At 41.3% G+C, this 120,045-nt stretch overlaps 1 protein-coding gene, 2 long non-coding RNA genes and 1 pseudogene across 8 annotated transcripts; 2 read left to right on the forward strand and 2 right to left on the reverse strand.

Moving 5' to 3' along the window:
• The first annotated feature begins 4,910 nt into the window (after positions 1 to 4,910).
• On the forward strand, positions 4,911 to 6,909 carry LOC147260980 (uncharacterized). The gene is made up of 5 exons (XR_015116062.1): positions 4,911 to 5,131; positions 6,028 to 6,105; positions 6,194 to 6,306; positions 6,410 to 6,544; positions 6,823 to 6,909. It is a non-coding gene; the product is annotated as an uncharacterized LOC147260980 (long non-coding RNA).
• Positions 6,910 to 23,405: 16,496 nt separating this feature from the next.
• On the reverse strand, positions 23,406 to 111,797 carry LOC147260981 (solute carrier family 12 member 7-like). 6 transcript variants are annotated; one of them, XM_086205150.1, is made up of 26 exons: positions 111,376 to 111,797; positions 99,093 to 99,181; positions 98,848 to 98,979; positions 90,420 to 90,566; positions 89,046 to 89,100; positions 86,936 to 87,066; positions 86,702 to 86,838; positions 86,517 to 86,621; positions 85,327 to 85,538; positions 83,044 to 83,211; positions 82,842 to 82,940; positions 82,647 to 82,704; positions 81,622 to 81,796; positions 69,680 to 69,798; positions 69,430 to 69,528; positions 68,026 to 68,145; positions 59,393 to 59,497; positions 56,485 to 56,653; positions 45,966 to 46,161; positions 44,988 to 45,157; positions 42,507 to 42,638; positions 40,690 to 40,797; positions 30,925 to 31,094; positions 29,972 to 29,986; positions 29,584 to 29,717; positions 23,411 to 24,444 (listed from the first exon to the last, which is right to left on the reverse strand). In XM_086205150.1, exons 1-26 carry the CDS (start codon positions 111,521 to 111,523, stop codon positions 24,353 to 24,355), a joined length of 3,285 nt encoding a protein of 1,094 aa, XP_086061276.1. In that variant the 5' UTR covers positions 111,524 to 111,797; the 3' UTR covers positions 23,411 to 24,352. The 6 variants fall into 6 exon arrangements, with proteins under 6 accessions (XP_086061279.1, XP_086061280.1, XP_086061281.1 ...); XM_086205151.1 differs by lacking the exon at positions 29,972 to 29,986; XM_086205153.1 differs by lacking the exons at positions 98,848 to 98,979; positions 99,093 to 99,181; positions 111,376 to 111,797 and adding an exon at positions 91,875 to 94,837 and having other exon boundaries at positions 23,406 to 24,444.
• On the reverse strand, positions 26,177 to 27,978 carry LOC147260982 (uncharacterized; annotated as a pseudogene).
• LOC147260983 (uncharacterized) lies at positions 109,682 to 113,680 on the forward strand. Its single transcript, XR_015116204.1, has 4 exons — positions 109,682 to 109,738; positions 109,812 to 109,880; positions 109,970 to 110,025; positions 110,110 to 113,680. It is a non-coding gene; the product is annotated as an uncharacterized LOC147260983 (long non-coding RNA).
• Positions 113,681 to 120,045: the final 6,365 nt, after the last annotated feature.

A 120,045-nucleotide genomic window follows, 5' to 3' on the forward strand; every position in this document is an offset into this window, starting at 1 on the left:
AAAGTATCTGAGTGTAGCATTAGACACAGTTGAAATCAAACAACCACCTTGCGTAAGACACACAGCAGGATTAGCAAAATTCCTACACAAAAGCGAACATCTCATAGCAGGACACCCATGTACAATCTTGACCTCTCATGGAGTTGTGGGGTTGGTATCCTCTGAGGCATTCACTCTGACAGGAACAAGACAGTCCAGAATAGAGAAAGCTCTGTTGGCACCTAATTTGACTTACACCCACGAGGGGATAAATATGGCAGATCACATGACAGAAGGGGAGTGCGCCCCGAGAGCCATCCCAGCAAGCAGGCCCACACTGGGCCTGGCGTCATGAACGTCATACAGCTGCCTCTTGAGCTAATCAGACGTTTTCCGGGCCGTCCCAATAGCCACTTCGCGCCTACAACACAACATTCATAGTAGCTGCATCCACGCACATTCCTACTGTGTTGTGTGCATCCGCGGATACAGAGGCAGACACACACACACACACACACACACAAGACAAAGAGGCGCTTTAGCGCAGGCACAAAAAAATCCCTCACGGAACCGTTCATTGACCGAAACCACACGGGACCCACCTCGAGGGCGCGGCCATGAACAAGCAATGATGGAACAAACCGTTCATTGACCGAGTACGGGACCCGCCCCGAGGGCGCGGCCATGAACAACTAATGTTGGGACAACAGAACAGATAAAAACCGTGATTACCACTGAATGAGTAATATCCCACAGACAGCAGACTGATAGAGAGCCATATTACGGAGCAGTTTTGAGAAAGGAAAGCTAGCTTGCAGTACCAACTTAGCTAACATCCTGCGAAAAACAGTTCAAATTAAAAAGTTAAAATTCATGGTTTAGAGAGAATATAACTGAGAAATGTCTTGGAAATTTCCAGTGACCCACTCACCCTATTGAACTAATAAAATTAATGACAATAAATCTATGAATATTACAAGAAAATCAGGAGCCCAGCCGATGTCTTTTCTCTACGCCTTTTCTGAAATTCCCTCCAAAAAAAGTGAGGGAAAAGACATGGGCTGCCAACAAAAAATAAGCATGGGCCCACAGGTGCAAAAGTCCTTTGGGCCCCATGTGGGCAAGCCCGCACTGGGCCAGCATGGGCTTTCTGTGGGCAAAGCAGTATGGTGGGCTGGTTTCAGGTAGCCCACAGAGAGCCAAGACCTTTGGGTTCCATGTGGGCAAACCTGCACTGGACCTGTTAGGGTTTGGTCTGGGCTGGCCCTTGCCCACAGTGCCCGCAAAAAAAGCCTGCATGGGCCCCACGGGGGCCTGTTTGCAGGGATACAAGACTCGAAACTGAGAGAGGACCTGATGGCAACACCTAATCATGACGCCACATGCACATTGTTTTCTGACGGATGTTGTTTTAGAAAACATGATGGTTCACTCTCCGCAGCATGGGCGGTAGTCAAACTATCTGCAGATGGAACCTATGAAACCCTCGCAACAGGGCAAGTGATGGATTGCCCCTCAGCACAGAAGGCAGAAATTGTGGGACTCACTGAGGCATGCAAATTAGGGAAGAGACAGAGAGTGAACATATATACGGACTCAGCATATGCGGTTAACGCAACACAGGTGCAACTCCCAGAATGGAGAAGAGGAGGCTATTGCACCTCCACAGGCACACCAATCAGACATGAGACCATGATGAGAGAATTAGAGGAAGCACTAATGCTCCCGGAAACGGTTGCAATAGTGAAGTGCATGGGACATGATACAAGCAAAACTATAGTGGCTAAGGGAAATCAAGCTGCATATATGGCTGCAAAGAAAGCAGCAGGATATTCCCCGACATACCAAATGATGACAACAGAGACCAACATGACCGACCTAAAACGCAGATGGACTGTGACTGAGTTGATTGAGCTACAAGACAAAGCCGCACCAGAGGAGAAGTCAATGTGGTTGGCTAGAGGAGCCAGGAAAGGTATAGACAAAATATGTTTGGCAAATGGTCGGGAATGATTAAGAGTGTTCTCTCTGGCATCTTGGTTGCATTTGCATTATTGATTATTGTTGGTTGTTGTTGTATCCCACTCATCAGATCTATGTGTGAGCGTGTGATTTCAGCAGCAGTGGAGAAGAAAGTTAATATGCAGAATGGGCCTCCTCCAGCATACCAGATGCTGTCCACCACTGAACCCACAGCTCCTCTCCTGGATGAGGATGGACCTGAGCTCGTCTGGGTAGATGAGTACACTGACGAGACCCTACAATTGGATGATCAGCTATAAATTTATCCAGCTGAAAAAGTGAGCACTTAGTAGTGCTCAACAGGGGGAAATGTAGATAAATTTATACATATATTTGCTTAAACTGTAGATTAATCCATACATATATATTTGCTTAAACTGTAGTTAAATTTATACATATATTTGCTTAAAATAGAGTGCAGGAACCACAAGGCAGTGAAGCACAGACCAGATTGTATAAGATTGGACACAGGTGAAAAGGTCACAACAGGAGTGTAGCTCATGCTAGCATCACTCCCTCAAGCTAATTAAGTCAGAACAAAGTCCATAGAATTTCTACGGTAGCATGAAGTAGTGGGAGTCAGAAGTAGATTAGAGCAAGGTCGTGAATCAGGGAAAGAGAGGTTTTGATCTTCACAGTTGCAACAAGAAGTATACGATGGGAACAGATGGTGCTGGCACTGGGTCGGACAGAAGATTCTGCAAAATAACACGAAGATCAAAAATACACACTTGCACGCAGAAGCGATCACGTAAGCACCTCCTTGTAACACATAAGACTGGAGAAGATAGTTAGATCGTTGGACTTCTTGCCCCAACGCCAGGGACGATGCATCTGCGTATGCTGACTCCAGGATAGGGGAAGACGATCTCCAGAGCTCTGTATTTTTTCATGTTGATCTGAATAAATTCTTTTGAACTAACTAGAAGGTGTCCTCTCCAGATTTTGAACGGCGCAATATAGACTCTGTGGGTTCTTCCGATTGATTAATGATGACTTCTTGAAAACTTCCTACAGGGCCGACCATGGACATAATGGGGCCGACTTCCACGGAAGCTGATATATGTAGTTCCTGGCGCACTTTCATATTATTTTTATGAACAGTTATAGTCAACAATCACACAAACAACAACAAACAAGCATAGCTATTTTATATTTTGATGGTAATTCCTGGGGCAATATGTTTTATATTATTTTTATTAGTCAGCAATCACACAAATATATAATTAACTCAGATAACGAATTGTAACGACAAAATACAATAACATAAACACCATTTAGGTTTCCGTGGTTTTAACCATAACAACTGCAGAAAACGTGACACTGTCACGACTCTCTTTCGAGAGGTGAAAGATTCATTGTAATAACGAACAAATAAAAGATTATATACAAGAACAGAGCGAATATTATGAAAATAAAATGTATATTTCTCGCCAGAAATGTCCTTAAAATGCTTTTTTAAATCAAACCTATCTTGGAATGACGCTCGTCTGTAATGGCGCCCTTAGCAACCACCATAGCAACAGCAGAAAACGTGTCACTGTTACGATGCTCTTCCGAGAGGTGAAAGATTCATCGTAATAACGAACAAACCAAAGATTATACACAAGAACTGAGCGAATATTATGAAAATAAAATGTATATTTCTTGCTAGAAATGTTATCAGAATGCTTTATTAAATCAAAACTATCTAGGAATAAGGCACTTTCCTCCAAAAATGACAGGAGCGGCCGCAGGCCCGCATGAAAGAGTCACATGACCTACCAGCGTTCCAAGAGAAATGAATAGGGAAAAAAACGTACACATTTCACAATTTTTAGGCCTTTATCGTAGAACTGATACGTTTTGCACTGTGGACAAACGTAGCCTTTTGACGTTTCGCTATATGCCCTCCACTTTTATTAGCACCCAAAGATGGCTAAAAAGTGGAATAAAAATGTAATATGGAGAAATCATACAAACACACCATATGAAAAATCTGTTTTCTATGGGAAATTAATTCATCTTGGGGAAATGACCCATGTATCATAAAGAAAAGAAATACTTTCATCAAAATATGTGTCACAATTATTGGCACCCCTAATAAAAGTAAAATTATTCTAAACTTTTTTTAGGTTGTGGAACATGTTTTCAGGGAAAATATTAATTTGTTGATGCCTCTTAACTTCACAAAGTAACTTGATTTCAATAAAGGTGGGTTTTCCCTTTACACATCGCCTAATTCACACATTCCTAATGCAAATCAGGGTGCTGACTGGCCGGCAGACGTAAAGAGAAGTAAATAATCGCATTAAAAACATAGCACAGCCTATTATTTATTGTTTGTACATGAACGCGCATCTGGAACAACTGTATCAGTCACTCATAGCTCCATGTCTGGGTCCACTCCTGCAAAAAAGTGCTCGATGTTTCCCTGGTCAACCGCAGGCTCCTCGTCCGGGTGTTTGAGTGTCTGAGGCGAACAGCTGAAGCACCATTTCAACCTCTTCCTCTGCCGAAAAATCACATACTGGCCATCTTTTATCTCGCTCTGTCGTGTTTACTGGCATCAACGACTCGAGCGCTACTTTACGCAACCAAGCTAAGTTTACGCAACCAATCTAAGTTTGCGCACCGTGAGGATGTAAATGCCTTGTTGTTGCCCACCAAACCGGATACGCTCATGCTAGGTACCGTTTTTTTCATCTGCTCATTGGCCAAAAGAACATCTACTTCCTATTAGGAAATAATCTCATAGGCTGGTGTCAAGTGTCAATCAAATGATGCATGGTCCGTTCTGTAAACTGGGGTCTGGTTGGGGTTTCAGCGCTGCAGCTCAACAACCCAGGCACTGATTGGCTCGTGCCTGATGTTTATGTGTTCAGCAGAACGTCACCATGACTGAGAAGTAGTGTAGCGTAGAAGAAATTAATACTGGCTCTGACATGTAGGGTCACAGGGGAAAATCACCTATATCTTTTTGATTACTGAGTAATATTAATACTGAACTAAAACATCGATTGCAGTGGAAATACTGACACATGATGAAATACTTGGAGATTCCGCACCTGTAGACTGAAAAGAACTTACCCAAATTCTGCTTGTTAAAGTTTGAGCAATAATGACGACGTTGGCAGTACAAAGTTAGTATGTAAGTATATTCCTTCGGCTGCCTAGTAACATTCAACGTTGTTTCCACACTGTACTGCTTAAGGGGTTAACAAGGGTGCCGATAATTGTTGAGGGAAGATTGTATGCCATTAAGTGCAATTATTTTGATAGTAAGGCATGTTGGGCTGCACATTGAAGTACAAGGCTTTATCAGTAAAGAAAATAATATGTAATAAGATCGAACTATCATGCCATGACCTGTATGTGGTAGCCCACATTTTAACTGTGAATAGCAATTATGAATGGGGAAACTCTTATACTATATATATATATATATATATATATATATATATATATATATATATATATATATAACAAGATAGTGAATACAAGCGGCCAAAATGATTTTCCTCTGCAGGGTGGCTGGGCTCTCCCTTAAGAGACAGTGTGAGAAGCTCAGTCATTCTGGAGGCACTCAGAGTAGAGCTGCTGCTCCTCCATGTCGAGAGCAGTCAGTTGAGGTGGTCTGGGCATCTGGGGAGGATGCCTCCCTCGGGAAGAGCTCCAGGCGTGTCCGACCGGGAGGAGGCCTCAGGGCTGACCCAGGACATGCTAGAGAGATTACATCTCTCGGCTGACCTGGGAACACCTCGGCATTCCCCCGCTAAAGCTGGTGGGGAGAGGACAGTCTGGGCTTCCTTACTGAGACTGCTGCCCCCATGACCCAGACCAACAGGATAAGCTGAGGATGACAACGACGGTTAAGACCATGTGCTCACACCATTTTGGTGTCATGTTTTTCTTATGTTTTCTCAAAACCAAATAAAACTGCTTCACAGAACATGTAAAGTTCTATGTGTTTGTTTTCTAAGTAAAATTTAGGGAACTATATACCTTCTTTTGTTTGCCATGCTAATGATACCTTTCTGCTTACAGATGATCTTCAGTGTTGTTGAATTCACTGACAATGCAATTGAGGTGGTGCCATCTTCATGGCTTGAAGAAACTTCTGAGGTATGCAGTTTTGTGTTGATGGAGTTTGCATTTGCTTTCCATTTTAAATGAAGAAAGGATCTGAAATGAGTCATATTTCTTTAAACAGGGCTAGTTCTGCCATTGGACAGCACTCAATGTGCAATCACATGTTGTAAAGTGCCGTCAACCAAAACCAAGCTGGGTCAAACATCCAGTAAAAAAAAGTCTGGTACTCAATAGGTGAGCCATTTCTGCTATGCTCTATGTAGAAGAATCTAAGCGTTCTCTCTATAAAAATATTTTGTTCTGCTACTGTCTCAAAAACATTTTTCTCTTCATATAGATTCATCCATCAAAGCTGACCAGTAATGTCTGTAACTGACGGAATCTAATATTGAGACAGAGGATGATTTCAACACTCCTATGCCAAGGCAGCGTAGACGTCCATGGAGGTTTGAGTCTGACTCCTCCAGTGATGGTAAGATCTTTTCAGTACAGATTATGTTATTTATACATGTCTATGGAGGTATTTTTTTTTATTTAAACCTTTTTTTTAGAAGTTATTTACTCTATTTTAATGTTCTGTTTCCAATCGGTACAAATTGTGTGGTATTTATTCCCAGATTATTTGGGTCCAACAGCATGTGTATTATTTTTAATTTCACTTATGTATTAGCATTGGTTCATCTTTTGCAAATAACATGTATAAGAAGCCCACCATAAATAAACTAACATTTAACTCCACTTTCTTTTCAGATGGGTCAACACCATAGCGACATCAAGCAACTCACCCAAATCCAACTCTGCCTCCACCACTGTCACATGAATGTTTTTGTTGTTGTGTGTTTTTTTTTATTTGACTTATGTATTAGCTTAGGTTTATCTTTTGCAAATAACATGTATAAGAAGCCATCCATAAATAAACTGACATACATATCCACTTCCTTCAGATGGGTCAGCACCACTTGTAGCCAGTGACCCAAATCCAACTGCTCACACCTCATTTTGTCTACCACTGGAAAGGTTTTATATGCCAATGGATACATCTCTGGGCCCAGTTTAAGATACAGTTACTTTGAATTTTTCCATATCTAAGGGCTAGCCAAAGCCAGACCTCACTACACGCTTTATCAAAAAGGAAGGACTGTGTGTTTACAATTCTGATAAAAGCTGTCTTTGTTTATGTTTTATGAGAAGCATGGAAGATGCTCTGGCTTGGTCAACGTACAGTGGGGCAAAAAAGTATTTTGTCAGCCACCAATTGCTCAAGTTCTCCCACTTAAAAAGATGAGGCCTGCAATGTCATCATAGGTATACCTCAACTATGAGAGACAAAATGAGAAAAAAAATCCAGAAAATCACATTGTCTGATTTTTTAAAGAATTTATTTGCAAATTATGGTGCAAAATAAGTATTTGGTCAACAACAAAATTTCATCTCAATACTTCGTTATATACCCTTTGTTGGTAATGACAGAGGTCCAATGTTTTCTTTTACTCTTCAGAGTTTTTACACACTGTTGCTGGTATTTTGGCCCATTCTGCCATGCAGATCTCCTCTAGAGCAGGGGTAGGGAACCTTTTTGGCTGAGAGAGCCATGAACAACACAAATTTTTTAATGTAATTCCGTGAGAGCCATACAATATGCTTAAAATTAAAAATACAAGTAAATGTGTGCATTTTATGTCATTTTAACACTTTTAAAGTGCAAAGAGTCTCTGAATTCTTTTTAATGACATTGTTATGCTGTTGCTAATCAATGATAAGTATTTCTTACCATTAATGCGACTTCTGGTGCTGCATAGTTTTTCTGATGGTTGTGTTGTCTGGTTGATAAGTGGTGAGGTTAAGCTTCATGCAGGCGTTGAGACTTCCATCCGTTAAACGTGATCGTAGGTTGGTCTTAATGTTCTTTAGATGTGAGAAAGACTGCTCACATGCATACGTAGAGCCAAACATTGTCAATACAGCAATACTTATATGCTGTAGTGTGTGGTATGTGACGGGAAGCGCGTTCCAAGTTTTGAAAATCAGCTGGTCTGCGGGTTGAAGTTTTTTCATTTCTTCCCACTTGTGTTGGCTCGCCAACTCTGCTTGCTGTCGTGCAAGTCTTTCCAAATGTTCTGTAGCTGCCATCGCAGTCAGTCATAATATTTAAGTTAATTTAGATGTTGATGAATAAGTTGGTTAAAATCATTAATCATTTATGTTTTAAATGAAAGGAATATATTTTTGTTATTTCATGTGAATTTAATTTCTTTAAAAAAAGGAACTGTTTATTGTTTATAGTGCAACGAATGTTCGTTGTCGTAGTGATGTTTCACGGTAGTACTGAAGCGACGCACCTCCTCACCACGCTGAAGGTGAGCAGCTGTGATACGTCTGGTGTGGAGACACAGATTAAAGATGAAAGGAAAGGATAACAAGACAAGACTCTTAACTCTGTTTAGTTGAAAGGCCCAACGAGGTATGTGTATGTTTATGTATTATTATTTTTTACATTGTGTTTGTAATTTGCTCCTTTTTTATCAGACGCTAATCGTTTGTTTATCTTTTGTTTAGTTCTTACGACATGTAGATGTTCCTCTACCGTCCCTCGGCCTGTGTGAGGAATAAATGCCTGTGAACGAGAACACCTTGTGTCATCTTTACCTGAACGGGAGTTAGAGTAAGAACTTGGCCTGTCCGACGTGAGGTGGAAGACAATGTGTACGCCCACCAGCGCCGAGAAAATAAGCATGTGCATGTACCGGTAACTCCAGCAAGCAGCAAGCAGCAAGCAAGCAGCGTCCAAGAGCATCGTGTGATCAAGCTGACAACAAGTAATACATTCAAACCAAGTTGAATGTGAAAAGGTCCAGCTCATCAGCTGCTTATAAGGGTCTCTATAAGTGCTGAAGCGTCAAGTTTTCTGGTAATGTACATAAGCAAGTCATTTCTGATTTCATCATACTCGTTTACTGGTAAATCATTTGTAGTGCTTGACATTTAAAGATAGCTACTGCTAAAGTTAAAAAAAATTAGGGATACAATTCATAAGCAAGTGAAAACAAGTTCATTTGTATTGTGAAAGTAATTTTTGAAGTATTAAGACACTGTAAAATTTCTTGGTAAAAACAAAGGGTTAAAAGGTGTTAGGTTAGTTACAATTTACATTTTTATTGCAATTTAACAGCTATACTCATCCGGAATCTTCAAGATAGGATAGTCAGCTTCAGTAATTTCAGTTACAGTTAAAGGGCAACTAAGTAAAAATCCAAGTAAGGTTAACTCAAACAATTCTGAACATGGCTGTGTATCATGGTAATATTGAAGCTATGGAAGTAAAACAACAGCCTGAAAATCTAGTTGAAGCAAATTTAAACTCAAATTCATTACAGATTGAGATTGGTCTTGAGAAACAAGCTGCTGCACAAGAAGGACCAATAAGAAGTCAGAGAAACAGAACCCTGACTGAGAAGGGTCAAGAGCTCCACGACAACAAATCCAAAAAACTTTTGAATAGTTTCACAACTGCTTACAAAAAATGGAAATCTCTTGTGATGGAGGCTAAGAGGGTAAGTGACGCATCCTTCCCCAATGAAACACTGCAAGTCCACATAACTGAAGTTCATCATGCTTCAATAGATGTGAAACAAGCCTATGACGACTTGCGTCAACACACAGTACCCGATGGAGAGACAAGCCATCGAGTAGACACATGTGATGCTCTCACAAGAAAGATCTTACAATGGGATCTGAGTGAAGAGGAAGATAAAGAACAAGACTTTAATAAAGATCAAGCATAATGGGTTGAGACAAGCTCAGTGTTTTTATCTGCAGCATCACAGAGCACTGATGCGGACGCTCAAAGAGGTAAGTCTACCAAGAGTTTAAGCTTAGGCTCAAAATATTCAAGTCAGTCCTCTGCAAGGGTACAAGAAGCTGCAGTGGAGTTAGCTGCAACTCAAGCCACTTTCAACATCTTACAAGAAATAGAACGTGAAAAACAAGAGCTTGAAGCACTTGAAAATGAGAACAGACAGAGACTTAAGTTACAAGAAGCTGAAAATGCTGCACGGCAAAAAGCCTTAGAAGAGAAGCGCATGCAGATAGAGCTCTTAGAGACAGTCAAGAAGATGAATGCAGCAAAGGCAAGGCTGCAAGTCTATCAAAGGGAAGCAGACTCAGATCAAGAGCTATCAGATTTGCTTCATGACAACAAGCCCAGGCAAGAGAATCCTGCAACTAAACTAACAAACTGCCCAGTGCATCATAGGACACAAATTGGTGCGCATGTGCAGCCTGTTGTTAATGCACATCAAGAGCATAGCACTACATCACTTGCCAGTGCTATAGCAGAGTCAATCAATGCAAGCCGTCTGCCTGTACCAGAGCCTTCTGTCTTCAGTGGAGACCCACTAAGGCAGGGGTGTCCAAACTTTTTTCATGGAGGGCCACATGCAGAAAAATATATGAAAGGCTAGGCCACTCACTAGAGATGAGGTTTATCGCCTCACCTCTAGTGTATAGTCAGTGTATTGAATTTAACAAAATCCATCAAATTTAGGTAGTCTATGCTTGATAACTGAATATGCTTAAAGGAAAAAAAAACTACATCACAACTTTCCATTAATGAATTTTCACTTATTTTATTTGTTTCCAAAAGGATTGTCAGCTCATTTGCAGCAGCCTTAGATTGCTTCTTAGTCAGGATGGTGACTCCTCTTCATAGCCCTGTATAAAGGGTGAAAATAAGATATTGATGCAGTTATTGAGTTTTTATTAATAAGTTATTAAAGTTGTTGATACAAACTAACGTTTGTTAGAAAATGTTATCAATTTAAATTGTCTGAAGTTATTAAATAATTGAGCTTGTGAACACATGGACACTGTATGATATTTTAACTCACTTTTAATAGGAACAGCGTTGCACTTAGTGGGAGCAGATGTCGCATCAGAGGAAACTTGACTTTTTCCAAGCCCTGGTAGAAGTCGGGTAGGGAGAGCAACTGATGCTGATTCTTCAGAGAATCATCACACTGCATTTCGATAAGCTCCAATTGCAGACTCTCTTCCACTTCTTCTGCATCCATCAGGAAGGGAGTTGAGAACAGCTTGATTTCTTTCTCAATGGTAGAGAAATCTTGGAAATGCTGATTGAATTCTGTATTAAGAGATGTGACCACAGACACATATTTTTCCTTTTTTGCAGAAAGGTTGACGTTTGGAAAACCACACTTGATTTCGGACAGCGTGGGGAAGTGCGCAACATTGAAGTTACGCAGTTGTGTCTCAAAGAGACGGAGCTTCGCACGGAATGCTTTCATGTGCGCGTACAGCTGTGGCACAAGCTGGTCTTTGCTTTGCAGGCTCTTGTTCAGTGTGTTAAGATGACCAGTGAGATCAACTAGAAATGCCAGGTCTGCCAACCACAGAGGGTCACTTAGTTCACGGAGAGGTTTGTCCTTCTCTTTCAAAAACTTAAAAAAAAAAAAAATCACACCTCAAAACCCACCTCTTCAGACAGGCCTATGAATCTGTGTAGTTTGCTCTGCTCCAAAATGATTGTTGCTTTTTTAATTTTGCTTGTTTGCTTTGCACTGTTTTGCTATGTTTTGCACTGTTTGCCCTGTTTTTAACCTTGTACGGCGACCTTGAGTGTCCTGAAAGGCGCCTTAAATAAAATGTATTATTATTATTATTATTATTATTATTATCATTATTAAGCTGGACTGTCTTGGCACAGAGGGCTTCTTGGTGGATGATACAGTGCATTTTAACAGCCTCACCTCCGCTGTCCTGCACCTTCGCGCACACCAGTGAGGCCACTCCTTTGCGCTCACCTGTCATAGCCGGAGCCCCATCCGTTGTAACTCCGCACAGCTTGTCCCATTTAAGATCCATCTTGTCAATTGCATCTGACACAGCTTCAAACATGTCCTTTCCCATTGTTGTGCCCTTTAGACTCCTCAGATCAAGCAGCTCCTCCGTAACGTGAAAGTTATCATCCACTCCTCGCAGAAAAATCAGCAGCTGTGCGGTCTGTAGCATCGGTGCTCTAATCACATGCAATCGAGTAAAAGTCAAAAGCACAAGCTTTACGTGACACTTTGTGTTCTATGTTAGCTGACAAATCTTTAATTCGCCGCACAACTGTGTTTCGGGACATGCTCACGTTGTTAAATTCTTGCATCTTTTCTGGGCACATCGTTTCTGCGACTGTGACGAGGCACTGCTTTATGAAGTCACCATCTGAGAAAGGTTTCCCGTGCCGCGCTATGAGTTCAGCTATCTTGTAGCTTGCTAATGTGGCACTTTCTTGTATTTTGTTAGCACGGAGAAAGCACTGCTGTTGAGCGAGCAGACTAGCTTCCAGCTGCTTAACTTTCTCTTCCCGCTCAGCACCGGTGTAGGACGTGTAGGTCTGATGTTTGGTTTCGTAGTGTCTTCGTACATTATAGTCTTTCATCACTGCAACGCTTTCATGGCAAATCAAACAAACACATTTCTTCTTGACTTCCATGAAGAAATATTCATTTTCCCACCGTGTCTGAAATTTTCTGCACTCACTTGCTATCTTGCGTTTTTTTGGTTCCCCCATTTTGGTCACTCGCACAAAAGTTTTCTTTTATTCATTTTATTTAGAGGAAAACCTGCTGTGTTGAAGACTGGCGCTCCACCTAGTGGTGAAACTAAGAATTACAACACAGTCCAGCGCAAGTTTTATGTGAGGGCCATATTCAATTATATTTTTAAAACTTGCTGCGGGCCAATAAAAAATGGACCACGGGCCTCAGTTGGCCCGCGGGCCGTAGTTTGGACACCCCTGCACTAAGGTATAAGGACTGGAAGATGTCTTTTCAATCCTGATAGGCAGGAAGTACATTCCAGTGAATGAAAGATTGCAGCTTACCAGGCAGCGTGGGAAGTCCTGGAAGAAAGGTATGGAAGCTCATTCATGATCGCGAAAGCTTTCAGAGATAAGCTAACCTCGTGGCCAAAGATCGGCAATTGGCAAGGCAAGGCAATTTTATTTGTATAGCCCATTTTCACAAACAGTTTGTCTCAAAGGGCTTCACATGGCATCATAACAACATCCTCTGCCCTTAGACCCTCACATCGACTGAGGAAAAACTCCATAGAAAACCCTTTTAACGGTAAAATCTGAGAAACCTCAGGGTGAGCAACAGAGGAGGGATCCCTCACCCAGGACGGACAGACATGCAGTAGATGTTGTTACAGACAAGAAAACAGTTTACAATGCAAAATGTGGGAAACATGGAAATGTTAACAATTGAAGAAGGAAGCTTCTGGAAGGGGAGGCAGGGAGAGCAAGCCAGCTTGATGGGGGACTGGATGGCAGACTGGTTCATGGGAGGGGAGTGCAGGCCGGTGTGACAGTAGGGAATAAGAGGGGGGGGTGGGGGGTGATGCAGGCGGCGGTTGGGGCTCTGGTGGATCTGTGGAAACACAGAGAGACTGCGAGACACCAAGGCCAAACTACAAAGTGCAACAAGTAATGGTAATAACAGTTTCAAAAATGTGCAGGGAGGAGAGGAGGAGAGAGGGGGAGAGGAGAGGAGAGGAGGGAAGGGCTCCATGTAACCTGATGTGTCCCCCAGCAGTCTAAGCCTATAGCAGCATAGCTATCAATGGTTCAGAGCTACCTGAACCAGTCCTAACTGAAGGCTCTGTCATAAAGGAAAGTCTTAAGCCTGGACTTAAACGTAGTCAGAGTGTCTGCCTCTCTGACCCATGGAGAGAGCTGGTTCCATAGTAGAGGAGCCCGGTAACTAAAGGCTCTACCTCCCAGTCTGTTTTTAGAGATACTGGGAATCACTAAAAGACCTGCATTCTGGGAGCGGAGTGCTCTGGTGGGATAGTGAAGATAGGACCTAAAGACAGTGTTGAAATCCGAGATTTCTCAGACTTCCTTCGTGGCTGCCAAGCAGCAATGTCTGAGATTAAAGGTCTACAAGTCCAAAATGACTGTAGTGAAAACCAAAGGATACTTACCAAACTTCCTGATTGGTTAACAGCCAGATGGAACAGGAAAGTAACTGAGATTGAAGAAGAAGCTAATACATTCCCCAGCTTCAGTCAGTTTGCTGAGTTTGTCGCAAGGGAAGCCAAGATAGCCTGTAGCCCTGTGACCTCTTTTCATGCTCTGAATTCTAGTGACGTTGAAAAGGTGAAGACACCAAAGACCCGAGGTGTTGGTGTAAAGGTGCTGACGAGCAGCTCTGAAGAAATCCCAGATGTTAAAGGTTGTGTGTTTTGTGAGAGCTCAAACCACAGCATCCACACGTGTCGAAGGTTCATGGACAAGCCCCTTTCAGAGAGAGTCAAATTTGTGCAAACAAATAAAATGTGTTTTGGATGTTTGAGAACAGGACACCAGTCAAAGAATTGTGAAAGAAGGAGTGTTTGTGACATGTGCAAAAGGAAGCATCCAACATGCTTGCATGACGATCGAGTTAAAGAGGACAGAAAGAAAGAACATCGAGACGACGAAAGAAAAGAGAGTGTGAAATACTCAAAAGAGAAAGAAAGGACAAAGGAAAGAACAGATTCTAAACCAGCTCATGCAACATTGAGTGAGGCAACTTCTCACTGGGTGGTACAAGACGGGAAGAGCATCCATACTTCCACGGTTATGCCAGTATGGTTGTCCACAACAGATAACCCAGACAATGAAGTCCTCTTGTATGCACTTCTGGACAGTCAAAGTGACACCACCTTTGTGCTGCAAGAAAAGGCTGATATTCTGGATACGCAAAAGGAGCCTGTGCAACTGAAACTTTCAACGCTAGCATCCAGAAGCACAATCATTCCAAGTCAGAAGCTAACTGGGTTGCAAGGTAGAGGCTTTTATTCTTCAAAGAAAATCCCTCTCCCAGTAACTTATACAAGAGAGTTCATATCTATCAATCAAAGTCATATCCCCACACCCAAGACAGCAAGAGCATGGCCTCATCTAGAGCACCTTACCGAGGAGATTGCTCCTTTAATTGAATGTGATGTTGGCCTGCTCATAGGGTACAACTGTTCTCAAGCCCTGCTGCCTCGAGAGGTTGTAGCAGGCAAGGACAATGAGGCATTCGCCCAAAGAACGGACCTTGGCTGGAGTATCGTTGGTTGTGTGGATCCCTGCATCGACTATGGTGATGCGTTTGGAAGCAGCCACACAATTGTTGTACAAAAAGTGACACCTTATCAGCAGTCGACTGCAAATCTCACCAGTGAAGTTCGGTACATATGTCGAACAGAAGTAAAGGAAGTAATCACTCCACCAGATGTGACAAAGGCGCTTGAGTTTGATTTCAATGAAAAAAGTGCAGAAGATGCTCACATCTCTCAAGAGGATCTCTGCTTCCTATCAATACTGGAGGAAGGAATCAGGATCAAACCAGACAGACACTGTGAAATGCCCTTGCCATTCAGAGAAGGCAGGCCAAATCTGCCAGACAACAGGAAATGTGCAGAGCATCATCTGAAGTGCTTGAAAAGAAGATTGGAAAAGGACAAACAATACCATAAAGACTACATAACCTTCATGAGGGAAATAATATCTCACGGAGACGCTGAGAAGGTTTCAAAAGAAGATCTCAATAACAGCCCTGCCTGGTACATCCCGCACCATGGGGTGTATCACCCGCACAAACCAGGGAAGATAAGGGTCGTGTTTGATTGTTCAGCAAAGTTCGAAGGTGTATCATTGAATGACAATCTGCTTACTGGACCAGAGCTGACGAACTATTTGATTGGTGTTCTCTGCCGGTTTCGCAAGGGTCCTGTAGCAGTAATGTGTGACATTGAACGTATGTTCCATCAGTTTCATGTCAGAACGGAAGACCCGGACTATTTAAGATTCCTCTGGTGGGAAGACGGAAACTTTCAAGCCGAATCCTCAGTCTATCGTATGAGAGTGCACCTGTTTGGGTTCGCCTCATCCCCAGGCTGTGCAAACTACGGCCTTGAGCACATTGCGGCTCAAGGACGGGGTCGTTTCAGTGAAGCAAGCATTCGCTTTATCGAAAGGAACTTTTACGTGGATGACGACCTGACGAGTGTGTCATCAGAGGATGAAGCTATACAGCTGATCAAAGAGGGCAGGCAGCTCTGCAGCGCTGGCAAGCTATGCATCCACAAGTTCGGTTCCAATCGTCAGGAAGTACTTGCATCACTTCCCAGAGAAGAGTGTGCAGAAAAGGCGTGACATCAAGACCTAGCCTTGAGTGAGCCACTCATTGTGAGAGCCCAAGTGGTGCATCTCTTCAGATCAGCTCCTCTTCAGAGTGGTTGTGAATGAACGCCCGCTTTCTAGAAGAGGTGTTTTGTCAACGGTGGCATCTGTTTATGATCCACTCGGCTTTGTGGCGCCGTTCATTCTCGTCGGGAAGCAAATACTTCAGCAGATGTGCCGAGAGAAAACCAGATGGGATGAACCGCTATCTGAAGATCTTCAGTCACAGTGGAAATCTTGGTTATTGGAACTGCAGAATCTAGCAGATGTTAAGATTCAGCAATGTTACCTTCCGGCTAACTTCGGTGAAGTCCAAAGACAGGAACTCCATCATTTCTCGGATGCGAGTGTCAAAGGATATGGAGAATGTACTTACCTGAGAACACTTAGTGCAACAGGAGAAATCCACTGTTCACTGGTCATGGGTAAGGCCAGAGTGACCCCTACGAAGGTCACTACAATACTAAGACTCGAGCTTTCAGCAGCTGTCGTTGCTGTTCGCACCAGTGACTTGCTCAGAAAGGAGTTGGAGCTAGAAGGAGCTCAAGAAATCTTCTGGGCGGACTCAAGAGTCGTACTTGGTTATGTCAACAACGAGGCCAGAAGATTCCATGTGTTCGTGGCATTCAGCGTATCAAGGAAAGTACCGATCCAAGTCAATGGAGGTACGTGGCCTCTGAGGAGAATCCTGCTGACCACGCATCTCGGGGTCTTAAGGCAAAGGAACTTATCGCTTCCAACTGGTTTACGGGTCCAAGCTTTCTCTGGTGTGACAAGATTCCCAGTGGAGATGTTAAGGTGGGAGAAATTGCAGTTGAAGACCCAGAAGTGCATAAGGCTTTTGTATGCAAAACCTTGGTAACAGAAGATTCACTGCTTGATCGCTTACTTAAGTTCTCCAGTTGGACAAGGTTAGTCCAAGCCATCGCCAGGCTTGTGCGGTGGATCAAGGAGTTTAAAGGAATGGTAGCCAGAATCAATGAAGCCACAAGTCTCGAAGAGAGAAAGGAGGCAGAGTTTATCATCATCGGCATTGTCCAACAGGCAACCTTCTCAAAGGAAATCCAAAATCTTCAATCCAAGAAGGAAATCATAACGAAAAGATAAAGATAAAACCAGCTAGCTGCACCGAATGGATCCTTTCTTGGATGAGCAAGGCATCCTCAGTGTGGGAGGTCGACTTGAGCATGCTGCCTTACATCCTCACATCAAGCATCCAGCAGTTTTGTCAAAGACTAGCCACATATCGACCTTGTTGATCAAGCACTATCACCAGCAAGTGCGCCATCAAGGGCGTGGCATAACAATAAATGCATTACGATCAAACGGCATCTGGATAATTGGATGTAATCATGCTGTGTCATCCTACATTTACAAGTGTGTCAACTGTAGGAAATACAGACGCTCTACGGAAGAAAAGAAAATGTCAGATCAACCTCGAACGCATGGAAGCAACTCCACATTTTACTTATTGTGGGATGGATGTTTTTGGTCCATTCTATGTCAAGGAAGGACGAAGGGAGCTGAAACGCTATGGATTGCTGTTCACTTGTATGTGTTCTTGCGCTGTGCACATGGAACTACTTGATGACATGACAACTGACGCCTTTATTAATGCACTTCGAACCTTCATCGCTGTACGTGGAAATGTCCGACAACTTCGATCCGACCAAGGAACCAATTTTATTGGTGCGAAACGTGAGTTTCAGGAAGCCGTGACAGAGATGAACCAAGAGTGTTTAAAGCAATTGGGCTGTGAGTTTGTCATGAACCCCCCTTCTGCCAGTCATATGGGAGGAGCCTGGGAAAGGCAAATCAGGACAATATGAAGTGTGTTGACATCCATTCTGGATCAGTCATCCCAAAGACTTGACAGTTCTTCTCTAAGAACTTACCTGTATGAAGTCATGGCAATAATAAATAGCAGACCTTTAACAGCACATTTACTCAATGATACAACTGGGCCTCAGCCTCTCACACCAAACCACATCTTGACAATGAAGTCTTCCCTAATCCTTCCACCACCAGGAGAGTTTGTGAGAGAAGACCTTTATCTTCGCAAAAGATGGCGGAGAGTGCAACATTTGGCCAATGAGTTCTGGTCCAGATGCAAAAAGGAGTACCTGTTAAACCTGCAACAGAGACAAAAATGGCACAAAACACATCCGAATGCAAAGGTCAACGATGTAGTAATTGTACAAGACAACCTTGCACGACGAAATACGTGGAAACTGGCCAAGGTAACGGAAGTATACCCCAGTGAAGATGGATGTGTGAGGAAGCTACAATTGCTTATCAGTGACTCAGCTTTAGATGACCAGGGAAAGCATCGCAGGAAACCAGTCTACCTCGTTAGACCAATCCACAAGACAGTCACCCTCCGTGAAGCTGAGTAACGCAGCCTTGTTATGTCACTCACCTTTCCTCACACCAAACACCAAACATTATAAACATAATTTGACATATTATTTGAATTCTTTTATTAAGTTCAGTAGAGAAATCAACAAGTGATTTGGTGGGAGTGTAGCTGCCATCGCAGTCAGTCATAATATTTAAGTTCATTTAAATATTGATAAATTAGTTGGAGTTAAAATATGAATCATTTATGTTTTAAATGAAAGGAATATATTTTTGTTATTTCATGTGAATTTAATTTCTTTAAAAAAGGAACTGTTTATTGTTTATAGCGGAACTAATGTTCGTTGTCGTAGTGATGTTTCACGGTAGTACTGAAGCGAGGCACCTCCAACACGTTGAAGGTGAGCAGCTGTGATACGTCTGGTGTGGAGACACAGATTAAAGATGAAAGGAAAGGATAACAAGACAAGACTCTTAACTCCGTTTAGTTAAAATGCCAAATTCTCCAAAGCCCGCTTTGAATGACTTCAGGAGATTAGATGTGAATCCTGCTAGCTGCTGAAGATCAAGATGTTGAGCAGGGTCACTTGCTGTGTATACATCTTTAAACTCTCCCAGTTTTTCAAAGTGAAGTAAACGACCTGTTTCAATGTCAGCGATGAAGAGTTCTAGCTTGTTTTCAAATGCAAACACTGCTTGTTGCAGGGATAAGATTGTATTTCCAACGCCTTGCATTTTCACATTGAGCTGGTTTTGATGTTCAGTCATGTCCGTGAGACAGTAGAACTTCAGGAGCCACTCAGTGTCAGCTAACTCGGGATGCTCGACATTTTTAATTTGAAGAAAAATCCGGATTTGGCTCAGACAAGCCGCAAAACGGCTGAGCACCTTCCCCCTTGATAACCAACACACGTTGCTGTGCAGAAGCAGACCAGGATAATTATTCCCAACTTCATCCAGCGGTGTTTTCAACGGGCGATCATTTAAAGCTCGGGCAACAATAAAGTTGACCACCCGAATGACCAGCGACATCACCTCACCAAGTTACTCACCACACATCTGAGCAAAAAGCGCCTCCTGATGTAGGATGCAGTGAAAACTTAGGATGCGTCTCTTTTCATGTTAACGAAGAAGCGCTACGAATCCTCTGTTTTTCCCCACCATGCACGGAGCACCATCAGTGCACAACAAAACAAGTTTATCCATCGGTAAATTTTTTTCTTTAGCGAACTCAGTGAAGGACTTGAATAAATCCTCCCCTCTCTCCGTTTCATAGGCAAAACAGCAAGACTTTCCTCATGTAGTGTGTCACCGACGACATACCTTGCAATCACGCTGAACTGGGATAAATTGCTTACGTCTGTTGACTCATCCAAAGCAAGAGAAAAAAATGGTGCTGCATTTATGTCCTTCACTTGCGTTGCCTCAATTTAATTTGACATCATGATGGTATGATCGTGAACAGTTCTTGCCGACAGAGGCATGTCTTTTATCCGTTTATCTTATCTTGTCTTTATCTGAAAAACCGTCAAAAAGTTCATTGGCAACATCAAGCACGAATGCTTTGGCATACTCTCCATCTGTGAATGGCTTTCTGTTTCTCACAATTGCTAAAGCGCCAGCAAAGCTAGCTGCATCCCAGTCACCTTGTTGCATCCAAACACGGAGTTGCTGCTGACTAGCTTGCACTCTTGATAGTAGCTCTTGACATGCTTTCTTCCTGCTGTCCCCTGTAGGATATTTCGATGCAAATGTAGTATGGCGTGTGTCGAAGTGCCGCTTCATATTTGACCGTTTCATGGATGCAATTTTATCATTGCATATTAGACACACTGCAGAACCTGCTCTCTCCACAAAGGCAAATTCCTCTGTCCATTGCTGCTGAAAAGTACGATACTCCTCGTCTTTTTTTCTTTTAGCCATCTTGGCAAAGGGGTGGTTAGCTAACAACGCGATTAAAACGAAGTTTACTTCTTGATCTCACGACAAGCTGTTATGCGGACCCGTTTGGACATGCGCACATCGGCCGCTATTTTCGACAGCAAAATAGCAACCCCAACGAAACATTTTTTTCATAATTAAAGATTTGTCTGCGAGCCAGATGCAGCCATCAAAAGAGCCACAACTGGCTCGCGAGCCATAGATTCCTGACCCCTGCTCTAGAGCAATGATGTTTTGGGGCTGTTGCTGGGCAACACAGACTTTCAACTAAGGTTTCGGTATCATTTGGATTTTACCGATTCAGAGTCCGGTTCCAATTCTCAATTTCGATTTCTGTTCTAAATGATTCTCAATTCTGATTCTTTGAGATTTAGGTCAGCAGGTCACAGCCTATTCATCAGGAGCAAAATTTTTGCTTGAAAAAGCCTTAATACGGGACAATTTATTTATTCACATTGTCAGTTTTAGTAAAAAAACAAAGATCGGCAGCCCAGACAGATGTCTATGTATATGATGTATGTATGACTCTGCTGGCTGGGGTCACCGGCTGCTTAACATAGCAGTAGCAGGTTGTGACTGGCTAACGTTAGCTTCACTTTGTGAGTGTTCAACAACTATAAACAGATGTACACAGTTTTAAAAATTGGTCGTCTATCACTTAAACAGGTTTGTTAAGAATGAGACAACCATAATTTTCACCTACTGGATTCTGTTAGGAATGAGGAGTTGCTGGCTAATGATGAAGGTTGACTGTCAGAAGTGGAAGAAGCAACGGGAGCAGGAGAGTGATGCCACGAGTTGAACACAGTCCACTCGCTAATCATTACGCCATGCAGATGAAGTGTTTGTCAGGTTTCTGGTGATCCTCCTTTGGCAAAAGTTGTTTTTTCACAGATGTTGCACCGTGTTACTCTGTCCTCTTTCAAATTAAAATGAAGCCAGACTTTCAAGTGTTTTTTGCGGTCCATGTTCAAACGACTGATATTCTTGCGAGCGGATGTACAGAGAACGCCCAGCGGAGTGCTACACGACTCGAAAACAAACTAGTGCGGGCACTCGGAACCGAAAAAAGAATCCAAATTCAAAAACCTGCTTAACAGTTCCAGAACCAGATGTTAGGTACCAGTTCCAAACAGGAACCGGTTCTCAGTACCCAACCCTACTTTCAACTCCCTCCAAAGATTTTCTATGGGGTTGAGATCTGGAGCTTGGCAAGGCCACTCCAGGACCTTGAAATGCTTCTTACGAAGCCACTCTTCCATTACCTGAGCGGTATGTTTGGGATAATTGTCATGCTGAAAAGACCCAGCCACGTTTCATTTTCAATGCCCTTGCTGATGGAATGAGGTTTTCACTCAAAATCTCATGATACATGGCCCTATTCATTCTTTCCTTTACACGGATCAGTCGTCCTGGTCCCTTTGCAGAAAAACAGCCCCAAACCTAACCTGATTGATACACAAATGGACAATATCCAATATTCATTAAGAGAGCTGAGGGACATTATATAATGAAGTAAATGCTTGACCTTGCTGGGCTGGTTAGCCAGCTGCCTGATATTGACGAGGGTGTGAACAACTGGATCACAACATTTGAGGAAGAGACTGTGGGCAAACTGCTGTCCCTGGGGGACATTAAAACTATATGAGAGGGGGAGAACAGGGGATGGGTGGAGGGGATGGGGGTGCACGGTTGGGGGGGGTAGCTCTGTACCCCCTTACCAAATGGTAAGCCTGCACTGGAAATTCTCCAACCAATGTTTTTTCTTTTTTTTTCTCTCTGTTGTTACTGTCTTTTTTTTGTTGTTTTCCTGCTATTGTTGTTTTTGTGTGTCCCCCCCTTGTCTTCCCTATCCTGTCCCTGTTCTCTCTTCCTATCCACTCCTGAGCCTCAGTCCGGTAGCTTTATCAATGAACCAATACCATTCCAAATAAAGTTAAACACAAATGGCGAAAGGAGGAGTTTATCAGATTCCTCCTTTGCAGAGTAAAACTGCTTCAGTACAACAAGGCACCAGGAACATCGATACTGCTTGCCCCAGCTACTGAACAGGACAGGTTAAAAAAAAACAAAAAAAAAAACAACCAATATGAGCACAGTATCGTGGGTTCCCTGCTTTGGAAAACATACTATGAACCAGCAACAATGAGTAGATGTTTCGAGGCCCAGAGCTAATGGAATTTCGTTCAAGAAACAAGGCAAAAATCACAAGCTGCAGTCGTAACAACAAAAGACACTCAGGTCATAAAGGAGCACCAAAGTGAACTCACAGCCCCCGTCATGGTGGTGGAGGTGTAGAATGCTGTGCCTCCCCAGCCAATGGGACAACTGGCACAACTGTTTTTTGCAGCTCCCCAAGCTCAACCACCACCTGCAGTCAATGTCTACTACCTGACACACAGCATCTCGGTAATCATTATCAGGGGTCATACCGACCTAAAAGGATGAACAGAAGAGGCCGATATTAATTACACACTGTCCAATGTTATGTACAGCAATAACAGCCTGACCATGAATTCTTCTTCAATAAATATACTACTTTGTAAATGTTAACACTTTCAGAGACACTGCTTTATGCTTACTGAGATGATAGTGGGTGTTGCCCTTCAATTCAAAACTTCATGAAAAGTGTTTGGAACTATAGTTCAGCCATCAAAAGCAGGTATTTTGTCTTTTTTGTATGAAAAGTATAAAAAAAATTACACAGTCGATATATCAGTTATCAGAATTATTTTATTTTATTTTAATTTAATATCGAAATCGGCAGCGCCAAATACATGTACTATATACATACAAACACACACATACACATATATATATATATATATATATATATATATGTGTATGTGTGTGTGTGCATATATATTTAAGAAAAGTTAATCAGGTACCCCATTTAATTTATTTATAAGAATGAGAACACAGATAAACCAGTTCTAACCACCCACTCAAAAAAAGGATATAGTGGCCAAAAAAGGGATGTTAGGGTTGATGTGGTGCTTTATGTTTTTGACTCCGAAATACTCTTTTTATTATAATTTCTTTTTGCATGTTTGCAGGGTTTAAAAGCCTCACAATTTTCTCTATTACATGTTTTGTTATTTTTTTTCATCCAACGTGGCACACTGTTGTTTTCTACAGCTGCAAAAACAGTGAAGTAGCAGTAGTCAACTTGACAATTGATGGCACTCAATATCATCATCTTTCCCTTAAACGTCCTTTAAATTGATGGTACTACACATAACTTCAGATTTAACTTTAGATAAAGTGATAGTATGAGACAAACATATGTAAAAAATGTAATGTCTAAGACAAATGATCACTCACCCCGTGATTCCAAAGTCAGCACAGACATGAATTATGACACTTTAAACAGCATTACTTGTTGAAACCAGTGAGTGTCATCTGATCACTTGTTACAAAAAGCTGCAGTTAGTTTCATGAGATGCTGTAAAGAAGTTCAATTGAAATGATGTCTTTCAGAAAACACAATTAACCTGAGGAAATAATATCTTTGAAGTGAAGTCACACAATTGTCATCCTGCAGTAGACAGTGGATGATGCAATGAGCTCCCACTCCGAAACATGATGAGACACCTTTGCTTCTTTCCCCCTGATAGTCTCTGAGGTGTTGCTCTGTTCTTCCTCTATCCATCATCATCGTGTCTATCCCAGCTTGAAATCATAGTGTTGTCTTTACTTCCATGATGTGACCAATTTCCTCTTCCAGTTCCCCTTCAAATCATTAGGTACCTCTTGAGATTAGGAGTAGATGGTAATGACCTCCCTACCTCCTCCACGAACCAGAAGGACTCTGTCTAGACCTTCCATTAGAACTTCAAGAAATTCCATATCTGAGAGACACACTCGAGTTAAGGAATACAATACTGGGGCATGATAAAAAAAGCAATTATAAAACTAAGGTCATAGCAGATTCTACCTAAAAGCCATGTCCATTTCTATGATTGATGACAATAAAGGTCCAGACCTCAATATTACTTTTTCTTTCATCTGATCATCAATGGCATTGCTTGAGTCCAACTGATCAGATGACGTAGCTCTTGGTTGTGTTCTCTTTTAAAAAGTTGCCTATAAAGCTGATTTTAAGAACTCTCTTAGAACTGTTGAGCTGGTTAATTAAAATTATTAAGTAACATTCGACTGATAGGATTATCCTAATGTTAGCAGCAGAGGCCAGTAATTTCTTTCATTGCTGTGTGTAAATCACCAAAGGTGAGTGGTTTTGTGTTTACTTAATACAGAGTGTGATTATTCACTGTTTATAGTTACCGGTTCATTGTTGAGGCATATAAGTACCGTAAATTCTGGACTATAAGCCGCGACTTTTTTTGACGCTTCATGCCCCGCGGTTTATACTCCGGTGCGTCTTATACGAGGATTTTACCTTCACCCTGGGGTGTGGCGGGCAGCGGCAGCGGGCAGTAATTCCCTATTGTTCCTGATGGCAGCTCCAAGTACCGTACTTAGGGAAATTCCTGGCCAAATGTTATGGTAATTTGTCTAAGTACTGTACTTGGAGCGTCCAGTCCATGCCGCGGTGCAGTGTAAAAAGAGCATCACACGATATTTTCACCCTCAAGATGGAGAGCAGAAGAAGGAATGCTTATGATGCAGCTTTCAAGTTAAAGGCAATCAATCTGGCGGTTAAAGATGGAAATAGAGCTGCAGCACGTCAGTTTGGCATAAACTAATCGATGGTGAGACGCTGGAGTTGGCAACATGACGAACTGACCCAATTCAAAAAGACGACAAAAGCTTTCAGAGGTCATAATAGCAGATGGCCCGGACTTGAAAACACTCTGGAAGACTGGGTCAACACACGAGAACGGGCGGCCGAGGTGTTTCCGCCGTGCACCGCGGCTTACTTACCGGTGCGGCTTATACATGTACAAAGTTGATTTTTTCCCTAAAATAAGCATCTGCGGCTTATAAAACGGTGCGCTCTATCGTCTGGAATTTACGATAACTATCTAACAGACAATAGATTTAGCCATTAGCCCCTCAAGTTGCTAATTATTTACACGTCCGTTAATGTTATTTACATTACTTTTCTTCAGTATGAGTGCTGTTAATAGTGGTTGTGCTTAAGATTCGTTCATTACTGATGATTGCTGTTTGTAATATTCCAGAACCACAGCCATCTGTCACTACTAGCTGCCAGGGCTATCTGCCATAGATATCCACCAGCTGTTCCTACCTATATCCTGCAATAAAGACCAAACCTGGGAAGTCAAGCTGCCTGTTCTCTAACTGGAACACCTCATACCTTGCACCACTCTGAAACCACACACCCGGGGCCATCCGTCTACTTTTTACTTTCCAACTTTCCAACATCTGCTGTGTATACATTACAAATTTGTTTTTATCCAAAACAGACAAACAGACTAAGTATAGTTTGAAAAAGGTTACTCTCTGAAGGTATTTGGAAGTGGTTCACTTCGTTGCGGCCTCCTTGTGGTTTTCATTAGCCTGTGGGATCCCAAGGTACTAATAGTTGCTCTGGCTGTCACCTATATTTCCTTCTGGTAGGTCGACCCCTTCAGTTCTTATCATCTTGCTTCCCCTTCATACCACCCGGCCACATTTGTCCAATCCGAATGACATCCCTATGTCGTTGCTGTAGATCCTAGTGGTGTGGATCAGTGAGTCAATTTCTTGCTCTTTCCTGGCGTACAGCTTGATGTCATCTAAATAAAGCAGGTGGCTGATTCGGAATTGGTATCTGTAACCACTCTTTGTAATGATCTGACTGAGGGGGTTCAGACCTATGCAGAACAGCAGTGGTGACAGTGCATCTTCTTGGTATATGCTGCATCGATGTTGGGCTATTGGCTTTGAGTTGGCCTTTAGGGTCATCTTACACATCCCCATTGAGTTTCTGATGAAGACTCTCAGTTTACTGTTGATGTTGTACAGTTCCGGGCATTGTAGTCTCTATGTGTGTGGCATTGAGTCATAGGCTTTCTTGATCATCAATCCAGGCTGTGCATAGGTTGGTCTGTCTGCTCTTACAGTCTATGGCAACTGCTCTGTCAATCAGTAGCTGGTGCTTGGCTCCTCTGTTGTTAGTGCCAATTCCTTTCTGAGCCCTGTTTATGTATTGACCCATGTGCTTACCTATCTTAGCCTGAGTTAGGTAGTTAGTTAGGTTCTTCAGCCAGTATGTGTGGATCATATCAGGGCCTGGTGCTGTCCAGCTCTTCATCTTTGACACTTTGTCTTGGATGTCTGCCATTGAGATGTGTATTGGTTCTTGTTCTGGGAGGTTTCTGTGGTCAGTTCTCAGGTCCACTAGCCATTGTCCACAAGCCATTGTGCATTGTGTTGCATGATGCTTCTCTTTCCCATATGCCTTTCCAGTACTTTTCCATCTCAGATCTTGGTGGGCCTAGTTGGTTTTTATTCCCCTGCCACTGAGAGTACACTTTGGCTGGGTCAGTGGAGAACATCTTGATTATTCTCATAGCCTCTACCTCTTTGATGTATCTCTTCCGTTGGGTGGCCAGAGCTGTTAGCCTTTGTTTGGCAGTTTCAAGTGTCTCTGGTATGGATAGCTTTGTGTATTTCTGGGGAACGCCTTTGTTCGTCAGGTTTTCCTGCTGCAGCTCTGCTAGCTGGCAAATTTCTCTCTTTGTTGCCTTTATTTTGGCCTTATCTTCCATGGAGGGTATTGTTTCTTGTGCTCCATGTCCATGTCTTGCTTGTACCCTAGCATCTCCAGTTTTACTGCTGCCATTCTCTGTATCAGCTTGTTGGTATCTGTGATGGTTGCCTTCAGTATTGTTTTCAGCACAGCATTTACATCCACAAGTAGATCGTCTGAGGGTACTTGACAACTCAGCTTTGGTTTGTCAGAGGTTCTAGGATTCTTGTTGGTTCATGATCTTCCTTCTTAGGCCAGCAGGTCTTGTATAGCTCTTGAAGCTGTTTGTATCAAGTGGGACTTGGTACCCAACCTCAGTTGGTGGGGGTGATGATGAAATCCCCCGCTGACCTGTCATACTGGCTCCCCCTCACTATAGTATTGTTGTTGTCCCTGATTAATCTCATGTGACAGTAGTTTCCGGTTATGAACATTGGAACACTGGGCGAACAGTGGTTTCTTTGTTAGCCTAGATTGCGGCTTGCCAAGTGTCCATAGGTCCCACATTCTGTGCATGTATCCTCTCTGGGATTGCTTGTATTATAGCATTCCAACAATTCCATATTTTCCGCCCCCCGTCAAAGTATGTCTTGTTCCAGTATCCCATTTCTCATCAGATTGCCCTGGTTCCCTAGCAACTGACGCGGACCTTGCACTCTGAGGTAGGCCAGTGTAGCATTAGGGCTCTTGCCTCAAGACCCTTACTGGATGTCTCCTTTGCCATGGTCAGGATTCAAACCCCGTCCTCCATGTACAAGTCTGTTGACTTAATCACTGTACTGGCTGAAAAAGCTAATTGCACTCCATGAATGCAAAACAGCACAGATAAACCAGCTGCTACGGGATGGGACGCACCCAGAGTGGCTAACCCAGGGTAGGACAGTCCTGATCATGAAGGACACCCAGAAGGGACCCATCCCATCCAACTACCGACCAATAACCTGCCTCTCCACAACACAGAAGCTCCTGTCAGGTATCATAGCGGCTAAGATAAGCAAGCACATGGGTCAACACATGAAGGGGCTCAGAAAGGAATTGGCACTATCAACCGAGGAGCCAAGTACCAGCTACTGGTTGACAAAGCAGTCGCCCAAGACTGTAGGACCAGCCAGACCAACCTGTGCACCACCTGGATTAATTACAAGAAAGCCTACGACTCAGCACCACACCCATAGATACTAGAATGTCTGGAGCTACACAACATCAATAGTAAACTGAGAGCCTTCATCACAAACTCAATGGGGATGTGAAAGATGACCAACTCAAAGCCAATAACCCAAGTTAACATCCAATGCAGCATATACCAAGGAGATGAACTGTCACTACTCCTGTTGTACATATGCCTGAACCTCCTCCATCAGATCATCAAATAGAGTGGTTATGGATTCTGATTCTGAAGCAAGGCAACAATCAACCACCTGCTCAACATGGATGACATCAAGCTGTATGCCAGGAATGAGTGAGAAATTAACTCACTAATCCACGCCACCAGGATCTACAGCAACGACATAGGGATGCCATTCAAAGTGAATAAATGTGGCAGGATGGTATCAAGGAAAGGCAAGATGATCAGAACTGAAGGGGTCAACCTACCACAACAAAATATAGGTGACATCCAGAGCAGCTTCAACTACCTTGAGATCCCACAGGCTAATAGCAGCCATGAGGACGCAGCAAGGAAGTCAACTTCTGCCAAATATACAAATAATGTTGCTTTGCATATGACACTCCTCACCCTCTCAGGGTTCCCTGGCTTTTCTGCATTCTTGCATCACAAAAAGGTAATACAAGTTGTTAAGGAGTGGTGAGAAGGGAAACAGCTATCTTTGAGCTCAAGACCCCTATTTCTGAGTACTTCCCAAATATACAGCAATTAAAATGTATGAATTCATAACACAGTCATGTATGTGGAGAGTGCAGACTTCCTCCACGATATGAATTTATTTTCATAAAGCTCTGTGAAATATTTCCTGACACATGAAACAATTCAGGAGCGGCAAGGCTCAGAGGTAGAGTGGCCATCTAGCAACCGAAGGGTCACTTGTTCGATCCACCCTTACCCCAATGACCATGTCGAAGTATCCTTGAGCAAGATACTGAACCCCTAATTGCTCTTGACAGCCCTGTTACCCGTCCAGGGTGTACCCCACCTTTTGCCCAATGTCAGCTGGGATAGGCTCCAGCCCCCCTCCCCATGACCCTTAATGGAAGCAGTATAGAAAATGGATGGATGGATGGATGGATGGATGAAACAATTCTTCTATTAATCTGGCCCTACCACTTTAGCAGGGAGAAAAAGATTAGATGAAATAAGCTGAATAAAAGATACAGTTTTCATCCCCTTTCTTATTCTTCGGCGGGCCTGGCATGTTGAGCAACACCAGCTCAGAGTCGTGAGAATTCTTGACCACCACCTCATTCAGTTTCACAGCTGTGTGCATCCTTCGCACGTTGGACTGGTTGCTAAATTCAACGAGAACATCAAATGAGTTTAAAATGATCACGCCATGTAGAATTGAGTCGAATGGAGGTTTTAGTATACAACTGACTAAAACTTCTACAAGAAGCACATGATTAGGACATTAATGAGCCTGAGAGAAGCAGCATATAATTTTTATACATATGCACCCTGATTAGACGATTTTCACACATGCAAATGAAAATAGAGAGAGCTCATGCACATGCAGGCAAACAAAGTCAAAGGTAAACTCACTTACAGATTTTCCCACTCACTAGAGGAAGGGAGCAAAACAATACAACCAACGTTAATGCATTGATGTAAACTATTTCTCTCTGCCACAGTTAACTACCAAGAGTATTTCACTGTATCATCATGAGGTTTTTTTGTCCAAACATAGCGGAATTAGGTCTGTGAAAAATGGCACATTTGTTATCACACACAATTAATGAATAGTATTACAAAAAAGCAAGGAGAAGGTAAATCTGAAAACTGCAATAATACAGAGGAATGAGGGAATTGTGGCTGCATTATTGGATTTTTGCCGAGATTACTGTTTTTTGCATAAAGCTGGTACAATGAAGGGAGTGTGCTCTAAAAATACCAAAAAATATCTTCACTTTTAATATCAACTTATTTTGAACTTTCTGGGTAAAAGTTAAAATTAGCTGACAAAACAGGGCTGTCGCCTCACAGCAAGAAGGTTCCAGGTTCCAGCCTGGCTTGACCACAGGGTCTGTCTGTGTTGAGGTTGCATGTTCTCCCTGTGCCTCCGTTAGTTCTCTCTGGGTACTCCAGCTTCCTCCCATAGTCCAAAGACATGCAAGTGGGGAGTACGCTAATTGAATACTCTAACTTGACTGTAGGCATGGCTGTGAGTGTTGTCTGGCTATTTGTGTTGGCCTGTGATGGACTGGTGACCCGTCCAGTGTGAACCCTGCCTCTTGCCCGAGGGCTGCTGAGATAAGCTCCAGTCGCCCCCCCCTCCCCGTGACCCCTAACAGGATAAGTGGTAGAAAATGGATGGATGGACAGATAATCACATGTCATGGTTGTAGCATAGAACCAGCACCATCTATGCATACAAGATGATAACACAAGTGAATTAAATGCATGTTCAAAATATTTTTATTTTTTAGTAATCATTTGAATATGAGAAAAAAGTTCTTTCTTCTAAAACAAAACAGGAAATGCAGAGTTGCATCTACTTACGGTTTCATATTAAACATGTCTTTAACTCCCATGCCTTCTCTGTTTCGGTTTCTCTCATTCACTAGCTTGTCTTTAGTCCAGGTCATGTGGACATGATCTGGGACACCACCTGAGGCTTTGTCAGTTGTTGTAGAGTGAGATGCTGTGTTGCGATCATGAATCAGCTGGGCCTGGAAAAAAAAGGTCATAAAATGCAACAGCATCAACTTCAGATCACAGCAATATGCTGATTCTTTTCCAGTTCACAAAAAAAAAAACCTCAAGTCCCTCAAATTGAAATTGAAGGTATTGAATTTATAAATAATTTAAAGTTGACCCCCACAGTTCTACACAGTTAGACATACAAAGAAGTATAAGTGAACAATAAATAAAATGCAAGGCCTCTTAATTTAGTATTTCCCTAGATTTATATGGGATTGCTATTGACTTTGAGAGTTTACCTCTAACATCATCAATGTGTTGTTTCCATGTCAATTTATGATCAGTCACAACCCCTTGAAATTTTGTCTCAAAAAAACTTTTGATTTGTTCATAACCAATCTTTAATTCAATATGTCCCTCTATTTCCTTTCGATTTCCAAATGCCATAAATTTATTTTTCTTAATATTAAGAGACAATTTATTGACATCAAACCAAATTTACAGTGTTCCTAGTTCCTCTTCAAAAGACAATGCAAGTTCCTGTAAATTATTCCCAAAGCAAAATACATTTGTGTCATCTGCAAAAATGATAATTTTAACAATTCTCTAACATTACATACAGCGTTAAAATAAAGTATTAAAAGTTTTGGTCCAATCACAGTCCTTGGTCCTGACCTATATTATTTATTTCCACACACTGATGCCTATTTCCCAAGTAACCTTTCAGCCAAGAGTAAGCTGCACCTCATATCCTGTACTTTTCGATCGCCTCAATAACTGACTGTGATCTATGGTGTCAAAAGCCTTCTTTAAGTCATTATACATCCCAATAGAGTACTCATTATTTTCTATCACTTTTGTTATTTATTCAACCATCTCCATTACTGCATAAGTCATAGTTCTGTTTTCTCTGAATCCATATTGGTGTTCACTTAGAAATTTGTATCTATCAATAAAAAGATTGGATTGTTTAAAAAATAGTTTTTCCTGGAGTTTTGAAAACTGAGGATGAAAGGATATGGCTCTGTAATTCTCAATACAATGCTTATCACCATTTTTAAAAATTGGTATTACCTTTGATAATTTCATACTGATAGGAAAAACTTACTTTCGAAAAGACTGACTGCATACAGTATGTAGCTCACATGTGTTACTATAGACACAATAACTTCTTTAATGATAACCATATCACCTAAATTTATATCAGTCGATCTTTTGTTTTTGAATTTTCTTACAAATTCGATTAACATCAGTTTTATTTATCCCACAAAGGAACTGTGGACATAGAACACAGAATTGATATTATCAATTATCAGATTACTAAACAGGTCTTTTTAAAGTTAAAGTTAAACTTTATTGTCCCTGAGAGGGCAAATTAGGCTGCAGCATGGTAACAGACACTAGAAGAGGTACAACAGCCCTACATTGATGATGGGCACAACATCAAAGCTGCAGTGAAATTAAAACACACACACACACACACACACAAGGAGGCACACTGTTGTGGTCATCAAAATGCAGTCACAAGAACAGCAAAACAACCGTCCTGCCATCTTCATAAATAAAAATTTAAATTTGAAATTTACAACTGAATCAAATCTTATGAAAGAACAACATTATCCACAATGTAATACAAAACCAGCAGTAACTCCCTTAATTGCTCCCCACGGAAATAAATAAAGTTTTCTGAATCTGAATAAATAAATAAATAGATATGTGCCCCTATATGGGGCTATAAGTCACCTCCATTTCTCTGCATTAAGGAGGGTGATGGCTGAGGGAATGTATGCATGTTTGTATCTGTTGGACTTAACTCAGGGGAATCTTAAACACCCAGAGGGGGAGGGACTCAAACTCCGACTGAAGAGTGAAATTCTAAAAGAATAGAATTAGCCTCCTTCACCACTTGCCTATTATACGATACAGACAGATTACTCTGCTAGACACCAATGATTTTGCTACTGATGGTAACTATTTTTGAAAAAGCATGCCAGTTTATTAGCGTTCACACTGCCAAACCAACAGATAAAAGAAAATGTCAAAACTGATTCAATGTAGGATTTGTAAAAATGGGTCATCAAGGTTTTGTCAATGAGAAATTTGGCAAGTTTCTTTGCAGAAAAGTTGCTGTTGGCTGTTTTTGCAAATTATTTCTGTGTTATCCTTGGAAGGTGAGCATATTATCAATGGTGGAACCCACATATTTGTATTTAACAACAGAGTCTACCTTTTGGGCATCAATAACAGGGCACTGAGTTGCAGGAGCATTGCATGTAAAGTTGATGCACATGTCCTTTGTCTAATACCCTTTTCACACTGAAAAATGTGGGTCAATGCGGGTTTTTGGACCTGCGTTTCCTCGGCATTAGGGTGCATTCAAGCTTCCACAGACCCAGGTCTGAACTCCTGCTGTGAGGGCTGCGTGCCTGTGTTTTTCTCTCTCGTATGTTATCGCGCTGACCACGTCATCATTTCATGTAATCGTGCGCAGAACACTAAGAGGTAAACAAACAACAACGTGGACGTCGCAGAGTCTAACGTTAGCATTGTCGTTGCGTGTGTTGCAATGTTGTCTCTTTTAAAAAGCATACAAACTTGTCGCAGATTGGAAAATGACCGAGTGCTAATGCAGCGAAGGAGGATGGAGTTTTTGGCTAGTCTGAAAGGGAGCTGAAGAAGCTACAGGTGAAGCCTGACAGGCGGCAGAGTGACAAAATCAGGATGCAACAGGAAGGTCGCGTGAAACCTGAGATGACGCAGGTTGCCTTTTTCACTTTGCAGGCGAGCCGAGCAGAGCTTAGCTGAGCCGCTTAACACCTGGGTTGCTTGAGTCAGTCGACACAGGTCAAAATGGTGAGTCGACCCTTTCAGAGTGCTGAAAAACCCATGTTGACCCACGTTTTTGGTGCAGTGTGAAAGGGGCTTTAGATACACTGAGGCTAAGAAACAAATGTTTGCACTAGTTTAAAATGTAGTCAATCTCAGTGCCATGGCCAGATTCATTATCATGGAGGAGACTAACAATCACTGTTGTCTTCAAACTTCAAAATGTGTCTGTTTGAAAACTGACTCCTATGGTCATAGATATATATATAAGAGGTAAAGGAGTGATGAGAGGACACACCCTTGAGGTGAGCCAGTGGATGAAGACATCACTCTTGACATATACCCATTCACCCTCACCCTCTGAGATCTTTTAAAGAGGAAGTCCAGAATCCAGCCGGCGAGTCTGAAGTAAAAACCAAAATTGTTAAGAAGCCTATCCACCAACAGGTGTGGCTGGTTGGTGTTAAACACAGGCAGTAAGTCCACAAATAAGAACTGCATCATGTACACCCCACCCTCTCCTATATGCAAGCTGAAGGGATCAGGGGTTTTCATCACCAGACACAACAATTTTGTTTGTCAAAGTTAAGCCAACACACACAAAATAGGCATTAAAATCTGTTCAAAAATTTTTCACAATAGAACCAGCTATCGACAAAAGAGCTTGGTAATTCAGATTTATAATGCCTATTCTGAATGATAAGTTTTTTCACTTTCCAAGTCCTTTGAATATTATTTTTACTATCTTCTAATTGTTTATTATAATAGTCCTTCATCTGTAATCTTGATGTCAGTCAGTTTATTCTTATACAGCTTGTATTTCTCTTCACTTTCACAGCTTCTCAATTGTAAATGTTTTGTATATCGTGAGTTTTTCTTTTTACATGCCTTTTTTTTAGACTTTTAGTCATCCATGGCTTTCCATTTTATTCATCTTTCACCCATCACTTCCTAATAGGACAATGTTTATTGTAAAACTCTGAGAGTGGACAAAAATACATCATAGGCATAGGCAGCTCTTATTAATGCATTTTACCCTATAGATTTCATATCCTTCTAACACAATATCAGCATGCTTTTCATTTGTTAACCAAGTCTCACTTATTGCAATAATTTGAAATGAATGTTTTAATGTCTTTAGATAATTTTTCATTTGAACATAATTTATATGGAGGCATCTACTGTTAATATGCATGTTTGAAAAGAACTCCAGATTAAGTTCATTAAACTGTTTCTCAGAACAATATTGAGAATTTATTTTGTCATTATCAAAATTTACCTCCGGAATAATGACATTTTCAAGATTGTTCCATCAAATTTTGAAACCTTAGATCAAATTCGTCCCTATCTGGCACAATAAATAATTAATTTCACGTCTCAATGAGCAGTTTCTGGGCTTCGTAAGGAGAGGTGAGACCTGGCCAAGATTTCAGTTGTCATCAAGTGGCCTACTCTATCTACCAGGAAACAGCTCCAACATTTCTTCAGGTTTGCAAACTTCTACCGGCAGATTGCCTCATAACCTCTGACCACTCACCTCTACCTCCTCTTCTTTATTCTGGACTCCTGAAGCTGATCCAGCTTTCACCAATTACAACAGCTGTTTATCTCTGTTTCCATCCTCTTGCACCCATATCCCTTGCTGCAGTTTTCATAGATGAGGATGCCTCAGACACTGGAGTTGGAGCATTTCTTTCTCAATATTCACCAATGGATAACAAACTTCACACCTGTACTTTCTTTTCATGTGGACTGTTGCTTGGCTGAGCAGTTACAATGTGGGCAAGTGGGAAGTGTTTGTTGTGGTCCTTACTTTAGAGGAGCGAAGGCACTGGTTGACGGGAACAGCCTATGCCTTCGGCCCTTCAGCATTTGGACTGATGGAAGGACCTGGCATACCTGCGCCCCACCCGCCGCTTCACCGCTTCCTCTTGCCGCACACACATTAATGCCCAAGACTACCCCCCCACACACACACACACACACATTAGCTGGGTTTACATGGAGTCTAATATTCCAATTAGAATTGGATTAGAAGCCCAAACCAAATAAAAATGTTCCATATAAACACCTCAATCCGAATAAAGAGGCCTAAACCGAATGGAATTTCATTCGGTTTCACAGGGGTAGAATATTCCTTTTCCCAAACCGATCAGATGTGAAATCTTATCATGTAAATGGTGAAATGGAATGCTGTCAGGCTGTGTTCTTTCTGCGCATGCTCTGTCTTGACATAAATGCGCAGTGACGTTTCCTCACTTGATAAAAATGGCGGCTTCCAAGCAGCAGTGCATGCAGAACTGGTCTGCGGGGGAGAGTTTATTTTTAATACAAACTCTCAAAGATCTGAACATTATCGCACGCTTAGACAGTAGGAAAACAAGAAATTCTGAACTGTTCAAAAAAGTCCACAAAAAACTCAACGATGCCGGCATCGACCGAAGTTCAGTCACGTGATGTTTACATCGCTCTGCACGTGACACACAGCCATGAAACGGCTGTTCCGATTAGATGAAGTGGCACATGTAAACACCAGATCGGAATAGATCACGTCACATGTAAACAGTTGACCTGAACTCTTCAATCGGAATAATTTCAATCGGAATGAAGAAAAAGTCTGCATGTACACGTGGCTACTGTAGCTGCTCTGGTGTTGGAAATAGAGGTGATTACTCATGATGCTGGCTGAATGAGCCCATTCCTGAGAATGTTCCTGTTAGCTGTCTTTATATTCCTTCGTTGGTCAGATTCAGTGTCCTACAGCCTTTCTTTCCATGTCTCCAGATACTTATCTGTTTCTTAATGCCTACTCCATCTGTGCCTGAGGAAAATCATCCCATAAATCCCAATCTGGTCTCCTGCATCCCATCTCCATTCCCCAGTGGCCTTGGTTGCAGATGACTTCCTTCAGAAGGTATTTAAGTCATTCTCACTTAATTGATCGGTTCTCAAATTGCTTCACAGCCCACAGCTACTCAGACTAATAGCTTAGTCAATCATGTTTTGCGGTTACATGGTGTTACCACTGACATTTTCCTAATGAGGTCCCCAGTCCTCTTCCCAGGTAGGGCCACGGCCAGCCTCTTGTCAGGTTGTAAACCAATCCAACAAACAGATAGTGAGAGACAACCAGGAACTGGAGTGGGCATTGTGGTGTGTGGCAGCCTGTAACCCTGTCTCTTGGTGCACCCAATTACCTAGTGTTCCGACACCTCCCTCAGCTGGTCATCCATGAGAACAATGCCCTTAACTGCTGCACTACGTTATCTATCACACCTGTTTGGAGCAGGAAGTGGTGGTTCCATCAAGGCGTGTTCACATCAAACATGACGCAAAAATATTTGCGTGAATTTGATCGCTGGATAGTATGTTTTTATTTGCGTCATTCACGTGAACTTTTTTCCCCCGCGATGAGAGTTTGTTTAACGCCATGTCTTTCCATCATCAACCATGGCTGACCTAACAACCGTTGCTGGCTTGTATCTGTTGTGGAACTCCCAGATACGGCGGAAAACCAAACGCTGCTGTATCTGGATCCATGGCATAATCCGGAGGACCACACAGCTGGGTGAATTTCACAGCTTTCTCAAGGAACTGTGTCTGGACTACGGTCGCTTCCACTGGTACTTCAGGCTGACGAGGCCCAGTTCTATGACCTGTTGACAAGGATCGGTCCCAGGATATCACAGACAGACCCCAACTACAGGTGCCAGGACCACTGACTGGACTTCACTGACGCCAAGGGATGTAAACACTGATAGGCTCTCTCAACACAATGTCACATACATTTTTTTCTCAAGTTGAATATTTTCAACTTGCGTAAAGACATGAATACACGAAATTTGCATCATGTTATTTCGTCGCCTGGTGAGTATACACACAAATTTGCGTCTAATCACATCTCGACATAGATTTTACATGTAAACTCGTCGCGTTTGGTGTTAACACACCTTCAGTCTTGGCCAACATCAGACATGACTGGCAGATTTGGACTGATGAAGGGCTGCTCCCCTGGCTCAGCAGCAGGTTTGGCTATCCATTAGCCCCTATACTATTGACTTTTTTAAAACCAGGGTTCCTACACAGGCATCTCTGCAACACAATACAGATATTGGCTGTAGAAATTTCTGTCTCCTCTCCAACTACGGCCTTAAGTAAAGTAAAGAAAAGTAAATTTACTTCAATATTTGACAGAATTTTAAATGCAAGATTTTTAATCGAGGAATTTTCAGTTTGTGTTATTGTTACTTAAGTTAAGGATAGTTGTACTTTTTTAATTACTGCAGGTCACAGTATTGCATCTGTCATCAAATTCAGGGTAACATGGTCACAAGTACCACAACTTATTTTGCTGAGTCTTCATTCAATTAACACAGTCACCCATTAAAGTATAGCACCAGTGGTCCTGTTTCATTCCTGTTACCTAGTTCTTTATACACTGCTCAAAAAAATAAAGGAAACACTTAAACAACACAATGTAACTTCCAAGTCAGTCACACTTCTGTGAAATCAAACTGTCCACTTTGGAAGCAACACTGATTGACAATCAATTTCACATGCTGTTGTGCAAATGGAATGGAATAGAAAACAGGTGGAAATTATAGGCAATTAGCAAGACACCCCCAATAAAGGAGTGGTTCTGCAGGTGGTGACCAAAGACCACTTCTCAGTTCCTATGCTTTCTGGCTGATGTTTTAGGCACGTTTGAATTCTGGCGGTGCTTTCACTCTAGAGGTAGCATGAGACGGAGTCTACAACCCACACAAGTGGCTCAGGTAGTGCAGCTCATCCAGGCTAGTACATCGATGCAAGCGTGGCAAGAACATTTGCTGTGTCTGTCAGCATAGTGTCCAGAGCATGGAGGCACAACCAGGAGACAGGCCAGTACATCAGGAGATGTGGAGGAGGCCGTAGGAGGGCAACAAACCAGCAGCAGGACCGCTACCTTCGCCTTTGTGCAAGGAGGAACAGGAAGAGCACTGTCAGAGCCCACCAAAATGACCTCCAGCAGGCCACAAATGTGCATGTGTATGGTCAAAAACAGACTCCATAATGGTGGTATGAGGGCCTGACATCCATAGGTAGGGGTTGTGCTTACACCACGCAGGACGTTTGGAATTTGCCAGAGAACACCAAGATTGGCAAATTCGCCACTGGCGCCCTGTGCTCTTCACAGATGAAAGCAGGTTAACACTGAGCACATGTGACAGTCTGGAGATGCCAGACTCCATGTGCTCGCCAGGGGTAGCCTGACTGCCATTAGGTACCGAGATGAGATCCTCAGACCCATTGTGAGACCATATGCTGGTGTGGTTGGCCCTGGGTTCCTCCTAATGCAAGACAATGCTAGACCTGATGTGGCTGGAGTGTGTCAGCAGTTCCTGCAAGACGATGGCATTGATGTTATGGCCTGGCCCGCTGTTCCCCAGACCTGAATCCAATTGAGTACATCTGGGACATCATGTCTCGCTCCATCTACCAACGCCATGTTGCACCACAGACTGTCCAGGAGTTGGCGGATGCTTTATTCCAGGTCTGGGAGAAGATCCCTTAGGAGACCATCTGCCACCTCATCAGGAGCATGCCCAGGTGTTGTCGGGAGGTCACACAGGCACGTGAATGCCACATACACTACTGAGCCTCATTTTGACTTGTTTTAAGGACATTACATCAAAGTTGGATCAGCCTGTAATGTGTCTTTCCACTTTAATTTTGAGTGTGACTCCAAATCCCGACATCCATGGGTTAATAAATTTGATTTCCATTGATAATTTTTGTGTGATTTTGTTGTCAGCACATTCAACTATGTAAAAAAACAAAGTATTTAATAAGAATATGTCATTCATTCAGATCTAGGATGTGTTATTTTAGTGTTTCTTTTATTTTTTTGAGCAGTGTATTTTGCTTATAATGAAGGTGATAGATGTTAACATGTTTGGATAACAAAGCAGATGCTGTGGAGTTATTCTTGATCCAACAAAACAAATTGTAATGTTGACCTTGTACATTAAAACACAATTCACTGAATTTAACATTAGCAGGGGTGCTAACGAACCAAAAACTCCACATTCCAAAGAGGTTGGGAGAGACTCCCAACTGGAAGACTCTGTACATAGATGTACAGGAAATGCTTGTTTGGATCACACATACTGTATCATTCATCCCTATACATGTCAAGAAAAATCCATTATCTTATTTTTACTGCAGAGTGAGTATAAACCCTTTTACCCTTAATGATCTGAAACCCCAAATGCAGCCAACTGCGGGGACTTCAGTATACTAAGGAAGGTATCAGTTTGATTCTCTCTGACTATCTGGCAACATCTACAGCAGGGTGAATGGAAGGAATGAATGACATAGATGATTATGATGGCAAGAAAGAATAGAATGTGTGAAAATGGGGAGCTACAGTGTGCCATCTGGTTGTTGTGACTACCTCAGCCTTTGGTATGTACATCTTGGAAGCATGCAGGATGATGTTGAAGGAGAAGGTTTCAACACCTGATGACTTCCTCCTCTTTATGGAGCCAAGCAAAACATCCATGATGCTCTAAATCTGACCGTGTTGTCCCATCATAATGCAAGCATTAGGTCACCAGAGGAGCACAAGTTCAACAATAGTACAGTAGGTGGCAAGGAGGGAGGCCACAGACAATTATCATTTTTCAGTTTCAGTCTACTCCTCTCAAAACACCTAGTTGATGTTTAACCCTTGAAAACAAGTCATATCAAATTCATTGGTCTATTATTGTAGTTTTTCAGTGCATGACATTTGCTATTATGTGAGTAAAACTGTACCTCTCTCTCCCTCTCCGTGCGGGACAGCTGCATCTGTTTGAGCATTTGAGACCTCTGCTCCATCACTAGGGTCTTTTCATAGGTGAAGGCGGAGATGTCACTGTCATGCTAGGAGCAGACGCAATAAGATAAGATAGGAAATGAAAATAAACGTGATGATAATTTGTTGGTCAAAATCTACAAAGTTTAAAAACTGTAGCGGATCATTCCATCAATAAAGTTTTGATATGGTCAAGGATATAGAAAGCTAAATCTATTAAATGGCATTTTACGAAAAAAGGTTCCTGAACTCTCCATCCAGTCAGCTGGAGCCTATTTCAGCTGACAATCAGCGAGAGGCAGAGTATACCCTGGACATGGTCACCAGGGAAGTAAGGATCGAACCAGCGACCCTTCAGTTGCTAGCCATTCTACCTCTGAGCCTTGTGACCCCCAGGTTCTTGAACACATTTCTTAGTAAATTATAGAGTTTACCTGTTTGTAAATTTTTTTTCTTCCTCTACCTAGGGTAAAGGTTTTAGGCCAGACACTGAAAACTGGATATCACTAAAGACAGTGACACCAGTGACATTCCATACTCAGATTAGTCCTTTTTTTTCCATACTTTAAAACATGCTTAACATAGTTTTTTTGAAGACTCATTCCCTCAATTTAATTCATCTGTGTCCACAAGATAGAACTTACTCCCTCTATTTAGATGTTTTATATTTTGGAAAAAGAGGTGGCATGGTGGTGCAGTGGTTAACACTGTTACCTCACAGTAAGAAGGTTCTGGGTTCGAGCCCGGGCTCGGGCACGGGATCGCTCTGTGTGGAGTTTGCGTGTTCTCCCTTCGCCTGCATGGGTTCTGTCCGGGGAATTCGACTTCCTCCCACAGTCCAAAGACATGCAACTGGGGACTACACTAATTGGATAATTGACGTAAATTGGGGCTGCTAAGATGGACGGATGGATTTTTCCGCACTATAAGGTGAATCAGATTATAAGGCGCACCCTCAATAAATGGCCTATTTTCTTCATATACAGGGCGCACCGCATTATCAGGCGCATAGAATATAAACGACTCTAGTGGCTGGTGTTGCGTTATGCATCCACTAGATGGAGCTGTGCTAAAGGGAACGTCAACAAAACAGATAAGTCAGTCGGTCAAACTTTATTAATATAATACAAACCAACGTTCTGACAACACTGTTCACTCCCAAAACAAGTTGCATTCACAAACGTGGAGGAGAGCTTTTCCCTGATTCAGTAAACACGTAAAAGAAACAGTCTGATACTGCTACGGTAAATCAAACGTTAGTGCAATCACAATATAGTAACTTTCGAAGTTGCTGCTGTTGTCTGGCAGTTCAGTGACAATACCGTTTTTACCGCCGTTACTTCAGCGACGCCCCCTGACTACGGTAGCCATAATTAACTAATATTTATCCATATATAAGGCGCATCGGATTATAAGGTGCACTGTCGGTTTTTGAGAAAATTCAAGGATTTTGGGTGCGCCTTATAGTGCGGAAAATAGTTTATGGCCTTAAATTGACTAGATTGACAGAACATGTTTTATCTTGGGGCCTCAAGATATTCTTCTCAGTCTTTTGCCACTGTGTAATATCAACTGGAGAAACATTAAGCCTTCCTTTGAGGGTTTCATAAATTTATTCAATTTATGTCACTATTATTATAACTGACGATTCAAATTTTCAGTATTTTCAGTATTGTTTCTATTGCCTCTATGTGCATCTGGGTTTTCATATATTTTTGTAATGACAATAGCAATAATAATTAGATTCAGAAATGAGGACGAAGAATGACAGCCTCACCATCTCAACAACCTCCACCACTGCATCAAGACGTAGATGGTAGAGAAACACCTGGAGATCTTTCTTCATCTGGATAGAGTTGTCATCCATCTGGGCCACCGTGAAGATTCGCATTTTACACTTTCTCCACACCTACAGAGGGAGATTCACTATAACTGAAACGTGTAACTACTTCCAAGCACTAGGCAGCACTATTGCAAAGCAGATACTCGTTTGAGATAGTACAGTCCCACATTTGTTTATTTTTGAAAAATGTGTTAAGCCAGGGTGCATGAGGTTGTGATTTATAAGGTAAATGCATGACTTACCCAATTACAAAGATGGACACTGTTCAGTTTTTCTCATAAAATGACTTTGTTAAATTTGCTTCTAATAAACAAACATGGGGTATTGACCACAGTATGAGAGTGATTTTCAGGTGATGAATCGTTCCAATCCAGACTGTTGATGTTGGTTTTTAGCTCAAATCAAAATGTGGATAACTGAGAGTGGCTGGATAAAAAATACATATACCTTGAGAGTTTGTAAACTGATTTTTGGACAATTTTGCTATTGAGTAAGGCATCATTATCATCAAGCCAAATGTAAGTGACTAGCTCTTTTTCCCTTTTGGGGTGAAGTGGGCAAAAAGAAGCAATATAGGAAGGACAAAATGTCCTTAATTCACCTATCCTTGAGTACTTGAAAGGCTAATATTTCACTGTCCCATCTGGACTGTATCCACTTTTATTTACTTAATTCATTTCATTTAACTTAGTTAAATATTTGCATTGTGTTTGTGTCAAGACCTTAGATTTTGTCAGTTCTTGTTTTATTTTTAAGTTCACTTCCCTTCTGTGTTACTTCTTGTCTTTGTCTGTTTCCCACCTTTTTTTTAGTCTTACCTGTGACTTGTCAGTTGATCAGTCCCTGTCAGCTATAACCCCGTTCCCAGCATATTTTGGCCATTCACCTCTTTCCTTGCCCTTGTGCTCTCCCAACTGTTTAATGTTGTTAAAATACTTTGAATGCAATATGGGTTAAATGTCAGCAAAAAGAAGTTGTCTTAAGCTCTGCCAGCAAAACATCCTAGCTTGACTTAAGTTGTTTCCCAACCTGTCCACATACAGGTCCATGTAAGGCAGTGACTTCACTTAATTTTCTGTTTCAGTTCTATTTCTGATGGCAACAGAAATGGCCGCTGTGATCGAGCTTCAAAAATGTTTGGAGAAATGATTTATTGCTTTGCATTAGATGCTTGAGAAGCTTTGCAAGCAATTCTGAAAGCTGTTTGACATTCAGAAAACAGTGACAGTAAAAAAAAATCATAAATTGGTAATTTTTACAGTTTCAGCTACTTTCAGCTCAATGTTGAGTCAATGAGCAATGGTGAGTATGAAAAAATGTGTGATTTGGCTGATGAAAAGAAAAGCTGAATTCATCATTTGTATGAGCATAGAACAGCACTATACTGTGCTACTGTACTGGGGCATAGTGCAGCACTGTACCATAATGATATCTTTGTAATGGCAGATTGTACACACATTCTACACCATAACATTCTACTATCATCATATTGCACAACCCTACATCTATATTAAATTATCCCGTTCAATTTGAGAATAACAGTTGAAACAAAAAAAGCTTTCTTTTTGTGCTGGGCTGGTAAGGCCTATCAGACATACAAAAATGAGAGTTTGAATTTAATCACTGAGATGCTTTTGTTTTGGATATCAAGAAATGATCGTTTAAAGAACGAAGATCAGTTCATAGAGAGCAGAAGAGGCTTTCAAGGAGGTGAAAGAGATCTTAGTTGAATTTCCCTTTCGTCTTCCCTTATATACAGGAGGTAAAAGCAATCATTTTAAAAAAAATCAGCCAGAACTCTTACTTTCTAAATTCATTAATCAATTTACAATACAGAGATTAATATCAAGTGATAACCATCTGTATATTTTTGACAAAATAGTTTATTCTTGATAGTAACTCCAATTATAAAAATATATGCAAATTTTCTGCAGGGCGGGCTTATATTTTGTAAGAATTATGTATGTTACAAAGGATTTAACTGGTTGCACCTGTGGATAGCAGACCTGAAGAAAAATGATGGTATATTTTTCTATGCATACCACATCATATAGTGTTATCAAACATCTTTATTTTTAATTTCCTTCATTATTGATGAGTTGTCCTCATTTATGAGTATACGACAAAAAAATTAAGATACAAAAATCAAATAATACAAGTATATTTATTGTATTTAATTGGTGTGTTTGTCGTTGATTGATGCAAATACATTTGTTATGAATGATTCTAAGGTGATGTTACAGCTGTTAACAAAGACATTAAAATTAAACTAAAATCTGTGAATCTCAATCTACAACATAAAAATATTGTCCTTATCTTCAGAAATTGTTAATTTGAGTGTTAATGAATGCTAAATTGAAGGGTATAGTGGCACTTGACAATAGAAAGGCCCAGGCAGCATAAAAACAAAGTTACCTTGTGTTGACGAAGTAAAAATGGCAGCAGCATCAGCAGTCCACCGTCATGTACAATCCACCAAACATCAATGGTACCTTCCTTCAGACGCTCCCGATTACTCGGGAAATGGTCGATGTTCTTAGCAACCATCAGAGCCTGATGTGCTTCTGTTGTCTCCCTGACAGTTTCTGAGAGAACAAAGGCATTTTAAATTATAATGACATGTAGAAAAATATTTTTGATTAAACCTAGTGATGTCCTGATCCAATTCCATACATACTTAATTTTTGCAACAACAACAATAATAGTAATAACTGTCATTTCTGTAGTGTGTTTCTAAAATCCAAGGCCACTTTGTGAAAGTGAAAGTACATTGAGTATACACTGCAGTCAGGGCAATGCCATGATGCTGTTCTGACAGAACAACTGCCATCAACAAGTTAATTACTCAGAAGCAGGTTGACCTCTTGTAAGAGAAGAAGAGGCTGCAAGCAGGCTGTTCTGATAGTGAAGGAAGTTTATCTCGATTTAGAGTGCTCTCTGCATATGGTACTTGAGTGTGTGTTTGTGTCAGCAGATTATTTATACATCTGTTTGATAAATAGTTGTTTAATATTTTCCTACATAGGAGATCTGGGCTTTCATGCTAGTTGTAGAGAACACTCAAGGTTTTACATTCATTCATTCATTCAGAGCAGCTACAGGTATCTGATGCGTGTGACTTATCATGTTTTTTTGTTGCAATTGCCGTGATTTGCATGTAATGCATCCTCGCCCAGAGATGAGCGTATATGTCTTGCTGTGCACCCCCGTTTACCTCCCCTATGTGAGTGTGGACTGAATAGGTGTGACAAAGCAAAACAAATAATTAGCTTTATTCCTGCCCAATCCAATCTGATACTTTTAGAAAAAAAATGCCTGGACTGGCTGATATCCCCATCTCTGACATTAGATTGAGACATCCCTAATTTTACGACATGCTCCTGTGGATTTTACCAATGAAGTTTCTCCTTGCAGCAGAGTCCCGAGCTTGTTTCCAACCTGCTGGCCAGGCCATTAGAACAGTGTTGTGTTTCATTCCTCCCAATCCTGCCGACTGGATAAGCAGGGAGAATCCGTCACGCAGGTTGGATGATACCACCACATGAGTAAAACCCTTGGTTCGCTCCGCAGCCATGACTGCTTTCAAGTTCTGCAAGACCACATGGAGCAATGAGAGTGCAGAGATATATAATATTTACTAGGGGTGCAACGAAATAGTCAACTCACGAAACAATATGAAATATGAAACAGGGCTCATGAAACAAAATATGATACGAAATAAAGGTTAAAGAAAATAAAAAATCTGAATTGCAAAAATCAAATATTCTTTATTTTCTTCCTCAATATGCAGACATACAAGTTATTGCTGCATCAGTACAAAATAAAATGCTCTTTGCTTTGAAAAAACAAAATATTTGTATTTTTTCCCTTATTTAGACTACAATGCCAATACAAACGTAAAATTTCAATTAAAAAAGTGCTTTGTTGCTGTAAACAATGAGGACAACTACATTCGTGAAACAAAAGGAAAAAAAAAATGAAATAATCCTCAGGGCTGCAGTCTCATCTAGATCTATTATGTCTGACCTCAGTGAACTGTAATATTTAGCCTTCAACAGGTGCATATTCTTCTATCATGCTAGTAGTGCTCACTGCAATGTATGGTGTTGTGTACCCACACAGTTTCCACACGGTTTTTGTTTAAGCAAAAATAAGTCCGCACAACCGATTTGTTTGATGAAGGAGCGTCCTCTACTTGTTCGACCTCGTCTTCCTCCATTTGGAAATAATTAGGGCCTGAGCCCTAATTGCCTGAGCCTGAAGGTCAGGCGAAGACCCTATTATGTTTTTGTTTCTCTTCTTATTCTTCCTTTGTGCGAGGAGTGAGAGTGGAGGAGCAGAGTGGGAGAGAGAGTTTTGGCTTCTTTTTCCCTTTTTTCTGTCCTTTTTTTCCTCTTTATTCTTTTGGTGGTGGTTTGTGTAGATGTTTGTGTTTGCACTGGTTTAGTTTGGAGTTAACTTAAGTGGAGTTAAGTGGGCACTGGTAGGGAGCTGTCATGGCGACTGACAAGTTTGTCAAAGCAGTCACGGAGTCACGGCGTCAAAGTGGGCTCCGGCTCCATGTACAGCGTAGAGGAGGTGGTACTGGCTGTGGGGGAGCTGGTCGGGCAAAGTGCTGTAAAGTCCGCCGCCTGGATGAATAAGGCGGTGGTGCTTTTTTTGGAAAAGTTGGAGCAGGCGAGCAGGTTGTTGGAAATGGGGATCACAGGGAACGGGCTATTCGAACCGGTGCTGTCGCTGATGCAGCCCGCGACCCGGATCACCCTGTCGAACGTGCCGCCGTTCATAAGCGATAGTTTTCTTATCGATGAGCTGTAGCCGCCATGGGAAGGTGGTGTCGCCCATGAGAAAGGTACTTTCTGGGTGTAAGTCACCATTATTGAAACACGTCGTGTCTCATCGCAGACAGGTGTTCATGATATTAAACAACAGAGCCGAGGAGTTAAACAATCGCTTCATGGTGCGGGTGGACGGGTTCGACTACCCACTGTTCGTCACTTCCTCCCTGTTAAAATGCTTCGGCTGCGGGGAGGAGGGACATCTTGTCAGTGCATGTCCGAGCCGGGCCGCAGGGCTTGGAGCCGTGGGCGGCGGCTATCGGCGCTGCTGACAAACCTGTACCTGCGGCACGGCGTTGGACTCCCGCCACGGCACAGCGGAACGGAGCAGAAAGAGAGAGGCAAGTGGAGCAGAGCGAGCACGGGGGGGGATGAGACCGGAAAGATAGGTGACACAGGTCAGGTGAAAGGGAGGGTAATGAAAGACAAAGATAAAACTGAAGTAATTGTTTTTGTCGTCGAAGAAGAGTGATTAAAAATCTGTGCTCAGCTTCAATCGGTTATGTTAAAAAGCACAAACCAAACCAGAAATCTTGGTGTAGTCATGGACGCAGACCTGAATCTTAACAGCCACATAAAGACAATTACAAAGTCAGCCTACTATCACCTGAAGAACATATCAAGGGTTAAAGGACTGATGTCCCAACAGGATTTGGAAAAGCTTGTCCATGCGTTTATCTTCATTATACTCTACTACTGTAACAGTGTCTTCACAGGTCTCCCTAAAAAATCCATCAGACGGCTCCAACTGATTCAGAATGCTGCTGCTGGAGTCCTCACTAAGACCAGGAAAGTAGATCATATCACTCCAGTTCTCAGGTCTTTACACTGGCTTCCTGTCTGCCAAAGAATTGATTTTAAAATACTACTTCTGGTTTATAAAGCACTGAATGGTTTAGGACCAAAATACATTTCTGATCTGCTGGTACGTTATGAACCATCCAGAGCTCTCAGGTCGTCAGGAACAGGTCTGCTCTCTGTCCCCAGAGTCAGGACCAAACGTGGAGAAGCAGCATTTAGTTTCTATGCTCCACATATCTGGAACAAACTCCCAGAAAACTGTAGGTCTGCTGAAATTCTCAGTTCTTTTAAATCACAGCTGAAAACCCATATGTTTGCCGTGGTCTATTATTAAATCAAACTTGAGGCCTCTGATCTGTATCTCACACTGCACTGTAACTTATTTCTGCCTGTTTAGCTTCTATCTCTAACTTGACTTGAGCTGCAATGTAACTCCTCTAATTGTGTTGAATGTCTTTCTCTGTCTTTACTTTCTCTAATTATGTTGAATGTCTTTTTATGTTTGTTTTATGTAAAGCACTTTGAATTGCCCTGTTGCTGAAATGTGCTATACAAATAAACTTGCCTTGCCTTGCCTTGCCTAATGAGGTAGGTGAGGTGGTGGGGGAGATGGGTGAGGTGGTGGAGATGGCAGGTAATGAGGTAGGTGAGGCTGTGGAGGAGACAGGTGAGGTGGTGGAAGAGAGAGGTGAGGCTGTGGAGGAGACAAGTGAGGTGGTGGAAGAGACAGGTGCGGCTGTGGAAACAGTTGAGTCAGGCGAGATGGTGAGTGAAAAGAGTGAGACAGGTTGGTGAAACAGGTGAGATGGCAGACAAATAGTGTGAGGATGTTGCTGATATTGTGAACCCCAGCATGTCTGAAGGGGTGTCTGAGAGTATATTAGAGAGTGTGTGTGCGTCTGAGTGTGTCTGTGTGTACACCTACTCCTGCACAGCGGCGCACTAAGCGTAAGAGCATGCTGTCTGCGGTGGGGGGCTGTAAAGCCGGGCGGCTGGAGGCCCCATCAGCCACCACTGCAGACAGCGACAGTGACGCAGACGCATATCTGTCTGACTGCAGTGATGTGTCTAACATCACTGCAGGTCAAGAGAAAAAAATGCACTCTGAAAAAATGTCTAAATTGTTCTTACAACAAACAAAGGGCATAAAAGGCCTGAATATAGAAAATATTTCCCAGACAAACTACAGTTTCTGAATTCAGCAAAAAATGTCATTAAGAACAAGGCCACCTCTGATCTAACCAATCAAGAGGTTTTTAGATTAAAAAAATTGATGGGCAAGGCAAGAAAAGAACTTGATTTTTAAACATGGCTGCCTTGATTTTATTTTTTTTAATCTTTTTAGCTCCAGTGCTTTTAACCTCTCCCTCATGGATTCTTTTAGAGTGGGGATGTTGAACGTCAATGGCGCCAGGGTGGCAGAGAAGCGGGCTGTGGTGTTTGACACAGCAAGAAGGAAAAAGATTGATGTATTGTTTTTACAAGAGACACACAGCGATGTGGGCAACGCACCTGACTGGGACAAGGAGTGGGAGGGACAAGTGGTCCTGAGCCACCGAAGTACTGCAAGTGGGGGGGTGTGGCATCTGCTGTCAAGATCATTCACCCCTTCATTGCTAGTAGCAGAGCTTGCTTTACCAGGGAGATGTCTTTTAGTAAAAGCATGTTTTAATGAGCAGATGTTGGTTTTTATCAATATTTATGCTCCAACTAATGGAACAGAGAGGAAGAGCTTTTTAGAAAAAGCTAGCCTGAAACTGAACAGCTGTGGCTCGGAGGAGTTTTTGATCTTGGGTGGGGATTTTAATTGTACAGAAAATGGTTTGTTAGATCGAAACCATGAAGAGCCTCAGCCAGGGTCCCAACACCCTCTGAAGCAGCTGGTCCACTCCCACGGCCTTGTGGATGTGTGGAGGCGGATGCATGCAGACTGCCAGCAGCATACATGGTCTCACCTTGGAGATGGCAGGGTTTCTATGGCTAGGCTTGACCGTTTTTACTGTTTTAAGAATCATTTTAATGTTTTTAAAAGCTGCAGCATCACGCCAGCTGGTTTTAACGATCATTCTTTGGTTGTATGTAATGTTTCTATAAAAAATATTTTACCGAAGAGTACCTACTGCCATTTAAATTCGGTTTTATCTTTTGATAAAGGTTTTAGAGAGGCTTTTAATTATTTTTGGACTAGTTTCAGACGTAGGAAAACTGATTTTACATGTCTTAGGCAGTGGTGGGACCATGGTAAGACAAAAATCAAACTCCTGTGTCAGCAGTATTCTCTCAATGTCACACGCGATGCATGCAGATCTATTAAGAGAGCTGGAGAGTGAGATCATGGACTTGGAGAAATTGAGTGCATCCACAGAAAATTGAGGATATACTGAAATCCTCAAGTCCCAAAAAATGGCCTTAAAAGACCTGCTAGGTACGAAAGTGCGAGGTGCTTTGGTCCAGTCATAGGTCCAGAACATCACCGAGATGGATGCCCCCTCCAGCTTCTTCTTTGGCCTGGAAAAGCAACATGGACAGAGCAAGTACACTCACTCCCTGCTGTCAGACACGAGGCAGGAGCTGACAGAGCCTGGCCAGCTCAGAAAGCACGCCACGGGTTTTTATTCCTCCCTCTACTCAAGTGGGTACGAGAAGAAGAAAGACCTATTCGAGGAGTTTTGTGGCGATCTACCTCGTGTCTCAGAGGCAACAAGTGACCTACTTTCAAGAGCCGGAGCTGCATGCCGCTCTGCTAAAAATGCAGGGACGGTGGGCTCCTGGCATCGACGGCCTCACAGTCGAATTCTACAAAGTTTTCTGAGACATTTTAGCAGTCGATATTTTAGAGGTTTTTAATGAGAGCTTGGCTGCAGGCACATTACCAGTTTCCTGCCGCAGGGCTGTCATAGCCCTCCTGCCAAAGAAAGGCAACCCACAAGAGATAAGGAACTGGCGCCCTGTGTCACTCCTGCACAGACTACAAAATATTATCCAAAGTTCTAGCTACCAGGCTAAGGGATGCCATGGAGGAGGTCATCCACCGTGACCAGACCTACTGTGTCCCCAGCAGGTCTATGGCGGACAATGTCCACTTAATTTGGGACGTTTTGGACCTCTCTAGCCTTTTGGGGCTTAACACTGGACTGATTTCGCTAGACCAGCAAAAGGTGTTTGACCGTGTTGAACACCGCTTTCTATGGAAAACCATGGAGGGGTTTGGGTTCCACATGAGTTTTATTGCCAAGATCCAGGCATTGTACACAGGCATTGAGTTGAACTGAACGGCAGTCTGTGTGCTCCCTCAGGGTGTGTAGAGGCGTTATGCACTCTCCCTCGAACCCTTCCTCTGTCGGATACGCTCAAGCATTGCTGGTTTGGTTTTACCTGGTTTTAATAAGAACATTGTTTTATCCGCTTATGCTGACGACATTATAGTGATGATAAAAAATCAAAAAGATGTTGACATTTTACATAAATTAATTGACTCTTAATATTTTATCTGCTGCGAAGGTAATCTGGAACAAGAGCGAAGCCCTCGCTGTCGGTCAATGGAGTGGTGGTCTCCCAGTGCTGCCCCAGAACCTGTTCTGGAAGAAGTCAGGATTCAAATATCTGGGAGTATTTCTGGGAGACACAAACGAAATTCAAAAAAACTGGGAAGACATCCTGGCAAAGATTGAAGGGAAAATAAAGAAATGGAGATGGTTGCGCCCCCAGATGTTCTATAGAGGTCGTGTCCTGGTGGCCAACAACATTGTAGCTTCAACGCTGTGGCGCAGACTAGCATGTCTGGAGCTGCCACCAGGACTGTTAGACATAATCCAAAGACAATTTCTTCTGGGACAATAAACACTGGATCCCAAAGGGGGTTTTGTCTTTGCCAAGAGAGGAGGGGGGACAGGGCCTAATCCTCGTAGCCAGCCACCTGCCACCTTCAGAGTACAGTTTGTTCAAAGGTTTTTAACAGGTCTGGCAGATCTGATGTGGAGAGAACTGGCCAGCTGCATGTTCAGACGGGTGAGTAACCTGGGACTGGATGCTGCTCTGTTTTTAATTTATTCTAAATTTGTAAATTTTAATGGGAAACCTCCTTTTTATAAAAGTGTTCTGATGTCATGGGCCCTTTTTAAGAGCAGTTCAGGTAAGAGCTCTAACTCACTGTTTTGGCTTTTAAATCAACCCCTTATCTATGGTGCCAGACGAGACATCTCCCGAGAGGCCATGCCAGGCTTGATGACAGCGCTGCACCGCTCCACCGCTGCAGGACTCTTCAATTCAAACAGGTGGTGGATGCAGCTGGACCTACGCTGAAAAATGCCGAGGCGTTGGGGATGCTCCTGGGGGTCCGATCCACCAGAAATATACTGGGAGTTCTTGAGCTGTGGAAAAGGAGGCTCACAGAAACAGAAAGACTTCTCTTGGCAAGGTGTGGCAGAGGGACAGAACCAAACCAAGGAGATCCTTTGCCTGATCTCCACCTGACTCCCCAGCTTGGTGAAGCCTCCGGCCCGCTGCTGGAGAAGGCCAGAGCAACAACCCTCCAAACAGAGAACAAAAAGACCCTGTAATACAATTGCGTGAAGGTGATCTGCAGGAGAGAACTGGACAAGAGGGCACTGTGCGCATGGAGTGACAGGCTCAGTGGAGATGGAGCAGCTCCATGCTGGAAAGGTGTCTACACCCCCCCCCCCCCCATCAAAAAACAGACGGCAGACCTACTACTGTAGAGGATACTACACGGTGCCATTGCTTGTAACGCCGTTGTCTCTGTCTTTAACACTGCTGTGTCAAACGCCTGCCCGTTCTGTGGTCACCCTGAAACAAATTTTCATGTTTTTATCGAGTGTGAGAGACTGTCGGGTTTCCTCACTCTTTTAACTCAGGTTTTTAACTTATTTAATGTGCAGTTCTCTTAGAAAACATTCATTTACGGTGTTACAGAGAAGAAAATAAGTAAAAAAATGGCAGCTCCTCAACTTTGTTTCCGGCACAGCAAAGCTGGCCATATACGTGTCCAGGAGAAACAGAGTTGAGGAGTGGCCAGGTCAGGACGCGGCCTCAGTGTGGCGCTGCAACGTGAGGTGCAGATTGAGGCTAGAGTTTGTTTTTTATAAAATGTCTGGTGACCTGCAAACTTTTAGCGAGACCTGGTGCAATAATGACATTTTATGTGCTATTAAAGACAACAACATTTTGCACTTTACTCAATTTTTAAAAACCTTAATTATTGACAAATTGTAGAAAAATAATGTGTTTAAATGTGTTGTTTTTAATAGTGCTTTTAAGTTTGAAAACTGTACAAGTTTATGTCTCAAATAAAGTTGAGTTAAAAAAAATCAAAAAATCTTCTTAGTGTGGGAGAGTGAGTGGAGGAGCAGAGTGGGAGAGAGAGTTTTGGCTTTTCCGTTTTTTCTGTCCTTTTTTCTCTTTCTTCTTTTGGTGGTGCTTTGTGTAGGTGTTTGTGTTTGCACTGGTTTAGTTTGTCTTTGTGTTGGTGTGTTTTTCGGTGCCCACCTTGACGGCTCTGGTTGGGAGCCGTCAAGGTGGGCGCCGGCTCCATATACAGCTTGGAGGAGGTGGCGCTGGGTGTGGGGGAGCTGGTCGTGCACAGCTCCATAAAATCCGCCGCCTGGATGAACAAGGCGGTGGAACTTTTCCTGGAGAAGGTGGAGCAGGCGAACAGGGTGGTGGAGACGGGGATCATGGTAAACGGGCTGTTCGAGCCGGTGCTGCAGCTGACCCGGATCACCCTGTCGAACGTGTCGCCGGTCATAGTTTTCTCATCAATGAGCTGTCCCGCCATGGGAAGTTTGTGTCTCCCATGAGAAAGGTGCTTTCTGGGTTGTAAGTCACCATTATTGAAACACGTCGTGTCTGATTGCAGACAGGTGTTTATGATATTAAACAACAGAGCCGGGGAGTTGAACTACCGCTTCATCGTGGGGGTGGACGGCTTCGACTCCCCGCTGTTCGCCACTTCCTCCCTGTTAAAATGCTTCGTCTGCGGGGAGGAGGGCCTGTCCGAATCGGGCCGGCGCGGCCGAAGTGGGGCCCACCCTGCAGGGTTTGGGGCCGGCTACCGCCGCCGATAGTAAACCCGTACTTGCGGCTCGGCGCCGGACTCCCGCCACGTCACAGCGAAACAGAGCGGAAAGAGAGAGGCAGGTGGAGCGGAGCGAGCACAGGGAGGTGAGTGAAGGAGGGGTGAGTGAGACCAGGATGATAGGTGACACAGGTGAACTGGTGGGGGTGACAGGTGAGGTGGTGGAGATATCAGGTGAGAGGGAGGGTAATGAGGTAGGTGAAGTGGTGGAAGAGGCAGGTGATGCTTTGGAGGAGACAGGTGAGGCTGTGGAGGTGACAGGTGAGGTGATGGAAGAGAGGTGAGCTGGGTGCCACATGTGAGATGAAAAGTGGTTTCGGTGAGACAGGTGTGTTGGGTGCAACAGGTGAAGTGACAGGTGAGTTGGATGGACCAGGTGTGGTGTTAGATGAGTTGGGTGAGGTGACAAGTGAGTTTGGTAAGACGAATAAGGTGACAGGTGAGTTGGATGAGACAGGTGAGGTGAGATGTGTGAGGGAGGCGCAGCTCCTGAGGCTGGAGTGATGGAGACCTGTGCGCCTGAGTGGATGGCTGCTCCTGTGAAGCGGCGCAGCAAACGTAGAGGTGTGCTGAATGTTGTGGTGGGCTGTAAAGCTGGTTGACTGGTTGGTCGACAGACTGCTGCAAACAGCAGTGACAGTGATGGTAGTGTGTCTGACTGCAGTGAAATGTCTCACACCCAGATGACTGCCAGTCAGGAAAATAAACTCTATCCTGCAAAAATGTTTAAATCGTTCCTACAACAAACCAAAGACATGAAGCTGTAAATATCTTTTCTGTCTGTAAATACCTATTTCTGTTCTCTCCTCTCTGTTATGCTATCTCTTGCTATCCCGGGACCAGAGTTCAATTTTCGTACCACCAACATGGCAATGTGAATGGTATGACAATAAAAATCCTTGAATCCTTGAATCATATTTTGTGAATATGTAAATAAAAAGTTTTGTAAAATTCAAAATCTTCTTCTTCTCCACGGCGTTGCTACAATGTTCTTCTTCTTGTTGTAATATGTTTATACAGTATGAGAGAGGGTCAAAAACCATTTTGTTATTGGTGAGCAGCGCCGTTGGCATTGTTTTTCTTTTTACATTGATTTTTATTTCGTTCGTCTTTGAATTTTATTTAGTAATTTTTTTATTTTGCGCAATTTCGTGATGCGAAATTTCCTAACACCCCTAATATTTACTTTTCCAGATTTATACATTGGAGGTAAATGTCAAGTGAGTATAAACAGCAAGACAAAGCGGATACTGACACAGATTTTAAGCTACATATTCAACATTAGATGATGACTGAATTTGAAAAATTTACATATTTGATAATTATGTGTTACCAATGATGACTTGATTGTACAAAGATACATGATTTAAACAACTCATCAACATCTGGTGAATATGCATATTTTTCATTCTACTACCATACATTCTGCTAAACTAACTATTGGTCAGCTAATCTCTCAAAAATTGGCATGATAATATAGTCATAAAATTATCCATCCATCCATCCATCCATCCATTTTCTTCCGCTTATTCCTGTTAAGGGTTGAGGGGGGGGGGGGCTGGAGCCTATCCCAACAGCTACAGGTGAGACGCAGGGTACACCCTGGACAGGTCACCAGTCCATCCCAGGGCCAACATACAGAGACAAACAACCATTCACACTCACAGTCATACCTGCGGTCAATTTAGAGAATCCAATCAGCCTAGTCTCCATTTGCATGTCTTTGGACTGTGGGAAGAAGCCAGAGTACCCGGAGAGAACCCACGCAGGCACAGGGAGAACATGCAAACTCCACACAGAAAGATCCCGTTCCCGAGCCGGGACTAAAATCCGGAACCTTCTTGCTGTGAGGCAACAGTGCTAACCACTGCACCACCGTGCCGCCTTGTCATTAAATTATAAATACTTTAAATTACATACCTGCTGATACGTAAAAAAAAAAAACAACAACATGAAAGCTTTATTTCAGCTTAGTCTGAATGTTTTACAAATGTTTGACTAAGTTTCTAGTGGACAAGTGTACCAGGCTGGTCCATAAATACTCTGGAGGAGATTCCCTATCTGTGCTTCTATTAATAGGTGCCGTTTCCTTCTCTGCAGTTTATGCTAAGAGAAGAAAAACGGAATCTTGGGGAACACTGGATAAGACCAACAAAAAAAAAAGCGGGATAAAACAAACCTGCTCTCCAATTTTGGCATCATTCCCTCGGGTCATGTACGTTCCCTCAAGAACTGAACAGACAATGGTCAGACCTTTTCCAGCTTTAAGCTGTGTGGTGAAGGACAGGAGATGAGGATGCTTCACCGCAAGTTCAGAGTCCAGTTTGCACATCACTAACAGCTGAGGCCTGAGGGGAGACAGAACCTTATATCAATGGGCTATGTAAAGTAAGCACTGTGATAGAAAACCTGCTGCTATCACCTAAATATGAAGGGTTTTGTTTAGTTTGGATTGTAGAGAATGTGGAACTTGTACAAATATAATGACTGCTGACTATTATTGAAATAAAATGTATATAATCTTAAAGAGTGAACCACTCTCCAATTATTCATCAGCAAGTGAGATATATTCTACTTATTTTAAAAGATTATTTGTAATGATTTGAGTAACTATAATTTATGGACTAAATGCCTGCAACTGGTAAACCAAACATATGAACAGAGAAAATGAAGTCAGAAAACATGTCGTATAAGTTTCCCAATTCCAACCCAGTTTCCAACGCAGCTGTCACAGACTCTGGTGTGAAGAGTTTCCTTTTTTAAAAGACTTTTACACAAGTGATTCAATAAGCTTGTGTGTTAACTATGTCACTCACCTGTTTATGTGTCTACTTTTAAATATCTAGCTGCATCATTACAGAGCTGTAATTAATGTCAGAAAGCTGAAGGAGTGAATTGGTTCAGAAGACTGGTCTTCAGTGATTGTTGTGTAAAATCACAATTTTATTATTTGTGTCAAGCTAGAACATATTTCATGGGGAAATTAATTCCCTCTGATGTCCTCCAGCTGCTCTGCCTCAGCTCTTAGGGATGTTCTGAGTATCCTGAGGTGTATTTGTTCCTAAAATTCTACCAGCTGTGCATGACCAAATGTAGCCTGCAAGCCTGCCAGGATTGTTTGACAACAGACGATCAAAAACAATGCTTGATGTAGAAACTGCAGAGCTTCCTGCGGTTTTAAACCTTCTCTAGTGTTAGGGTTGGCACTGAACCATTTTTAGGTTTTAATTGCTTAAAAGTACTTCATCGATTTGTTTATTGCATCAAGACATTTTGACTTTGTCAGGAACTTCTATTGAAACAAAATTGAAAAAAAAATCTGCTTTACTAAATCATAAAATGTTCTGGTGAAAATTATGACCATGATGTTGTTAGGGTAAGTGTAGACCCAGTTCTTATATAAGATTGTAAAACAATAACAAGTGCCAAAACTGAAATCAGAAACACACCATCAGCCAACAGCCCACAGGCAGCTCTTCCTTCAACCACTTGAGCTTCAATTAAAAACCTGTTATGCATGGCATCTACAGATTTACACAGGCAAATCTGCAAGCAGCATCTCTGAAAAAAAGAAAAAAAAAAGGAAAATGCGCAGTACTCGATAAGATTAGTGGACTGCAGGGTCACAACGTAACGTGCCAGCTGTGACCTTGGACAAGAACTTCTCAGGAGGACACCATGGTAGGCACGGTTAAAAAACAAAAAACAAAACCTGAGCTGCACGCTTAAATGTTGCAGTTGAAGGACAGTTCCACTTTCCTCTAAGTTTTTTTTTACAGACACCACCACTGCCGTTTCATACTGTACAAAAAAATGACGGAATGTGATACTGATGTCCACTCTTCAAACAGATGCAGCTGTGTCATCAGGAAGTGGCAAAAAGCCCATAATCATCCTGGACTATAAAAAAAAGAAAGAGAATAGTATGCAACTTGGACATGCTGACTGCCACCTATACTTGCCAGTGAATGACCAGAAGATGACCGATGGTTGGGTTTTACAACATCCTTGATGTGTCTGCATACAAAGCATTTGTGTTGTGGACCTACATTCACCAAGGGTTGAACTCAACTAAAAGAAACAAGCGGGGAACATTTCTTGAGGAGCTAGGGAGTTCCCTTGTCAAGGTGCACATGGAGTAAAACGAGAACAGGTGCTGCGAGATCCAGCCACTGCAGCCTTGGTCACACAACTGCAGAGCTCACAAGTACTCCATCCACGCCCACAGCAACATGAAGAGCATCAGCTCCAACACCCTCCTCAGCCAGCCCTGTGCCAACATCACCCACAACAGGTACAGGCACAAAAAGTTTTTTATGGGACTAGTACTTGATTTCTGTTTGTTTGATATGCTTGATTGGTTGTTGTTGTTTGACCTTTGACTCATAACACCATAGATGTTGCTATTAATAACATGAATTTTCTAATTAAAAAAAAACATTTAAGAGATGTTTTAATACCCTTCTGTAATAGTCAGGTAACATAACAACCTTTTATTTATTCATGTAAGTCTCTTGAAGTTCATTTGACATTTTTTTATATTGAAAATGAGGGGTTTACTGTCAAAAGAAAGGCCCAAGGGGCGAATAAAACATATTAAAACCAAACTTTTCATGGATAAGGAAGCTTAACTAGGTTAAAAAAAAAAGAGAGAGAAATACAAACTGAATGATAAACGATTGTTCTTAGGGTAATTTTTGGCTGATTTAAGGCATGGGTCAAAACTGACCCATTAACATAAGAGATAGGAACACAAAGCTAACACAAGAGGAAGGTTTAGCCTTATGTTACTCATTGATGACTTCTCTGTTAACTGCTACTTGCTGAACTGGCTCTGTAGCCTCACTGAGAACACAGCCAAACCTAGAGCAAATATAGACTAACAGTCAACTGAATTAGAGTTTAACAACAGGGACTCAAATTCCAAGGTGGTTTATGGAGTTTTCTCCTTTGCAAGTCAGGATAAAACAATGCACCTTAACTGAAATACAAAGACCATATATCACAGCCAGTCATGAAAATGCTGAATTGCTGTTGTAAGCATGATGTGGACAGGATGGCCGATCAATCAAGGTCATAACACTCACCTCCAGTTTTTGGTGTGTGGTGGGGCTTCCTCTAGACGAATGAGAGCATAGCGTGCTGCATTTAAAGACAAACCTCGGATCCCATCTCCCCATTCTTTCACTGCCCTGCAACCAGAGTCAAGGCAAGCATTTCAAGGCAGCATTTCTAAAGATAGTTGATACTTTACTGTGCAAATGTTATTTGACAAGATTCAGTGACACAATTAGCATTCATACCATCAGGCAGTTATTTCTAGCAATGCCAGTGTATTAGACTGTTCAGCTTTCATTTGTATACAGTACATAATTTGAAACAGTATGTCTTTCAAGATATTTCACCTGTGTCTTGTAAATCAACCTACCTGCAAACTCAAAGAGGAAGAAATGTTTATAAACCAATCCCCGGAAGGGGATCGTGGGGCATACTCCTCATAAGAAAAATATTGTGATTTTAAAAGGACCCATATTATGCTCATTTCAGACAGGTTATTGTGGTCTCTGCAGTCCCCACTACATTCCCTTTAAAGTTTTTGTTGATAAAAAAAAAACCACTGATTTTGTGTTCAAGCATTCCCATATTTCCTCTGTTGCTGGCCCTCTCTGAAAGAGCTCTTTCTGTGAGAAACCCTTTAATACTGTAGAGTAATGAAAGCTTCTAATGATGACCAGGACACTTTCCCTTCAGTTTGAAAGATTTACAGCATAAACAAATAACAGTTATAAAAAGAGTAAATTAAGGCATTTGAACCATTTGGACTACATCTCTTTTCACAAACTCCTTTCATTATACTTCAGGTGGAGGCCAAACAGTACATAGCTTCATCTGTTGAACTTTAAAATCAGAATCCGAATCAGAAATCCTTTATTATTCCCTTGCAGGAAATTGTTGAATTGCAGTGCTCCATTTCACAGTAAAAATCAATATATAATAAGAAAAAAATAGCGAATCAAGGATATAAGGAGATATCTTTTGTACATATTTACATTTTTACACTGAATGGTATATTTGTATTGCACGATTTAACCAAGAAAAAAGGAAACTCTATTGGATGGGCTGCATCTTAGAGGGAGGAGTTTGATAGCCATTGGTTGGAATGGAGTCTCCGGCTTAAGTGCTTTTACTGCTGGCCGGCATGTGATAGAGAGGGTGTGAAGTGTTGTCCAAAATGGTCCTAATCTTGGACAACATTCTCCTCTCTGACACTTCTGTCAGAGTCCAGTTCCCCTCCTACCATATTTTTTGGTAGCTTTGGGAATAAGTTTATTAAGTCTGTCAGCGTCCTTCACTTTTAGTCTACTGCTCCAGCACACAACAGCATAGAGGATGGCACTGACCACTACAGACTCATAAAATATCCGCAGCATTGTCCAACAGATGTTGAAGGACCTCAGCCACTTTAGGAAATAGAGGCGGCTTTGGCCCTTCTTATATATAAGAAGGGCCAAAGCCAATGATTCAGGAGGTTAGTTAGTACGACTTAAAAACATGAGCTTTTTTTGACATAAAAATACTTATTGTTACTGTCCATTGTTTTATTAAGTTGATAACTTATTTCAAGAAGTTCATCAAAATTAAATACAAGGAATCAAAAAAATATTGATTTTGCATAAGCATTTCTGCCTTCACGCAACAAGGAGAAATATTAAGTTAGTGAAACTTAATTTGTATTAGAGTATTGAGTTACGTGTGCATATTAACACAGAGAAAGTGATCAGTAGCCATTTTATGCTGCTAGAGTGCACCAGCAAAAGCAGGGGAGAAACGGCAAGAAGTCAAAGTCAAGGTTGGATGAACCTTACTGGGTGAGTAAATATCTTTTTTATTTTCTGAATTTTATGTGCAACAGCAAGTAACTATAAGCGCTCAGTTCAGTTACACAACACTAAAATTGAAATGTCCGCACCATGCTTTATCCTCGGACTTTAGCTAGTTAGCTCATGTCTTGTATGGAACATTGTAGTCATCTACAGCAGACATGAATCTTCAGCCCTCATGTTTGCAGAAAAGATAAGGTGAAGAATACATTAACATTACAGAAATGCGCAAGCCATTAGTCGCTAACGCTAATAATGATACGTGAACAGAGATACCTTATCCGTAAGCCATTAATGCTAAAAAGGACTGGTAAATGCAAACATTTTTTGTCCTTTTATTCACAGAATGAGTCTGTGGAAATGAGGAGAGAGGCTGCGATCTGTGGATTGGTGGTGTATCTCGGAGAAAAGGAGAATCTCTTTTAAGATCAGTTGGTATATAAATCTGATACGGAAAAACTGTACTTTGTGTTCATCTCGTTTTTAATAGTTACTCATGTTTTTAATTCTGATCGTGATTCTGATCTATGTATGCTAGGTTGATGGGGATTATACCAATGAACTGCTGAAGATCATTGTGACCAGAGGTGCCACATGTGTCCAAGCCAGCATCGTGATTGAGGGAACAGAAGTCCTGGAAGGCCTAGACCTACCCAGAGCCTGTGCCTTACTAATGGGGCTCATCTACTCCCTAAATCTCAGCTACCCGAGGGAACTTAAAAATACCTTTGAAGTGTTTCAAAAGGTGTTCCTTGAGCTGGATTTTATATTGTGTTTGTACATTTGTTAAGTTTTTGCTGTACACTTCTCTTGCTGTGTACACTTTCTTCAGTACAAGTTTTTCAGTATGGTTTAAGTACTTGAAGTACACTTCAAGTTCAGTAAGAGTTAATGTCTCAGGTCATAAACTGCTGTATTAAAAATGTGAAGACTCAGGCTGTCCACGAATTCAGCAGGAACTGTTGCATGTATTTGTACATCGTGTCTGTACTTTTGTTTTGATGTATACACATTATTCTGCAGTTAAGTGCATATTAATATTCAGGCAGGGCTTTAGCATTTACCACATCTGAAGATATTTCTGGTGTATTGTTAAAAAAAATTATTGATATATTGTTAATAATAAACACTTTGACGGTGAAACTGGAATTGCCACGTCTAATTTATTCTGACTTAAGAGAAATAAGTTACCAGTACTCAATAAAATTGAGGTAACATTTTGCATTGACTTTTCTGAGTAGAATGAAATTAAAATAAAGGAGTTACAGCAACTTAAATAAAGTAATCTGACCATTTATTAACGCTAAAACTTTTATATAAAAATTGAGTTGGTTTAACGTAATTAAGCTTGTAGAAGACAAAACAAATCATGTTGGTTGTACTATACTAATTGAGTTAGTCCAGCTATAATAGCCTCATGGGAAATAGTTAATAATGGCTTAGTTGGAATTACTTAAAAAGATAAATGCAAATTGTTACAACAATTTTTTTAAGTTGAGCCAGTGTAATTCTTTTTAGAGTGTAGAGGGCATTTTTGTTTTTAGTCCAGTACAGTTTATTGTCCAAGTACACCCCTAAGTACCTGTAGTCCTCCACCATCTCCACACGGAGATTTCCATGGATGAAAACGAGGGACACTGGAGACTTAATTCTCCTCATGTCCACCACCAGCTAATGGTCTTGGTCTTTGTCAGGTTGAGCTGCAGATGGTTCTGCTCGCACCAAGTGACACAGTTGCCTACAATAGCCCTGTACTCAGTCTCTTCATCCTTGTTTATTCTGTCTTGGCTAAATGTTGCTCGCCTGAACGTGTACTTAGCTGTACAGAGAGCTAAACACTCTCCCGACCAAACTTCAAGGAACAGGCCTTTGCGTTGACTTGAGTCGTTTAATCAGGAAAAGTGTAAAACTGTTGACAAAATTGGAAACAGGAAAATACAATATTATCCAATATATGCAACAAATATTTTGCAAAACATACTTGCATAGAACTAAAAACATTATAGAAAACATGACAGACTTACAGACGATGCCTTTTACAAACTGCGAAGGCGTGAATGGCAAGATGGCTGCTGCCATGTGCTCCTAGAAAAATCCTCTGAAGGCGTGGCTAACAAAATGGCCGCTACCATGTGCTCTTAGCAAAACACTGAGCTAAGAGGAAGTGAACCACATGGGACTTCCTGTCTCTGAGATTAACAAAATAAAATACATAAAACAACCACTAGGGTGCAATATATAAAAAATAACAAATAGATCCAAAGCCATCACATTGTTGATGCACTCAACTACTGCAGAGTTATCAGAAAAGTTTTGAAGGTGGCAGGTCTCAGTGCAGAAGCTGAAGTTCATGGTGTATAAGGTGAGGAGGAAGGGAGAGAGGATGGTCCCTTGGGGAGCCCCAGAGTTGCAGATTATCCTGTCTGACCTACAGTGCTACAGGCGCACATACTGTGGTCTGCCTGTCAGGTAATCCATAATCCAGGGCACAAGGGGAATATCCATCTGCATTGCAGTCAATTTCTCACCCAGTAGAGCCAGCCTGATCGTGTTGAAAGCACTGGAGAAATCATGATGTGACCTCACAATACTCGCAGGCTTGTCCAGGTGAGCATAGACATCGTTGAGCAGATAGATGATGGCATCATCAACTCTGAGTCTGGGCTGGTAGTTGAACTGGGGTGGGGGGGGGGGGGGTGGGGGTCTTCATGATGTGCGACGTCAGTGCCACAGGTCTGTAATCCTTGGAGCCACTGGGATGCGGTGTCTTCAGCACAGGAACAAGGCGTGATGTCTTCCATAGAACAGGGACCCTCTAAAGACTCAGGCTCAGGTTGAAGACATGTTGAAGCACTCCATCCAATCCGGTCCTGCAGATTGAATGAGTGGTGCTTCTTCAGCTGTCTTCTTACACTCGATCAGGCGTGATGTACAGTGTGGAGGTGGCAGGTGGGGGAGGGGTGGAGGTGTGATGTTAGAGAGAGCAGTCAGCACGATGGCCCAGGGAGGAAGTGTGAGAGAGGTCATCACACGCAGATGATGGGCTGTGAGAGGAGGACAGGAGAGAGAGTGGAGTGGGTGCTTGTTGCAGGCCAGCCGTAGAAGAGTCTGTGGGGGGGTTGAGCCAGGGTCACCGTGTAAAATCTTTTAAGAAACAGATTAATTTTGTTTGCCCAGTTCACACTGCCTTCAGCTCCTCGGTTGGTTGGTCTGAAACCAGTGATGGTCCTCATGCAACTCCAGACCTCACTCATATTGTTCGGCTGGAGTTTCTACTCCAGCTTCTTCTTATACCTCTCTTTGGCCTTCTTGATCTTTGTTTTCAGCTCCCTCTGTATCATTCCCACCTCGTCTCTGTTGCCAGCTCTAAAAGGCCTCTTCTTTTTATTCAATGTGTCCTTGATGTCCTTTGTTATCCATGGCTTGTTGTTTGGGTAGCAAAGGACGGTCTCTGGTGGGACGATAGTGTCAACACAGAAGTTGATGTAGTGAGCCCATCACAATCTGTGAGCCCATCAATGTCCTCTCCATACAGCTCACAGAGTGTCTGCCAGTCTGTCATCTCAAAGCAGCCCTGCAGTGCTTCATTAGCCTCATCAAACCATCTCCTTATGGTCCTTGTGGTCACAGGCTGCTTCTTCACCAAGGGCACATTAACAGGGACTGAGGTGAATCAAGTTGTGATCTGACCTTCCAAGTGAAGGGAGGGGAGAGGAGGTGAATGCATCCTTAATGTTTGCAGACAGCAGGTCGGTGGTCCTTCCCTCTCTGGTGGGGCAGCTCACAAACTGTAAATGTGGGGAGTGCTGTGTCCATGGTGATGCGGTTGAAGTCACCCGAGATGACAATGAATGCACTCGAGCGTTGAATCTGTATCCGGGCTAATGCGGAGTGAATGATGTTGGTCGCCGACGTCAGGCTTGCCGAGGGAGGGACATAAACTGCCACAATTACGACGTCCAAAATAAAAGCACTTCCCATCAATTCAAATATGTTATGTTAGTAAGTCCAGTTTCTAGTATGAAATATTGCAGTCAGAGGATAAAGGTAACCCTTACATCTTCAATATAAATGTAGGATGTATAAATATAGATGTAGGACCACTGTGAGTGTTACAGGCCAAAACTAACAGTGGTTATTTTGATGATTGCTGACAATAAATTGTGTTATTGGTTTGTGCTATTCTCAGCAGACTACCACAAGTACCATAAATTATTTTGCAGACTTTCCAGCTGACACAGTAATGATTTGGAATCATTATGTTGGGTCAAGGCAAACTCCCACTACATCTGCTTTGTTTTCTGAATGTCTCAATGTCTATCATCATAGTTATGAGGGAAATAAAAGAATGAACCATTGATCCATTTACACTGTACGTTTATGCACAATTCACTAATGTAATCATTGGCTGAGGTAGGTTGGGAAAGACCTCATGGACTACATTAGGACACCCTTAAACTTGGTTTGGCAGGTAAACATTAATTTAATAGGTCATTACCTTACATTAAGTCAGTTAGACAGAATATTACATAGTCAGCAGCAAACAAAATTTTGTGGCTCTATTCACTGGTGTCCACTGCTCTCTCATCTAGGGAAAAGGTGAAAAAAAATGCATCTTGATTGTGATGCACCAAAATATGTGCCGTTTAATTGTGAAGAGGATCTTGACAACAGGTTTTCTGGTCTCAAATCTTACTCTGGTTCATGTTTCAATGCATATTTTAATTCAAAACAGCAAATTTCCCTGTAAAGAAACTACTTTGCACGTAGCCCTGTTCCTAGTGTTTCTTGCCCAGTCACCTCCTTCCCTGTCCTCATTTTCACTCGCTGTTACTTGTCATTAATTGAGTTGTATTTTAGTTTGGCTTTCTGTTTCAGTCATTGTCATATTATCTTTTATGTTTCTCTGTTGTTTCCATGTATGTTCCTCAGTGTGCCAGGTGGTTTTGTTAGGAACTTAATTCCCAATCTCATGCATGCTTGGGCATACCTTCCTCCTTACAGTGTGATTAGACTAGATTATCCACCTCTGGATAGATTGTCAACAGTACACGAGTAACAGCATGCCTGTAACAATCAGTTTATTTTGTCTTGACGCACGAGGCCATAACAGCTGCATCAGTGGGAAGTTTAAATGCACCTATGCAACATCTTTAGTTGAACCATTTCCTAAGTCCCCTGAGGGCAATAGAGTAGTGACAAAAAGAGAGTTGCTCATCCACATTTTTCTTGTACTTAAGTCACTTCACAGTGTGGGATATTGTTTGTCCTTTTCTGTGGAGGTTTACTCTTGCTCTATGAGCTGAAATACTGTGACAAGCAAGTAATTTATCACTAGCAAACAAGTCTAACCCTGTAGCCATGTGGCCCTTTGCACACATCACCACACGATACCCCCTTAGCCGAATGATACAATCTGAATAATCAAAATTAATGAGACACCCCAGAAGATAATCGTGCATGTGCACATCTTCCTGTGCAGTGGATGCCATTAGAGACTTTTACTGTCACAGGCAACAAAGACAGAAAGGTAGGGGAGCTGTTTCCTTGGTTAGGATGAGAGGCCTATTGTCTATTCCTACAATGGGGAATTATTTGAGAGAGAAATAGCTGCCACTGCTCCTTGCACTGGACCAGAGTACCCACTGACGGAATGCAAGGATGCCCCTATTAGCATCACTCTTTTGGAAAGATGGCTATGCTCAGGGATGCTTATTTACTAGAGCCCCTTTCACACTGCACCAAACACGCAGATGAACACAGGTGTTTGGGCACTCTGAAAGGGTTGACTCGTCATTTCGACCCACGTCCACCCTCCAAGCGACCCGGGTGTTTAGCGGCTTGCCTCAGCTCTGCTCGGCTTGCCTGCAGTGTGAAAAAGGCAACTCGCGTTGTCTCAGGTTTCCCATGACCTTCCTGGGTACAAAAACCTGCTTTGACACGTGTGTTCCAGTGTGAAAGGGGTATAGGAAGTTCATGCTTTATGAGGTGAGAGTGAGATGAGACATGCTGGAAAGTTCTCAAAGAAAACTAAAACCACCCAAGAGCCAACACTATAAAAAATATCAAGTCAACAGTTATGTTGGCTGAAAAAAAAGAGGTAATGCATTTCCTCTCCTACTCTGTACTTACGCTCATAATGTTACCGTATTTTACCAACCAAATTCACAATAAAGCTGTACTCAGGTGCATATTTGTCTTTTTATATTGTCAGGTGGTGGAACCTGTAAAGTTATGAAAAACAGATTACACACTGCTCAGTTAATTAACTACACTCCACTTTAGTTAATGCTACTGCTCAAAACTGCTAAAACTCTTTATTTAAAAGTTACAACATTGCCTGACAAAATTAACCAACATCTGATTGTGCAGTGATTTCACATGCATTCCCAAGTAAACAGCTGCTCGGCAAGAGTGTGACTCTGAAACTACAGAGGAGTGTTACTCACATCCCTGCAGTTCCAAGATCAGTAGAGGACAGTTGCCAGTTACATTACAATGAATTAATGTTACAAGTCATAAATACACTGGCACTGTTTGTCAAAGAGCTTTTCAGTACTTCAGCACTGATCAAATCATGTGCCAGGGCCAATAAATATCTGTCCTTGGTATTTATCCCTACCTGCAGCTGTACCTCCATAATAATTAAGCAATTTTATGAGCACAACACCAGAAATTCAATGTTTAAATCAAAGGGTCGTTGGTTTGAACCTTGCTTCATCTAGGAACCTCTATTTGCTCCTATTGTGTATACTGGTGTGTAGATATGTGAATGAAGACACAATCTGAAAGGATTTTGAGTGCAATGATATGAATTAATTTAAAGTCTTTAGACTCACCCTCTGTACTCAATGTACTTGTAGATGCAACCTGCTATAACCATGGCAACCAGGGCATAATACCAGGAGGAGATGAACATGAGAGAGAGGCAAAGACTCATTCCTAAGAAAGACAGAGTCCTATAGGACAAACATATAAACACCAATATGAATATTATTCCAACTTATTATTTCTTACTGATATTTTCTAATATCTGTGATATTAATAGTGGGTGGAATATACTGCCCACCCCAAGTCAAGGACCTTTTCACACCTGTTTCATCTGGCCAAGACTTCTGAACATTACAGTTGAGTACAATATTACAGATGTGAAACCTCCAAGGCCAAAACCAAACAGCTGATTTGGTCTGACCAAAAGAGGTGGACTTGGTCCAGATCAAACTAAGCCAGGGTTCAGTAAATTCCACCCATCCATCCATTTTCTTCTACTAATGCTGATTAAGGGTCGTGGGGGGGCTGGAGCCTATCCCAGCGGCTTTCGGGCGAAAGGCGGGATGGGTCGCCAGTCCATCGCAGGGCCAACATATATAGACAGACAACGACTGACACACACAGTCATACCTATGGTCAATTTAGAGTATCCAATTAGCCTAGTCGCCATTTGCATGTCTTTGGACTGTGGGAGGTAGCCAGAGTACATGGAGAGAACCCACACAGGCACAGAGAGAACATGCAAACTCCACACAGAAAGATCCCGTGCCTGAGCTGGGACTCGAACCCCAAACCTTCTTGCTGTGAGGTGACAGTGCTAACCACTGCACCATGCAGGTTCAGTGAATTCCTAATGCGAAAATGTTTCTTTAATGGGTTGGACTTTTGTATCATTTAAGTTCTAGTGTTTTACATACTGAGAACCAGGGGAGAAGAGAGGAGGAAAACATAATCAAGCTTGGTATTGACTGGCATCTTCTCCTCCTTTCCTGCTGGTGATGATACGATTTGCTCATAACAAGAGCATTCATTTGGTGAATATGCATTAGTCTCAATTATTTCAGTTGAAGCTGATAAGACTGGTAGGTACAATGTCACAATAGTAAAAATGTGGTAAATCTGTAAATTAGGTTTTGTCATAGCTGGCTATCACCCATGCTAGCCACCTGTTCAACTGACACACAAACTGACATCCAAAGAATGGCCAATCAAAACATTAATCAGTGTCACGTATAGAGAATCACAGCCCACAACGATGATGATGATGATGATGATGTTAGTATGTCACACAATAGTACCCAGCCGCAATGTGAAGTCAAACTAAATGTATCAAATACAGTATATACAGAATAACAACCATGTAAACCTTCTGTCAGACCATTGTATGGACATTCATATGTGAAAGGTTTTAAGACTTATCTTATTCCACAGGATTTTATAGTGCAGGGTTGAGCTGAAAAACCTGTACTTACCAGTGATAGAACTTGAAACGAGGTCTCCAGTTAGGGGTACGGAGCAAAGTCTGAACAGCACAGGCCAGGTTGACAAACAGATAGCACATAAGAAAAAACCTGCATGAGCACAAGAGCATTAACATGTGAAAATTTTCTACAAAGAGTAAAAAATGTGGAAAATGCTCATCACTTGCGCAAAAATTGGTAAGAGAAGTAAAATGACAATTGAATGGGAATAGAAGTTGGCAATTATATTTTAACAATGTACATGGAAAGGATGGGGGCCACATCATCCAACGAAGCAATGAGGATTCCTATTTCACAAATTCCAACTGTCAGCAGTAGAGCCCATGTGGGCTCCCCATTAGCCTTCCCATGGCCGAAAACCTGAGAACAACAAGAAATATGGATTTCACAATCAACATACATGTTCATGAATCCCAGCTAGGATTTTATTACTACCCTATTGTTAATGTAATTTACATTTAGCATATAGTTATCATTTCTTTATCTCTATGGTATTTGTTACCATCCATAAATCCATTTTCTTCCACTTATCCTATTAAGGGTCAAGTGGGGCTGGAGCCTAACCTAGCAGCTTTCAGGTGATAGGTGGGGTACACCCTGGACAGGTTAACAATCCATTGCAGGGCCAACACATATAGACAGACAACCATTCACACTCACAGCCACACCTATGGTCAATTTAAAGCTTTAAATTTTAAAGTATCCAATTAGCCTAATCCCCATTTGTATGTCTTTGGACTGTGGGAGGAAGTCAGAGAGAACCCACGCAGGCACAGGGAGATCATGTCAACTCCACACAGAAACATCCTGTGCCTGGAATCTTCTTGCTGTGAGGCAACAGTGCTAACTACTGCACCACCGTTCCGCCCTATTTGTTAACAGCACTGTTTCTATTTATTTCTATTTCCCCTTTTCTTCTGTTATCTGACAAGGGGTTGTAGATAGAAATTAGCATTCTCGCTGACTCCAGCAGGATAAAATTTCATACAGATATACAATAATGAGCTATGTCCCTATCGAATAGATACATAAACTAATGTAAGAGGAAAATTAGAATGATTATATGATTCAAGAGTCCCATATTGCATTGACATATCAAGCATAATTAAGTCTTACTACAATGAAATTGTTGACATATCCTGCAGGTGCTTCACAAAAAGACCAATCCAGTGAAGATGATCTGTGTTTTTAATGTGTTGCAGCTTCAGATTTTCTTCAGCTATAACTACTGTCTTCATTTACCTGTCACTGGCTTACGTTGGTTTTATCAACAAAATCTGTTCCTCGACATTTGTGAATCAGTTTTTGGTGTGTCAGGGGCTTACTTCTATGTATGCACCATGTCTGGCCCTGTGAGTTACACAACAGTTTTATAACAAGGCTACAATTCTGACCAAGTACCCACTATTTTTTTAAATTTACTCCCCTGTGTTCTCAAACCTTGGCCTTATCCAGGTATAACTGCAGGTCCCCCTCAACCTTGTCTGCCGTTACATCTTTTGTTAATCACATCATGGTCTTTCCCTACACCCTCATAAGCAGGTGGGACAGTGCATTTATTGTGGCCTTTAAGGTAACTCTCTCTTTTTGCCTGCTTTACTTAAATACAGATGCCTGCAAGCAGTAGTGGGGGTTCTGGCAAGCCAGACATCCTCTCTTTCCAGCATTTGACCCAGAATGCAATTTGAGGCTACAATCCACAGTCTCTGCCTCTGTGTGCTTTGGTGGATTGAGTCACTGATTGACAAGAATTGACAAGAAATATGACAAAAAATGTGATGTGGGTAATTGAGAACTGTTGGCCATCAAATTTATCCCTGAGGAATGGAGACACTTTTGAAGAGAGGGAAGCATCCAGGAAATGGTCCTACAAACTGTCGATTTATCTCTCAGTCTGTCCCCTCCAAGGTTCAACAGTGGGCACTCCCAGGTGTCCTGTCCCCCAGGTGTCGACTGTACCTTGTCACTTCTGAACATTTCTTGTGACCATCTTTGATCACTGATACCCATACCTTTTTCATCATCTGCACAAGGCATCCCATTAGTCACAACAGGTCTCCTCCATCTGCTGCTCCATCAACCACACCAGCACAAGTAAGCACAGTCACTGTCACTTTGTTGTTGGAATGATCAGATCACAAGATCAGCAGTGGCCTTAACTTTTGCCTGTCTCGGCCTCACTAACCCTCTCCCGACAAGGTAGCCAAGGTACATGTCTTGAGCTTTCCCAAACTCACACTTGGGGAAATTAACAACCAAACCAGCCTTCTAGTCCCTAAAAAACTCGGTCAGTAAGTATAATATGATTATGCCAAAACAAGCTATACACAATATCATCAATGTAGGTTACCCCATTGGGCAAACCTGCTATGATGGTATTAGTTAAGTTTTGAAAGGTTGGCGGGGCATTACTAATGCCAAAGAATAACACTTGACCAGGGATGAGGCAAAAATGGATGAAATGACTATCTGGTGCAGCTCTTTCTCTCTCTCTCTCTTGCTCTCTCTGGAAGAGAGAAGTGAACGGACTATGTGGGAACAACAGCACTTTACCATGGACTTAAACAACAGTCAGAAATACTGAAATATTACTTCAGTGCACTGTTGAACATAGTCAGTTCTCTGAATACTGAAGAGTTTATCAGTGGTCCTCTTGATCATTCCTGTGTATTTTTTGAGAGTGATATCTCAGTGCACACTCCTGTTCAAGTAGAGGTAATCACAAAACGGTGTATCACAGAAAACACTAGTGAAATTTTTAAGCACGCTTTCCCTTCCTCACCCGCCCTCCTCTGTGTCTCAGTCAATGAGCTTGTAGATGATTTAATCTCTAAAATTACAAGTGTGATTGATGCCATTGCTGCCTCTAAGGTGAAACCTGTGTCTGGTAAGAAAAGATCTATAAAAAGAGACTTCGCATTTGTAATTTGACACTTAGAAATGCAAGGCGGTCCTTCTTTTCTGACATCATCACCAAAAACAATAATAATGCATGTGCCTTATTTGCTACATTAGACAGACTAACAAACCCTCCCATGTCAGTAGCCTCTGAACCTCTGTCCGCCAGGGCCTGGAATGAATTTGCCTCCTTCTTCACCGACAAACTCCAGAAAATTAGACAAGCAGTCAGTGCCTCCATATCAGGTTCAGGATATGTGTTGTCCTTGTGTCCACTTAAGATTAATTCAAGTAATATGACACAATTTTATCCTATCGGCCATAAAAACCTGGAAGACATTATACAAAATCTGAAATCTTCCTCCTGCTGCCTCAATATTCTGCCACCAGGCTTTTTCAAAACTGTTTCTAACTGCATGGCCTCAGATCTTCTGCAAATTGTAAACACATCTCTTCTGTCAGGTGTCTTTCCACAGGCCCTGAAAACTGCAGTCATCAAACCACTTATAAAAAAAGAACAATCTAGACACTTCAGTAATGAACAATTATAGGCCCATATCAAACCTTCCGTTTTTAAGAAAAACCATTGAAAAAGCTGTTTTTCAACAGCTTAACAACTTCTTGACACTAAACAACTGTTCTGATGTCTTCCAGTCAGGTTTTTGACCACACCACAGCACTGAGACTGCTCTTGTTATGGTTTTTAATGACATCCACGTAAAAACAGACAGTGGCAGAATTGCAGTCTTAGTATGACTGGATCTCAGTGCAGCATTCGACACTGTCGACCACAACATACTACTAGACCGTCGGGAAAATTGGGTGGGACTTTCTGGGACAGTACGAAACTAGTTCAAATCCTACCTAAAAGACAGTGACTACTTTGTGTCTATACGTAATTACACAACTGAGCGGACAAAAATGACATGTGGAGCTCCCCAAGGCTCCATTCTGGGGCCTCTTCTGTTCAACATCTACATACTCCCGCTAGCTCAGATTATGGAAAACAAAAAAATATCTTAACATAAGTAGGCAGATGACACACAAATTTACTTAACCATATTACCAGGGGACTATGGTCCAATACAAGCAATGAGTATGTATATTGAACAAATCAATGATTGGATATGCCAGAATTTTCTTCAACTGAACAAAAACAAACTGAAGTAATTGTTTTTGAAGCCAAAGAAGAACGATTAAAAGTCAGCGCTCAGCTTCAATCAGTAATGTTAAAAACCCCAAACCAAGCCAGAAATCTTGGTGTAGTCATGGACTCGGACCTGAATTTCAACAGCCACATTAAGACAATTACCAAGTCCGCCTACTATCACCTGAAGGGTTAAAGGACTTATGTCTCAGCAGGATTTGGAAAAACTTGTCCATGCATTTATTTTTATTAGACTCAACTACTGTAACAGTGTCTTAACTTTGTTTATAATGTTCTTCGTCTCTTTTCTTGATATATTTTAATTGCTGTTTCTTCTTCTTTGTGAAATTGAGCTGTGGTAACACAACTTTCCCCGTTGTGGGATCAATAAAGTTCTGTCTATCTATCTTTCTATCTATCTATCACTTTGAATACCTTACTGTTGAATTGTGCTATACAAATAATCTATCTATATGTAAAATGAAAGGTTGGTCACATGTCGAGACCATTTATACTATTACCCTTTTTTAAAAATCTCTGGTATAAATAAATCAGGCTCAGGCTAGCCCAAAACATAGGCTCTTAAATTTTAGCTTGTATTGATGTATTTAATGAAAGTAAGCCAGAATATTTTATTCTTCCAAACTCAGTTTTTTTTTAAATTACGCTTTTTGTGCTCAAAGTGCTGTTCACTGTTGCCATGGTCACCAAAGCGCTGAGGTCTATTCTTTGGTCTTGTGACTTCCATCGTTCAACTGACTAAATAAACCCCATTTTGGTTTAGTACTATATCATAATGCTAATCTCAATATACGAGCTCGTCTCATGAGTACTTCCGATGTAATAATGATCTCGCATGTGATTGGAGGAGGCCAACGTCCATCCTGGCCATCGTCCAATCACGTGCGAGATCATTGGCATGACTCATGGAAGTACTGGCAAGACGAACACATAGACGTGTTTTTATCTCTGTATTTTCCTCAGTTTTTCATGGATTTGCTGCTTTGTTTCATGTTTCACAATGGCCGGACAGCATCTCACTCGCCAATCCTCTGCATGGACGCGATCAACCTCTTTCAGCAAGTCCGCACACTGACGAGAAGAAACTGCTGTACATTATCAGCGGGCTTTCTCATCAGCTTAACAGAGAGTTCACTATGTTTGCTACTGCTGTGTATGACCAGTTCACTGCAGTAAACTCCAGGTTGCTGATTACAGAGGACCGGTTGGCTGCTATGGAGTCAAAAGACTCTAAGAGTGTAATTCTACGAAGAGAAGACAGTGCACAATCCCAAAATTGTGGTAAGAATATGTTTGGTGGCTAGCTATGCTAAAGGTAAGACAAGTCAGTGGCTAGTTCAGCTAAAAAAGCCATAATGTAAGCTTGTAGTAAGCTGAAGTTCACCTAGTTGCCCAATAAAAGAAAAAATGAGCAGAACCAGTGTAAGGGGCATAATTAGGGCCTGTGTGTTTCAAAAGGGGGTGGGAGGAAGATGTGTATTGATGTACCACAGGTCAAAATTTGAGGAAACAGCATTGGGGCAACCAACATGTGAGCAAGGGATAGCTGCAATAGGAAATGCTATCAAATAGTCTAATCATATAACCATGGGCTGTGACACGCATATTCATACCAATCATTCAGTAGTGTCATTTACACGCAAGCATTCACACTCTCCCCACACAGAACAAAAAAACCTAACTTCATTGTTGGAACAAACACACTTTTATTTTACTTTGGAAGCTAAGATGTCAGCGGGTATGCCACAACCAGAGGGCACTGGCAAAGCAACCCTGAATCTAGACCCCGAGCACGTTTGGAACACACTCAATTATTGAAGCTCAAGCAGCAGCCATGCCTTCTGAAAAATAAAGCTGGACAGACAAAGGTGCGAGGAAAGATACAGAAACAAGATTGTGGCCATATCTAGATAGAAGAATAATAGCATCATAGGTACACATCAACCAGTGGCGTCATTTCAGTTTCAGACAAGGTATGGCAAGCCCCCCCCTTCCCATGAAGCAATTTAGCAATGTGAGAATAGCAGAACACAGCAAGCTGTTGTGATTTCAGAGCAAAATTAAGAAACTATATATCAATCAATATCAATTATCACTATCACTACTATGGACTAGATTATAGTCACAATACCCCACACAGGTGTTCAAAATATATCATTTTCTTTTACAAACAACAGAAGAATGAACCCAAATATCCAGGATACAACAGGAGACAATATTAGTCAAAAACTTTAACTTCAACCACATCCTCTTCTCCTCATCCCTCTTCTCCTGACTCTCTCTCTCTCTCCCCTTTCTTTTCCTTTTTCCTCCATTTTTTCCATGGAAACAATAAAACCAAGATTGAAACTGCTCTACAGCCATGAGCATAAGGTGGGTGAGCCTTTCATCCCCCATAGTGGTCCTCAAATAAGCTTTTACTCTATTGAGCATGGAGAAGAAGCACTCATTGGAGGCAGTAGAGATGGGCAATGTAGCCGCAATCTTAAAAAGCTTCAGTACCTCTGAGAAAGCAACAGGCAGAGTGCTGAGTTTTGAGAGGGAGGCAAGAATGCTATCATCATCATCATCATCATCTGTGTCAAAAGTCAAAAAAGCCTTAGCTGAGTGGCACTGGGTCTGGAGCTGTGTTGAGTCAATATGGCTCTCACAGAGACGGGCAAAGTCTTTAACAATACAGGTATCCATGAACTTAGGTGGGTTCATATCAAAAGCTTGGAGGGAGGATATGAGATCCTCATTCTCAGGGAAGCGGCGTGTGAATTCCATTCTGACCTGATCAACAACCTCAAAGAAAATCCTCCTATTTTCATTACCCTGTCTCTGGCCACTGGTTGACTCAAGAAGGAAACTGGTCAGTTTGTTTGTTGTTGTCTGTTTGTTTGTTGGACATTGATGTCGGACTGATGGAGGTTACCTTATACAGTCCAGAAGGTTGGAGCTTTTCTGCTGAAACCCTAACAAAAACAAACGCGACTTCCTGGTAGTGACCCGGGGAAGTCGTACGCTGCGTCCAACTTGCCAAGTACGTCAGATCGTAGGTCGCAGAGTAGGTCGTAGGCTGTCCGAAACCACAACTGGCGCGAGTTGCGACCTACTTAGCAACCTAAGTTCCAGCCTAAATACGTCCACATTGTTGGTCGGTTCAGGTGCATCCTATGGAGCAACCTATGGCCCATAATGCACTGCTGACTTCTTCTTCTTCTTGCTCTAAAAACTTGTGGACCCACAAGCCAAGTTTGTGCCACCAACAGTCTCCCGTTATTATGCAACACAAACATTTATAGTCATTGCTGATGTGTTCACACCAAACGCGACACGGTGTGAACACACCTTTACAGGTGCGTTAATGTGCTTAATAATAGAGAATGAATGAAGAGAGCGCTCAGAGTGGAGTGCAGTACAACAGTCAGGCCAGCAGGTGGGTCTTTCGTTGGTGCTGTCTACCTATTTGCAGTATCTGTGCTCTGCCAGCAGAGGTCGTGCTTCACTACCAATCTTCTAGGGTGTCCGAATGGTGCCGCCGTGTTTAGGTTGTAGAAGTAGGCTGTAACAGTAGGTCGTAGCAATAGGACGTAGGTTGCCACTTGGCAATTCGGACGCAGCCCCAGTGTGTGGTTTTAGCGCTAAATTCATGCGTAGTGACGTAGCGGTAGTGACGTTGCGGTAACCACATGCACAAACAGCCCCAAAGATCGTTTATCCTTAGAGGTCTCACTTCAGAAACCCCTTTATATGTTTGCATGCAGTGCGCTAAGCACGGGCCAGACAGAGACGAGCAGCAGAGAGGCATCAGCAGAAGAGATCATCGTCACGAATCGGTCCATGAGAATTAGAACAGGACTGAATTACGTCGTCCCGCTACGCTGCAAAAAGTCCTGGTATACCAGGGGGTTAATCTAGGAGTGCCAGTAGCACACTCCGTTCGTTCCACACCAGTCAAGGTATCGCAAGTGCCACACCTTGCCATACCCAAATGACGCCACTGTCATCAACTATAACAGACAGAATGGGGGGAAAGAATCCAGGAAATCACATTGTAGGATTTTTAATGAATTAATTTGCAAATTCCCTGGTAAAATAAGTATTTGGGCACTTACAAACAAGCAAAGGTTCTGGCTTTCACAAACCTGTAACTTGTGACGTCTGTTATTTATGGATGCACTCGAAAATGAATTGTTCATACAAGAGTTTTCTTACTATACCCTTGATTTTCTGCTACAACAGTAACAAAGGCTACCAACAATAACACACTATGCCGCCAGGGACTCAAATCCTGCAGTGTCAGACATGTCCCCCTGCTTAAGCCAGTACATGTCCAGGCCTGTCTGAAATTCGCTAGAGAGCATTTGAATGATTCAGAAGAGGATTGGGAGAATGTCAGATGAAACCAAAATAGAACTTTTTGGAAAAACTCAATTTGTCCTGTTTGGAGGAGAAAGAATGCTGAGTTGCTCCAAAGAACACCATACCTATTGTGAAGCATGGGGGTGGAAACATCATGCTTTGGGGCTGTTTTTCTGCAAAGGGACCAGGATGACTGATCTGTGTAAAGGAAAGAATGAATGGGGCCATGTATCGTGACATTTTGAGTGAAAACCTCCTTCCATCAGCAAGGGCATTGAAGATGAAATGTGGCTGGGTCTTTCAGCATGACAATGATCCCAAACACACCACCCGGGCAACGACGGAGTGGCTTCGTAAGAAGCATTTCAAGGTCTTGGGGAGGCCTAGCCAGTCTCCAGATCTCAACCCCATAGAAAACCTTTGGAGGGAGTTGAAAGTCCGTGTTGTCCAGTGACAGCCCCAGAACATCACTGCTCTAGAGGGGATCTGTATGGAGGAATGGGCCAAAATACCAGCAACAGTGTGTGTGAACCTTGTGAAGACTTACAGAAAACATTTGACATCTGTCATTTCCAACTAAGGGTATATAACAAAGTATTGAGATGAACTTTTATTGTTGATTAAATACTTATTTCCCACCATAATTTGCAACTAAATTCTTTAAAAATCAGACATTGTGATTTTCTGTTTTTTTTTCTCATTTTGTCTCTCATAGTTGAGGTATACCTATGATGAAAATTAAGGGCCTCTCTAATCTTTTTAAGTGGGAGCACTTGCACAATTGGTGGCTGACTAAATACTTTTTTGCCCCACTGTAGGTTTGGCAAATCTTTCAAATTCACTCACAGCATGCTTACATTCTTTTTCAAGCACCATTGACTCTTGTGTCTCCTGCTTGTGTCCATATATTAATCAGCTAGGCTGGCTAGGAGGTAGGGGGGGGAAGTGATGTCACACTCAACGACCGGCTGTCACAAGAAGTTCAAGCTTCCTGTTGCTTCTTCTTCTTCTTTAATGGCCATTGGCAACCAGCATAAAAGGTCCAATTCCGCTACCTAATGCTCAAGTGTGGATCAGAGACTGAATATTATATATTTATCCCGTCTGGCAAATAAACTAAAAAAACACTCCCTTGCTCAGCACACTCAGGAGATTCTTAAGTGTTTAAATACTCATAATCTGAATTCCAGGCTGTCCAGGCTCCTCCTTTATGTGCTGTCTCTCTTGGCTGAATTTTGTGCATTCCATTATAGCATCTATTATAGTTTCGTCAGTGGATGCACTTGCAGTCAAAACATAACTTTGTATTGACTTTGGTCAGTAATCTATTCACCCAATTGCAACAGCTGTGTTTGGAGAGTACATGTCTTCAGAGGAAACGCCTCTTTGTGTTTTGGTGATGGGGGGTAAGAGGAAACATCAGTATACATCTCACCTTTGACAACGCTGCTTAGAAGCCCAGGTATGGCTTGTATCTTGGTCAGTTTGCATAGACAGGTTAAATGTTTTTGATTGTCCTGGGAATACTGGGTTTTCATTGGAATGACCCAGTCTTTTCCTGTTGCAGATGATCCCTTCTTTCCTTGTTCTACCTAAATTCTTTATTACTTTTTTGAGTTTCATTGTTCCACCTTCTTTGTTATTCTACCAGTTATTTGCCCCAAACTATTGCCTAGCCCTCTGTGATGTTAACATTAGTGAATCTTCATTTTCTTTCTGTAAAGCTCATACTTTGTGCTATATGCTTGAACATACATAAATTCAACAATCATGAGCTCTATCAGCCTGGAGTGTGCTTGCAGTACTTTGTACAGGATGTGTTGAACACTGGAGTTGAAGGATTTCATGCTCTTGAGAACTGACTCTGAGTCAGAACAAAATAGAATGTTTCCCATTTATTTTCTTCTACCCACTACAGTGGGGGCAAAAGAGGAGCCACAAGTCCATTTTTGGTATTACATAAGTCCATGGTTCTATCTCTAGAATGACTACTGTTGGGCTCACACCAATATCATTCACCCCATATCCTCAGTGTGGCTTTCACCAACCGATCCAAAGCTTGCTGTCCATCCTGTCCCTTGCTCTTAGTATTACTGCAGTACCACCTTTGTGGGGATGTTGCTTATTATGGTCTTTGAGATTAGCTCAGTAGTTGGTATGCTTCCCTCTTGATATCTGGGGGCATCTTTTTCCCCATAACATGCAGGGCTGGGATAGGCATTGTCTTCACTGCCCCACAACTATGTCTCAGAGCTTTAGCTTGTATCCTATACAATTAGAATTTAAATCCTTTTTTCCCCATTAATTTTTCAGAATATTCCTGCCCCAAAGTGTCCCACCGCTATAATAAATAGAGGGAGTTGTGTGTGACACATGGCCTGATTGACAACTCAGGAGTGATGAAAGGTGTGTATTTTTGTGTATGTGAGTGTGAGTTTGAGTGACAGGCTTGGTCAGAGCATAGACTTGAGCAGGGGCTTAAAAACAAACCTTGATGAGGCCCTTGCCCTGAGGTCGGGCACCAGGTGCCTTGGATTGTGCGGCAGACAGTTGACACAAAACTATGGTCAGCGAGAGACGAGACTCTCCATTGTGTGGCATCTGCTTTCTCTAAAGTGTTGTCTTCTAAAGTACTTATCTGCACTGCATTGAATATGCACACAACAACTTGTCAATCACAGCTAGAGGTATGTCACCATCTGAATGTGCAATCATTAGCCAACCATCTTTGTTTCCAGCCCTGGAGGGTGAGGTCTTTCTAATGTTGTCATAAGGTATGAAGGACACCCATACTGCTTTGCTCTGCTGACCACAAGAAGCATCCTGCTGACCAACATAGGATACCTGCCCCTTGATACTAACCATGCCAGACTGTTTGGCTCTCCTGGAAAACTTGACCTTAAACACTCTTGGATGCACCCTTGCTCTCGCTGGTCCTGGACTTTTCCCGGAGACACCCAATCAAGCCTGGTGGGCTGCCTGAAGGCATCTGTTGAAGAAGGCCCTGTTATGGACCTGGCTGTAGAAGGAAGTGTCTCTCTGGAGTGGACATGACTTTCCCACCCAGACTTTCCATACACCTGTCTCCCTTGTCACACCTTTCTTCAATTGAGCTCACCTCCTGGCAGAAACATCCCTTGACTTCTCACCAAGCTCACCACCTGGCAATAAATATGCCCTGACTTCTCTTCCACTAATTGACAGATTGTTGTTCAAAATACTGTGGTGCTGACCAGGTTAAACAAAAATTTGTTGTGCTTTTGCTCAAGTGTTTCTTTTTTGGCAGTTTTCTAATTGAGTATTCCCTGTACCTCAGACATACACCTACCTGTCTTTGACAACCTCACTGCTTGCTTGCCATTCAGCCAGCCCATGCTCCACCATACCTCCACCATTTAATCCTGCATCTTCATGACAAAAATAAAGCTTTTAAAATCCCCTACTGCTGGTGTCCTGTATTTCCCTCTCATTTTCAGTGTCTGTAACATAATAAAGGATCTGTGGTCCATCCATAATGGTAAATGGACTCGTTTGTATAAAGAGCTTTTCTAAATTAGAAAGCACTAAATTTATAGTTACACCTCATTCCACCATTCACACATTTGCACAATGTTGGAGCAAGGTGTCACAACCCACTAATCAGGAGCAATCATGGGTTCAGTATCTTGCTGATAAGCAACAGTGACATGGTCACCAGCAACCCTGCAGTTGCTAGACAGCCACTCTGCCTGATATATGATATGAAAAACAAAAAGCTTTGCAACACTAACCTGTAAGAATGGAATGATGCCATCACGAGCAATGGCCTGAAGCAACCGAGGGGCACCAGTGAGGCTCTGAAGCCCTGCCCCACAACAGGAGAAGAATGATCCAATCACAATCACCCAAGGTGATGGCCAGGCCAAAATACCAATTACTGGGTTTTTCTTTACTGAGTCACCAAACCTGGAAGACCCACAAGAAGGTTCATGTAAAATTTGATCTATAATATACAGTATGATGATGATAATATTATAATAACAAAACAGCCTGCCTTCTGGGAGGTTATATAAAAGATTAGTTTACCTTAAGAAAATTCAAATGCATACACAATATTTTGTCTGCCAACATGCTGACAACAGCCAGAGGCACTATGTTTTTAGGTTGTCTGTCCATCAGTCAATTTGGCAATTTGTCCCATTCATGCTAACATAATATCTCTGGAATGGGTACACCTTTTTTTTTCTTTCCAAATTCAGCTCAAATGTCCATGGAGACCGAAAGTTGAACTGAAAGGTTTTTGGTGGGGGTCAAAGTCCCTGTTACCTCACAAAAGCCATATCTCTGAAAAACCTTGTAGCATTTTTCCAAATTTACCACTGGGGGTCCACTGGGACTCAAGGAGACTGAAATAATTTAAATAGTCACATGAATGCAATATATCTGTAATGCCTTGAAGGAATTTCTCCAAATTTCACTGGGACTCAAGGGAGAACTCAAAAGATTGTAGCAGGCAAAGGTCAAGGTCACTATGATAGACACATGTAACCTACAATCACACTGTTGTGTTTCTAGTTTTCTTTTGAAACATAAATAGACAAAGAAAATGGAACCTTATAAATTCTTTTCAGTTCTGAGCTCATTGTTTCAGTTGTGTAGTAGTGGTGCAAAATGTGATCTACGGCAACATTCTCATATTGGCTATTGGCTTTACTGGCTATTAAAACATCATCTTGAAACTTCTGATAACCCACACTAAACTGTGGCAATATGCCATTTTTTTTCATTGCAGAATAAGAGGAAATCAAACACTTACTTGTCTCTCAGCACCACTCCTTCTATACAAGCTCCAAACAAGACCACACAGGAGATGTCTGACCATGTGGTTAAGATCTAAAGACATGTACAATATATCTGTGACATTATGACACAAAATAATGGCAATGCTGCTTTGCTTTACCAATTGATAGATCTGTAGCAATTGTATAAATATGAGCAGTCTAGAGGATACAGAAAAAAGAGGTGGTGAGAATGGCCATTATAGTTCCAATTGGAATTGACCTCTGGGCATCTCTGAGATCACCGGACCTGTTAGAGCCTGCCATTATACCTGAAATCAACATATTTAAACATGAAAAGTCATCAGATATACTATATTTCATTTATTAGAGTCACTGAATATTTCGATATCATAGTCCTAATGCTTCATTTACCTGTGACAGAGGGAAAATATATTCCCACCAGCAGAGTGAAGAAGGTGGCAATGTCATTGAAGATGTATGGCTTGTAGATATCATTGGATGAATCTTGAGCAGGGACCGAAAGCTGATTTTTCTTTTCTATAATCATATTAGCTGGACCGTAGTCACCCCAGAGGTTGTCTAATTGAAACAAAGACAAAGGTAAAACATACCAATGGGTATCAGAGGAAGGTTTAAAAGGTAATTACTATCACTATTCAGCATTTGATGAAAAAAGGCAACTTGTCCATGACAGAAACAATCTTGGCACCATTGACATTTTAGTCAATATTTTTTTCAGTCTCAGTTAAAAACTTGACTTCCTTATTCCACGACACAAAGAAATATAAGAACTGCACTCCAACCTGGAGTTTGGACAATACCACATCATGATGCTGTTGCTGTTGAACAAGGAATTATGATCATGAGTTAAAATACTCAACAAACACATACCAAGAGTAGCCAAGGAAAAAACACGGCCGAAATAGTCCATGTTGGACATACAAGCATGCAGAAAGCAAAAAGACCGTATCTTTTCAGGACTTTACGATGACCTCAAACAAGGATGCCGTTGAGGTCAGCACTTTTCACAGGCTTCACCATTGCAGTACATAAACAACAAAACAACAGCACATGACCGAGCACAACAATTGCCAAATATACCGCTCTCTTTGCACTCTCATTGGTTTTCTTTACAATGTACACGTGACAAATAAAAGTCCTCTCTCTCTCTCTCTTTCTCTTTCTCTCTCTCTCTCTCGCTCTCTCTCTCTCTCTCTCTCTATATATATATATATTTATATATGCACTCACTGGCCACTTTATTATTAGGCACACCTGTCCAACTGCTCGTTAACGCAGATTACTAATCAGCCAATCACATGGCAGCAACTCAATGCATTTAGGCACGTAGACATGGTCAAGACGATCTGCTGCAGTTCAAACCAAGCATCAGAATGGGGAAGAAAGGTGATTTAAGTGACTTTGAACGTGGCATAGTTGTTGGTGCCAGACGGGCTGGTCTGAGTATTTCAGAAACTGCTGATCTACTGGGATTTTCACGCACAACCATCTCTAGGGTTTACAGAGAATGGTCTGAAAAAGAGAAAATATCCAGTGAGCGGCAGTTCTGTGGGCGAAAATGCCTTATTGATACCAGAGGTCAGAGGAGAATGGCCAGACTGGTTCGAGCTGATAGAAAGGCAACAGTAACTCAAATAACCACTCGTTACAACCAAGGTATGCAGAAGAGCATCTCTGAACGCACAACACGTCGAACCTTGAGGCAGATGGGTTACAGCAGCAGAAGACAACACCGGTTGCCACTCCTGTCAGCTAAGAAAAGAAAACTGAGGCTACAATTCGCACAGGCTCACCAAAATTCGACAACAGAAGATTGGAAAAACGTTGCCTCGTCTGATGAGTCTCGATTTCTGCTGCGACATTCGGATGGTAGGGTCAGAATTTGACATCAACAACATGAAAGCATGGATCCATCCTACCTTGTATCAACGGTTCAGGCTGGTGGTGGTGGTGTAATGGTGTGGGGGATATTTTCTTGGCACACTTTGGGCCCCTTAGTACCAATTGAGCATCATTGCAACAGCCTAACTGAGTATTGTTACTGACCATGTTCATCCCTTTATGACCACAGTGTACACATCTTCTGATGCCTACTTCCAGCAGGATAATGCGCCATGTCATAAAGCTCGAATCATCTCAGACTGGTTTCTTGAACATGACAATGAGTTCACTGTACTCAAATGGCCACCACAGTCACCAGATTTCAATCCAATAGAGAACCTTTGGGATGTGGTGGAACGGGAGATTCGCATGATAGACGTGCAGCCGACAAATCTGCAGCAACTGCGTGATGCTATCATGTCAATATGGACCAAACTCTCTGAGGAATGTTTCCAGTATCTTGTTGAATCCATGCCACGAAGGATTAAGGCAGTTCTGAAGGCAAAAGGGGGTCCAACCCGGTACTAGCCAGGTGTACCTAATAAAGTGGCCAGTTAGTGTGTGTGTGCGTGTGTGTGTGTGTGTGTGTGTATACATATATGTATGTCAATATTTTCACATTTTGCAGTGGATGCACTTGCAGTCAAAACATAGTTTGCATTGACTTTAGTAAGTAATCTATTCACCCAGTTGCAGTAGTCATGTTTGGAGAGTACATGTCTTCAGAGGAAACACCTCTTTGTAGTTTGGTGATGGGGGTGGGGTACGAGAAAACATCAAAATACTTCTCACCTTTGATAACACCGCTTAGAAGCCCAGGTATGGCCTGTATCTCTGTCAGGTTGTTTAAGGTGAAGTATTCATCACAGGTTGCATTGAGATATTTACTGTCACAGAAAAGGGTCCAGAGCTCGGTGGTTATAGTGTTGTTTTTCACAATCTCAGTCTTTGCACATGTTTCAAATCTGTCATTCCTCAGAGAACGGTTCCCCAGAAGGCAAACACTGTACAGAGAGAAAATTAGAGTACAAAGCATTCCATCCACCTTGAAGTGCATAAGCCAGCTTGGTATCTGGTTACCATCCAGCTGCTTGGAAAACTCACATCCCACTGATTGAATACACCCATAACTCTATGGGCAGTTCAGCTATAAGTATAGCACCATTCATGGCTTCACTTGGCTTCCAACCAACTCTCTTCTCAGTCCAAAAAGACAATGTGGCAATCCCTTCTATCTGGGCTTCCATCCGTGGTGATGTTGTAAAGTGCAAGAGGCTGACCATGCTGCTCTGTTTTGGTCTGGTTGTTGGAGTCTGCTGTTAGCTGATTGTCACCATCTCTCTCTGTGTATCTGCCAGGTCAGGGGGTTTGGCTTTCTTCACATTATCTCCAGCTACAAGTTAACTCTCATAAATTGGCATCACAATTCATTGGACCCTATGAGATTGAGTGTAATTTTGAAGATGGATTGGTAATGCGATTACAAGTATAGCAGCTTTGCTTGATTCTGTTGTTGACAGAGACTGTGAGCACTGTGTGACTGGTGGACATAAGCTAACAGTTACTATAGCATGCTAGCAATCTCCACTGGCTGGGAGCATGGGCAACCAGATGTGCTGGTGAGAGATGGTCTTATTTCAATCTTTACATGATAAATCATGTTGAGCATTGCCACTGGTTCAGATGTCTCTGGTAGCTAAATAAGAGATGATGTCAGAGATGTGATCTCCAGCAGGGACAGCTAAGCTAACAAGCAAACCTCGGCAATCCGCTCAGAGTAAACTGAAAGAGAATCCCTTAACATAAACTGTAACAGCCATTTAGATAAAACGACCATGGGTAAAATGTCTTAACAAATCAAGCCTTGCCATTGCTCACTTAAAGGCAATTAATTTGCTCATATTTTAATTCTGGAATGTAACTGCATACACAGTATTAATTAATGCTTAACAAGAGCTGTTTATTGGTAGCTCATAACTTACGTAAACTCTGGTGGTTCAATGACTGTCTTGATTACTCCTGCATAGGTGGCCAAAATTGAGAGCATCACACATGCAAGAAACACCAGGGCCAGTTTGTTCACATACCTGTCGATTGGAAGAGAGGAACACATTGGAGCCCAATGTTCTGTGAGTGTTTGCATTTGTGTATATGCATGCATACTTACTTCACTCCCACAAAAACAATTAGTGCCATCAGGACCAAGCAGCATGTACCGTAGACTCGCATATTGTTGAGTGCTGCTGCACTTTCACCTTCTTGACTGTCAGCTTTAAACACTGTTGCTGTTGGAACAATGTATATCTGGAAGTGGGCAGACAGCAAAGACAGAGCAGGGGTTGGTCAATGGTAAAGATGTTCCAGTCTATAGCTTGTAGTATGTATCTGAATGGGAACATACCAGCAGGATCTCTATGGTGCCCAGTATGTACAAGGATCCAGCAAAGGTGGTCCCAAGGTAAAAACAGAGACCCACTGCACCACCAAACTCTGGACCCAGTGATCTGGAGATCATGTAGTAGGAGCCACCAGCTTTAAAGAAACTGTGCACTGGTCAGACTACAACAAAATTCATTCCCTGTAGATTGTTAACCATTGCACATATTTTCAGTGACCCATTACTGCACAACAATGAGAACATAACTGATGATAAATAATAGCAAAGAACTGTTTGTGTAAGTAGCCTACAAATTTTTTAATATTTGTTGTTCTACATTACTTACAGTGAAACAAACAGTTCCTGTATGTGGAGTAAAGTTTCCATTGATGAATAAGAAATGATGTCAATTGAGTGTTATTGATTCAAAATTTAAGCTTTAAGGTTTTTTTATACTGAACCATGGAATCACTCAAAACTGTCTGGTCATAAAGCAATACCTCACGCAAAAGGGCTCATAAATTTAGTATCAATGTATTTTTTTTTCCTCATGCTTTACTGCTTTGTAATGCCAGAAAGATGTAGGAGGCTAAACAATGAGAAAGAAACCCCTATTCCAAATGTAAAATCATCTTTATTTATTAAATTACAATATAAATGTCAAAGATACTTAGGATAAGGTACACAAGATCAGAGGAGGGTGTGCTTCAAAATTGCGAGGAATCCCATGCCCCAGGCAAGTAGCTGTTAAATGGAGAGTCTTTCTCGTGTACAATGATAATCAGATCCAGGAAGATGTGATGACTGTCCCCACATCACTACCTACAGGAGGAAACAGGTCTCTCCTCCTCACACTGAAAACAGTTTTTCTACCTTTCAGTCTTTACCAATTGGCTTCAAAAAGACTCTTGAATGGCACCCAACCTCCAAGAAAGATGAGTGCACAACTAATCATCTTCCAGAATCTGATTATTATTGTTGAAGCAATCAGAAAAATTAAACCACTTTTGCACACATTTGTGCCACTTAAGTGCAAGGCAAATGTAAATGAGTAACTCTCTTCTTCTGGGGTACTGTATCACCCCCTGGTAGACATAGGTGAGCACCTCACTCTAGATGGTGCACAAGAACATTTCTGCTTGTCTACTCAGTTAGGCAGTCACTCAGTGAACACAGCAGTTATAGGGCTTGCCCACTTAGGCAAGCCCAACATGGAAATGTCAATTTCATCTCTCTAGTGGAATGTTGGGTATAATGCACATCTTTCTTCTTTACCAAGCTGTATGGGAAGTAATCCCATCCATTTTCAGTAAACACTTTGATTTGAGCCAAACACAAACTAAGCACAATGTAAAAAATTTGGTTCAAGTGACTCTACCAGCTGGTCATGCTTGGTGCTTACCTAGAAGTATCATAGGTGGTTTGTTGTTGCTGTTTTTTAAATGGCTAAAATCATTCCTGTTCCTGTTAAGGGTTGCGGGGGGCTGGAGCCTATCCCAGCAGCTTTCAGGCGAGAGGCGGGGTACACCCTGGAATGGTCACCAGTCCATCGCAGGGCCAACACATATAGACGGACAACCATTCACACTCACACCTATGGTCAATTTAGAGCATCCAATTAGCCTCGTCCTCAATTGCATGTCTCTGGACAGTGGGAGGAAGCCAGAGTACCCGGAGAGAACCCACGCAGGCACAGGGGGAACATGCAAACTCCACAAAGAAAGATCTCGTGCCCGAGCCGGGACTCACAACCGAAATCTTTTTGCTTTGAGATGACAGTGTTAACCACTGCACCACCTTGCCGCCTTATACCAATCAGTGTGCTGGAAATACACATGGCTGACTCTTTCGTCACTGTGTCTCAAGTTACAAAGAGGGGGGTTCAGGAGGGAAAAATATCTTTGTGTGCCTAAGACGCCTATTTGTAAATACTAGAAAGGCCAACTGGGTCAAGTATCTTTACAATAACTATAATTTGTGGGGTTTGTCTTAACACAGCAAAATTTGTTGCGTAAAATTTCTAATGCAATTTTCCCTAAAATACTGCAAAAAATACATTTTTTTCTGAGAAACTTCATGAGAAATGGGATCACTTATGACAGTATTGTATTGAAAATGAAAACAAATAAAGTACCTGGAACAACTCCATTTGTTGCAATAGCGCTCATTGATATAGCTGTGAGCAATGTCTACAGGGAAACAAACAAGATTTGTCCAGTTATGGATGGAAATACATTGTCAAAATGATGTTTCAAAAATGCAATGTTGAAATCATAATGTTATGTGAGTTTAGTCAAAGTCACATGTTGTTATTTTGATATTGATCTAGATGACTTCATAGGGGACTTATAAAAAGTTTTTGTACCATATTTATTTTCAAACTCATTAAGCAAGATTTACCCATACTGTAAAAAAATATTTAACATAAAAGAATACTGCATTCATTCAAATTGTCGTTTTGGAAGAACATTGGGCAATAATTTACTATAACTTACCATTTGTGTAGGTACTTCCCACTTCATAAATGGAAAGCAGAAAATTGATGGATGGCAGGGAAGATAAAATATTTCTGACTTATGTAAATGAGGCAGATTTTTGAGTGAACTTCATGAGATGCTTTTTTTATACAAAGAAATTGAAGATTATTCTCCCCAAAAAGCAATTTGCTTATTGACACCCTTTTTTACCTTAACATGAGCCAGAAGAGACAGCTTTAGATATTACATCATGCTATGAAAGGAAAATGAAGTAAACCAAGATATGTAAAATAAATGTCCAAAACCAAATGACTAAAACCTTATTTTTTGTCAAAAGCAGGGTTTCAAGTTGAAATGGAACAGAAATGATTGAATAAATCTTTAAAAGAAAGACCAGCAATGACTTTTCATGGCTTCAAAACAAATTGGGGCAAGGAAGCGTCAATAAAATACCTGTGAAAATAAATCAATTTATTGGCTTAGCAGGCAATGTCATTATAAGACATTTGAAAGTTTTTGCTACTCAGGACTACTAAATCCAAAACTGAGACAAACCATGAATTCTTCTAAAGAGCATCACAAACAATTGCTCCATATCAAGTCTTATCTTTTAAGCATGAGGCATCAGCATCTGCCAATGTGAGTATATATTGTGAGGCAGAGGGTTGTGTGCTGATTGTTCCTATTACATCACATGAGCACTTTTCAAACAGTCAGCTCTCTGTTTGGCTTTCTGGAGCTACTGACGCACTAATCAGGGTTGTAAATAAGAAACTACATTTCTATTTCTTCTGAGGACACTTCCCAGCACAGGCATGGAGATCAATGATGTGCCAGATTATTAGCAATTTCCTTCAGGCAAAATCAATGAAATGATGCATCACATTTTGTTCTTTCATCTTTGGACACCCCCCTCCCCCCGATTTACATACAGCTTAGGAAAATTAATTTAGGTCCTACTTAGTGGGTGGCTTCACATCTACATCAGCAGGAGGTCAAAATATTTTCTCTTGAACCTATAAATTACTCACACAAATGCAGCACATGGAGACAATGGCAAATGATCCCAGGATTCCAGCTGTTCCGACAATCCAGGTGAGACGCAAGAAGAGAATTACACCTAAAATGTTCTGCATGCAGGGCAGGTACACCCCGATAAATGTTCCCATTTGTGGGACCTAAGAATAGGTGAAACACATTCATAAATTACAATTAGGACACAGGTAAAGAGGTATGGAGAGAGGGAAATTCTCTGTTGTAGACCAAAAAATGTTCAGATCAACTTCGCCAGTCAGATCATGTCCCGTATTTCCTCACTCAGAATGTACGGTATAAGATTATTTTGCAAATATCTGATATGCCAAGATTTTGCAACTGATTTTGGCTTATAGCTGGCATTTACAATTATTTGTATAATCATCAGCATTATCACCATCAACATCATCGTCATCATCATCACCATTGATGTTGAGCAAAGAATGGAACAGCAAAACTGGGCCAATATTCATGGTTTATGATACTGAAAAATGACAAAAATGACCAATATTTGCTGATACTAATGAGATGATGATAGCACCATGCATCTAAAATCTTCACATTTAGAAACCAAAACTAGAACTTAACGTTTTGATGTATAATCAATCAGGATATGGCATAGGTACTATAGATACAATGACATTATGCATTTATTAAACAGTTAAGATTATCAAGCAGCAGGAGGCCTCAGAACACAGACATTTTTTAATCTGGTTCTTTGAAGACTACATGAACTGAAATAAAATAAACAATCATCATAATTGAGAAGCTCAAACAATGTATTGTTTGGACTAACTGCTTAAACTAACTGAATAGATGACAAATCCATTATTCATTTGTGTGTGTGTGTTTTTTTTTTACCGTCATCCTCAACGCTTGATAAATACATCTTCATCTGCAGCACTACAGACTGTAATTATTCCAGTTATTTAGCAGAGGCTTGAACAGTGCAAGGATGCTATTTTGCATGCTGGCAGGGCTAACTTCAAGGGGAAATTTTGTGCTTTGCCATTTATGGTATACTATCATATGTTTCAGATTGAAGTGGGTGAGTTGGTAAAAATTATTTTACTTTTTTTTACTCCAGATTCACTGCATGCACCTGAAACTGTCTAAACATAGATTGAACATGAAATAAGAGCAAATGTCAAAAGCAATATTATTGCTGCCTTGAGTATGGGGATATAGGTTTTGGTGCCATTCGAGAAAATGGAGACATTTTTTTTAGAGTCAGGATTCCTTGTCAATGAAAAAAAACTGTAATATCAAAACATGTTGTAACTCAAAGGTCTAATTACTGCTCTTACCTTAGACAAAATGCAGGACAGTTATCCATGGTTTGCTCTGCAGTTCTAGGTCTGCAAGATCACTGTGCATGACAATCTTAAAATATCTATACCATGCACTGAACTGTGGAAACTGCTCCCTCGCCAAAACCAAAAAGTACATACCATTTTCCGAGTAATAAAACTCTCCTGTGCTTTCTCCATGGCACTGAGTTGTCTGTCAACATGCTGCGATGTGCCTGATTTCCAAATATCCCACATCTCCGCTTTAATGTTACTGTGGTCTTCTCTCTATTTTATTCCATTAAGTTCTTCTTCTGACTAATTGTGCATTATCTGTCTTGTTCTTCCAAGTTTCCAGCCTCAGATCTCATCACTCCTTCAGTCCAGTCAGTCTTAAAGAAAGAACACAGCTATCATTCAAGGGGCGTGTTTTCATGACGACATCATCAATGCCTCTTCACAAAGCAGCAGTCTAAGGTCCTACTTCAGAGAACACACCGAAAATGCATGCTGTAATTTGAATATAGACTGGGAATTCAGCAAACCAAGAAAACTTTAATATTCCTGAAGTGTATAGAAACTTCTTAGAAAAAAGTGCAATAGTAAATTTCATACTTTTTTTTTTGTTTTGTTTCTGGTATTGGGGTCGAGTGGGGTAGAGCTGCCTAGAGGGCATTTAGGGGCTTTTGCCACAGCATAGAGGATAGTGTTTTCTGGCAGGGTTTTTTCCCTACTAAACTTTAGTAACTCATGAGGAAAAAGGAAAAGGCTGTCACAAATTTTGTTGCTTTGAAGACAATTTTAAACACTCTACAGAAACAACATAGCTCACACTGTGCTGTGTATGGAATAAACATGCATAATATAGCATGCATCACTCAGCTTTGGATGTTCTGAAAGGAGAATTTTGTTACATTTGAAAGAAGACCCCCTTTCCCAGCTTTATGCTAAAATAAAGTGGATTGTGTCAGATGTCTCATATTCAAAGGTGCTATTAAGTTTACTTGCCAGCTACCTCATACATCCCGTGACATAGGGTGGTAACCCTTGTTTTTCAGTGGAGCAAAGCAGCAGTAAGAAAGAGAGCTGCAGCTCTGGTTTCAACCAGGAAGCCCTAAACTCACAGAGATTCTTAAAGTCAAGCATAAACTATAGCCACCATTTCATTGCATGAGTTTAGCAGCAAGATGGTTTGTGTTTATTTCCTCGCTGAGAATGGGAATATTAGTATTCTTTTCTGGAAAAGAGGATGAGAGCACCACAGTTGTACCCCTGCCTATGTACTTTTGTAGCATCTTTCAGGCAAAAATGTAGTTGTTTAAACCATTAATTAATGGTTGTTTTCTCTTCATAAAGCCTAATAAATGCAGATTTAAGCTGTTGTGGCTGTGAAGCATGAGCTGTGATTGTGACCAGTAATGACTGCTAGCAAGTGCTGGAGCAAACTGTCTGAGCTCACTCCACGCAGGACTTCACATCTATGACAACATCTCCTGATTTGCACCAGACAGCAAGGAGCAAACCTCAACCTTGTGTTGGTGTCTACCGAAAATGATCTTAAAACCAAATTCTAGAAAATTCCACAACAGCTTTATTTACTTGCAGAGAAAATGTTCTTTCTGATTTTGATCTTCCCATTCAGATTAATTGATGTTTTTCACATCACAAGCAGGCTGCAATACACACATGTAGCTCAGTCTTGGATAATAGATCAGTGCTTCATATTGTGATCATTTTTATTATTATGATTAATATATTCCTGTAGGTTGGAATTAACAAATGTGTTTGTGAAGGTCCTTAAGACCTAGAACTCTATTATATTGGACATGTTTAGTTTAGATTGTAATCTCACTGGTTGGAGATTTCAATTTATTTTTTTAATGTATTATCAACTCAATCGACTCCTCTGTCACATGAATTTCAAGTGACTTGATAAATGTTGTAAATGTCAAAATGTCTTGTTTCACAATTTCTTCTCCACAAGTAACTTTTGTCCTCTCTTTCCCTCATCTGAACCACCATTTTTTGGTTCTTAAAGCTCTTTTTGTTTCAACTTGCAAACCTTTTACAAAGACTGAGTCAATTTAAAACATCAAAGAAGCAGAAACTCGAGATTATAAGACAAGTATCGGGATAAGCAACGCACCAAAGGTAACAATAAATTACATCAGCAATTCACAAACTTTGTGAAGTGCTGTATCCCCTGAAACATTCCGTCTCCTACTGTGTGCTCCATCTATCTCCACAGATGGCCAATGTAAAAAATTTCTATATTTTAAAAAAAAGTATGTAAAATGTGTCTTTTGATGATACCAGATTTTTGGTATGGTATGGTAAGGGGAACCCCTGCCTATCTAAATTTGGGAATCATGGGATTAGATACACCAATGTTTGGACAACAAGCTGTGGCTCATTCTTCTTTTAGCTAATTGCTCATAGAAAAGATATTTACTATGAAGAACAATAGTCTAAAGCATTCCCTATGAATTTATCTTAAGTCATTTATAAGTCTATGAAATTCAAAGCTGAGCAAAGAGAAGAATCCTCCTGTTCTTTTTTATTTTATTATTTTAAATTCCAGATCTCATGGATAAAACTCACACTATTGGACTAAAGTTTTGGCATGCTCAAAACTACTAAGCTACTACTACTGTATCCCAATGCAGCATAGACAGAACCAATGTGTCAAGAGGACAGGTCTTTGCTCTGCCGAAAAGAGTTTTCGCATATGTGCCTGGTGTATAAAAAAATGAATAATTATACTGTAAATTAGCCTTCACTTGCTTGTACCTGCTGCTATGATGTGCATCAGCAGTCATGCAGGTGGAACATAACAACAGCCACCATCCTTCCATGGAAACACAAATTTGCTCTTTTATGTTTTGGTTTTTGTTTTTGTTTTTTTTGTTTTTTTTTTTACAGATGCTACAACATAAAATAACACTTCTTTAAAACATGTTCATGTGGCATTTTACTAATGCTGGAGGACATATCTTGAGAAAACTAAACTCAAAATTGCATTTCTGAGTATATCTGCATTAAAATCAGTGTGACTCAATGGCAGACCCAAAAAGGCAGGCTCAGGCAGACTGCCTTTCACATGTCAGAAAGCTACTGGGAGGCCACCAGCTCCCACCCTGCTCCGCCCCACCCTACTCCGCCCACTCAGACTCCAAGGAGTAGAGAAGACAATGACAGATCAACACGTATGTGCAGGTTGCAATGCTAAGAAGAAAGTTAATGACATTTGCTTTCATAATCAACTGAAACACTTTCCTGTGAGAGAGCAATGGATAAGGGTCTGGGTCATAGCAATATGACAAACCACACAATGGTTTGCAGTCAACAATTCACAGAAGACTGTTTCACCAACTGGCAGCAGACAAAAATGTGCTTCACTAGCAAGCTAAATTTGAAGCCAGATGTGCCTTCCATCAAGACGCCATCAAGTGGACAGCATGTATCTTTACTGGCAAGTTTATTTTTTCTGTTGGGTGCTAATAATTCAACGAGCCTGCCCACTAGGTCCTAAAGACCTGGTCCTAATCAGATGACCCACCATCAGAGGGCCCCTGCCGACCCCAGTTCATTACAGCCGGTGTTTCGGGGCAGACAGTTCCTCCAGCATGGTGGGTTTGCCTCTATGAGCCAGTAAGGATGCGTAGGGTGACCACCCATCCACTTACTGATAGCTGACCACCCCAGAATGAGACAGAGACATCCCAGCCGCCCCAGGAGTCTTGCCACGGAGTCTGTCTCGGTTCCGTCTCCACTGCGGTGCAGAGGTTTGGGGTATCCCCCACAGTGTTGCGCACAAGGGGGGCACTGAGCAGTGTTGTCTCTGCCCACAACTCAGAGGCGAATTGCAGACGAACAACTGGTGCTCTGCAGAAACAGAGTCCTGGAAAATGGCAAAGGTTTTGTGGTTTTGGCTAAAAACTTCATAATCACAATTTAATGATCACTGAGAATGCTTTAAAATAGCTAAAAAGGATGATTGGAGTGGGTCTTAAAACTCAAGAGTTCAGTACTAGGGTTTAAAGAAGTGAGATATTCAGAGTCATAGACACCCCCAATTAACTGTAACACCTATTTATTCATTAATGTGAATGTAGTTGTGTTGAGAAAACAGTGTGAAAAAAACAGAAATTTTAAGACACAATACTCTTAGTTTTTTGACATTCAAAACCAGCTCCAGGTTATATAACTGTGACTGAGCAATGACTGTAAAGATCAGTACACTGGGCTGAGAATGAGAGAACTGCAGCAAACGGCAGTGTTTCTGAATTAATATTGGGAACATTTTGCCTCAGATTATTTATGTAAATGAATATTGGATCAACAACTAAGCTCTTGGGCAAAACATCTGGCACAATCAAACTTAACACAGAGTTCTCTCAGCAAGGCCATTAACAAACCAGCCCATAGCATGGCCAGACAATCCTATATCAAGTAGCCTTTGTTTCTATATAGAAAGGCCATCTGTTTCAAAGGCTTTTGAAAAATCTATTTTAAAAAGCCACACAGTCTCTTACAGTCCAAAGCTTGAATGAAATCATTCACAATTTTCATAGCTGCAGTTACAGTAAAACCCGACTGATCCTTAAATAGTATTCAAATCCAGACACCCCTTTGATTGATCACTAACCAGCTTTTCAAGGGCCTTAGCAGCAATTGAGAACTTAGATCAATAAAATGGGTGCCTATAGTAATTTTACAGGGGTTAGACCCCCACCCCCACACCAAAAGAAGGAGAGCATATGTTGATTTCCAGATCTTTGGAATTTCATTGACAACAAGTTTGAGGTTAAAAATCTTTACAATTAATTTCCAAAGAAACAAAAATAATCTTAAGAAATATTGTTGCTAATGAAGGCTAACTAAACGGTTGTGAGGAGCACTGTAAAGAGTCTGTTGATAGATAAGTGTAGTCAGGACATTTCACCTAAATCAAAGGGTCAACAATACAGAAGACCAAGAGTATGAATTACGTAAACACTGCAATAGAGAACCTTGTAAGTGCGCTCAGTATTGCAAGTCACACATGGTTCATTTTAAAGGACAGTGTAAAAATTAATCCATCAAAAATGACCAAAGGGTATGGATGACACAAGAGCCAACATGTTGGCACAACATCTGCTGAAATTAGACAACCGGTGATGTTTGAGTGTAAAATTTGTTATTCAAAGAACAGAATCTGATATGCCAGAGATGTTTGGTTTAGATAGTTATCTCCTCAGCATTGGTTTGAGGTTTCAGTTTGTTTTTTCCGATGTCATTCTCATACAATGCCCTCTCATGTCACATGAACTTGAAATGATTTTATATACAGTTTAACAGCCAAAAGTCTCACAAATTCTACCTCCCTTTTGCCCTCTTTTCCTTTACAAAACATTTTGTCTACTTTCTGAAGCTCCTTTGGTTTCATTTATCAAAACTTTCACAAAGACTCAGTCAACTAATACCAATAAAGACTGAAAAAGTCAACACAATCAGAAAGGTTTAGGGATAAGCAACCCACTAAAGATGATGCCCATGCTGAAATTTCTCTAGGAAGCTTTGGAGGGGGTACCCTGATTTAACCACTGGAATAAGGTGTTAATTTAGTTCCTTAAGCATTATTTTACCCCCCACCCCCCAAACAACATAAACGTCCTCAAAAAAAAGTACCATTTGAAATTCTAGGAACTATGGTGTGATTCTTTTTGTGCTCAACATCTGATTGCCTCAGTACTATCTGCATTTTTTAATCACCTTGGAAAATGTTTGAAGCATCCATGTTTTGGATCTTTTAGCTTCTCTGCAGCAGTGTATAGTGATTCTAATTTAGAGTGGGTTTAGAACGTTAGCTATGATCAAACCCTTAAAGGTTACATGACTTACTACTCAAAATTAAACACTCCCTGAGGAGGAGGTCTAATTCTGGGAATTATGATGCTTGGGGCACCAATATTCCCAAAAGAATCTGAGGGACAGTTTACTGTGTGATGGTGACAAAGTGGCTGCAGAATGATACAAACATACCTCATCATAGACCTAAACTTAGCTTCTGCAGACTGTCTTTTCTTTTCCCTAATTTAACCAATGACTTAACAAAAGCAGCAGCTATACTACAATAATCTTCCCAGCATCAGTGCATGCTATTGTCTAATCCATTCTGTTGTCCCATCCATCCATCCACTGTCTACCACTTATCCTGTTAAGGGTCGTGAGGGGGCCTGGAGCCTATCCCAGCAGCCTTTGGGCGAGAGGTGGGGTACACCCTGGACAGGTCGCCCGTCCATCGCTGGGCCAACACATATAGATAGACAACCATTCATAGTCACAGCCACGCCAGTGGTCAATTTAGAGTATTCAATCAGCCTAGTCCCCTCTTGCATGTCTTTGGACTGTGGGAGGAAGCCGGAGTACATGGAGAGAACCCACGCAGGCATAGGGAGAACATGCAAACTCTACGCAGAAAGATTCCATGCTCGAGCCACGGCTCTAACCCAGAACCTTCTTGCCATGAGGCGACAGTGCTTACCACTGCACCACCGTGTCAACCACATTCTGTTGTGTGCATCAAAAATACAGATTGATCTTAGAAGCAGTTCTTCAGTGATCGATGAATGAAAATGAATTATTGGTTTCTCTAACTCAGTGCAATTTTGTTGTTTCAAAAGTACAGCACTGAATTATACACCACTTCAGATAATTTTGACACTGTGCACAAAATATTTCACATAAGCAAATTAAATGCTGTGGTTAGACAGTACCAAAGTGAAAGATCATAAATCATAAATTGCACATGGGTTTTGTAAACTGTCAAATAAGTTGAAGAGGTCTGATACATGTCTCAAAAATAATGCAGCCCCTTTTTGGCTGATTATTAACTAAAATATTAGAATAATAGGCAACTACTTTTGTTTTCAGCTTTTGTGATTTGTTTCATATAGATTTGTGCAAAATTTCCCGAAGCGAAGTTGAACAACATAAAAAAAACTATCTGAAACTACTATAACTGAGGCTTAGAGGGGTATTACTGTATGTCAAGTTTCAATCAGCCTACTTTGCAAAAACTGTGTCCTGAAGAGGCTTAACAATGGATCTCTTCCTATTAGCACTAAAATTTCTATTGGGTACAAATCCATACCACAACAGTGACCCTTCTGACCCCATCCTCATTCTCAGCCTCTTCATGCTCTCGAACACCTTGGGTCAAATTGGTGTATTTGGCCAACTTGTTTAGAAGCGATGATACCATTGGGTGACTGTCCATCTCTTCCTACAAAAGGACAGAAAAGCAGATAAATCCAAGAATAAAGTGAAATGTATTGCATTCTGACACAGCTGCTCATCCTCTATAGTATTAAATTAAAAACACATTAATAGACTTACCTCAAACAACGCCATGTTTGTGCCATCATACTGTTCTCTGTCATAGTCGGCGTTCAGGAAAGGACTGGACTCTCTTAGACTGTCATCTCCTATTGTGGAATTCACAGGAAATCACTCACATTATAAGATGCACACTTCATGGGGCACCATGGTGGGCACCATTACAAAAGCATCAGTTTTGCCAGGTCATAGTATCAGTAAATATAGCAACATATCTGCATAAGTGGCAGCTTAAGTTTGTTTTTTGTTTTTTTACTGTTGCCAGCAGTGTAGGGGTGGTGGATAAAACACCTCTTGATGGGTTAGATAAACCATTCATTAAAAGTAATGCCTTTATTCAGATTAGTTGAATTGGTTTCATTTTCATCAACTACTTTAAACATTCAGAGAAATAACATCTCAGGTTGAGTCAAAGATGGCTTTCCAGAGGGAAAAAACAGCATAAATTAAAACTAATTAAGTAGGCTGTGGCACACAGAAAAGTGATAATTCTTTCTTGATAAAACACTACAAAGAACTAACAAGAATGTTAGCAGTTATCTGTGGTTTAATATCCCAAATACAAATTGGAAGAAATGGGTATTAAAAAAATCACAAGCCAGTTAGAACCTGGAACCCCCTGTAACAGGTATGGGCAACATTTTGCTGTACTGACTTAGATGAAGTTAGTGAGTGGCTACACATCAACCAATCAAAGGGAAACAATAAACACAAGCACTGGAATATGTTAATGAATCTTAACTCTTTTACAGCTTTGTGTGTCAATATGGAGTACTCTGAGGTTACAAAGACAACATCCACTTCTTGCCAATTGCTGGTATATACATTGATGCATTGGTCACTGATAAAACACATTCTATCAGAGAGCATTTTGCCAACCGAACTAACCTAAACTACTTTCTTGCAGTTTCTTTGATGGTTGACTGCATGCTGATGGACATAAATCAATGCAGATATTGTATGTTGGGATACACTGACTGTAAGAGGGCAGTGTGGAATCAGATTTCGGCTAGTAGAAACAAGGAAGCACATGTTTACTGTGGTAAAAAATAAACAAAGGTGTGCAAAGTAACTGACTTGCTGATCATTCCATCAGTTAGTACAGTTGCAACCCTGATTGTCCTTAAAGGACCACAACAAGCAGCAGAGCAGTGCACGTAGATGCACTGAATTTGTTGGGAGGTCTGGGAAGAATGTCTCAGCAGCATGATTTACTCTGATGGAGGCATGGAATGGACAAAGAGACATTACAGCTGTTACTGCAGTATTGTATTACTATGTCAGTTTTACTTTGATGTGGGTGCGCAAAGTGTAACTAACAACTGCAGTCTTGAAGAAAAGAGACACAATCAAAGATAGATTTTTGAAATATAAAAACAAAAGCATACCTTTAAAGGATGTTTATTGGATTTATTTATTAACACAATCAAATGTATGTCATAGAATCCTGCTCTGTCCTGTAGAACAGAGTCCTGTTCTTTCAATCTTTCTCTCTCTATCTCACACACACACACACACACACACACACACACACACACACACACACACACACACACACACACACACTCAAACACTTGACATACACTACCAGTCAAAAGTTTGGAACTGTTGGATAATTCTGCATTTATTCTCATGATTTCAATAAACGGCAAGAGCTCCTGTCATGCTTTGTCACATTTTTAATGACGTATTTACTATTTGCTGCAGCTTGCACATTGGATTAGAATGCACCACACTCACTTACTCACCTGTTCTTAACCAGTTGGAGCAGATTTGGCTACACATATGGAAAAATACTGATACATTACGTGGATGCACTCCCACCTGCGCGAGTGTAGCCAAGAGAGTGTGAAAAAAATCTGCGTGACCTGGAAATCAAGGCTTCTTCTACTCCATTCTTAAGGTGGTTAGACTGAAGTCTCAGCACTGACTCTGTATCTATTCTCTCTGTGCCAAAATAAATATTATTGGACTCGAGAAGTCGATGAGTATTTTGTTAACCTTTCCACTTAAGGTATAACGATCCTGGGAAGAGGGAGAGGCATTAATTCCTCCTTCAACTGGGGGCTCATCCGGGATAACTGGAAAGAGTTAAGCTCAACGAAGGAACAACTGTTAACAGCAGGCAGCCACATAAAATAATGTAAGCAGAAAACCTCAGGAAATATCAGCACGTCCTCCGGGACGTTAGTTTGGCTGTGAAAGGCTGATCCAACAGTAGAACTCTTGTTAAAAAAAAATACACAGCAAATTTTTACAGAATAGTCTTAAGAATTAAAGAGATAAAGAATAAAATGTGTACTAGAGAAGTGAAAAGTGTTGAATAAGACCTGACAGGTAAGGTTTAAAGGCTGGCGGGGTCTGATCAGCCCCCACAAGCTAACCCCATCTTGGAGTTTGGGTTTCGAGGCCCTTCATTCTAGTTGAACATAAAAGCTGCTAGCTCTAAATAAAGGTCAAATAAGAGAGATTTGGGTTTAGAAGTCCCTAGTCCTTGTTTCGGGTAATTGTTCATAAGGTGTTCTTATGATCCCCAATAAGTCCTGGTGTCCAGGCCTGTGTCTTTAAGCGAGCAGCCTCTCAGGCTGGGTACTAGGGGCATAACGTACCATATCTCCCAGCTGGCCAGATCATGTGAATGAAAAGAGAAGTGTGGAAGGATAAGTTAAACAACTGAAAAACCTAAGGCCAGCTCATTAGCAGCCCACTTAGCGGAAGGGGAAGCACGGATAAGACAGGCCTACCCCTTAAAAACAGTTAAAAGAGAATTGGACGATTTTAAAAAAATGGGACTTTTAGCGATCCCAGGGGGCCCCTCCAACCACCAATTCAACAAAGATGAAGCAGAAAATAGTAAACTCAAAGAGTGGAGACACAAATTGGAAACAAAGATTGTAAACCAAGCTGAGAAGTCCTTATCACAAGCTCTGAGAACCAGATCCTCCTCCACAGAATGCGAGATTAAAACATTAAAAAGATTTGACCAAGTTCTCCCAGAGGGAAGTGGCTTTCCTCCTTCTGCCTCTGCAGTAGCACTGAGGAGAAAAAGAAACAGACTGAGGTTAACTATTCTGATTCTGACAGAGACTCTGACAGCGATGATGACATACGACCCCACAAACCCTGCAAAACTGGAGCAGGGTTACTGACAACAGGATATGGACTATATCCCACTGACATGGTCAATCCCACAGCCAATGCTTATGGACCAGGATGTTCCCCTCATGATTACAATCTGAGATCTAAGAGAACCCCCCCCCCCAAAAAAAAAGAAGCTCAAGTTGGAAACTTACCCTTATTGGAGGTTAGAAACCAAGCAGGACAATTAAGAGAGAAAATACTCTCCACTGTCATACACTGACAGTGCTCTACTCAAAACCACATTACCTGACCCCAAAGAGGGAGGAAACAATTGAATCCAAGAATTCTTCAAGACATTCAGCAGACAAATCCTTACTTTAGGAGACATCCAAGCTTGTCTGGCAACCCACCTACACCACATGAATTGGCAACCCTTGAAAATGCAGCTGGAACTGCTGCCACTCCTGCTGCAACCCCATTTGAGGAACTAGCCCCCTGGTTGTAGACTGATATCCAGACACAATATCCAGTCAAGACTGACTTGACTCAGAATGACACAACTAGAAAACAGGGAGAGTCAGGGAAAGAATGTACTAACTGCATGCTTAAATATGGGAGAGCCACTCCAGCTCCAGTCAATTATCTGCACCAAATAATTCAAATAAGCTCTGATAAGAGGACAGACAGGAACAACCAGGGAAGAAATGGAAAAACTTGTAGCCGGTGACTCTCTGCCCTTAGACAAATGGATAGCCACCTGAGTCCACCACCTAGACAGAGAAGATGAGAGCAGGAAGAGAAGTGAGAAAGAATTACAAAAACTAAACATGCAGCTGCTGATAGAGCAGCTAAAAGAGCTAAGAGATATGACATCATTATAGCAGGTGAGACGGAAGAACAAGTAGGTAGACTAACTGCTGTCTTGTTTGGGAGAAAAAGGGTTTAAAGTTTCTCATGCAAAACTAAAAAAACTGCAGAGTAAGACTTGTGTTTCTGAACATGGTGTGGGCATGACACCCTCACATAAAACTAATATTCTTTCACAAGCTAAACCAGTCACTGTACAATAAATAATGACATTTCTGGGCATCGAAAATTACAGCAAAAACTACATTCCTGAATTGGCTGTTCCATTGAGAAAACTCATTCCAGATGCTGGACATAATCATCTTAAGGCAGAGTTAATGTGGACCAAAGATGCAGAGAGTGCGTTTATTAATCTCAAACAACAATTAGCACGAGCCAGTGAACTATCTGCACCTCCTCTTGGCAGGAAATTCAAATTGGATGTGAAAGAAAAAGATGGTTTTGGGAGCCTTGTACTGTGGCAGCCCAGACCTCAAGGGAGGAGAGTACGATGCTACTATGGCACTAAAATGGAGCCTGTAGAAAGAGGTAATCCTTCATGCACCAAAGCATTATGTGCTATAGCAAAAGCATTTAAAGGAACTGCTCACATCACAAGAAGACAAGACATCACAATACACACTAATCAGGCTGTGAGAAGTTATATTTTGAGCCAGAAATGTACTCTTAGCTAACATAGAACCAGCAATATGCAAGAAATTCTATTACAACCCAACATGCATTATGCAAGCTCGAAAAATAACATGGCCACTCCCATACCAAATGACCAACCCCATGAATGTGAAGCCATAGTCAGGCATGTGTTAAATGTATTTCGCAACATTGTTACTGGGCGGCACGGTGGTGCAGTGGTTAGCGCTGTCGCTTCACATCAAGAAAGTTCCGGGTTCGAGTCCCGGCTTGGGCACAGGATCTTTCTGTGTGGAGTTTGCATGTTCTCTCTGTGCCTGCGTGGGTTCCCTCCGGGTACTCCGGCTTCTTCCAACCGTCCACAGACATGCAATTGAGGACTAGGCTAATTGGATACTGGTCGTAGGTATGAATGTGAGCGTGAATGGTTGTTTGTCTATATGTTGGCCCTGCGATGGACTGGCGACCTGTCCAGGTAGTATCCTGCCTCTCGCGTGTAGCCACTAGGATAGGCTCCAGCCCCCACGAGACCCTTAACAGGAACAAGCGGAAGACAATGGATGGATGGATGGAGGACAGAAAAGTTCAGTATCTTCTGAGGTCAAACCTACCAATGCTTCTCGTAAATACTATGCACAGGTAATACTGTCATTCATCTACAGCAACACTTTCACAGGTGATTCCACTGATTAACACACCTTCAGCCACAAAAGAGTGTTAATCAGTGGAATCACCTGTGAAAGTGTTTGGTTGGAAGGAAAACCTGCATACACATGGCTCTCCATGGCACATGGTTCCCTACCCCTAATCTACAGTATATAACTTGATAAATTGAAGTCAAACAGCTGTTGACCCACCTCTGACAGCATCACATTTAGTATGTTTTTGATCCTGTCAGAAGACACCATGGTGTAGACTTCTGGAGAGACGGTGTCACAGCTGTAAAGGAAGTCTGACAGGTACTTAACGGGTTTGTCCGGCTGCATGTTATTGGCTAGCTGTTAGCGCACCCTGCCTTCCTGACAATATGACAGCGTTAAATATCTAACATCACACAAATTGTCAACGTGAACTAAGTTCGCTTGTGTAATGTTTAATTGAAATATCAAACAGTATAGGCCAATAACATGATACCAATCAATGTAATACTGTCAAATGAACTTACTATAGTCTGTTCGTGTAGTTTAACAACTCCATTTGACTGCTCGCGTCAACTTTCTTTTATAGAAAAATATCATTGGTGTAGTCACTTGTCACTCAAACTTGTCTGGCCAATGAGAAAGCATTCACCCACAGTAGGACATTTGTGTCAAAATGATTCAAAGAAAAAACAACTTTAAAACTTCTTTCACTTCAATAAAAAAAAACATAAATGTGTTGAAATGATTTTTTGGGGGCGGGCAGGGCAATTATATTTTTGCATTTGAACAATTTTTTTCTTTGATTGAAGAAATCCTTTTTGATTAAAGCAGCTTGAATAATAAAGACACAAATGTCCTACATATGGTCTCCAAAACAACAAGATAACTTCAATCAAAAAATATTTTCAATAAAAAAATGTACTTCTATCAAAACAAATTTCCATAAAACATTTTCAATTAAAGAAAAAAATGTATTCAAATGCATTTTTAAGTCTGTCTTTTTTTTTGCACTCAAACACTTTTTTCTTTGAAGATTTTTTTGGGATTAAAGTGAATGTTTTCGTTTGTGAATTTTTTTTTGTTTGTAGCAACTTTTTTGATCGAAAAATAGTTGTTCTGTTACCATAATGAATCATTGTGCTGACTTTTATTTTGAAAAGTTTATTTTGAAAGGACAGGAAGTACACGTAAGTTTAGCTATCTCAATTTCCTGCTCATGGACTGGAAGTGAAGGAAAACATTTGCCAGAGATATAATTTTTTTCTGGCAGCTTCATCCTGTTGAATTTGTTTGCATCTTACACCCTTTGATAGCATCGTGGGTATGTATTAAAGCACATTTATGTTGGAAATGAGCGCAGATGATTATGTTTGTGATGACGTTTATTTTTACTAACTTTGTGTGGAGAGTTTAGGACTCTATGTCTGTCGTTGATCATTTCTCTATGACTGTTGTTGAAATTCATATAGATGGTGATAATATGTTAAAATACAGTGGTTAAAATGAATAAAGGGACTTAAGCAGCTAAGTAATAAGTTGATGAAAGGTATGGTTGGAGAACAGTCACTTTAGTTCATTAGGACTTTATTAGGAGTATATTTACACTGTGTGTTGGTGCAATCATAAGAAAGAAAGCAATTCCATTTGTGTTCATTATGTGTTTTGTGTGTTATAGTTTTACTCTTCTCTACATCAATAAACCTGTGGACAATGGGCAACTGTCTTCAGAGTCGTGATGTTCAGACGGAGTTCATCTGTCTGCTAAAGTGTATAGCAGTACATATGCTAGACGAAGCACATCAATTTTTTTTTGCATTCACACACGTTTTCTCTTTGATTGAAGAAGGTTTTTTGGTTTGAAGGGAAGTTTTTCTTTATTGAAAACATTCTTGACTGAAGCAACCTTTTGTTTTTGACTGAATAATAAAGACACCAATCTACCTGCATATAGTAACCGGAGAGAACCCATGCAGGCAAAAACCACACATATAGAACCTGTGCTCAAGTCAGGGCTTATATTCATCTCATCTCCACTGATTTATGTCAGTATCTAGCCATATTTAGTCTCCTTTGCGTTCAAGTAACATGCCAAGATTGTCTATCCTATAAAAAAAAAAAACTTCTTGCTGTGAGGCGACAGTGCTAAACACTGCAACACTGTTCCACCCCTTGAGAACTGCTAAGTCAAAATGATTAGTCCTTTTTGGTTCTCTCTGGTTTTAGTTTCTTTTGGTGTAAAGCACTAAAATCCAGTTTGACGGGTCAATCTGGCGAGGTCACTCAAAGATTTAGTTGATTGATATTCAAAAGCTATTTACTGCTGCCATTTTTATTATGCAAGCAGAGACCCATATGGTTTTCACTAGAGATTGGCTTTATGCTTCACACCCAATGTGTTTCAGAAATAAGGTCAAAAAGTAAATTTACCCAGTGATCATATCTGGCTTGTACATCTGGAACTGCACAAGTGACAATCCAATTTAAGAAATGTTACAGTATACTTAAATCAGCATGAAACCTTTAAAATGAATGCTTTTAAGTAAAATGTTGAGGTAAAAGTATCTACAGATAAAAACGTTTTTTGTAAAATTTTTTATTTCTTTTCTGTATATATTTTATCAACATTTTACTATTACTACTACTTAATCTCTGTAATTATTTAATTATTTTGTTTTAATATAATTTATATATTACCGTAAATGACCAATTATTAGCCTGGTGTCAAACTGCCGCCGGGTCTCATATAATGGCCGAGGGTCCGACCTCATTTTGTAAAATAGACGCCTGTCTCAAATAAACGCCAGGTTCGTTTAAACGCCTGGGGGCCATTATTTGAAATTCATTTTATCTTAACTTGGTTTCATGTAAGATTTTGCAATTTATTTTAACTTACCAGTAATTTGTGTCGCATGACGTTAGTGCACCGCAAACAGCAAATCTTCTAGCTCACGGTTCCATGCAAAAAAAAAAGATCTACAAGGTGAGAACGCGTCGGCCGTCGACGCGTTGTGAATGTGTAGATCGGCTATTTTGGCCGCATGAGACTGTCGTGGAAGTCGAAGTATACGGGCCTCAAGTTGTCACGCCCTTTTTCTTACTAATAAAGTGTTCTTGTGTAAAGTGTTCTCTGGACAATCTTGATATTTGCACTACTGTTCTTTAAAGTACTACAGTATATTGTTATACCTTGTATACCTATTGCTAAAAAAAAATGATGGCCCAGTGCTGGCCAGTGCCAAAATAAATAAAAGCCTGTTACCAATAGAAGCCTGGTCTCTTGTAAACGCCCGGGGTCCACATCGATTTTGCAAAATAAACGCCTGGCCTACTAAATGGTCATTTACGGAATTTTAATAATATCTGAAAATTGGTTTATATATATATATATATATATATATATATATATATATATATATATATATATATATATATATATATATATATATATATATATATATATATATATAAGGCTGAACAGAGACATATCACTCTTACTGAACATTAACTATTAAGAAAGTGCATTTACAAATTACATTGAGTGGATACGGGGAAACAATAATAATAGGACACAGCAATTGAAAATTATGGTACTGGCATGTTATTGCTGTACACAATCATGACAGCTTGTCTAATCAGCACTGTGTGAAGACATGGATGTGACTCCTCTTTTGTACTCCATGTACTGTAATGTCTGTTGTGGTTAATAGAGCGTGAGAGGTATCCTCTACTGCCACTGATAAGACCTCTCTGTCCATTCTGTATTTTAGAGGACATTCTCTGCATTTTTAGATGTCATGTTTAGTTTGTTCCAATATATTCTTTGAAACATTTTTGATGTATTCCGATGACGCAGTCAGAGACGATATAATACTATCATAATATAATAACATAATACACATAACAGCAGAGAAGGCAACATGTAATGGACCTTCACTTCCTGCTTAGCAACAACTGGACACTAGACATTTTTAGGCATGAAATGCCAGAGCACAACAAAATATGGTAAACATATATCCACTTAGTAAGTGAAAAGCCTGGATCAGAAAGAAACACGACAGAACTTGAATGGTGCAGGCTGCCGCTTCTCTCATATGTGATGCTAATTCCTGACATTATTTGTCGAAGGTAACTCCTGGGTTGCTGGACCTCTGAATGGGCTTAAGACATGTGTTTTCAAGTTTAGGAGAGAGACGAGGCTACCTTTTAGAGCATTTCAACATTTCCTTCATTATTTCATAAAAAAAAGGTTGTGCTCACAATTGTGGGAAAAACAATTACCATGTTTTTGAACTTTGCTTCGCTCTTCCTAAAATTTGCTGAAGCAGTTCTCCATCTTCAGTATAAATACACGCACTTCCAGTTGTAAGGAACACGTGTGCCAATCTACAACTAAATCATCAAGGGCTCCTCCTCATTCCTAGACTTATAAATCTGGTTCAGAGCATTTCCAGGCATAAATCACTTCCTGATGGATAGATACAACTCCATACTGAATAACTGCTTTTTTAAATTTGAAAAAGCAATTCAAGATATTTGTAATTGTATTTTTGAGTTTTGCCCTATGCTATATTTGTTGAATTTTGATGTGGAAAATAAGTTTCCCCTTGCAAGAAAAGATGTATTTCAAACACTTACTTATTTTGCTAAAAAAAAAAAAATTATTCTTGTTCCATGGATTTCTCAATCAGGACCCACTATGGGTCAATGGCTGGAGCACATAACTGAATTTTTGCTTTTTGAAGAAATTACAAGTGAATGACATTTAAGATTGCAAGATTTCAAATTACACGGTCCTCAGTAATAAACAATATAAATACTTAAAAATGACAAATTCCCATTGAATACAAGGTTTGTTGTTGGTGGAAATGAGACATCAGAAGTTTCAGGGAGTCAAAAATGTTAAGCAAAGATTAAAAGGGCCTTTTTGGGCCTAAGACACATATTTGTGAATACATGAGAGGCAGAATACACTTCTTTATTTGATGTATTGATTGATGAGTGCAAGTCTTTATTGAATACTTAGAGACACCTGCAAAAGCAATAATAATATTATTTAACAATATTTACCTCAATAAGCTATGAGCTTCAAATAATCAAAACTTTAAACCTACATGTTGAAATGGAGAGGAAGCTAACAATTCTTGTTGGTATTGTAGTTTGCTATTTTAAGAGCACTGTTGAGTAAAGTCCCTGTATTCTTGCAAAAAACTTGAACACTTCTCAAATTCTGTGGAATTGTTTCATTGTGTGGCAGGATGGCGCTACACTCCCCACCATGAGGGGCAGTGTGACAGATGGTAGTTAGTATTCGCCTATAAATAGACCTGGTCGGACCATTCTCCGTCCTTTTCCGCTTCCTCTCCCTCCTTTACGGAGCCTACAGCTGTGCGTGGTGGCGTCTCGCTGGTCAGCAAATCGCTTACAAAGGTATGCATGCTTGCTCTGCTCAATTTATTCAGTGTCCTGGGCCCCACGTTTACTCCAGTTTTGCTCCGTCCAGCGGTGTGGTGTTACCGGGAGCTGGGCTGTCTCTCTTGGGCTGTGTGTGTGCGTGGTACAGTTTCTGTGGGTAAGATGCGTAATTGTCTGCCTTTTTATATCAAGCTGCCGATGTTCCGCGGTGTTTTGATTTTTCTCTCCCGGACATCGTTTGTGTAGTCTGGGATGCGGGCTTCCTCCTCCTGCCTCGTCTGACACCACGATTCTGCTCTCCGGTAGGAAATGTTTATTCTTGGCTTTTGTTATTCTGTAACGTCCTTCATCCACATTTTAATTAGGTTAACTTGTGTATTTTGCAGTGCGGGTCCGTCAGTTGCCGCTGTGAGCCTTGCTGCTGTTTTGGTTCTTCTTCCTCTTCTTTTCTTCTCCTCGTCTTCAGTTGGATTTTGGTGATTCGGCTCATATCGGCTCCGATTCCATTAACGGTGGTTAAAGCCGTGCACTACGGCCTTTGTCAGAGCCTCAACGTGGGCCGGGAGGGCATCCCGACCCTCATCGGCGCTGAGCCATCACCCTTGGAGACGAGTTTTAATTAGAGGGGCAGACATTTTCTTGATGATTTGAGTTTATTTCTTTTCTATTTGTTATTTCTTTCCTTGAATTATTACTGTTAGTTTTTGTGGGTTATATTTGATTTAATGTTTAGAACCTTTATTATTATTTTTATTATTATTATTGCCTTTTGCTCCCCATTTTGATCATTTGGATTTAAAATAGTTTCTGTTGAGTTATTGGGGTAGCGATATTTAGTTAGTGTGTGAGGGTTGCCGTGGTTTCATGTTTTTAATGGTGTTCTTTTCTTTTCTCTGACAGGTGCTGAGGGCCCAGAGCGGCAGCGGTCCCCTTGGTGGTGGTTCCTTATCCACGTTTTTTGGTTTGCTGTGTCACGGGTGCAGTGCAGTATTTTTTTGGGATTTCTCCCCTTTTCGTTACCACTGTCGTGGTAAGCCCCAGCCCTGTCCCCTTGGTCTTTCGGTAATTCCTCTTGTATTTCTGTTCATTGGCGTTTATTTAGTCTGTTGCTCATTTTTTAACTTTTTTTGTAATAAAAGTATTTTTGTAATTGGGAATCACAGTCCTGTCCTGTGGTATTTTGAACTGTGTGCCTTTGTTCCATTGAAAGTTTGGTCATTTTTCTTTTTTTGAAATATTGTTTATATCCTGGGGTGAAAGCCCCCAGGTGGCGTTGTCGGCAATTGTTCCCCACCGCTCGCCTTGCCACAATTGGTTTTGCTCTTTCACTACCCTGTGATATAGACATATGATGAAGCCGAAGTGTAACACTCACTCCCTCTTTCAGCCACTCTAACCAAGCTGCACTGCAAGTTATAACTTGTTAAGTAACGTCGTGCAGTTTTACGTGTGTGTAAACACACATACCTGCTATGACTTGTGCATGACCTTTTGTGTGTTCTGTGTCTTGTTTGTGTATATGTGTGTGTGTGTGTGTGTGTGTGTGTATATATACACACTTACTTTCCCTTGAAGACACCTTTGTGCATATGTGTCCTCACGCCAAAGTACAAAGTGTTATTGCATCGTATTGTGTTGAGTCTTATTCTTACCTGAGCGAGGACCCTCAGAGTTGTTCACGGTGTCCTCTTCTTCCCCAAAAATTTGAAGACTGACAGGTTTGCTGCTATGAGCTGCTTCCGCACTTTTGCCACTGTCCTCGACATCTTTCACTGGCACCACAGTAAAACTGGTGGGCATCTTGTCACTTCACTTACTTGGTGTACAGTAACAGGAACCAGGATGACACTAGCTGTAAAACATTCACCTCTACAAGAAAAAAGGAGTATCCAACCAGGGCATGGTGAAAGAGAGCCTGTTGAAGACAGTTTTGGTTTGACTATAACACTTGCTTGAATTCTTGTTTCCTTGTGTGTTGTGGACCAGTGTCCTCTAAAAAAGTTTCCTCTTCCCACACGAGGCAGGCTAAAGTCCTCCCGTGTCTCTCTTCTCTCTCCTTGCCCCCCACCCCCATTGCTGCAAGACAACAGTCCCACGTGACCCTCTGTTTAACACATGAACAGTCCATACATGGAAAACCTTGCAGCTCCTCCCTCTATTCAGTCCGTCCCACTTCCCTGACTCTCACCTTTCTGTAAAGCAACAAGGTAAGAAACAAATCACTTTTCAAACTCCAAAGACTCCGTAAGATCATCTATGAATTAAAAAAGACGCAAGCAAAATAATGCAAGATGTAAGGGTGACAATGGAACCAGAAAGTGATTTCTTGTGTTTGGTTTTGTCTCCTCTTCTTCTTGGGCTGACACTGTCTGTCCATCTTTTCCAAGTCAACAAAATGGGTGTTACCTTCTTTCCCACGGTGTATTATGTGTAGGGCTGAAGTATTGTTCAACATAGAAAAGAAGTACACAAAGGAACACATACACACACTGTAGTAGCAAAGGAAACACTTTGAAAGTGGTAGGCACTCTGTATTTGGAGAACCACAATAGAAAAGATCACGCTTAGCTATCAATCATTGTTTTCCGTCTGTTGGAATTCTGATTTTCTCAGCACTTGCACAAGGTTGTTTGTAAGACATGAGATCTTTATCTTGATGTGCTGTATTTTACTAAGTTCAAGAAAACTATAAAAGTAGCAAACTTGCAGCTGAATCACCTCCAGAGTAATGTTTTTTCATCTTTTGAGTGTTTTTGTTGTTAAAACAGTTTTCTTTTTTACCGTTTCCTTGTATGTGGTTCATAAAGTAGTTGTAGCAGGATTTCTACTTGATTTAATCAGTTTTGATTCTGTGTGTACATGTGCACTGATGTATAAATCAATATTTTTCTTTCTATATTTTGTGATTTCTTAGATCCATGCTATTTTAGTTATTTTGCAGCCTTGGCAATCGGGTCTTCTTGATCAAAAAAATATTTCAAAAGAGAAACCTATACTTTGACAAATCTAACATGACCTAAATCACTGAATACTGGCTATTATTTAACTTAAGCCACACTTTACAGGCTAAATTCTAAAATGCTGTTTTTCAGACTAAGTTAGGAACAGTATAAATTCCCAGTATTTCTAGTTCCTTTTTGTGGAAATGTGTGTCCATAACGACCTGATCTAACAATTGAATCTTTGCTTTTTATTTTCAATTATAAAAAGTGCTGAAATGCTGGATTTGAAGAAGTGTGTTTATGAATTTGCAGGCCACGGACCAATGTATGGAGCAGACATTGGCAAAAAAGCAAATAAATAGTGTAACATCTAGAGTTTATGAAGCTGTGTTGTGAGTGAGGAAGATGAGGAAGTGCTGGACTTCTTTGAATCTTTTACAAAATCTGAAGTGTTTTGAAGTCTATGTTTTTGCAAGTCTGTATCAATGTGTGAGATAGATATAGATATAGATATATATAGAATGATTGATGTGTGTTCCCTACATGTGATGCCAGCCTGAGCTTCTGTCATAATTATTATACAAGCCAATTTTCTATTTTATGGTCAAAAGGGATAAGTAAGATAAAAGAGTTTGTCTCAACAAAAAAAATTACAAGAAAAAAAGGTAATAAAATATTCTGACTCCAACTTTCATCATTTACAGGGTCAGTACAAAGGTGTTGTACAAAAAGAGACATTACTGTAATGTTGTTTAATCACATTACCACAGTAAAACAAAATTCCACTGCATACAATGTGATTTTCAAACTAACTTCCAATCAGTTTCACATTTTGTTCTATTTATGTAGACGGTACACCACCTGTTTGTAATTAAGAGGCCAAGAAGGTAAGGGAAAAAAGTAGTTAATCAAATTGCAGATCAGTACTGCAACTGGACTAGAATGCAATGTAAACACAACAGCCAATCAACATCAGTAATATTGTAATATCCTTGGTAATAATTTGTTTAGAGCATGTGCCCCAGGCACCAATAATTGTGGGCTGGGTTGGGTCAGAGTCCTGGGCCCTTTTCAGTTCCAGTCTGGCCCTGTTTGCTGGTTTCTGGTTTTGGGGAATTCAGTGGTTGAGATAACAAAGCAAATGTCCTTATTGAAGACATGACAAACTGCCATAATGTATGGGAGATGCCACGAATGGAATGTTATGAAATGCCTTTCTCATATTACAAATCATGACTGCGTGACATTTAGATTTTTAGAATGATTGATTGCTTTCACACATTGGAGCTGAACTAATTCCAGTAATTATTTAATAAGACTTCAGTATTATATTCCTTGGTATCAGTGATCCACTTCCCTGGAACAACATTTATTTATAATTTTTTTTGTCCCACAATGTGAACTTTGCAATATTTTGTTGTGGGAACTTTAGCAGTCATGTTTTCCTTATTGATAAACTTGGTCTACCCTCTACTATATACTTCCAACTGGACCTGACCCTTAGTGGGATGCTTAGGTGGAAGGAGACCTGGAACCTTACAGCAGGAAGTTTAAATCTGAATAAAATGTCAACTTTCAGTGTAAGCAAATACTCTACTAAGTAGAGTCTACTTCAATTTCCAACACTTTTAATCAGCGCAGTTACCCAGGACAGTTTATCGTCACAATACACTTAACAAGGGTGGACCCAAAAGCGAGACTCAGGAGACATGGAATCAGTTAAAGGTGTTTTAATGGTGCTGTTGTTAGCTTCAGGTGGAGCAGTGAAGCCAGTGAGTGCGACAGCTGTGAGATCCCACAAGTCCCCGTGAAGAGTATAAAGTGGCGCTGAGGCAAGGCAGGGAGACAGGGCGGTGCGATAGCCTATAGGGAGCAACAGGAACAGATCCAGCTGACTCAGGCAGGGCACAGGCAGGTGAGGAGGATTTCACGATCACAGGAGAAACAAGGTCGGTCACAATGGTAAACACTAGGAAAGTTACCATAAACACAAAGAACTTGAGAGCCTAAACCACAGTGCACCACATGAGAAACTGGAAAACCTGACAAAGAGTGACTGTGGAAAACGGGCTTTTAACACAGGATGATGACTGATGGACAACATGTCCCCAACCTGCACACCTGCCAGCTCACCTGATCCACCCCAAGGAAAGAGAGACACAAGGGAGGGGAAAACAAACTTGGAAGACAGACTCATGACATTTATTGTTATTACAGATAGCTCAAGTACGTTGCTAAAATCATGCCGCAGAGATGACCCATGTTATTTTATTGTTTTGGATCATGTCGACCAACACATCCACTCAGTCTCTTAATTATATTTTTCATTAAAAAAGGAATTATTGTCTTGTTTTGGGTGATGAAGATGCACATTTATAGCTTTTTTCAGCCAAAATCCATATCAATGGAAAAGAAAACAGCCATAACAACAAAAATCCGCACAGATATTATGAGTTTGGTAATCTGAGATGACTGGAAGATGGACTAGTATGTGTTCCTAAGGGATATGACTGCAGAAAGGTACTCTGGATATACTATGGTGATTAATGCTGATAGAGCAAGAGTGCAAAGAGGTACATGGTGGGCTTGCTGTTTTTATCAACATCAGATGGTACCTCTGGGGTCACGCTAACATTTATTCCTCCAGTTCAGATATTTAACAGTATGGCTGACATTATATTCATATCTAGAGGACAAGGCTGGACAATCACATTATGTTTCCTAGCTGAGTTTGAGCGATTATCAGCAAACACCTATTACAACTGTCAATGGTCTTGCACCTAAGGTACAGTATCGTGTGTTGACCTAAGGATCTTTTTCTTGATTAAATTGAGCAGAACATGTCACTGTAGGATCTCATTAAAATACAGTCTGCCCAAATATTTGGTCAGATGGCGGTCTCTAAAACGTAAATATTCATTCCTCCAGCAGTATTTCAAAACTCCTGAACAATATACATGTGTAGTACTGAGTATAGTGTATCATGAAATATAAACGTTGATAAAAAAATTTATCAACTGAACTAGTTTCTGAAGACATTGCATTGAAACAAATTAAAAGAAATGCAATACCCCAACAAATAAAAAAAAAAAGAAATCCTGTTGTCAATTTAGGATGTGGCATGTAATGAAAATGTTTTCTTAAAAGTAAAGAGCTGCGGTCAGTTTTTATTCCTCTAGACATTTTAACCCTCAGTATTAAACACGGCATACACATGGCAAAAAAGAGACTGAAGATCGAATCCAGTTCTCAGGGCAAATGCCAGCAGGTGGCACTGTAGCCTCATCATGCTTGCAAACTCAATGAATATTTGAAAATGTTGATGTGGTTGTGCTCCAACTCACAGGGAAGGTTTTTGCACTTGGTGAGCAAACAGTGGGAGGCTGAATGGTTTCTAGTCCACAGGAAGAGGTGATTAGCACACCTCTTAATGTTTGAAAAACAATAACAATAGATATCTGCTTAACTAAACTCTCTTTCGGCAAGACACACTTACCTCTGACTCTTGACCTTTGAATCATAGCTCACAGTTATCAGCCCTCCCTATACTGTTATTAAGATATGTGCTGTGTGCTTAAGTGTGTGCATATATCTGCCTGCGTGTTTGTATTGACTTGCAGGGCAAGTTGCAAAACTACCAACCACTTAGCATAAAGATCAGATGGAGTGATATCAGTTGACCTATGATTTAAATAGCAGTTTTGCTTGCAGAACAAAAATCCAAAGATTTCAGTGGGAGCCAGAGAGAGAGGTAGACTCGAAATTCCTCAATCAAATCCCTTTAGCAAACAGCAGAAAGGTCAGTGCTGACGCATACCCGGTAACAAGCTGCCCTCCCTATAGACTATGTTCTTAAGTGGCTAGATTCTATTTGTGGCATTTAACCTGTTTACAATCTCTCCTACTCCAAAACCAGGTACCTCTGCAAACATGCTGCAGGGCATGGATGACCTCTTAAGCCATCTCATGGAGGATACATTTCAGCTGTCTGGTGCTGTGCTGTCAGACCACAAATTGCAATATTAATAGATTGGAGTTAATGGAAAAAAATTCTGAATTATACTAGCTATTAAATTTAGCTATTATAACTATTGAAATATAAATAATGTAGTGACTATAACACGAAGATGAATAAAACAAAACCTTAATTCAATAAATGTGATTTTTTAATTATTTCTGTGTAGAACTGTGAATTTTCCATCGTTTAAAAGACCTGAGCAAATATGGTACCTACTTAACATTTTCATACCTGACCTAAATTTTACAAACACAGAGAAATGGTTTAATAGAAAATAAATTATTTAGTTCCCTCACAAACACTAACACATACAGATCCAAAAAAACTGGATAAAGCCATCCATCCATTATCTACCACTTATCCTGTTAAGAGTCACGGGTGGAGCCTGTGGTCAGTTTAGAGTATCAGACTGACCTAGCCCCCTCTTCCATGTCTTTGGACTGTAAATGGACTCAATTTTATGTTGCGCTTTTCTACCTTCGCAGCACTCAAAGTGCTTTACAGTGTCATCTCATTCACCCATTCACACACACCGATGGTGAAGGCTGCCATGCAAGGCGCCAACATACTCTTCAGGAGCAATTATGGGTTCAGTATCTTGCTCAAGGACACTTCAATATGGTCACCAGGGTTGAGGATCAAACCAGCAACCCCTCGGTTGCTAGACGGCCACTCTACCCCTGAGCCATGCCGCCCACACACTGCGGGAGGAGTACCCATACCCACGCAGGCACAGGGAGAACACGCAAACGCCACACAGAAAGACCCAATGCGGGAGACAGGGCTCAAACCTGGAACCTTCTCGCTGTGAGGTGACAGTGCTAACCATTGCATCACAGTGCCGCCCTCGGAAAAATCATGTTTATGAAAAAAACTGATAAACTTGTAAACATGAAACTGTGGATTTAATGGTATACTTTGACATTACTGCTAAATTACTACAAAAAAGGTACAAGTGCCCGGCTCGAATACCTTCATGGTATGGCAAACAGCAGCTATACTGCATCATATTTTCATATAATAACATGCCCCTCTCCATTCATTCCTGGCAAAATGAGTTCACACTACGCTCATTACATTCTCTGCAGCCAGGTAAATCTTTGCATTTCTCACTAGATGGCCTATGTTTCTGATATTTCCTTGCAGAGCTGATTACTTCCTTTTAGCCCTTTGCTGACTTGAATGTGAATAAACTCTATAACTATGTGGCACTTATAAACTTCCTAGTGTAGAATCTTGGAAGATCGCACACTGCTGACATTGTCCCATGTCTCATCTTCTTCAGGGAGAAGATTATATTCAGAAATGCCCTGAAAACCCAGAAGTATTTTATTTTTGTTTAATCTCCTGCTCTCTTTAACCTCCAAACATAACAAATGAATGAATTTTAAATATATATATTAAGATTAAAATACTCCAGTCATCAGTGTGTGTACTCAGCCAGGAGTAAGCGACTGAGGGGCACCAAGCAAGCATGGCCAGGAGTCAGACAAGTATTTTTGGAATAAGTGGAAAACTTTGACGAGGATTCTGCATTGGAGGGACCAAAAGCATTGGATGGGGGTAAGACGAAAGTCTGTAAATTTTGTGGGACTGTGGGAAACACTAACCCTCTGCCACACTCTGCAGGAATTGGACCTCTACATGTGGGTTACCAACAAAACAAGATAGAGGGGGAGAAGCCGAGCCCATAATTTGAATATGGGATCAATGTGTGAGGGTGGGTTTTTTGTTTGTTTTTGTTTTTATACACAAGAGGTGTAGAGTTTTGGTAAAGCCATAATGCTGTAAGAGACACCGTCCCCTAAATTTTACATCAAGCAAATATAGCATGTCAACTTTAAATTCTAAGGATGTTCAATGGGGCAGCACCTAAAAGCAAGACAGTGTCAACTGTGTATAGATGTGGATGGGACTTAGATGAGAAAGAAAGGGGCCTCTTATATAAAGGTTTCATACACAGAAAATGTGCCTGAAATTTGCAAATGCCTGAAACTGGCAGATGTCACTTATCATGTCACAGTTTAGATTTATAATAATAAAGTTGGCAGGAGGATGTGTATAAACCGGTCCATAAACTCCTAAACCATGCATATGAACCTCTCTGGTTTTTACATTTCCTGACCTCCATCATGGTTGGACGCTGCATCAAGTATGAAGGAAATTTGTCATTGAATTTATTGCATATTACCAAATTTTAAAAGAAGAAAAATATGGTGCCAATGTAAATCAAAAGACTTAAGATTTAATCCGGACCATCCATCCATCGTCATCTTATTCCTTACTAGTAAGGGTCGCGGGGGGGCTGGAGCCTATCCCAGCATCTACGGGCGAGAGGCGGGGTTCACCCTGGACGCCAGTCCATCGCAGGGCCAACATACAGAGACAAACAACCATTCACACCTACAGGCAATTTAGAGAATCCAATCAGCCTAGTTGCCCAATCAGCCCAAATTGCATGTCTTTGGATGGTGGGAGGAAGCCGGAGTACCCGGAGAGAACCAACACAGGCACGGGGAGAACATGCAAACTCCACACAGAAAGATCCCATGCCTGAGCCGGGACTCGAACCCGGAACCTTCTTGCTGTGAGGCCACAGTGCTAACTACTGCACCACCGTGCAGCCCTTAATCCGGACCAAATTGGAGTAGCCAAATGTGACTTCCTCATCTGTGTCATGCCATGACTCAAGTAAAACAGTCATAAATACACCTCATCTGACAGAAAATCCTGCAATGGGAGATGGATACTACATTTTACGAACAAAACATAGCTGTGCATATGCGACCTAATAGGTATCACTCTGGAGACACTCTGGTAATTTCTTTAAGGCGCAAGTTAAAATTTAACAAGGTGGCACCAGTGCGACTTGCAGAGGAGAGTAAATAAGAAAAAAAAACAAAAAACTCCCTGCCTCAGCCATGAGGCACAGGCGGCTGTGTTAGTGCATTAATGATTGTTTTGGTTGATAATACAATATTACTTTCTGGCTCAGTCCTATGAATCCCCTCTCCCCTCTCTCTCTGCCTGTCTGTCTGCACCGGTCCGATCACGTGCACCAAATGTACACGCGGTGCGCTCACTCATCAACCCCGCGAAAAAAAACAAAACAAAAAAAACAAACAAGCAGCATAGCAGCACACATGAAGCAGTCTCTTCTGGATTTTTTCGAGAAAAGAAATGTTGCAGAGGAGACAAATGAGGTAGCTGGAGGTGGGTTAGGCAATGGAAGGAAGGTGGAGAAGAACCGACGAGAATCTCCGATTTCGAGAGTGAAGAGAATCGTGACGGGCTGGCGAAAGCGACGGCGGGGAAAAGGAAAAAGTACGCTTTTCAGCCAAAATGGCTGGCACAGTTCCCGT

This window comes from Aulostomus chinensis, chromosome 5 (assembly GCF_037954235.1).
Source record: "Aulostomus chinensis isolate RoL2024-O1b breed Wild chromosome 5, RoL_Achi_v1.0, whole genome shotgun sequence".
Lineage (NCBI taxonomy): Eukaryota > Metazoa > Chordata > Actinopteri > Syngnathiformes > Aulostomidae > Aulostomus > Aulostomus chinensis.

Excerpts from the sequence above, each read along its gene's own strand:
- LOC147260981 (XM_086205150.1), bottom strand. The coding sequence starts at position 111,523 with ATGCCCACCAGTTTTACTGTGGTGCCAGTGAAAGATGTCGAGGACAGT. Across the intron at positions 99,182-111,375 it reads CTCTGAGGGTCCTCGCTCAG|GAGATGACAGTCTAAGAGAG; the intron begins GTAAGAATAAGA and ends ATTCCACAATAG. Across the intron at positions 82,941-83,043 it reads ATATTTTCCCTCTGTCACAG|GTATAATGGCAGGCTCTAAC; the intron begins GTAAATGAAGCA and ends TGTTGATTTCAG.